Below are 144,179 nucleotides of genomic sequence, written 5' to 3'. Positions count from 1 at the left end.
AATAGTTATATTCCATATCAATGCCAGGCCTGCAGTTAGACCATGAGAACAGCCACAGACACACTGACTGCTCTCGAGGTTAGGACCTGGACACAGTTAATGGTTATCTTGCTATTCCTGATGATGTGGAAAATGTTTCTGGCTGCTCAGAGAAGCTCTGCTGTCAGTGTGCACAGTCAGGGCATGGCCTCGGGGCATGCTGCTGTGAAGTGACTCCTGTCTCACCGTGCCACATCTACTATCCACCTGAGAACCTCTCATCTAACCAGCTCGACACATCTCAAGGGAAGGATGAGCAAGATCAGCTGTCAAAATCTATTCCTGTAAGACATTTCAATCGGCCTGACATCCATGGCACTCTTTTCTCTGTCTGTTGCCTCTTGTTCTGCTGTGTTTCCATTAAGATTTTAAGCCTTTTGAGAAAGGGAATACATATGTCAGTCTGTTTTTACAACACCCACCCAAAGCCTTTCTCGGAGCTAAAATATCTTTCCAGCCACAGGTTTCAGCCTCAATGAGTGGAGAAGACTGAAGTCTGCTCAAGCCTAAGACCCAGGTAAGATGTGCAGAGGGGAACAGTGTCTGTGTGCAGTGAGGCATTTGGGCTTGATCTTGGCAGACAGCAAAGTTTCAATTGCCCCTACAGATGTGCTTGATATCACTGGCAGTGTACCTTGTTCATGGAGTGGCACATCCTGGATCCTCCAGTTTGTACAAAGACATGGGAACTGGCACAACCTTTTGCCTGGACCAGCAGTGATTTCCCTGGGAATAAAAGTTGAGAACTTGTGTAGGTGGTGCTGGTGAGAATGCATGACTGGGTAAGATAATCAGTAGGGCAAAAACTCTACTCTTGTTGATTCTTCAGCACACCTGATCATCCAGACTCAACACAGGCTGTCATTTACTCTGCCTCACTCATCATGTCCTCTCAAGCTTGATGCCTGAATTCATGAACTTGACCTCATCCTGAACTTCTGCAGCAGATCCTTGATTGCTGTTGTTGTGCATTCATGTAATCCTGTCAAGGGCTTTGCAGTAACAAGAGGCAGCAACTGCCATGGGGAATCTCAATTCCAACAGGAGTCAGAGAGAGACCCCCAAAAAGGGCAAATAGTGCAAAAACTTTCAGAATGAAAGTAATACCAGGGTGACAACAATGCTGTTGTCGTGTCTGTTGCCTGCTCCGAGGTCCTCTGCTCTGTGTCTCTCCAGAGCAGGGGTGATTTCTGACTGTTTTTTATGGATCCTACATCCAGAAATTAAGTGGGAACCACTACTCAACATCTTACCAGCAACCTCCTCCTTCTTCCCAGCTGGCTGCAGAACCACACATCTGTGTGTTTTGTGTGAAGATGTCTTGGGCCTTGAATGATCAGGGACATGGAAGATGGCAGTGAAGAGCCTAAACCTGGAAGGAGGAGGAAGAGAGTACACCCAAACCTCCACCAATGGTTTGTGCTGTTGTTTCTCTCATGAGAAGAGCCTTGGGAACTGGCCCTAGAGACACCATCCTGTCTAGGACCTGGGGAACAGAACAGTGGAGAGACAAAAGAAGGGGCTTCCCTTGACCCATATCTCCTGAAAGCTCACTGCCAACAAGATCATGATACCCAAGAGCATCCAGAGCCTCTTCTTCCATCTCTCATTCTTATGAAATGGTGTCTTTCAAGCCCAACTGGGTTACACTCACCCCTGTGAAGGAACCAGTGTCACTGAGGCTCCATGGGCTAAGATCATCCCAAATGTCTGCTGTGGAATAAAGAGAATTATTTCATATCTCCTCCACTTCCTGGCTGTGCCTGCACCATTCCTTTGTCTCCTCTTCATCTTTGCCTGCATCCCTCCAAGCTGAATTACCTTTTCTCAGCTGTCATTGGCAACAAGTTTTCCACCCCCTGCTTTAATAAAACTACCCTGCCCCCTGCTCCCCTTCCTCAAATAGATTACTCCAGTATTTCAATTATTGTGCTGGTAATTAGAAATGCTAGTGAATGAATAGTGGCTTCATTTAAATAGAGGCCAGAGAATATCTTCTCCCCCTGACACATCCCCAAGCATTTTAATTGCTCCTGAAATGCTGCTCGAGGCCAGCAACAGGACCATCAGTTGCTGTGAGATGGCTTTTGAAAAGATGGAGCATACCTAGCACAGGTGAGGACTGGGTGACAGCAGATGTTATTTCTACTTTTTTTATACCCACATGAAAGGTAGAAATAGTGGTGACTGCACAGGGATCAGCCCTTCCCATACTCAACCTCTACACCCTCAAAAATAACACCCGAATTCAAGCAATGAGTCTTTTAAGGGCTTCGTTGTGGTTTTCACTTAATTTCTGACTGTAAGATTCATAAGCAGTATTCAGGAAAGAATTTGGAAACTGGAGATGAGTGTTTAGCATAAAATAAATGGGGTTAGAAGGCAGACACAGGATCTGTGTGCCTGTCTCTCAGTAAGTCTTATTGCCAGCTGTAACAACCGTGTCAAACCAGAGCACTCCCGTGGGCTTTGCTGCTCCCCTGTGGGCCATCCATCTACCTGGACACTTCACCTCGCTGGGTGGAAAGTTTTAAAGGCTTTGTCTTGTTAGAAACAGAATGTACATGAACCAGAGAGAGCTGCCAGCTTCCAAGGAATTATTGTCAGGGGATGATCGAAACCAAAAAGGAATCAGATGAAGTCTTTTACAAAAATATTCTTTTGCTTTTCTTTCAACATGACATTTCCTTAAAAATGTACTTTTTGGACAATTGTGCTAGAAACTTCGGAAGTATTGCAGGTGGAATGAGATGTTGGAACACTATTAAAATTAATTCTTATTATTTGTCTTTAATATTACTCCAGCTGTGATTTGCTGTAGGAAACTTTTATGCAGGAGAGGTTGGCTCCAAATCACATCAATCCTTTTTCACTGCTGAGGATTCGATGCAAAGTTTCAGTGGCATCTGCAGTGCTGATATCCTGGACCAGAATGACCTAATTCTTCTTGACAGTAGTCTTGTGTTGCTCTTGGTGCTTTTGCAGGATGGCAGTGCATCCTTAATGCTGGGAAGAGCAATGGGGTTTGATGTGTGTCCCCTTTGTACCTGCTCCTGCTCCAAGAGAGGAAGGACCTCACTAGACAGGAACAAAGGAGGAAAAAAAATCAACCTTATTTTCACAGAGATATAAATTTTGGCCTCTAAGAAGACCCCAGTAATTTTCAGGCTGTCTCAGAGTAAACTCCTGGTCTCCATGAAGCTGTAGGATCTTTGTCAGGGATTGCAGGACAGGTAAAGATGTGAAAGTGAGAGCTTCAACCTAAGAAACTCCCCACAGAGGTTTGATACAACTGCATAGACATAATCCCACTGTGCTCCAGCAGGAGAAAATGAATCATTTGAACTTTTAAAGTGTTCATGGAAACAGATTCATCCCAGACAGCATCCACACAGAATGGATCCACTAAAGACACTGCCTTCAAATGACATAACTTTAACTCTTTGCCCAGCCCCAGATATGTCATTAATACATCTGCAAAGTTTTGTTGCTGTTGTCCTTTGATCAGGACAATTTTTATGAGTGTTTCTCCGTGGAGTCTGAACATCAGCCAAGTAGAAAACACTAAGCATGTGTGACTGCAACATGTCTTGATGTTTAGATGATGCTACTTCAGACACAAAGGCAAGAGCAAAGATAGGGAACATCTCCCAGATGGCAAATATTGGCAGAAACCTTGCAACTTGGACAAAGAGTATTGTCTTTTTGTTACTACCCATGCAGTGAATATAAAGGCCGTGGGGACAATACCAAGCCTTGATCTTACATAAACTTCTGAACATGAGTAATTGAATACACAAATACGTCTTAATTAAGTTCAGGTTGTCCCATGATTACCTACAGCTCTCAGCTAACATCAGTCTCTTATGTTGGCTGTGTAGGTGCACATCACATAACTAACAAAGCACAAGTGGATTAGGGATGAGAGACACAATGCTGCATCAGATCACATAGAAAATCAGTGCTCAAGCTTTGAGAATTCCCACATGGGTGGACTTGGTAGGAAAAGCTATTTCTGGGAGGGCTCATATGCACTAACAAGAAATAAGATCTCTGCCATACAAGCTGCATCTGCCAATTTACATGAAACACACGTGCTTGTGTCCATCTGATCCAATGACTGGAGATGCTTCAAGGTCCCAACAACAGAGGACTGATGTCTGGGCAGGCTGGGGACCTCTCTCAGTGTACAGGCGTTAAGTGTACAAATGTATGGGGAGAAGTGATTCAAAAGGTCCCCACTGCAAAATGGGCCACCAGCCAGGCTCGGTTTCTGTGATAATTTCAAGGTAAGTTTGAATTTTCAGAGACAAAGATCAGGGTTTTAAGGGCAAATGGGTTCATTTGCAGGTTAGTCCTATCCCTCCAGGTCAGTGAGGATGTTCTGTTTCTACCATGGATGATGCAGTTGGGTAAAAGAAGGCAAATCCAAGGATTACCATGACAGCTTGGCATTGGGATAGCCATCTTCAAATCCCTTCTTGACTATAGATGCCCTGGGAAATTCACTTTGTCTCACATCCACAGAGATATTCCTCATGCAGCTCCTGTAGAAACAACATGGACTGCACGTAGGGATGCTTCAGTCTTGTCATCAAAGACTTGGATGTCTTTGTTGAGTGGAGCTTCAGACTTTGGAAGACAAATCCGTAATTTTAAAATGGCCAACTTTTATGTAAATTGCAGAGCAAACATAAAAAAAAAAAAGGTGTTAGTGAGCATGGAGTGGCCAGGCTGAAGAATAATGGGAATTACTACGGTAACCACTGCACAGAGCAGTTCCTGAAACAGGCCGAACCTCAGAATATCCAAAATGCTTTTAGGATTCTCTGTCAAATGTCTTTACTTTGTTGAGGAGAAACCCTGTTTGCCTTCAAGTGACATAATTGATCTGGTTTAGTGAGAACAATATAGCCAGGCCTAGCAGAAACAGCACTTTGAGTCTTGAAATGAAATATTTTCCCAATTTTTGACTGTTTTGGTGAGACCTCTCTCCAAAACTTTTACATTCCTCAGTTACCAAAGCTGTAAAAAACATACTGAATCATGAAAAACCCATGTAAGAGAAAGTCCATGTTTCTGCATTTTACATATCTTCATATAAGCAGTTGTTGGTACTTCTTCTATGGCACGTTCTTCAGAGAGAGGAAAACAAAAGCTTGGTTTTGTACAAGAAGGAAACTTTAGAGTTCTTTTATTGTGGTCAGTCCCTTTCTGTTCATGATTTTATTTACCCTTTTCTGAAGGCAGACTTCATGTGTGGGGTAGAAGACAGAATTATGGGGAGCGTTTTGGGCTCTGTATTTAATGATGCGCCATTGGAGTCAGCAGCTCCTGCCTAGCTGGGTAGTAACTGAAATCCTCTGATTTTTAGTGAAAAGGATTTAGTGCATTGATCCAGTTTTCAGTGGACAAATGTCATTATTTCTGAATTAAAGACATCACAGCTGCTCTGTCTGCCAGTGGCCCGATACTGAGAGCTGCCGTTTAGTGACTGTGGAAACTGATTTGTCACTGCCACAGCTGGGTCAGAGCAACACTGAAGTGTGGATCTCTGTAAGGTGAGCAGAGGGACTTGAAAGCCCCATTTAAAGAGCATATTCCAAGCACAGTTATGGACTCAGATATGAATCAGAGCTACTTTGCAGTCGCAGAGAAAAGCATTTGTCTGAGCAGCTCAGTGTTCCCGTAGCTGTGGGAAGCTTCAAATCCTCAACTCAAGCCCATTTGATAAACGCTTTCTGCAGCAGTAATAAGATTTCTCACCTCACAAATACCATCATCGGTTAATCCTCACACATGTAAATATTAGATCTTTTTCTCCCAATTGAATGTCAGCTTTATGAGGAAGAAAAGCAAATTCATACCCACACGGCATCCAGCAAGCATCACTGCATGAATTATTAAAAGCCAGCATTGAAACCCTTCCCTTCCTGGGAGTAAAGGGTTGCTAAGGTGTACATTTCTCATAAAGCCCAATTTGAAATTAAAGAAAAGCTTATATCCATTTTGGCACTTATCTGTCTACCTCTTCATTATCCATCTGGTTGGGACTCTTTCAGGCTTTTGAACTCAAGGTTAGATTCTAACCCCTCTAGAGATAATAGGGTTGAGCCATCAGAGCCAAAAGGATTAAAATTGCAGCCTTAGTGATTTTCCTGAGAGTTTACATAGCTACCCAGAGCCCAGCACTTAGTAATAGCTCAGAAAATTCAGAGATTCTAGGAATTAGCATACCAAATTGTAAACGGTGGGATAGACAAGCTGTTCCATTTGCCTTCACTTTTTGGACAAATTCTGCTAGGATGTGTGTAGAAGTGGTCACGCAGAACATACAGGTCCACTGTAACCCACGTGAGAAATCCTTTTTCTTTGTCATGTCACTCCAACCATTTGCAGGATGAAGAGAAAGGGATGGGTATTTTTTGGGTGGTTGCAGCCCTCCAGGTGTCTGCTGCCTGCTGTTGACTCTGCAGCTCAAAAACACCAGGGAATGTTTGGCTGCTTTGGTCAACATTTAACTCAAAAAAAGAATCACAGATTTCACTGTAAGGCCATTGAAATCAGTGAAAAAGGCCACCTTCACTTTTTGGATTTTAGATAAGCTTCAGTTTTATTTCATCTGCACACAAATGTTGAATCATCCTCTAGTCCAGGGCTGTGGTCTTTCACTGCCCCATGGAGGGTGTACGCTCAAAAAATTGCACACCTGAATCAAAAATATTCTGGAGTCCTTTCCTTTTTGCCTTGAGTGGATTCCAGAACAGTACCACAGGGAGATGTGTCATTGCTGCAGCTCTGTCTATGACCAAAGACCACATTGCTTCTGTGTTGAAGCTGTCATTTGTCAGAGATACCCAAGCAAGAAGGGCTGGGAGATACACACACAGCTTAGCTTTGGAGACAGAATGAATGAAAAATGAGCCCTGGCTCATGGAAAGCAAACACACACCGCTTCATCCTTTGGATTGGTGCCAAAATGGCATCTCAGCTGAGCCAAGAATGACACATTCAGATTCCAAATGGCAGAAAACCTCTTGTGTTGGTCACACTGCAAGACAGGAGTTCAAAGTCTTGGTATCTCCAGAAATACCGACGTACACTCATGCACATATACTGAGAATAGTTCTTACCCAAATTAGCTGTGGAAAACCTCAATAAAACATACCCAGAGTCTTTAATTCATCTAGAAATGGAAACCCACTCCCACATCCACCTCTTCTTAGATCAGCTCTCTCCCACCTTGTGCTGTGCTCCTACTTTCTTTGGTCTTCTACTTCCATTCTCACTCTTTCCTCAAATTAGGACCCTTTCTACCTACTAGCTCTCCTCATCCCAAACATTTAGCCTTGTTTTCCCTAAAAACAAGTCCCTGGAAGGACTGATGTCACCACAGAGCATGGAGCTGACACCCCTTTACATACTTTAAGCAGACCAACCTACAGCCCTTGGCAAACTGTGGCCCGTTTCCCCAGCACAGAGAATAATTAATGGCAGTATTGCTCTTCATTGCACTTCCCGGGATTCAGTTGGCATTCCAGAGCCTCTGTTATCAGACAATTACAATTTAATTGTCTCAGCACACACACTTTTATTTAAAAACCCTCTCTGATTATTGCATTTGCATGTTGTCTATAATTTGCTTTCAGAGAGGAAAAAAGACATCAAGAAAAACATTCAATCTAAAGGCACATTTCTAAGACATTTATAGCAGGCTACTAAGTGCCTAAAGAGGAGTTGAAATAACTAGTTTATTAGAACAGCTTAAATGATAGAGTCTGTAAAAAATGGTTGAAATACTTTTTTTTTTTAACCAGATTATTTAAACAAGCTTTTCACAAAGGTAACATCCAGTTAATTTTTAATTATTTTCCATTGCATTGAAATGTACAAGAATACAAATTACCTTTTTCTCTTTTATTCTAAGAAATGCCCTGTGGGATATTTAGTGTAGCTGTCTCTACATTCTTGTCTGTGGATAAAAAAGACCTGGAGGGTTTTACATCTCCTGCAGCTTGTTAGGGCCGGGATTCTGTGGGATGCTTTTTATTCCCCAAGCGTTGTTCCTTCTCTGCTCTTCTGTAAGGAGACCTCATGTTGTATCCTGAGGCATAGAGGAGAGCATGGAAACCACTGAGTGGGAGCAAATAATGTTCTAGTTCACCCCCAAAGGCAGTGTTACAGCAATTAGGAACTGACTCTATTGCTTATTTGAAATAAAAATGGTATTGAAGTTTGCATGCATTTAACCATTTCTAGTCAAGAAGGTTATTCCAGCACCTTACACCCATCTGCAATATCTGCCACTTGCTTGTAACATCATCATTATACAACTAGAGCAGCACTTCAGACCACTATCAGTTGGCCGCTTGAAAAGGCAACCTCCAGACCAAGTGTGACCAATAGGATTTTAAAAGAGACAAGGTAGGTTTTGGTCAAAACGCTTGCAGGATATGCAGTAACAAACCCCTGAGAGTTGCCTGTGAGGTTTCTGTATCCAGTGCTTTTGGGTTTGTGCATTTGTTTCCCCTCTGTAAATCAATCCTCTGCCTCAGGGACATTATCATTCAGAGCTTGCCTGACCCTTGGGTTTTGAAGGGGTTTTTTAGCAAGCACTGCAAAATCAAGCTACACTGTGGCAAGTTAAAAGAGATGCTATCGTGACTAATAGTTTGGATTTTCTAAAAATTGCTGGTCGTTCCATAGAGTTGTTCATGGATTCAGGCACTGCCTCCTCCCAGCATAGTTAGGAGGATGAGTTGGTTGGTGGGAGTGTGGGGGTGGGAATCCAAGGGTAGGAGAAGTTTAATCATCTTTCCCCAAATTTGTTTTCACTAGCCAGAGGATTTTGTAGATAGGAGATGATAAATCCCTAGCAACACAAACCCCTGACAGATGGTGTTAAATGGTTTTGAGAATATTTCAAAATCTGCCCTACTTTTTATTCCCCAAATGTTGTTCCCTCTCTGCTTTTTTTTTTTTAATACAGAATTTTCCTACACTGTCTCCCACATTCTCATTTGTGTTATAATTTATGCTTCCTTATGCTCCAAACCGGAATCCAAATCACCAATTTAAACAGAGAAACAACCTGCTGAATTTTAAAGCCAGTTCCTTTCCTCCTGTTGGGCTGGGTATCCAACCTGAGAGGAAGGAGGGTGTATCAGGCTGATCAGAATTTACTTCCCATTCCCCAGGAAGGCTTGTCTGGGTACAGCACATGTGAATCAAGGGAGAGCTTGTAACCAGACCCATTCTGCAGAGAAACCAGCAAATTCTTCTGTAATACGAACTTCGTTGGGTGAAAACTTTGTCTCCTTGGTTTACCAGGGTGGGCATCCTATGTGTAACTCCATGGAGCCTTGTAGGACTGGGAATAGGTCCTTAATGTCATGGAAAGAAACAGAAAAATGTGAGGTTAAAAAACGTGGGAAGAATCAGCTTTTACAGCTTACTTTAAAAAGGCTGGTGTTTAGGAAATCTCTGGATCAGCCCTCTGAGAGGAACTTCATGGCTTCCAGCTTTCTCTGGGATCCAGATGCCACCTCCTTCTTGTTGTCAGGGCCCAAAGTCCAATCTCTGAGACAAGTGATGATGCATTAACAAAAAACAACCCCAAAAAAACCCCAAACAAAAGCAAACAACCCCCTGACACACACTCGTACAATGAAACACACACACACACACACAAAAACCCCAATACAAACAGAAAAAAAAAAAGGTGCATCTTCTTTTGGTTGGTATGAAACATCAAGCCAGGACAAATCTTTTTTCCATGGAAGGATGGTATTGTCCACATCTTCATCAGTGCTCATTAGTGACCTCATCCTAAAGCAGAGGAAGATCAGACAGTAATTGCTGTCCTTTTGCTGAGGGCTCTGTTACCTTCTCCATGGAGATTTGTTCCAATTACTGCTCTGAGGGCAACTGCTTTTTCTAATCAGAACCTGCAGATGGAAAAGGCAAACCTCACCTTTTGTTCAAGGCTTCATCGTGTGCAAGTCAAGGAAGTCTCACAGCAGTAAATACACTTTCGGGGAAAGAAGTCCACTAATCAGAAGTTAAAATTGCACAGGACAAAGTAAATTGATCTAATGTCCCATTTCACACCCTCAGATTTTTCTCTTTTCCCATCTCTGGTCACATGCTGATGTTGTATATATTCTACCAACTCATCAGATGATGCTGAGGGCCAGCACAACTCTGTAACCTGGCAAAAAAGGAACCTTCCCCTCCACCCTTCCATCCAAAAAAAAGGGATAATGAACTGTTTTCCATATAGTTCACCAAGCTAAGCAGGACCAGAGCACCAACAGCTTCAATAAAAAGGAGAGGCAGAGTAGGAAAGAGGAAATGAGAAGGAAGTGTGTGACAGATCCTGCCTTTTCATGGCAGCTCAGATGTTCCTGTAATCACACCCCAAATGTGACCATGAAATGTATTTCTTTGTTCCTCCTTTTACTTTGTGCTTGCCCCATTAAGTCTGAAACCCAGTTTGCTGCAATGGGGACCTTGCACTTTGAACACTTGCCTTTCTCCATGGGTCTGGAAGGAACAAAATTCACCAGTACTTTTGGTGGACTTCAGATTTTAAGGATGTCAAGACACTCTTAAGTCTAAAAAAACTACCCTTGAGGACAAGAACATTGAATATTTATGGATGCCTGAAGAGAAAATGTTAAAGAGCTCACAGCTGACAGCATTTTAACAGGATGCCTGAACTAGATTCCTGCCTATTTTCCACCATGTGACTAGGAATGCTTGCTAATAGGCAGGAAAAAAAATGTGAACTTGTTTTCTCTGTATGGCTGATTGTTATTTAGCAGCCAATTACAAGCTGCTGCCAGTGACCTCTTTCTGGGTAGACCAACCCTTGGTACAGACAGAGATGTATTTATGTCCCACTGGAGATACCTGCCCTATGGACTGCACAGGGAGCCAGAGTTGGCTCTTGAAGATGTACCTGTGGCCATACCTGTGGCCTTGAGGGCTTTTAGTTCAGCTAAAATGCTGAAAAAAATCTGTCTGAATCCACATCTCACTGGAGACTCCCAGCTCACCCTGCCTGGCTGGTGGCTGCCTATTCATATGTCCCTGACCAACTCCTTTGTGCTTGAACATCTTCCACAATGTAATCCACTTAGTCCTCAAAATTTAGCTGCAAAAATTTAAGCTCCAAAGACCTTCTGCTTCCAACTGGGTGAAGGTTTATTCACTTGTGTGGCCCCAAAACCTTTCTCTGCAGAGCAGTCACCCTCAGGAGCTCCCCAGGTTTTCTTTGCATTCCTGGGTGTCGTTGTCTCTGGCAGTGCAGCCTCCTGGAGGTAGAACTGCCACAGAGACCCAAAGCAGCTCGGTATGGGTGGAGATAAAGTTAAATAATTACTCAGGCAGCCCTGGAGAGAACTGAGGGTGACCCCTGCATTACAGCAATTGTCATATCCAAAGGCCACAAGAACCCCACGAGGAATAAAGGTTCATGGAGGATGTGCTAGGAACTGATTTATCCTGATTTTGATGTGCAGGACATTGTAGTGGATGTGAAATGAAGAAAAAGATCATGCTCAGAAGCAGTGGCATAAAGGGTACCACTGTCTTGCCAGTTGTAAAGAAATGTGTTTGGATTCAATGATCTTAGAGGTATTTTCCAAAGATAATGATTTCATGATTCTTTATTAGAGTCAATGGAAGCCTTTTCTGTAACTCCCAAACACTTGCTTGGAACATCATTTGCAGAAAGCAGCAGTTTTCAAGTTTCCAAGTGCCAGACATGCATTTTACTCCCTCTGAGAAAGATCTTCCCTCCACTGGACAAAATTTCTGTGAGGAACAGAGAACAAAACACAACCAACCGGCCAATCAACCAACCAAAAATCAGAGTAAATCCATATTTGGCCATTCTGAGATTCACCAATCAAATGATGACTCCCTGGCTTTTAGAATCCAGACAGTGAACAGAGAGGCCCAAATCCGTAAAATCAAAGTAAATAATGGAAAATTCTGGAGGGAGAAAGACATACTTCATGATCCCTAATTCTGAGGCAGGTTGTTATCAGGGAAGATTCCTCTCTGTACCAGTCTCTCTGATGTTTTCCACAGGCAGTGATTTAGATACCAAAAAACCCCTTACATTCCAGAAATATTTAAAAACATTCTGAATGGAAAACTCCAATGAAACCACAACAGAAATGGAACCACAGATATGTTTAGTTGGCAGTTAAAGGGTGGTTCCTGCCCATTCAAACAGTGACATTTCAGAGCAGCCTTTCGTTGGTTTAAAAAGGGAACTGGTTAATATTATGGAAGATTTATATTTTCTCAGATTTATTTTCCTGCTATATTTTTCTACTACTATTTCCAAGCCTCAAATTTCTCTAATCAACCTCATGTCGTGGTACAGGACCAGGCACCACTTAAAACAAGAGCGTCAGCCCTCCCAGTGCTCCACCAAGGTTATTTTGTTCAGGGCAGAGCTCAGAGATGGCTTGAGGCTATAAAAGTCCTCATAATAATTTTACATGTAAACTCAAATAAGTAATTACAGAAGGAGGATATAGAAGGGATTCGCCAGGTCACCTCCCCACTGTACAAAACCAGGGTCAGTGCAAAAATCTTTGGGACAACACGAGAAGGTGATTTCACCTCTGCCTTGCTGTTCCTGCAGAATGTCCCGCGTAGCCCAGGTGCTCAGCTGGGTGAGGCATCGCTGGTTTAGGCTCTCTGATCTCCAGGACCAGCTGCCAGGTACAGGAGAGGGATATTTCGATGTAAAAGGCTGATGAAGCCTAAAAATCTCACTGCCCTACCAGACAGCTGTGAGAAAGCAAAGTGTGAGGATGTATGGTACTGAGAGGAGGCAGGGAAAAAAAGCCCTGTTTACAAGAGCTTGGTGATTCACATCATCTCAATAAGTCAGGGATAGACGTAGTTATGCAAATGTCAGACATCATGTTTGAACAAAAGGTTACTCACTCACATAACCTGAAGCTTTTACTGCTAATGAAGCATTAACTTCCATCTCAATATGGGACTGTGAGGAATTTAGGACTTTTTATAGCTCAACTCATGAATGATTGAGTGATATAAAAATAACAATATCCTGTATCTCACTCATCTGAGACAGAGGAATTAGTTTCTTCTTTTCTTTCTACCTGGAGTTTCTAATTGACAGGAAAACTTAAATCTTGCTTTTTGTTTGTCACTTTACATTGTGGGATGAGGCAGTTAGAGAACAGTGACAGCGTGAGATGCAGGTTGTGCAAAATGCTGCCAAGCCTGTCTTACACCAGTGAGGAAGTTGGGACATGGGCAATTTTAGGCCTGTCTTAGGCACAGATAAGAATACATTTTCTAAACAACTTAATTAAAAATGTAGAATAGAATAGAACAGACTATTCAGAAGAGTCATACATCAGTCATTTAGTCCAAATGTCTGACTACTTCAGGGCTGGCCAAAGGATAAATAATGTTATTAAGGGCATTATTAAAGAGACAAATGCCTCTTTAACACTAACAGGCCTGGGGTGTTGATTGTTCCTCTAGGGAGCCTGTTTCAGTGTTTGACCATACTCTCCGTGAGGAAATTCTTCCTCATGTCCAGTTTAAACCTTCCTGGCACAGCTTTGAACCATTCCCACATGTCCCAGCACTGGATACCAGGTAGAAGGTATCAGCATAACCCTGTCCTACCGAGCCTCTGCCAACCAGCACCTCAGACCCCCTTCCTGCAGGGCTGCTCTCTTGCCACTTGTCTCCCAGTTTACATTTGTTCCTGGTGTTACTCCATCCTAAGTGCAGAATCCTGCCTTTTGACTTGTACATGGAATAGAGGCAGTTGTTTTCCAGACCTGCAAGTCATTACTTCAGTCCAAACTGTGGTCCAGGGGTCTGCCCTTTGTGGTCTGAAGCTTTTATGCAAAATCAAATTAAGCACAGCAATTTGCAGAACTTGTCTGTTGTAATGAGCCTGAACCGTGGGGAATTTTAGAGTTCACGGAGATCTGTAGTTGCTCAGAGGTTTGGGAGCCACTGGCAAAGGGAATGCACCCATTTCATCCAGGGCCAATGGCAATCAGTGAGGAGGTACTGATTTGAAAAGGGTTTTTTTTTTTGGTCAGAGGTGAAAATCAGAGATAAATAACAGAAGCTGTCTTTACACTCATGACTTTTAGATGACTGAGCCTCACTGCAGGCTCCAACCCTTCCTACCCCTGAAGAGGGATGTAGACAAATCTTCCTTGTGCAACTAAAAGAGATCAAATCCTACCCCAATACCCCCTCCCAAGTGTGGCATCACTGCTTGATGAGGGCTCATATTGCTGAGATATAGAGTTTGCAGAAAAAATATATCTTCTTTAGCACCTTTGCACTGAAGGTGGTATGTTGGCAGAAGAGAAAATGAAGCAGTAGTTTTAAAGGCAAGATATTAAACAGAAACACTTCTGAGGGGGTAATGATGGAAAGAGAAGGGGGGAAAATGAGTTAGAGCCTAGCATGAGCTACCTGGGTCAGGAGGGTTAATGAGATTTTGGGTGAGGCAAGAGCTCTACACACAAACATATCTGTGTCAGGGACTTGGCTGTCAACCTGCTCAGCCCACTGGGCTCACCAAACAGTGTGCTCTGAGGTTGCAGCTTCACACCAGCCTAACTCAGCCTGACAACTGGTGGCTGCAAGTTGTCCCTTCTCTCCTCCAGCTGCCCATTCCTATTCGTTCCTTCTGTGCCAGCCCCAGATGTCACCAGCTTCTACTCCTTTGAGTGAGTGTGTGAGTGCAGGAGCAAATCTATAATATCTTTAAAAAAAACCAAAAAACCCATGGAATTGTTTTTGGAGTGTGAGGATTGGTTTTGGAGCATGAGGTTGCCATATAGTCATCCTAGTCTGGTATGAACTTGTGCTGAAGCTAAACAGATTGTAGGATGGCATGACCCTCCAGTTCCCAGCCCTGCCTGCTCCCTGAGGTGGATACTTCTGCTCCTGTAAGCATACAAGTTTAAACTACACTTGGAGGTTAAATGGGGTTTTTCTGATCATCCATGCTATTTATTTGTTAGCACATTCCATGGTGGGTTCCAGCAGAGCCTCAGTTTTAGCAACAGTTTATAAGTGAAGAAGTCTTGAACCTCATTTGGTGAAGGAGACAAATTTAATTCTGTTGCTGAGACAGAAATATTCATTTAGACAGAGGTGGCTTAAAACAGAAATCTCTTCACGATTTAAAGGTCACTCTCACACACATAATGTTAGAAAACTTGCACAGGCAAAAGGGAAACCACCTACATTACAGTGATTGTTTCCAGGTTCTTTTGAATTTGCACAGAGACTGCCACAGTTTCTGCAGGTGGTCAAGTAAGAGGGGCAAAGAAGCAGCCACATCACACATTTTAGAGGGCCAAATTCCAACAAGAGTCAGCAGTTCAGCAGCTTTTCTTTTAGGTCAACATAAGAAAGACACCTAATTTGAGCAACAGAGACTCAAGCAAGCTCTTGCAGGGATGTTTTATCACGTGCTGGTGGGATAGCATGGAAAACAGAGTGAGGACTGCAAGTTTAGGGAAGATCCAGGGTGAAAGAAGCTGAAGGCATCTTCTCCAGAGAGATGAAGTGTGGGGGTTATTTTCACCTTTGTCCATAGAAAAGTACCCCCAAGCTTTAGACCTTTAATGAGGAATGGACCAATTTCTCAGCATCAGGAGTGTTTGGCCAACTTTTTATTTGAATAGCTGGGTTTTTTCTAATCTAGGTGATAACACGAGTCTGTGGCACAGGGACCAGGGTGAGACTGCATGCTTGGGTTGGCATCAGTGCATCTACAAGACATCCATTCTCCCTCCTAGAGAGGGAATTCTCCAGGCTTTGCTAATAATTTATCCTCCTCCTAAACTGAAGGGAGGTTGGGTAACTACACAAATGCCCACATCAGATGGGTTAGGTGCACAAAGTTAGGTGGGTCCCAGCCCTAGAAGTCAAGATAGTGATAGTCAAGTGAGTGGAAGCCCTTTTGCTGTGTCCAGCCAGGGAAACAGGCCTGGAATGCTGAGGTGATGACAGCACAGTGAGTTCTGGGTCAGGAATGGGGTTTCCATGGTGCACTAACAAAAACAGTAATTTGAACAGGAGCTAAGTGCCATAAAGCCTTCAAAAACAAAGTAAGCTTTAGAGCCTGAATGAACCTAAGAGCTTAAAAACTGCTCTCATCAGGATTTTTTCCTTATAGTGAATTACTGCAATCCTCTTCAAATCCATAAGAAGTCAAATGTTTTCTTTAGTAGCCCATGGAAAGGCATTAGAGTCTGGCTGTTTCTAAATAGTAATAATGACAGTCACTTAAGGGAAACATTTAGCATTTGATAAAGGCTGCAGATGGTCTTTATCTTAGCTAATAGCTAAAACTTGCAATTCAAGCAGAGAAAGGCTCAAGCTGATAATTTCTCAGACTCCCACTGCCTGAAGTCCATGACCTTGGTCTGAGTAAAGACAGCTGAAGACTTCCTTCAGATTTTCTACAACCCATTAAAATTTTTTGAAATAGAGGTGGAGAGCCTGCATAGATCCTCCTTCACATCAACTTTGTGCCAAGGTAAGATCTTTAAAAGTAATGGAGTTATTCCTCATTACTTGTGAGAAGCTGAGTGATTTTATTCATTTTAACCTTTTGCTGAGTGTTGGGAGGTGCCATTTCCCTAGGTATCACCTATGTCTTGATGAGAGTTATGAAAGTTATAGTAAATAAGTTTTTTATAGTAATAACTTTAAAATACCTCTTTATTATATAGTTAGAGCCAGGCTGTGTAATAGCAACCCAGTGAAATTTTGTCTGTGGTGTCCATTTTGTAATATTCCATGTTTTCTTCTCCAAGCTGTTCATGATGCCGACTGAGGGAAGGAAAAACAAGTATTTTGTGCAGTCCTCTTACACAGGACACAGATCTATCAAAGGTTTCACCCAAGCCATGAGATCTTTATTGAAGTTTCTGACTGCTGGCCACCAAAACCACCTGCTAAGTACCTGAGCAGCTGGCACTGAGTACCTGGAGTGGCAACCAGGAGGACATAAATAATAAACTCGGAAGCAGGCAAGCTTTGAAAGTCAGCCTTGAGGTCATCACATCCCAGACACCACAAGAACCTCTGATGCAAAAACAAAGAACCTGAGTGGGAGGGGAGGCGAGGAGTCCATTCTGCTCTTCAGGCAGATGCTGGGGCTGAGGAGCATAAAAATAACACTGGGAGTGTCTCTCTCAGAGCCACTTGGAGAAGGAAAGCAGCAGTGCTGCTTCCTGAGAAGAGCTGAGTGCCAGGTGTGAGCTTGCAATGTATACATTCTAAAAATTATCCTCATCAAGGCTGGTCCAATTTTGTTTTTTCCTTTTAAAAGCTTCTCTTGTGCCACGTTGTTGGTAAGAAACACTAAGAGGAAGTGGCCAGAAGGGGACACAGTGAACATTCAGAGTCTTCTGCCTTGTTCCAGCCAGGTAATTCTGAGGAGGTAACATCATAAGAAATTACTTATTTTGAGTTATGGCTTAGGAGAGTTTGCTGGCTGATTTATCCTGAGGTCTGATAGGAACATGGGAGCTGGGGGGTCTCCATCACTTGTGCTTTAGCTTAAGATGAACCCTCAAAACACCACGAGACTGGTAGAGGTGGATAACCAAGGTGTTCTACAATAGGTTTCACCTGAGAGTGTTTTTTCTACACAATGGTGACTTGTTCAAGCTTCCTGCTGGTACCAAACTATTCTTTCTTATCCTTTCTATCATGCAAAGAAAAAAAAATTAGGGTTCTTTGCCTCTGCAGCATAGAGAAAACAGAGCTGAACTGTTGTGAGAACAGTTCAACTCTATGTCCCAAAAACCACTGACATAATTTTTGGCCACTTGGAAATCTAATTCAAATTTTGGGCTGAGCTCTGCCCTATCTGTATTGGAGATACAGTAAAGAGAGGCAGGAAAGCAATGAAATTTCCCCAGCAATGATTCTTCAGAGTGCACAGGGCTGGCCTACCCACCTGTGGATGCTTTTATATATTGGATGATATTGATCCTGGATCTGATCAAACTCTGTGCAAAACCACTGGTCTGAGGGGGAAACCCCAGTGAGCAGTGCTCAGTTCATGCTTAATCAGGAATTTTAACACAACCTCCCTGTTACCTGTCCTTATCCTCACAAAGGACTCACCTGGAGCATCTGCAGCCAGAATTACCCAGAAGAGCACAATTCACACTGAGGGTTTTAAAAGGAATTCCAAACCAAGAGCTGATGCCTCTCAGCAGGGGGGGAATTGTCATGCACAGAGGTCCCTCCCTGGCTCTAAATCATCCTGCTGAGAATGCAGGGATCCAGCCACAAATCCTGTTAACTAGGGAGAAATCAATGCCTAATGTTTCTATACCTTTGAATTGTACACAGCCATGCAGAGGCACACCTTAAAATTATTTATAAGTGTATTTAGTATACGTATAATTACACAGATACATGTAACACATGCATGAATGTATGTGTCACACAGGGCCATTAAATCATCTATATTTTAGACTTGTAGAAAGACATATATATCTAGGATATAGATATTTCTCCCTCTTTCTATGTATATATAAGTATACACATAATGTATATATAAGTAAATATATAAATATTTAGTAGTATATAAAATATATATTATGTATCACAATATGTATCTTAAACATATATAAGGTATGAGATATTATATATGTGTTATATGTGCCCATTAAAGATATATGTAATATAATACGTATCTATTATATCTATATCTATAATATATGTATGGTTTATAGGCAATCTTGTAGAAATTAGCTTCACTCTTCTGCTTCGTCATTTGATGCTGTTTAATTTCTCAGGTTTGGTTTGTTTGTTTGTTTTTTACATGAGGGAGTCTATGGAGAAATTCGAGATCCTTTTGCAGTTCCCCAGATTTAAGTTTTGTATTCCAAATTTTACCAACCCAGGCGGCTTCCCACTGGAAGCACCTGGAAATGGAAATTCTTAATCAATGGGTTCAAAACCAATGGATTTTTGGAATGGATGTCTCTCTGGGTCTTGGTTTATCATTTCTGACCCATCTCAATTAAAGATCTTGTCAGCACAAATGATTTGTATTGAGTTGATATCTGTGGAGAAGCATCTCTGCAGCTGAATTCAGCAGGGAAGGATGCACAATCTTCATGCAATTCCCTCCTCCAAAAGCCACATGGTGTGGAGACTTTTCTGAAAGAATTGCTAATGAGATTTTTTTTTCCTTTAGAAACTTTTTCTGCTGTATAAAGAGGAAAAGTTCCTTGTTCCTGGTGGTCCCCAGGGTAAGGCTGACACAACAAGGTTCTGCAAACCTTAACTAGAGTTTTGGCATATCCACCTGATGTCACAGTGTCAGAAAACACACCAAAGCATTTCCTCCTGCTTGAAAGCTTCTGTTGACACAGGCTTCTCTCTCAAGAGCCTCTTCTGACACCACACCAGTGGAAGCTGTGCTACACAAGCAGTAAGGTTCAGAATCCTTCTGAAATACTTACCCAAACCTAAACTAGCTAAGCCATTAGTCTCCAAGCAAAATCCTCTTCAGCTTAGACAGGTGAAACTTCACCTTTTTTATATGTTTCTAAAGTTAAACCCAATTAAATTCAAAGAATGGACAGCACTGGTGTGACATCAGTTTTCTCATGTAGAAAAGCCCTGAGATATTTGTTCTCTGAGACTCGAGTGCAGGAGAAAATATTAAAGTAGCAGAAAATATTTGAATTTCTGTTAAAGTTTCAAAACCTCACAGGAAACAATTACCCAAATCTGTGATCATTTCACTGCCCTTGTGCACTCAAGGTTTGCTGTATCAAAACAACTGTCTGGGATTTATCCTTTTAACATGTGAAGTTTTCTCTGTGATCCATGGGTTTATTCCGGCGTGTTAACTGTATAAAAAAGGTTTGTGGAAGGTTATTAGGAAGATCAATGTTATAGTTAGTTGTCCAGAATTTTGTTTAAATGGGATTCTTCCAGTGGGAATAATATCATAAAAACAAAAAAGATAAAATCTCTGCAAATTAGGCAAAAGAACCATCTTGTGTTTTCTGCAAGTCCATCCATATCAACAGATCACTTCATAGAATCTCCAATTTATATTCATGGGCAAGAAAGAAAGAAGCAAATTTTAATGACCACAAGGATCTGCTGCGATCCAGAGTACAGTGAAGTAAATGGAATTTCCTTCCACAAAGGCAAACAGAGCCGATGGTGGGAGCAGAGGAAGTTGTGTGAAGTTGAACATTTAATAAGCTTTGGATAAGATGAATTAATGGGCCCTTCTCAGGAGCAGTGCCCGGCCTCCTGAGGAGCAATCTTGGGATTTGACCTCAGACACCTGCAGGTTATAAGGATCATAACTCTGCCCAGGCTTCTGGAGGTCCCATCAGGACTAAGGATTCTAGAAGTGCTAAAATTAGTAATTCTCACTTTTTTGATGATTCTCTGGCTGCTGCGTGCAGCTTCATTCTTTCCCACCCAGCACTTCCAGTGCATCACTCCCCTCATTTATTATTTAATTATTTCTTTCCATCTGACCCTTTCTAAAACACCAGGAAGATAAGTTCTGCTAATTGCTTGTGGGTTATTTAATTGCTGTTTAATACCAGAGCAGTGTTGTCCTCACCCTGTTTCTGAACATGTTGGGTCACATGCTCAACCTGTTTTCCACGTTGTGGTGTTTTGAAGAATTATTCAGGTTGGAAATAGGGGTAGTAACCAGAGTTACTGTGGTAACTACGCTGCTCTGATGTAGCACAGAAATGTCTGAACAATCTTCTGTAGAAAGAAACAGAAAGAAAATCAAGGGGATAACAACTGGCTTGGAGTTTTGCAGCTAGTTATCTTCAATAGTCTATTAAAAAAATAAAAAATTAGAAGAAGTTAAACTGCACTAAAAAGATTTGGAAGAAAAATAAGCCTTTGATTTTATCATCCACATGCTGGAAGTCCATGGATAGAAACTCACAGGAGGGTCTGTCTACAGGCTCAGTAAAACCAGTTCAGGAGAAAGCAGAAAACCACCAGTATCAGCATTATCTGATATTTTCTTTATATTAATTTATTATGGTGGAAATCAAGCAGTGATGCTGCTTGGTGTGGTAGAAAATTAGTATAGAGTGAGCAAACTCTTCACATCAAGAAATATATAGAAAGAGGAGAAACAGCAAACCAGAAAATTGAAAAGATGAGATCCTGCAGAGATGTTTAACCCAGTCTTTATTTTGCAGAGATTTATTATGCAGTTTAAGTTAATACAGCTTTTCCTACAACTCAAAAGATACAATAGCATTGGCTTCCTGAACCACCCTCTCCAGGTGCAGTTTCTTTTCAGGGATGCCAGTTTTCCTGACTGAACCTCGACTTCAAAGTGGAATATGTAAGTATTCAGCAAGAGAAACATGTCCAACATTTAGCACTGAAATGGAAAAAAATAGACTGACCATTCTGGCAAACCCAGGAAACCTCCAGTTCTTTTAAATTCCATCCTCATCTCAGGCTGGAAGTTATTATCCATGACATGTGTTATGTCACATGAGGTTGCCTAGAGTTTTTTTGACACTCAAATAATTAGTTATCTGCTATTCCCAGCTATTTATAGTCACTGTAAATGCCTGTTTTATTGGATATGTGTGCTCTTTGAATGGTGCAGAAGCAGCTGCTTCAGTTGCTTAGCATTTTATGTCTTTATATCATACTAAGATCACTGTCTCGCATGTCACACAAAGCCAATGAGAGATAAGAGGCTGGAGCAGAATGAGATTAACCCATGAAAAGACAGATTTCCCAGGGATGTGGATGGTGTTTCTGTGATGTCACCTGATGGCAAACGTGGTCAGTGGTGTGAGGAGGAAACTCAGCTTTCCCTTTTGGGTTTCTCAGCAACATTTCAAAAACAAAAGCCATCCCCCTCCTGAAAAGGATTTTCAAGATGCTATGCCAAGTCTGAGCAGTGCTCAAGGAAGATGTGGGTTTTGCTGAAGGGATAAATTGATTGGAGAGATAAGAAAGGATGCTGCCAGGAGAGGCAACTGCATCTCTGTCAGCTTTAATTTACACTGCCCTTGCTGGACTTGATCATTTCTTTGAAAATATGTCTTAACTTGCTAGCAAATAAAATGGGCCAGGGCCAATTTCTGGGCTTCAGGGAAACATGGTAACACCTGAACTCTCTTCTTCTGGACCTAGGATGGGCCAAGCTCTTGTGTGCTGCATCCACACCCTCCTTGGTGTGATGTGAGACCTGGTGAAGGAGCAAGTCAGAGCTAAAACATCCAAACAATGACTTGATCTGACCCGAGTAATGTCCTGGACATGTTTAGTTTACTATCAAATAAAACCTGAGATACACAGCACTGGAAGGTGATGGATGCTGACCTACAAGTTCGCAACCCTTTTCACACCCTGCTCTTAGGACATAAATCCATGTGTTTGTGGCCTCCCTTTTCCCACTGCATTTTCTGTGCAAGCCCCAAAGTCCAGCTGAGGTCTTTTCTTTGCCCTCTGCAACTACAAAAGGAACAGTTTATTCTCACCAATGGTGAGAAAGTTTTTGGCATTATTCCCTACAGCAGCAGAGTCTTGTATCCTGGAAAAACAAAGAAGAGCTAAGTGGCTTTGCTGAGCTCTATTTAAAACAATGTCTGGCTACAAAAGTTAAAGAGTGATTGCACAGCACCTTCCTCCATCCCAAACATTGCTGCTGCCTCTGGTCCAGTTCCAACAGGGATGGCTGAGTGGAGGAATATAAAAACATAAAAACATAAAAAAATATAAAAAATTAGAGTTGTTTTATAATGAGATTTTTCCTTCATAATAAATTTGCAGGATATTCGACAGCACTTGCCCAAAATGTGATCCCTCAGGTCCATGTGGGAAACTGAACTGAGGCAGCCCTTTCCACCCTGCCTTGTGGCCCTAATTAAACAAAAAATAACTGCATGTGACCAAATTTTTTGCATACTATTTTTATGGATACAAGTAACCTGGAGCAGTGTGGAAGCTATTTATTATCCCCAAGGCCAGAAGTGGGATCAGACCCTCTGCAATCCAACCCCATCCATATGATCAGGAGATGAGCAGTGCTGTAAAACCTTAAACTGCAGCTGCAAGCCAGCAGTGGAAGCAGGCAGAGCTGTCATTCTCTGGAGAAGAGAACTGACAGAAGTTGCATTTTAATACCTGATTTTACACCACTGCTCCTTGTTTAATCAGATCAACACAGATCGGGCTGATCATACTGGAAAAGAAAAAAAAAAAAAAACAACCAGGCAGCCCAGAACAAACACGTTTGTTGAAAAACATCAGAGTGTTTGGCAGATTATGTAATGTTGCAGTAAGTAACTGCATAGCTTAATTTTATGGTTTCCACGGAAACCATCAAAATTAAAGGTAAGGGTTCAGTGTTCTTGGCTCTGAGGAGCAAATCTCTTTGTTGAGATGTGTGTTTGGGGAGCAGGGATTTCATCTGTCTTGCCTGGCTTTGGAGTGAAGGGAACCTTTTGGAAGCTGTGGAGATGAGATGGTCTGGGAGGTGTCTGAGCCATTCCCAGGCCCAGCTGGGCTGCAGAAGTGCCTCAGATGCAGATAGAGCCTCATGAATTTTACATGTGGTGTGACCTGCTGGAGATCCCAGCCCTGCTCTTGGTGTGACAGTGGGCAGCTTGTTTTCCTGTGGCAACTCCTTACTAATGCAAAAGCATCCACTCTCACCTCATTCAAGGGGGAAAAAAGAGAAAACAGCAAAGCTGCCAAGTGTTGCTGTAGAAGGAAAAGTTTCTGGCTGTTCCTGTTTGTTTCGGGAAAGACCGGAGCCAGTTCTGCCCTTCTCTTTGCTGAGGCTTAGCCCTGCAGATCTCAGTGGTGCTGACCTTGGTGAGTTGTGGATCTGATGTCCTTGGATGTGATAGTTAGGTCTATGATTATATCTAATGCAAGATGGGGACAGGGCTGAGAAGGGGCTTGGGCAGGTCAGACCCATCAGTCTTCCCATGATTTTGTCCCTGACACAGACAGAGGGAGACTGGCAGGTCTGGATGGAGTGTCTGTAACACACTGACTCAGCCTCTCCAGGCAACGTGGGCAAGAAGGTCTGCTTCTGTCATAAAATCATGTAATTGCTTTGGGTTGGAAGGGATTTTTGTTTTGTCTCATTCCACACCCTTGCCATGGGCAGGAACATCTTCCAGTGGACCAAGTTGCTCAGAGCCCCATCCACCCTGGCCTTGAGCACTTCCAGGGATCCACAACTTCTCTGGACAACATATTCCATCAGTTTGTCACGCCTAGTGCTATGTCCCTTCCTGTAGAGCCTGTACCCAACTTCCCTTAGTTACGTGATGCTGCACTACTGCCAGCAATCACTCAGTCCCCAAATAAACTGCTTTTCTGGAGCTTTGAAACTCATATGAACCATGTACACAGGTGGGGCTGCAAGGAATTTGGGGTCCAGTTGTCCTTTCTTCTGCTGAGCTGCTCTCTGGGAAGCAACAAATGAGTAAAGTCACTCACCAGTGCTTCTAGAGCCAAGCCCTAAGGGGTTAATTCCTCACTCCAAATTGCTGTGTGCCTCCTCACTGTGCATTCAGCTCATTTCTTGCTCTAACCTGTTGTCATCAGACGTGCAAGAGAGCCACCACTTTAACAAGTTTTCTTTCTTAAAGAACCAAAATCATGAGGCAATCCCACTTCTTTTCCTCTGATTGTAGCACTGCATATTAGGCTGTGTTATTACATATTTTTCATGGATTCAGAAGAGAGAGGCAGGCTGTATCACAAACAGTCCCAGTGCCTGGAAGCTCCCCAAGCCATGCTGAGTCCTTCCTGGATCTGAAACCTTGGGTTGGAGCCTCTTTTCGAGTGAACAGAGGAGAGCAGTTGTACTGCATTTGCATTCTGCTTTTAACTGCTGTGAAGTACCTCACTCCTTGTTAGTCGTGTGCTCTGATATATTTTTCTTGGAGTGTGGGAAGTAGATGCCCAAAACCATCTGAGTATCTGAGCAGTAATAGATACACTTGCAATTACTGTTTTAAAAGGCTGAGAAAATAAGATTGAAGCAGATGTGCAAGTATTCTGGTCCTTATTTGCATAATATATCTGCCAGTCTATCCCCCTGTGTAACTCTGATGGCGGAGAAGTGCAAATCTTTAAATCTGACACAGGTTTGATCAGGGTGTTTTTTGCTCTGAAGACACGTCTTGCTTCATCATTCAGTGTTACTGCACTCTTGTCTCCTCTTCTGCTGCTAACTCTCTTCTTCTTGCTCTGTTAATGTGCTAAAAATCCAAAATACAGGATGCTCAAGGTCACATGACAACCTAGTGTCAAAGCTGGGATCTCAACTGAAGGACAGTTGTGTCCCTTGGCAGCCTTGGGGCTCTGCATGGAGCCCCTGCTCCTTCTCCCATAGATTCATTTAGGTTGGAAAAGATCTCAAAGGTCACCCAGTCCCATCATTAACCCAGCACTGCCCTGGCCACCACTAAATCATGTCCCCAAGTGCCACATCCATACAACTCTTAAATCTCTCCAGAAATAGTGACTCCACCACAACCATGGACAGCCTGTGCTGGTATTTGACCATCCTTGCAATGAAGAAGTTTTTCCTGATATCCAACCTAAACCTCCCCTGGTGCAACTTGAGCCAGTTTCCTCTTGTCCTGTCCCTTGTTCCCTGGGAGCAAAGCCTGATGCCCACCTGGCTCAACATTCCTGTCAGGGAGTTGTGGGAAGTGTTTCAGTGGGAGTTGGGGGATTTTTTAAATCACCTCCTGTGTGGAGTTAATCAAACTTCCTCTTCCATTCCAGGTAAAATCAGCAAGTCTGGTGTTGGATGTAAGCAACAAAGCTATTTTTAGGGGCTGGGCCCTAGCACCAACATATCTATGTGCCAGAATAAGAAACAGCTTCCCTATTTGCATAGAAGAAAACAAAACTAATGGGAAAAAACATATCTGACAGAAACCTAGTGGCTCTGTGTAGCTGTAGCAAGTGCACTTTGCAGCCAGCCCAAAATAAACGCTCGAAATTAACCTGTTTATAGCGCAGGATGGGTGTCAGTAAGAGATGGTCACCCATTGGTGCTGCTGAGCATTGTGAGCTTTTACTGATTTCCAGAAAAACTCTACAAGGCTGGAGCTTTCAGCAAATTAAACTGGCAGATGCCAGTGGGATCCTAGGAGAGGAGAAATGTGTGGCTCTTCTCACAGCCTGTACCAAGTTCTGCAAGCTTTTTCTCAGGAGGATCTGGGTGCCATAATGTTACATGGGGTCAAAAAAGCAGTGGGAAAAGCTCATGCAAGAAAAAGGCATTGAGGACAGTGAGATATGAAGAGGCTGAGTCTGGCTTGTAATACTTTAAGGAGCAAGTTGTTGGAGGAAAAAAGGAGTACTTGCAGAGGCTAACTCTGTGAAATACCACAAGGGATTTGAGCTTGACTTAGTGGTGGAGAGAAACTACTGGCTCAGGACAGCATTTGGGCTGTTCTGGAAAAGGCAGTCCTGCACTACCCTACTTCCCTTCAGGAACAGCTTTGAGATCCTCAGAGCCTTGGGGCTAAAATGTGACTGGGCACTCTAGGGACCAACATCTTAAGCCAGATGGGTTATCTTAGCCAGGTAGGCTCTTCCACTCACTCCTCATTTCAGAAGGTCTCACCCAGCTCCAAATACTCCCCATTTAAAAAGTCCCAAAGGGAGGCCTCAGATGGTAACGCTGGAGGTGAGAGTGTTGCTGTCTCTACCTAGTTTTGTTCACTCATCAACCTGATTTTACGGATGGGAGGGGTTATTGTCTTCCACAAGAAATTTCACACACGTGATGGATGCTTTGCCAGGGGAAATTAGATTATATGTTCACACCATCCTCCACGGAATACACGGCCCTGATGCCAAACATTTGTTGCCAGATATTAAGGCGGGAGATCTCTTCTGCCAGGGGCATTATTAAACAGCACGGGGAGAGTTTTGCATCCAAAATCCACCTTAATATTGATGTGTTCATAGGAACAGATGTCTGCTTACTTCCTGCACAATGTGTTATCAGATTAGAGATTTTACAGCAACAGCCTTAATTAGAAGCATGTTATTATTCAGTACTAAAAGCCTCTTTTGGAGGTGTAAATCCCTGCAACACAGGGATGCAAACCTGCCTCCTCTCCAGTCCTTCTACTGTGAGCAAGAGATTTTTGCACTTCAGAGATACATTTATCCTTATTTTCAAGGTGGGACTGCACACTGGATTGAATCTGAGCTTGCCCAAGATGGGAGAGAAAATCAGTGTACAGCAGGACAAGGAATTCAGATCCATGGCCAGGAAGGGCTGGGAATGCTCTGGGAGTTCCCTGTTGTTGAGTAAAGCAACCCCAGGTGTGGTGACAACTCTGCAGGGTTGGGATGGTAACAATGAATTCTCCTCTCCAGGTGGGACTTCCCTGACTTTATTCTGTCCTTGCTGTGAGTATTAGAAAGCTGCTTTCTATCACCTGTTCTTTCAGTCTCTGCAGTTATGCTTCTTTGCTTTCTTTCAAGGAAGAGTCTCCGGAAGAAAATTCGGCGATGCAAATGGTGGGGAAAAGGGTAGAAGGGAGAGACATTTAACACCAACTAATTCTGTAGGGTAGGGAATAGTGGGTTTTAGCTTGAATAAGAAGCTTTTTTTTGTGTGTGTCCCAGTTGAAAAGATTTCAAGGCAGGAAAAGTAATTTCCTTGCTTGTTCTACAGCACCTATTAGCCAGTAGCTCTAATGTCATTTAGTGCCTCTAGACATGACCAAAATACAAACTTCAAGTCATTTTTGTTTCTCTTTAAAAACATCAGCACGTGGCACATGGGTACAAAGACCATGAGGAAAGTTGAAGAAATGCACCAGGTGACTTGGCCAACTTCTTTTTTTGTTCACTCATCTTTCTGTGGGAAGGTTTGCCTGTTTGTAGCACAGTATTTTGTAAGAAACTGCTTTTAGTTACAAAGGATTTCAGATGGACATGTGTAAAAGAAGGTTCTACTTCTCAAATGAGTTTTTAGTTCAGATTTCCTTCCAGTGCTCATTTTCTCAAATTCAAAAATGCCTTTCCATCTAAAAGAAAAATAAATCCTTTTGACCTTAAGGAATTTATTTGCTGGTCTAAAACACAGCACAACTGAATGTCAAGAAAACAAAACAAATAAAAACTTACTTGAGAGTGAACACCAAAAATACCAAGAGAAGGAGTCATAAAAAATATTTCTGGAGATGTTCTGCAAAATGTCTTGATTGAATTTGATATCTGAAACAACCTGGGATCAGCAGAAATTGTCTGAGCATTTACCACTCTAAGGTGACATCAAGAAAAGAGGGTCCAAGCATTGCACGTTGTGTCTGGGTGAGAAGATGGGAATATTCCTTGGAGGGAGAAACATTTGCAACCCTGTAGGAGCCAACCTCGGTTTGAAGGTAAAAGGTTCCTTTAAGTTTGAGGAGGAGAAAAGCCTGGCATGACCTTTTGTCAGAAGGGAAACACTTCCCAGATATTTCCCACATGGACTTTTCAGTGCCCGCACATAAAGACCAGGAGCAAGTTCCAAGGAAGCATTTGAGACATCCAGCCAAGAATGAGGCAGAGTTTGTCATCTCCATTAGACTGTGATCCTGCAAAGGTCTCTTTTTTCCTGAGGCTGCATAAGCTTGGTAGATGCTCTGCTTTTCTGGACTTTGCCCAGTGCTCCTGGCACCTATACCGAGGTGCAGGTCCAAGGAATGGCTCCATATGGAACCAGGTGAGCCTGCAAAGAGCTCATAGGGAGGTCTGAGGGCTTCATGGAAACAGATATCCTGATCCAGAGCTGAACTGGTGGCCGGAGCAGAGCCAGCTCTGGTCTCAGGGTATGGTTTATCTCCACAAGTTATCTCTTGCTGTGATTATCACAGCAAGCTGGACTTCATTTCTTCACTGGCAAGTTTCCAAACCCTGCTGTGTTTTTCTTGGAAACATTAAGATTCAGTGCTTACATTGGCTGAGTCCTTGGAAGGATCCTGTCTCTCCTCTCAAAAACCATCTAAGATGTGCTGTTTATTTGATTTTCTTTTCTTTTTATTAATCCAAACTGGTTTCTTATTCCAAATCTGTAATGACCCTGGTAGCTCCCTTACAAATGCACTGGCACTTTATAATTAGCCTGGAAGGAAAGTTGGGTTGTCTTAGACTTTGAGAAGAAGTTTGTCCATTTGAATAGTATTTAGAATGCATTTGCATTTCCAAAATGTCTTCAAATGACTTCACAGATGCCAGAAAATCATCGGCTGTATCATCTTCCTTCTGACTCCTGCTCTTCGTGCAGAAGCCGTGTGAGGAGCAGCATCACTTCCCCTCATCCTGGAACTAGAGGAAAACAGAAGCTGGTGGTTTCTCTGCTGGCCTTGTGCTAAATTCTCCTTTCAGAAGTGCTGAATGGCCTCACCTCCCACCAAAGTCAAGGCAAGGTGAAGATGCTCAGCCCCTTTGCTGGATCAACTCCCTGGTTTCCAAGGCAACTGTTCTTGGGTGAGATTTAATGAGAAGGTGAGGACAACCACAAGGCCCTTTGAACAGGCAGGGGAACATAGAGCTCACAGAAATTATTGTGCTTTTTAAGGGAAAAGGACAGGCAGGTGGACTGAATGGACAATAAATTACCTGACATTTTAATGGGTTAACATGATATTGCAGAAAATGACCTGAATAAAGTGGCTCAATCCCTGTGGAGAAAAGTAAAATAAAATAGGCATAATGGAAAGAGGGCCCATAAAAGGCTGAAATGGGGGTTTGTTCAAACTGTCTGAATGGAAGCGAAAGGAGCAAGTTACAACCCTTGTTACAGCCTCTTAGCAGCAGTTGGTCTGAAAATGAATTGGAAAAAAATGTACCTGTGATAACCTGACATAGCAAAGCTGGTTGGGTAAGCTCCATAAAACACAGCCTTTATATCAGTGCCACAAATCAGAAGCTATTTGCAAGAGATTTTACAGCACAGGCAACAGGTGCTTCTTGTTCTAATGTCAAGCAGTGTCACCTGTTACAAGAAAAGTGGAATTGTTGCTTGTACCCTAAATGTCTCAGATCATGTTTATGCTGTCTCATGCATTTCTTCACCCTAGAATTTTCCAGGTTTATTATAAGATGAGTAGGCTTAACTTTTAACATCAAGACAAGAAAGATCTTGTGAAAATAAAGACCTATCTATCCTGTGAGTGGTGCAGGAGAGTTAAGGAAACATAGGCTCCTGATTCTACAAGAAATACTGACATTTTAATAATTTTCCAATTGTAATCATTCACCTTTTTCACGAGGATAAAGTCTGAGCCTTTTCAATTTAGTATTAGAAACCTTCTTTATTTAAAGTCAATCTTGACATGAAAGTAGCTCTGTCCACCACATCTCAAAAGGTTTGAGCAAACTGTAAGAGTGATTGATTCTAACCTTAGTAATAATGATTTTATGATTTTGAAAACTCTATTTTGGGGAGATGAAGGGAGGAGAGTCATGTAAGATCAACTTAGAGGGGAAGAGAAACATTTTTTTAAATTAATTAAGAGATGTTTAAAGTCAAAATATTTTGTGTGGCTAATGGGGCATTTTTAATGATTTTTGTAACACTTTTAAATGAAGCACTGGCACTTTCAGACTTGAAAACAACTATTTCACAACAGAAAAGGAGGAATATTTACTTTCAAAAATGCTGAAATGAAATGTTCTAACTGGTGCATGGCTGGAAAAATTTTAAAAATAAGGGAATTTTTGACAGTAAGCTCTTCATCAATTCCTCCTAATCAGAAATAATTCCAGCCCTGTTGCCACCCTCTGCTACCCTGGAATTAGGTTTCAGTGAATGAAATGTCTACCGAGCTTTAAATAAAATTAGGAGCTTCACCCTCATGACAAAAACACATTAAACCATTATAAGGACAACTACAGATCCAGTCTGCCCGGTGATAAACACAAATTTTGGGGAGAATGGTAAATATTGTGCCACCCTGAGCCAACAGCAGACTTATCCAACTACAGTTTCCAACTAAGAGCCACAGTCCTGCACAGGTTAAACCTCTGGGTGCTGCCAGGGTGAAATAAGAGCAAAGATGGAGATGAAGAAACAACTTTTTTGATTGTTCTGGTGACTCTGGAACCATTTAGCCCAGGTAGGATGTCCCCTTCTCTGCTTCACAGGCAGACCCAGAATACCTGGAGGCTCCTGCAGGCTTCAATGCCCTGCCTTTCAATTTGCAGGCCAGGCTTTACCTCCTTGTTTTCAATTTGATATTTCATCCATTTTTATGAAGGGCTCCTTGTTACCAGTTCCACAGAGGGTGTCACGCTTTAATACAGTCATTGCAGGGAAAGAAGTGGAGAACAGTTCTCCGTTCAAACACAGTCCTGAAGGTCACAATTTTAGCATCTGTGAAATGCTTTTTGGCCTTGTCAGCATTTTTTTGCTCATGCTCCTTTATGGATGACTTTAAAATGGTGTCTGAACCATAAAGTTCTCCCAGTGCTTAATCTCATCGAGTATTTTCTTGGATGCTGTAGCCAAGATCACTGGACTAATTCAGCTTGCAAAGTACTACTGGGAAGGAGTATTTATGGTAGTCCCAGCAAGGACAACCAAATTAGCTGTAGCAAGCAGCCAGCCCGGAGAAGAAATAAAATGAGGGAGCGAGATAATTTGGAACAAAATGTAAAAGACACACAAATCATTTAATAAAGGTTTTCCCTGGAGGAAACTTTCCGAGCAGCTGAACACCAGGACAGCTGAGAGGAATGAGGTCAATTGTGTTTAGACACAATGTGTACATTTTATTTTTTAAAATGATCATCATTTGTCAAACTTTATGGGCCAGGTTCTTTCCTCAGATTAGCTGATACTGGAATTTAACTCATTACAATAGGTTTTGTCTTTAGTAGACAGGAAGGTGGAGAGAGTGATTTATTTCAAGGAAACCATAAAATATTCACTGAGGTGGAATGGTATTGTCTAGAACTGTGAAATTAAAATGGAGTATAAACAGGCAGCAGGATGGAATAACTCTGCTTTCCTAAGAAGTGTAGCAAACAAACAACAAATACCTCTAATTCTTAATCAGGAGCCTGGGCTAGAGAACTCTCTTGCACATAAGTTCAGCATTACATATTTTACATTCTTCTCCAGGCACACATAATAGAGGCATTGGAGTCCAGACGTACAAGAGGTAAAGCGAACAAATGCCCTCATTCTCAGAATAAAAATGCCTTTTCCATTTGCAGTGTAAAGGGAGCATGTGAAGACACAGCTCTCCTGCAGATGTAGCCCTGAGTAGACCTGGTCACATGTCCAGTGCTGACTCAGTGCCGTGCCTGAGGCACCATAGTTTGATGTGAGCTGAAGATCAACCCTGGAACTAATTGACAGGGAAAAGAAGAGTGTTCGAGATGTTAAGACTTACTTTTTTCCTAATTTTTTGGAAAAATTCATTCATTTTTTTCTCTAAGCTGCTTTTATATTTCATTAACCTAATAATAAACTCTGAATAAGAAAAAAACCCCAACAACCAGAGCTGAAGCTTATTCATCCCCTCTGAAGCTGAGATAACACAATCTGCAGCAGAAAGCACAGTGGTATTCATGAGACAGCTCTGCTGCAAGATTCCAGCATGATTTTATCCTTTCTGGTTTGCATCTTCCTCAATGGCCCCTCCTCTACAATGAAAACAAATCAAGTTTATTTTTGCCATCCAGAATATGTGGGATCATATCCATACACACGCACTGGGACAATCACAGAATGGCTTTGATTGGAAGGGACCTTGAAGACTCTCCAGTTCCAACCCCTGCCATGGGCAGAGACACCTTCCACTATTTCAGGTTTCTCCAAGACCCATCCAGCCTGGCCTTGGACACTTCCAGGAATGGGGCAGCCACAGCTTCTCTGGATAATCTGTTCCAGGGCCTCGCCACCCTCACAGGGAAGAAATTCTTTGGTCTTGGCAAGCGGCATTTGAGAAGTTTATGACATGGATATATGGATGGACTGGACCCCACAACGCCCACCAGAAGGATCAGGCCATGGAGAGTGGGATCTGCCCTTCCCAGCAGTGACCTGTCCCTGCACAAGTAGAGACATTTCAGCGAGAGGGTCTTCATGTCCCTGGAAATTGTTCAGTGGAGAGAGGAAGAGCTGTGAAATATGGAACAGACAAAGCCAGGGCATGGCTGGGACTCATTTGCTGCAAATTTTCCTCCTTTCTGGGCCACCAGGAAACAGCCAGTGAGAGTCACTTTAATTAAAGAGGCTTTGCTGCCCATAAATCACATGGACATTCATGGGAAGGGGTAAAACTCCTTAAAGAACCATGGTTTTGCCGGTTTCTTCTTGGAGTAGCATGGCCAAAGTGGCATCAAGGTAAGTTTGCGTTTGGCACAGAGCGTGAACTCTCTGACGGAAAACCACGGAGAAGGGAAGGGTTCTCACAGGGAAGAAATGAAAGCAAACAACGTCACTCCAAATGCACATCCTCCTGTTATCCCCTTGCCCACTGCCTTGTTGAACACATTGTGTGTGTGTGCGTTTTCTCTTTGAGGCCGATTTTTATTTAATGCCACAAAGATGTGCTGCTTGGAGAGAATCCTTTGAACGTTTAATTAGGGATGAGGGGGGTACTCTCTCCCTCTGCCCACAGTCTCAGAGCTTACACTGGGGTGTGCCAGCTTCCCCAGGCACTGGGGGGAATAAGGATACTCTTGAGACTGTGAAATGAAAGCAAAGCAATCCAGGCAGCCTCAGATCTGCACCCGCACCAAGTTGCTGAGAAACGGCAGTTTAGCTATGCTGATTTTTTTTTTCTTTTTAATTGACATAGCCCTACATCCTTTGATCTTTGAAGGGCATGTTTATCCAACATTGTTCAGTGCAGCTATACTGCTTCTGGTTACAAATTGTGAGAGTCATGTTCTGTTTCAGTGAAACAATAGGATTTAATTATTAGCAGCCTTCAAAGACAAATACAGGGCTCAGAGTCTTCTCTGGTTACAAGGCCAGAGCAGCAGATCACTGGTTGGGAGCAACAGAGTTAACAGTCTTGTTTACATTATTCTGGGGGAAAGGATTTCACTTCCTAATTTTAAATTCACTTTTCATATTTTCTGTATTTGTAAAAAAAAAAAACAAAACCATAATCAACACATAAATGAGAAGCTTGATTGGATTTCATTTAAAGGTGAAATTTATTAAAGGTTGGTGTTCCTTATGAAATGCATGTATTGTGTTTGGGTGCTAAATACAGGAATAGAGGGGACAGTTGCTGTCAGGAAGTCAAACAAGGTGATCAAAATGGTTATTCTGGGCTTCAAAGATGGGAAGAACATTAATTAAAAACTTTAGAAATTCTGCTTAAAGAGGAAGGTACTGACATACTCTATTCAGAGGAGTAACTCACCACAAAATTATTGTAGGCATAAAATTAAGCCACCCACATGTGATGGATCCTCCATTACTGGAGATTTTAAAAACAGGCAAGGTAAAGAGCTTCCAGGAGCCGTTTTGGAAGGGCCCTCCTACCGTGGATGTGTGGGTACAGATTTCTACAGTAAAGCTTGACTCAGGTTCCCCATCATAAACAGGCTTTGCATGTCATGATAACCCAAGGAGTATCAGCTTTTACTGCTAATAATTGTAGTTCCTAATCATTTAGGCATATGTGTCATTTCAAGCACAAGATGTGACCAGTTTATGGCCCAGTGACAATTCAATTAATGATAAATCATCTTAGATGTCAGTCTCTGGAGAAGTGTGTGTTTTCCCTGTGTCTATGGCTACTAAAGATAGAGGTAGTCTAGACTAAAATCCCACTAAAGAAAGTGAGATTAATCTGTATCTTAGTTTACAAATTATTTTTTCCAACTAATTTTTACTTGAAAGTTTTTATCAATAATCTGCTTATTGTCTTTCATTTATTTTCCTTTTTCTCTTAATGAAACAAGGGCTGAAGACACCAAATGAGGAGCACAGAATATGAGATAAAGCACAATAAAACAAAAAGAACTAGAAAAGTTCCTTAACTCAGAAATGGGGCTATTTTACATTAATATTTCATTTAACTGGAGCTTTTGGAATAAGTAATTTTGTCCTTTGACCATCCTGCTGTGATAATAACGCAGAGTGAGGAGAGAGGTGTTCTCTCTAGAGGTCAGAGTTCATCATCCTCATCACAGACCCCAGCAAGGACTTTGTCCATGAGTTCAGGGACTCATTCTAACCCGATTTTCACCACTGAGTGGCACCCAATACTACACCTTAAAGGGTAAGAGAAAAGCAAGACAAGAAGCTTGTCTGGAAAAACGTGGTGTAGAGTGTAACCAAACTGGGAAAATCAGAAAAAAGTGAGCAGAGTCATGGAAATCAAAGAATTTGCACCTAGTGCAAACCTCAGTTTCTGTGACTGGTGACACCAAAGGTGAAAAGAATGGCAAGCATCAGGTAGAGGAAGGTGATAAAGCTTTGAAGTTCCTGTGGTCAACTGAGAATTACCATGTGTTTGCTGGTTCACACAGGCCTTTCCTCTCTATGCTGAATTGTGTTCTCAGTTTATAGGGTTTGGTCTTGATGATGAAGGTTAGACATGATCTTGGAGGTCTTTTCCAACCTTAATGATTCTATGGCTCTATGAAGTTTTTGTTTGGGTTTGGTTTTTTTTTTTTGTTTGTTTCCAGCTGAGAGACACAAGAAACTGTTGAGCTTGCTGCTTTTTTAGTTTGACTGAGAGCAGGAACAGAAGTCTGGGCACCAAAGTATGCAGGAGGAGCAAGATCTGACGTGTCTGGGTCTTCAGGATGGTAAGTAGCTAACGAAGGGTTATTTCTATATCATCATATTAGGCGTAGGTGTTTAATTTCCACTGAGACGAGCACCTTTCCCAATTCCTTCTTCATCTCTGGAAATCCTTGGACATGTTTGAAGATATCACATAGCACAGTGTCCTGTTCTGGGATTAGTCCCACTGACCTGCTGGGTTAGAGGAAATCAGGTTAAAGTAAATCAGGTAATTAAGACCCCAATCCACTGAGATTCTTTACTCATTAGCTGCCCAAAGCCTGGTCCAGCAATTAACATTGTATTCCCAATACAGCCACCAGAGCAAACCATGCCAGGGATTTTATTTTAACACACTGAGAAGGTTCCCATATTGCTGGCACACCCAGCCTCCACATTTCTGTTTCAGGAGGTGAAATCCTCAAATCAGCATTCATGGTTTGGGCTGCAATTCCGTGGCAGAAGACAGGATAAAACTTGGAGATAAGCAAAATCCCCAATCGTATTTATTGCCGTGAAACCACAGCTGGACGATGTCTGGGTTCTGCTTGGTCAGGCTTTTCTTTATTGTGTGTTTTGTCTTAGTGGAGTCCTGTGACACAAACCAGCCTCATTCCACACAGCATCTCTCATAATCCCGGTCCCCAGTGACATTATCATAGTGGAGATTACAGCAACAGGCAGTGTTGCTGTTTCAAACACTTCCAGTCATTTTCCCACCCTGACTTTTGATTCCTGTTGTTTGTGCTGGGATTGCTCTGCGTGTGTCAGGCTGTGGAATCTCACAGCGTGATGATTGCTCTCAGCGGATTACACCAGCTCACAGATCTGTGCTCAGTCCCTATCACACATTTGCCAACAGGATCGTGGGCAGGCGAATCAATCCTAAATCTCATTAATTTCAGTGCTCAAAAATCTCACAAAATTTGGCTTTTGGGGACAAAGCACCCTATGAAATTTTAAGCACCTACCTGAGGATATTATTTCTGAAAATACCTCTCTGCTGCTGGAGAAAACAACTATTTTCAGAGGCCAGTGCAAACTACGCAGGAGATCACTGTCCTCTTGGTCTCTGAGTGTGCTTTGCACACCAGATATGCACCTACAGTCTGGTACACAAAGCTAAATGGAAAGAAAATGGAAAGAAAATGTGGGGTTTTCCCTCAGAATTCATCCTAGTTTTAGATTACTGAAGGGTCTGGAGCACCAGGAGCAGCTGAGGGGGTTGGGGGGGCTCAACCTGGGGAAAAGGAGGCTCAAGGGGGATCTTTGGCTCTGCACAAGTCCCTGACGGGGGGGCAGCTGGGCAAGGGTTTGGGGTCTGCTCCCAGAGAGCAAGGGAGGACAAGAGGAAAGATCCTCAAGTTGTGCCAAGGAAGTTGGGATGGGATTTTAGGAAAAAATTCTTCACAAAAAGGGTTTCCAAGCATTGGAACTGGCTGTTCAGGGAAGTGGTGGAATCACCAACCCTGGAGGGATTTGAATAAGTCATGCAGATGTGGTGTTTAGAGATACGGTTTAGTGGTGGGTTTGGCAGTGCCGGGGGAATGGGTGGACTCGAGGTTTTTAGAGGTCTTTTCCAGCCTTAATAGTTCTATGATTATGTGAAACGGGAAGGTTGAGAAATCCCTGACACCTCTTGCAGTCACTGAGAATGTGGAGGGGAGCTCAGCTCAGCTTGGACACCCATCCTCAACTCCTTTTAGGCAGCTGAAGAGAACCCAACCACATGGCAATTAATACTTTCATTAGGATCAGCCTGAGCAAATACTGAGGCAAAATACACTGCTCTGCCTGAAAGGCTTCAATCTCAGTTGGCATCAACGTCAGTGTGCAGAATTGTTTGTGCTGGATCACGGACAAAGTTATCAAGAAGCCAAATTCAAAGAAATGAATGGAGCTGGGCTGGGAGCAGGAAGAAGGCACTGGGTATTTTTGCAGGCTAAAGACAATTGCTTTAATTATACCCACTTAAAAAAAAAAAAAAAAAAAAAAAAAAAAAAAAAAAAAAGAAACGTTGCTGAGAAACACTCTCTTTCAGGCTTTTGTTTTCCAAACCTAAATAATGATTTTCATGTTCATTGACAAGCTTCATTAGCTGGAATTAGAGGGTATTTCTTACGCACTCTCCTGTTTCCCCATCCCCAGTACATTGTCCATCAAGGAACAAGGGCAGAGAGATGTTTGAGATTCCTGTGTCAGCATCTCGATGGGAAAAATAGAAGTGTGCTTTTCCTGGAGAATGAAAACCACTGCGATGACTTACACAAAAAAATAGCAAACACCCAATAAAATGAACTAAAGAGAAGAAAGGAATATCCTGAGATAATTTGGTGGGGGGTGAACTTAGCCCAACAGCAGGAAAAAATTACTAAGACCTTTGTCTTTGCCATACAGTGAAATGTGAACTGTGTCTAATTACAATCACTTTGGGGTTTTTTTATGGGGTCGTTTAGCCGGCATCCATCCCCTCGTGCTGACGGACAGTTTACACTATCCCAGCAGCATCTCTTTGCGGCAGGGAAGGAAGGGATTGCGGTGCCAAACGCTGAGTAAATGTCTGCTGCCCTCCTGTGTACATCCGCAAAAAGACACACGCCAGGATGCCAGAGCCCTGGATTTGTCTCCCAAGACGTCCAGCTCCCGGGGGAGCGGCTGGCGTGGAGTGTCTGTTACGTATTTACCCGTGATTTGTGTCGCTGATTCATCCTCGAGTTGATCCAGGTTTCTGCTAATGGATCTGGGCCCTTGTTCTCCCACCATCTGCTTGTTGTATCCGCCGCTCGCCGAGTGTTTAGATGCCATTTGTTGCTCCATGTGTGCAGTGGGGAGAAGGGCGGTGGAGGGAAGGGATGCTGTTCTGGATTGTGCTCGGCGAGAGCAGCCGCAGTAAGGGTGGGTTTGGAGCCAGCACCGTCAGCCTCGAGTTGTCCAGAGGGCTTTTTCCCTGGGGGAATGGGCAGCAATTTCCATCAGGACACTGATAAAGCACAGAGAACACCCACCCAAGGCGGTTGTGACCTCTCCACTGCTGAAGGTGTTTTTTTAAAAACACTTCAGGTCATATTTTCAGGAACTGCTTAAATGGAATTCACCCTTCCCTGGAGAAGCAGGTGGTTCACAGCATCACTGCCCCTCAGCCCTGTTCCCTGAGATTTGTCTGTGATTGTTTACTTGCAACACAATTAAATGGAACCTGAATGTTCTGCGTGTTCATTTCTCTGCACAAAGTTCCCTGCTTACCTAAGCACAGATCAGGGTTTAGGGTGAGTGCTTTGATGGTGATTATTTGGTATGCTATTCTTAGCATTTGTAAGAAAACAACATAATGTCCAAAAATACTATGCCAGCGAAAATGCCTCTTAGACCTTATGAAATCTACGATCTATATTCATTTGCTGCATCCTTTCAGTACTTAAATGGGGCTTATGAAAAACAGGGAGAGTGAATTTTTACATGGACAGATATGGGACAACAGGGAAGTAAAAGAGGAGATATTTAGATTCGAAATTAAGAAGAAATTCTTCCCTGTGAGGGTGGGGAGGCCCTGGCACAGGTTGCCCAGAGAAGCTGTGGCTGCCCCTGGAACCCTGGAAGTGTCCAAGGCCAGGCTGGACAGGGCTTGGAGCAACTTGGAATAGTGGAAGGTGTCCCTGCCCATGGTGAGGGTTGGAACTGGATGTTTTCTAAGGTCACTTCCAACCCAAATCATTCTATGATTCTGTGATATTTTTCTGGATAAACACCCATACACAAAAAACATTGCATTACACGATGCAAAACAAATCTCTTTGCTCCCTATTGCTTTCTGAACATGGGGGAAATGTCTTTTATTCAAGACACCTCCCTTCTGCATGGTTTCAGCTTTGGAAGGTGAGCAGATTTGAAGAGTTAATTATAAAGGTCCTGTTTGAGGAGCGTGAGACCAAATCTTGTTCTCAGACGTGCCACCCCTCTTGGTTTCAGCTGAGTGATTTCAATAGGAAATCCAGTCATGCAGGTGTAATCAGGGAAAAGAAAAGCACAGCCTAAGGGTTCAACAGTACTAAAATATCCTTAAAAATGATGACAGGTGAAAAATCCTAAAACCAGTAAACCTGGGAACCTAGGTTTTCCTGTTTGTTCCTGTGTGGTTGGGATAAATTCAAGTGTTTCATCACAAATACATCTAAAATGAAAATAAAACTAAATCTGCACTTTTATTTTATTTTATTTTGGTCTCAAAATTTGTGGGTTAGAGGGATTTCTTTTATAAAATAATTGTTTACATGGCAGAGCTCTGCAATACACCCAGACCTGGCAGTTTGATCCATGCATTTCCTGAGCTGAAAAGCTTCCCTGTGGAATAAGATCAGGACAGAGCAGCACGACATTACACAACTGTCATGTAGAGTTAAATAAACAGTGTGGGGATTAAATGGCGTTTCTCAGATAGGACTAAGCTGCAATGGTTCTGCCTGCTTTCATGTAGGGCTTTTTATGAGTTGTTGGATGGAGAACCCATCTGACAAGGACAAGTTTCCAGCTCCATCCCATTTCCTATTCAGCTGCTTTGGCTGAGGGAGTTTGCAGGGCTCTGCTGGGGCAAAGTTATGGAGCTGACACTTTCTTGGCTCCATGTCCCTGCAGAGGGAAGGAAAAAAGAAATCAGGAAGTTCTGTGCCAAGACTTTGCAATCCTGTCACATCCCACTGGCACTTCTGCCAAGGGTGACAGGGAGGAGAGGGGTGAATGGAGGGGCCGAGGGAAGGCATGGCAGGGCCTGTCTATCTCCTCTAAGAGCTCACCCAGATTCTGTGATCTCTATGCCCATGCTGGGAGGTGAGGATGAACTGTGAAAAGCCTTGAAAAAGACCCCACAGTTGAGGGGAGGGAAAGGGCAGGTCAGCTCCTCACACTGGCTCCATCACTTGGTCCCCAAGAAGATAAAGTGACACTGCTTTGAGCTCAGAGAGGAACAAGGACTGCCTCAACCTCAGAAGATCTTTGCCCTGTTTTTTTGGGGGGGGATTTGGTGGGGCTGGCTGACGAGGGTCCCAACAGACCCTACTGCTGCAAATATCCTTCCAGCAGAATCTGCCTGCATTGAACTCAGAATGCAACTGAGTGAAGCAAGCCTGGAATCTCCAATTTTCTCTTTTGTGCAGCAGTGCTCAAATTGAAATTCTGCTTTGAGGGAGCCTGTCCTGAAGGAAAACTGTTCTGTGGTCGATGTACAGACTTGTACAAGGAAAGAATTAAAGTATTGCTTTTCTTCTGTCACAAAAATGTCCATGGGGAGTTTTCCATGGAAAATAGCAGTAAGTGAACTCTAGGGAGTAAAATACTGAATTCAATGGGCCAGAGTATGTCATGAAAACCAGAGTTTTCATCAAGATATTAGATGTGGTGATAGGACTCGAACCCTCTTTTCAGTTTGTCAACCAATTCAGGATAATTTTGAATCAGATTGAGGGGAGTCACATGAGGAATTTGTTAAATGGCTCAAAACTGCTGACATAGCTACACAAACAAGAAGGCTGGTTGGATTTCAGAAGGATTAAATTATCTTTATTTATCTCCTGCCTCCCCAGGAAGGAAACATTTTGGTTCTGCCGCCTTCTCTTGCTCACTCACATGGTCCACTCTTTACTGGAGGGACCTACCTGTTATTTTTGGGTGTAGTTTAGTACCCACTACATAAAGGACCTCAATCTTTCTCTTTTAAAATGTAATTCCCCCATGACAAGGACACTCCCTGACTCTCAACATGACAGGCAGGATTTTACCACCTTGGGAGGGAAGGAGCAAGGACAGGACAGGCTCTTCCACTCAGGGAAGTAGGAGGAGATAAAAGTAGAAATACAGACCCAGGATGAGTCCTAAAGAAATGGGTGGCTTCTCTCCCTGTCCCTGGTGATGGGCACGATGCTTGTTACTGGGGGTGGCCATACTTCAGCAGTGGTCACCAGCCCAAAAGTCCTGGTTGTGCCTTCAGCAGTGACTGGTTCCTACCTGCTTCATCCTAAACAAGTCCTTTTGTTGCTTCTGGTTGTCTTTATTTCTGTTGGAGCTGGAAATACACAAATGGGACTCTATCACACCCACTGGGAACATCCTGTGGGGGTAGGGCATAGCTGAAGGCAATTCAGGTACTCAAAGGATGGTCCAGACACATGAAAATAATTCCACACATATGTTTTCTCATATGTGAGACTCCTTCCTCTTCTCTCTCTGCTCTGGTTTGAATAAGAAGAACTTGCTGCACAGGCACCCCAGGGGGTTGATGTATTCCACAACCGATGGAAAGCAATGCCAGAATCTTCCCAACAAATGCTTTTTCCTGCACATGCAGCTCTTTCTTCCAGCAACCGGTTGCAAATAGGCTTTATTGCTCAATGGCTGGCTCAAGTAGACATTTAACAGGCTTTAATTCTTCATCAGGCTTCAGATTTTCCACCCAGGAAATCTTCCTCCTTTTTAGTGCCTCTCTTTTCTTTCCCTTTGTTAAAAGCAGGACATGACAGCCTGCAGGGTGATGTCTATTGTTGTGAGTTGAAAGATCTAGCACACTCCAGAGTCTGAGAGCATGAATGAATTATTAACATCCTTCCCCACTGCTATGGGTAATGTATGCAGCACTTGAAAAGCCTTTTCTTCCCGCTTAAGGCTGCGTAGATGTTTAGCAGCTATTCAGAACAGCCTGGCAGATGCTGTGTTAATATTGCTCAACCAGGGCTTGACAGGAGTGAACTTTGGATCCTTCCAGTTGAACAGGAGAAGGACCATGACCCAGGAGTAGAAGAAGCAGCATTCCAGCAGTAATTAAACAGCTTGTCCCAACAGCCATGCTAGCTGGTGTGAGAGGAGGAAGGGTTGCACTGTCCAGTTTTCAACCATGGCTGCTGCTGTCTAACTTCCTTCAGATGACCAGGACAGGTTAACTAAGCACAGTCACCTGTAAATCACACTGTGGTCAAGCAGGTGCTAATTCACAGAATCACAGAATCATGGAATGGTTTGGGTTGGAAAGGACCTTAAAGATCATTTTGTTCCACGGGCAGGGACACCTTCCACTATCCCAGGTTGCTCCAAGCCTCGTCCAACCTGGCCTTGAACACATCCAGGGGTGTGACATCCACAGCTTCTCTGGGCAACCTGTGCCAGGGCCTCACCACCCTCTTAATAAAGAACTTCTTCCTCCTATCTAATCTAAATCTATCCTTCTTCAGTTTAAAGCCATTCCCTCTTGTCCAGTCACCACATGCCTCTGTGAAAAGTCCCTCTCCTGCCTTCTTGTAAGCCTCCTTTAGGTACTGGAAGGCTAATTAGCTCCCAAAAATGTTTTACATCATTCTCCAGTTTTATCTGCCCCTCTCTGCTGAGTTTATGGGGTCTCATTGTCACAGCCTGTCTTCTCCTCCTTAGTGACCTTCTTGTACTACATTCCCAGCTCCTGCTCTGCTTCGACTGTGGTTGTCCCCTGTGATTCTCCTCTGGTGAGCAGCCCTGCCTGTGGGGGTGATGATTCCAGGGAGCCTGAGCTGGGAACTGTTCCTGGAAGCAGTGGGATGAAAGCCACTAGACTTGTGGGTTGGTTGATGCCCCTTCCATCAGGCTGCCATGCACACTTGCAAGGTTGTCACGTCTCACTTGTTGAGGATAGAGGATTCCAAACACACCTAGAGCACTTTCGAGCACAATTTTTGGAGCCATAACATGGCAATTGTTTCATACATGAAGAAAGGAGAAGGTTGAAAAGTTTGTATTGCAAGGGATGAACACAAGTGTTACCCTGTTCATAGCAAAAGAAAATACCACGAGAAAAAGTGCCCCATGGGTTCCTCGTTCCTGAATTTCTAGGTAAGCATGACATATAACAAAGTAGCAATCATGATCTCTTCAGGAACAATTATTCTGAATAAAAAAGTCTAATTTCTTACAGTTTTGTGTCATTGGGCTCACCTTCTCTCTTCCACAGTCAGCCCAGTTTACTGTCCATTCCTCTATAAGCCTCATTTTGCAAAAGTTTCTTGCTTACCCTCTGCTACCTTCATTTTCTTCCTGCGTCACATTTTTGCTCTGAAATGCCTCAGCTCTCCTCATGTCCATGAGCTATTTGGTCTTGGGTTGTGGAGAGTGAGTGTGATGGTCAGGGGTTGCAATCACAGCAGAAAATCCAAAGTGCTTGTGTTCTTCTCTGCCCCCAACTATGAACACCTGCAGGGCTGCTTGGTAGAACCTCTGAGGCTGCTGTCCTGGGGTTAAGCTCTGTTCCACGTTGCTGGTGGTCCCAGATGTTACCAGGGAGATCTGGCAGCAGATGTGTGCTCTGACAGGTACTCTGTGCTCTCAACCACATTTCTGTCAGAGAGAGATTAAAGGATTTGAATGCCCCCAGTTTGTCTCTCTGTGAGAGATGCTGTTAGCTGACCTGCTGGACCAGAAAGTTTTGTTCCTCAGACCTTCAACACTTCACTTAGCTGCCTGGTCAGAAACATTTCTGCTCCCTGGGCTTTCCTTGTAAATGTGGGAAACATTTAAACAGTTTGCTGAGAGAAGAGGCTGGGAATAGGAAAAGAAGGAATCACAACCCAAAAACATCTACATTTTTTTCATGCTGTTTTTCATGCTGAAAACCAAATCAGCTCTGCAGCAGCTGAGTGTTGACTTGGTCTGTGATTTCACCTTGAGTGCTGAATTTTTCAAGGCCCCATGAGGGTTTAAACCACCAGGCTGAAAACTCTTGTGGTAGTGAAGGAGGATAGCGTCAGACAGTGGCTGAGCAGGTGATATCTAGAAGGTTTCTTATGCTCATGGTGCCATGAAACAGGGTCCTGTCTGCGCTGCAGTGCCCTGAACTCCCTTCCTATGACACAACCTTAAAAATCCAGTGGTTTTGGTCACAGACACGTGGGTCAGGATGAGACTTAGTGCTGGGGACAGGAGGTGACAGAGGAGGAGACCAGCAAGGTTGACACAAGAGCTGTGACACTCTCCATGTTTCCTGCTCACAGGTGGGAGAATTACTGAGAGTCTCCCTCAACAAAACAAAATTGGTCTCTCCAGTGCTTGCTCATGGCCAAGCAGGCAACCCCAACACAGATATTCTCACACAGAGACAGAATTGTTCTTGTCCCTTCCGATGTCCATGAAGGTGCAGCTCCTTTGTGCTGCAGGAGGGTGACACCAGGTGTCACCACCTTCATTGTGTGGCACAGTCTGGAGACACAAAGAGCTGGTGAGTGGGGACCCTGATAAACCCCACTTTGGGGAGCCTCTTCACACTGTGGACATTTGGACTCCCAGCCTCACTGTGGTGCCTTGTAGATAGCAGTGCCAAAATGTTTCCTTCTCTTCCTAAAGAGAATGTAAAATACACAGGAAAATAGGGGTTTTGCTCTTCAAACATGCTCAGCCTTAAATCCTTGTTGGAGTCTCACAAATTCTCCTTCTCCATGCCCTGTGGACTTAAGGCTAATAACACATACGAGCACTTTGTTAATAAACATCTCACCCATACTTCAAAAAGCAGTCAAGTTTTCTGAAGAAATTTGGATTTTTTGTTCTGCTTCATGTCAAATTAAAGCATTTGGTGGACACAGCTGCTTCAAGAAGGATCTGTCAGAGTGCACAGGCTGTATGAGATGGAGCAGCATGAAGCTGTGTGAGATCAGAGTAAAGATCTGCTTAGCCAAGTTCTGCCTCCTGCAATGTCCAACAGAAAATGTATAAAGAAGACCAAGAACACCCTGACAACCTGCAGCTCTCAGCCTTCAGCAGCTACCAGGATGATTTTACAATTCCTTAATTATGTTTTCTTCCCAGAATATGTTCTATCACTTTTTGAAGCCTTCTAGGTGTTCTCATGCCCTTGTCTTTCAGCAAAGTGTTTCACGGCTGTACTTCAGCCTGCTACAAGAAATATGTCTTGTTTTTCCTGAACTAATCAGACAGTTGGCAATGCTGTTTGGTGTTCCCTTGGGGTTTAGTGTTAGATACAAGCTCCTGTATTCATTTGTATCAGATGCCCTCTCAGCTACCTTTTTTCAGACAAAAAAAGGTCCTAGAGTTTGTAATTCTTAATCGCTGAGAAATAATTCTGTGTTTCAGCATTTTGTCACTCTGCCAGTGTTTCCAGTCCCAGGATATTGTGCTCTCAGGTGGGGAGACAGGACAGCAACAATAAATAGCAACAGCTGAAGGCCATGGAAAGATTTAAGTAGTAGTGTAATGATCATTTCTGTTATTGTTCTGTTGCCAAAGGCTGCATAACAGAACACAAATGGCATTTTCTTGATCATGAAATTTTGTCTTAGGACAATTAAAACCCCAAAATTACTCTCACATCCATCATGGACCTTACAGAAATGCCACAATTAGTGAGCAGGAGTTGTGGTTGCCCATGAATCTCCCTGGTCTATTTGAGAGTCCTCAGCAACCCCAGATGGTTCATTCTCTGCCACAGCAAGAATTCTGGGTGAATGGAAGTCCTCAGGCCAGTGCAGCTCTGGAGTCTGTCTTCCCTCCCTCCCAAAGCTAGTAAAAAAATCTCTTTTTAATTAAAAAAAAAGAAAAAAAAAAGACATTTTTAATTAAAAAGCAAACATCAGGACAGCATGCAGAAGAGAGTAGAACTAGAAATCCAGACGACACATTTCAATACCTGGACACAGAAACACACAAGACAGTAATGCCATGACTCTTTATTTCGTAAATATTGAGGGCCTCATATTTTTCAGACAGTCCCATACTGTCCCTTTTGTCTGAAACATCTACCTTGTGTCTCATCAGCTAAATTGGCTTCATTTTCAGAGACACTGGGGGTAGAACTCATCCCACCTAACATCATCTCTGGAGGTGTTAGTCACCCTTTCCGCACTTACGATTGAAGAAAAATATGGTCATTTTTAAGACATGATTCATCTGACCTGATTTCCATATCTATGACTGCCTGAGTTGAATGTGTTCTGGAAGGGCCTGTTTCCCTCAAGGTAAAAACCCTAAACTGCAGTTTAGGGTTGGCACTTGCATTCCAAATTTGAACATCTGCATCTCTCATGGTTCCAAAAAGAGATGCATCATCTCCTTTTGCTCTCTGCATTGCATCCATTTCCTATTCCAGGTGGTTTGATCTTTTTTCACCAAGATTTCTATGTGAGGGAAACAGTCTTCCCTGAAGCAAAAAAACCCCCAATGCACAGTCACATTCCCTCAGTGCTAATGTATGTTTTATGTCAGGCAGTAAAACTCTCGTGTGTCACTGTTTACACATCAGCACGGCGTACAGGATTAGGCTGTAAAAGGAACGTGCTGATTTCAGTTCCTTTTGCCAACAGGGGTAAATTGCTCCATATGTCAAGTGGCAGTGAAATCTTGGTGTAGAGCATTAGTGGGACTATCCTTTAATACCTGTGGGCCGTGGCCAGGAGAGGATAAACATTTGTTTCTTGATCGTCAGGCAACAGCTGGGAATTAACAGAATTAATAGTGCTCAGAGAAAGAAATATTAAAGGAAATCACAGGGATAAAATGGAAACAGGGATTTTAATGGTATTTTCAGCGGATTTTTTTTTTTTTTTTTTGGTGGTAGGATATACAATCCAGAACAAATCCAAGCAGGAGGTGACATCAATCCCTCCCTGAGCCAGCCTGGAGCCACTGGCTCTTATCCACTGTCATTTATAATTGGTCTAATTCTGAGCCAGGACTAGTTAGGAGTGACTCAGACCCTCTCAGTACAAGGGTCTTTTAATAATTGTGAGCTACTGAGAGAAAAATGGATGCATTACTCAGAGAATTGGGATAAACTACCACACATATGCTGCGGTAGAAAATAAGATAAAAGTACAACTTAAACAATCACAGGTCCAACATGTGGTTCTGGCTCCAGCATCACTGATATTCATGTTTGAAATTGTCCTTTTCCAATCTGCTGAAGCTAGATGTCCATATCTCAGACTTATTTCCACTAGCCATTGGTTATCCAACAGTTATTTCATTTCTTCTTGAAATCTAGGAATAACTCTGGGAGCCCCAGCTGTTAGGAAGGCTCATCCACAAAATGATATAAATATGATATCCTAAAGGACAAAAAGCTTTGGAACAAAGTGTTCCTCTTGTCCCTCAGGAAAATCAGTCTTGTAAGTGAAAGCAAGCCACACACATTATTAGCATTCCTTTAAAGGAAAATAAACCTGGTGTGTTTTGGAGAAAATTAGGGACACCTAGGGAAGGACATGTTCTCTTTTTCTCACTCTGAAGAGGAGGCAACTTCAGGTTTTGATAGGACAATTTTTTGACCTGTGAAATGCAGCACATCAGATCTGTGGTACAGCTTTCCCTATCAAGTTCTCACTTTATTGGGTGATCACTAATATTCCATAGGTTTGTTTAGATTGTAATTAAATATATGACAATATAAGGGGCACAACACCTTTAAACTTATCACCAGCCTTGTCTGAAGTTCAGGGCTCTCTAGTTCATGTTGTCTACTTTTGCTTTCATTTATAAAAGAAAACGTGACTGTGCACCAAGGAATTTACCTATGCCGTCTTGATACAACACCTATTCTTTTTGCTGCAACAGTGAGTGCCTGCAACAGAGTTGAATAGATGGAGAAAATGATGGAGAAAAATCAGGAAGGTTGTCTTAAGTGTTAGGTTAGGAGAAAAACTCTGCTAGTGCTCAGTTGAGCTGCACACTCCGCTGTGCACTTCAAGCCTCTGTTTCTTTGGAGACATCACCCAGGGACGTTGCAAGTACCAGCTTAGGCAAGACAGAGGTGACCTGTGTGAAGGCAAAAGGAGATGATTCACTGAATCATGTTCTAAGAATGGGAATCTTGTATCCTGACAGCCAGAGATGTGGCTCAGACCACCACCCACGCCCCTGCAGACCTTCATCACCTCCTCAAGTACTTTTGGTCTGAGGCTGGATCTGCTTTCCCTGTTCACATCCTGCACCAATCAATCCACATCCCACTCCAATATCAACCCAAGTAAGCAGCCCCTGGGGCCAAAACTGCTTTAGATAAATTGATTCCTGATGCACCTTTTCTCTGCTCTTCTCTTTGTGCCTCCCTGGCATCTCTGAGAATACAAATGCTTCCATTTGCCATGATCCTTTCATCTTTCAGCAGGTGAGGCCCTGCCATTACAACCCTCTGCATGTTGTGTAATTATTGTAACAGCTCCCTTCGGGCTCTATAGCTGTCATTTGATTTGGTTTTTGTCACGGGTCTTTTAAAGAATGGCTGTATCCTTCACACATAACATATGTTAATTTATTTCCGCAAACCTCCAAGTGTCTCTCCTCAGCTTGACAGAGACTTGATCAGATTCTGTGTGCTTTTGCACATATTACTCTCTTTTAACTGCTGACCAGATGGAAGAGTCGATCCCATGCTTGATCATATTTTTGTTCATAATTTAGTCTTATCAACAGATCCAACACATGCATTTAACCTACACACATGAATCATCATGGGTTCTGCAGACATGTCTGTAATCATAAGATTAACCTTTAACAATTAGTAGTTTTCCTATAAAATTTTATTTGTAGGAAGAAGAAATTCCTCTCTCCCATCTCTAAGCTATCTCAGTGTGCTTTTACAGGATATTTAAGTTTCCACTGGCTTCAGTAAGTGTCTAACCCTTTCAGCTGTGGCTATCAGCTGTCTGATGCAGCCACACCTGGAACATCTGTAAGCAAAACACACTCAATTCCTACATTATCTTCTACCATGAATGCTCCTGAAGAGCTTCATATCTTTGAGAAATGCTCATTTCACTTACACTGCCTTGACAATGATTAACCTACTACACTCTGACCACAATACCAGTGACTTAAAAGTTGTATGATATTCCTTTATCTGTGTTTGACCCTATTTGTTACTAAGGTGACAAATCCATCACAGGATTTATGCTGTTCTGACCTGTACGCTCAAGTTATTGACCTGTGGGGAGAAATTGTTTCTATGTTCTGAGCTGTTGTGGCCATTCAATTTTATATAACATTTTCTATTCAAGCAGCTGTTGCCAAAGAACAACCTGGATTAGTTCCCTGGTAGAAGAAAAATAAAAGGAACAGAACTAATACCCTCCAGCCACCACTGCTCAGCACCATGACATTGTGACAATCACAGCTCGGTAAAAAATTATACAAAGCTAAACCAGCTGGTGGTTTGGATGTCTGGTATCATTTCCACCTAAGGAAAATAGAGGAATTTGCAAAGTGACTCAGTGACTCACAGGGTCAATAACAGTCCAACCACTAAAAAGCTGATGTTCCTGCACTAATGGGCAGAATGGATTTGCTGTTTTGATGTCCTGCACTGCCAGTGACAACGCCCAGCATGACAAATACTCATAACTCAGGTGCATCTACCTTTGGCTCCACGATGTCCAGGCACACTCCATGAGGAATGGGGAAATGCAACAGGAATTTACAAAATGATCCCTGCTGAATCTTCAGGCCCCCAAAAGGGCTGAAGCAAACTGGTTCCTTAACTTTTCTCACTGATGTGAATGGGTGAGGTGGCAGCACTGAGGGTTTTCATGATCTGTTCAGCTGCAGAACAAAAATTGTGGCGGCTTCCTGTAAAGGAACCGTCTGCTGAGACAGAACACGACAATCCGTGCCCACTTCAAACGCTGCCCGCTCCCTCCTCAGCTTTTGTTCCAGGCACCCAACAGTAAGTCAGGTGGAAATCTTTTTTGGTTTTTTTAAGTGCTAATTTTATTTTCATTGACATATTTAGGAGACAACCTTGCTGCATATTTGTGATCTCAACCAGTTATCACCATGTGCTGTCGAAAGAAAACTTGGAGGATAGGAGTTGTCCTTTCCTCTGTCTCCTGGGTCATGTAGAGTCCCAATAAGGGAGCTGATTACAGAAAATAACTTTAAAAATACCCTAGAAAGCCAAGACAACACAAACCCAAGGAATTATTAAGGTTGGAAAAGCCCTCTTAGGTCATCAAGTCCAACCACTAACCCAGCACTGCCAAGGCCATCACTAAGCAGTGGTGCCAAGTGACACCCCAAGTGCCACATGTCCTTTGAACACTTCCAGGAATGTCGATTCACAGAATCACAGAATCACAGAATCACAGAATCACAGAATCACAGAATCACGCGGTTGGAAGAGACCTCCAAGATCATCAAGTCCAGCCCATGCCCTAACACCTCAACTAGACTATGGCACCAAGTGCCATGTCCAGTCTTTTTTTAAACACATCCAGAGATGGTGATTCTACCACCTCCCTGGGCAGACCATTCCCGTACTTTATTATTCTTTCCATGAAAAACTTTTTCCTAATATCAAACCTATACCTTCCTTGATGCAGGTTGAGACAGTGTCTTCTTGTTCTGTCAGTTGCTGCCTGGTGGAAGAGACCAACAATTCTTCCCTGGGCAGAGTGTTCCAGTGCTTGACCACCACTTTTTGATGAAAGCTAAACCTTTTGATGAATCTAAATCTTTCCTGGCTCAACTTGAGGCCATTTCTTCTCGTCTTGTCCTTTGTTCCCTGGAAGCAGAGCCTGACCCCCACCTGGCTGTCCCCTCCTGTCAGGGACTTGTGCAGAGCCACAAGGTCCCCCCTGAGCCTCCTTTGCTTCAGGCTGAGCCCCTTTCCCAGCTCCCTCAGCTGCTCCTGGTACTCCAGACCCTTCCCTAACTCGGTTCCTTTTCTGGACTTGCTCCAGCACCTCAGTGTCTTTTTTGTAGTGGGGGGCCCAGAGCTGAACTGGACTTACAATCCTGTACCTGTAGCAGCGAGATAAATAGGTCAGGGCACCTCCTCTGCCCCTTGGCATGGCCTGTCTGGTGTTTAAACCAAGCACACCCTTCATGTGCTGGGACACCATGGGGAAGGTCTGTTTGGGATGGTGAAGGAGCTCTGCACAGAGCTGGCAGTTAGGGACCACGGAGGGAAGGCTGTTCCTCTAGTCCATGTGCTGAAATAATTACAGAAAGCTCATACCTGTGTAATGTAAATTGATTGTGTGCCAGACCATGCTTATTTATCTCACCCTGCTTCGGTTTCACACATTAAAAAAAAGAAAAAAAAGAAAGACCAAACACTCCTTTTTCTTAAAGGCACTGACAGAAAGTCTGATTTTTGGGGAGCTGCTTTTCTCCTGCTGTCTGTCCTGCTCTTGCTGTGGGCTGCACATCAGGGGGGAAAGACCCCTGAAACCTCCAAAGGTGGGAAAGTTTGCAAGTGTCCTTCTTCAGGAGGCAAAGAACTGCATGTGAGCGTTACATTTTTCCACCTCAAACCAGCCCTCGGTGGGCCCAGCAGATAAAGCTCCACCGCAAGCTACGGTGCAGCTCATGTGACAATTTTTTCTGCTGAAGACTTGAAGGCAAACGTTTGACACGTCTGGTGTTCTAACCACAGAAACAATATCTCCTTCCTTTGGGCTCGTGGGGAGGCAGAAGCTGGAGAGTTTCTCACTCTTCCCTCAACTCCCCTGAATCATTCACTCTCAGAGATACCCAAGCAAGAGGAAAAGATACGCAAGAAGAAACCTCAGGGGCAGTTAGTTTGTGGTCTCCCATCCCAATCAGTCCCAGCTAAGTTTTGGGGCCTTGATCCATGGGACTCTGCAGTTTTCCCACGTGCAGAAATCCAAAGTCCCAGTCAATCCACAGTATGGATCTATCTGCTGGTTTCCATCTTCCCCCTCATGCCTTCACCCCAGGGAACAGTAATGCAGTGCAGGAGAAGCTGTTGGGGTCTGACAGGTGAATCATCATAAACAGGGTCAAAGAAAAACAATAAAAATGTGTTCCCATACTTCTTTTCTTTTGTTTTTACTTGCCACAGGAAATAGGCATCAAAGGGCTGCTCTGAGGCAGCAGAGTGAAAGCAGAGCTGCTCTCATAACAAAGGCCCTTTGTGATTCACGATCTTCTGCTTTTCCTAGAAGGAAAGTCAAATATTATGGTTCTTGTTTATGAGGAAGTTAAAGAGGAACCACCCTAATGGAAGCCTGGTCAGAGTATTTGAACCCTGTGGAAAAATCTGTGACTCAGAGACTTCATGCCCAAATTTGCCATGGTCATGCCATGCTACCAGCTCTTGCATAGTCCCTGCACAAAGACATCAGATCACATAATCACAGAATATCCTGATTTTGAAGGGACACACAAGATATTTCACTTGGCTCTGGGAACCATACTCCCAAGGGAGTCTTGAAGAGTGAAAAATGGGAGATTATCATCTCAGGAGAGGCACTGTCCCTGGACCAGGTCCCTCCAGACCTTTGCAGCCTCCAAGCCAGGTGGTACCAGCTCAGATTCATGATGGGTGGGACAAGAAGTGGTGACTGAGACTGGTGGGGTGAGTTAGCAAAAGACATGGAGATGGGCTCTGGCTGATGTGTGGGGGTGTGTGAGGAAGGTAACAAAAGGAAAAATTGGGGTGGCCAGAAGTGCACAGCAACCTGGGCAGAATTCAACAAAGAAAAAAGAGGAGTAAAAGTGTTAAGATTTTGTATTTCTGCTTCTCTAAAAATGAAGTGTTGGGGTTTTGAGCAGCCTGTTTGCCCTGAGAAGTGGAGTTAACTGTGAACAAAAACCGACAGGGGTTTAAATACAAGGGAAATAAAAGAAACCGCTGAACCTGGCGAGGAACAAAACATTTCAACCTGACTTCGAGAGACCTTCTCTGGGCTGCTTTGTTGATTTCCAGAGAACTCCCCTCAACATCTTCTTTCTCTGAAATCATCTCTCACTTCCCTCCTGTATTTTTATTTTATTAATTTCATCTACTGAGCCCAGAAGTTTATGACTGCCCTGGTTCTGTCCACTTCTTTACTTGAACTCCTTTTCTTTGCTGCTGGAGGGGCAGCTGGGAGGTAAAACCCCTTCTGCACCTCTTCAAAAGACAGTTCAGCACATATTCCTTTCCCAGGTCCATATGTCCATAATGCCAACAGAAGAATGGCAAGAGCACCAACAGTCAATGCCAACAGAAGGCAGAACTTGAAATGATGGGAAATATTCATTGGCTGTTGGGGTTTGGTTCAGCAGCTCAGTGAGGCTCTGGAGTCACTGGTCTTTCACGTCTCCTGTGCAGTAACTGCACTGTTGGTGGTGGTGATATTGGTAAGTACTTGTATTGCAGGAGGCCAATGCCTGTAGTTCTCCCCTTGGGATGTGGTAAATATTGAAAAGGTGTCTGGTATGCAAAAAGAGACCAGAAGGAAAATCCATGGAAAGGTACTGAATATAAAGCCACAGCTACAGAAGGCCTGTGAACAGCAAGTCTTGCTCTGCCTTACTGTTGGTTTGATTTGAGCTCTTGTTCTTATGCAAACTCTTAGGAGTACTTATGGGCACCTCATCCATGTTGATGGCACTGGGAGCCCCTCTCTACATCCTCAGCTGGTCATGGGGATTCATGGTGTCAAGTTCTGGCTGTGTCTCCCAGATTTTCCTTAATGTGTTGTAACCAAATTTTCAAGGGTTAATTCTCAATCTGCCAATACTTTTCTCTTTCTGATGTTTTAGTTCCTGATTACCATCACACTCTGAGCTCCTATCAAGGGATCTACCCTCCCACAAAGCAAGGATTTTTCTTCAATCTTAGATCAGTTGTAAAGTCTTCTATGTCTTCAGCTTCTTTTGATAATAGCTGGTTTAAAAGATCACTCTCACATGTCTTGGTGTGGAGTGCAATGCTCCTTCCATCCCTGATGCACACTTTTGTTAACTTCCTCTGCTTGAATTAGCTGAAAAACATTAAAAGCATGAAGTGTTTCACAACCAGCTGCTTTCAGAAATGTTTTCCTTTCGTGGCATGCTTAATTTGGTGATGCAAAATGAAGCAGTCACTCTCCTCTCTCCCTAAAGATGCAGTTAGTGTTTCTATCCAGACTCATCTTCCAGGCAGTGCATTATTCCTTTCCATTACTTTAGTTTACTCCTTACACCATTAAATGTTCACTAATCACTCCCAAGGGCTGTGCTACTTTCTCCAGGGTCTGAGTTTCAGTTATTTCTCACTTTGGAACCAGGGTGTTCGTGAGGATTACTGTTCACTATCCTGTTACCATACATCAGCTGCTTCTGATCGATTGCTTGTGTTTCTGTGTTTTCCAGCTCATGGGAGCTTGCCAAACCAGAGTTTTCCAAATGCAAGGCTCTTTGTTCCCTTTATTTAGAGCTTCCTGAAGTGTCTTGCTCATACCTGGTGGTTTTCAGTAACTGTGATGTGGCTACATCTCCATGTTCATCCAGGAATATTGCCGGGAAAAACGTGTAAAACTCGCTTGGTGTATTGATTGGCTCATTACTGTCTTGTGAAATGAGATTCATGACCTGACTTCTGCTGCTGTGTTCAATGCACGTGTACACGAGACTGCTGCTGGAATAATGTTTGAGCTGCCTGCCAGCCCTGTCAGACAATAAATCAAGGCCAGAAGAGATCTCAAAAGTTTGAAAAGCTGAGAAGAGTTTCATTCCTTCATTCCCAGTTCCTCAATCCCTGCAGAGTCAATCTTCACAAGGATTCTCCTCCAGCACATCTCCCAAGATCTGATAAGCTGCCAGTGTTATGGGAAGCTTCATTTTTGGGTGCTCAGTGAATAATTTTAAGAAAGCCTCATTTTCATGGGTTGGCACTCAGCCTTTTTTGAAGTTTGTCCCTATCATACACTCACAAAAATCCATCAGCAGCTTCAAAGTACCTCTGAAAGTCCTGTCCTAAGAGGACAGCTCAGGTTCCTACTTTTTGCCTTGACTTCCAGGATTGGAACTCTGGTTCTCCAGACATGTTTAGCAAGAATTAGTTTGACTCCAAGTGACATTTCATGGTCAATCTACTTCAATGTCAATCTAAGTGTGACCTCAGTGCTGGTGACCATGTCTGCTAAATGCTGCCACTTCCTCTCTAGTGCCCATCTTTCTGAAACAGAGCATCACTCATCATAATAAGATCAAAAAGGAGAAACTCTCCCTCATTGTCAGGAGAGAAACTTTTTAAAGTTCAGAAAGCAAATGAGTCATTTGCATACTGCAGCAGATTTTTCATGCAGTGCTCCTTTGTCCCATTTAACTTTAGACAAGTTAAATATTACCAGTTTTAGGATTTTGTACTCAGGATTAATTGCTCACAAGCTAACAGCAAAATTTTGTTATGTTAATTGTAATTAAAGCTTTTCTTAATTCGACATCCAGATGTACAGACAGTCTGCAAACATCTTTCATTTTCTATGGTGTTGTTTGGTCTGTAACTCGGATACATAATTTCCATTAAATGTGACGTGGGTTGAAACCTTATGTAGCCCACTGAAACCCACTGTGGTTCCCATCTACAGTAATTGCTCATATTTGTGCTGTGCACAAATATTTACAGAAAAATATCAATCCAAACTCAGAGGTGGTGTGAGTGTGTTCAGAGAAATCGCAGAATCACGGTAAATTAGGATCTGAAGAGATCATCTTTTCCATCACCTGTCCCAGAGTGGTATCAACCCTACCTGTTACAGTTCTCTATAGCACAGAATCACAGAATGGGTTGGGCTGGGAGGACCCTTAAAGACCCTCCAGTCCCACTTCCTGCCATGGGCAGGGACACCTTCCACTACCCCAGGCTGCTCCAAGCCCTGTCCAACCTGGCCTTGGACACTTCCAGGTATGGGACAGCCACAGCTTCTCTGGGCAACCTGTGCCAGGGCCTCACCACCCTCACAGCCAAGAATTTCTTCATAATTTCTAGTCTAAATCTCCCCTTTTCCAGTTTGAAGCCATTCCCCCTTGTCCTATCGCTGCCTGAACTTGCTTAGTTCTCCACTGAACTCTCCCAGAAGTTTTTGTGCACATGCAAGTTCACCCAACTTGTTCTTCAAACCTCAAGTGATGGTGCATCTCCAACAAACCTGGTCAGATTGCCTTGGTCACCTCTGATGAAACAGCCCCAGTGTGTGCCCTAATCCCCCCTTGCTGGAATTTAAACACATTACAGCCAGTCCTGTTCCTGTCATTGGAGCCAGTGAATGCACATCCCAGAGAATGCCCTTAGGTGTTTTAGGGTAATAATTGCCTTTAGTGTGGATCCTTTTTTACAAAGGAAGAATATGTAATAAGGCACCATTTTTTCCCCTTAAGCATTTGCTGTCAAAGAGAGACAGAAAGTGATGCTGTGACAGCAAGGTGGTGTGTAATGCATTACCCCATATCACTTCTTATTTAATTAATAGCTTCATCCTGCAAACATTTGCACAGTTTTATTCCAGTAAGCTTGTGGACACATAAATATTGGCAACATTCATTCAAAGAAACATCTTTCTTCCTTTTTTAAGGTTATGTGCTGTTCACGGGCTTCAGGCCTGATTTATAAGTCCAAACAGCTGAAGTCTGAATTGATCCTCATATTTCTGTAGAAATGTGCTGGAAAACAGTCTCTCCTTGAATTATTGCATTAAAAAAAAAAAAGGGAGAAGAATATCCACATTTATACAAAACCTTACATGAATAATAGGTTACCAGGATGTGCCATTATCCAGTCAATTTTAGAGATTGCATCATCTGTTTTATTTTGGCATGTCATGCTGTCAAACAGTCTTCAAATTTTCACATTCAAGATCTACCTCAAATATAAATTCTCTTTAAGTGGTGCATTTCAAGAGTCTGTAAAAAAAAACCCCAGGAGTCAATGTGTTTTTAGTGCAATTCAAGAGAAAGTACGTATTCATACACATGGAAACACACATATATATGTATATGCATAGAAATGTGTGTATATATGTTTAATTTATGCAGTTTGAAATCCAGATTTTGACATAAAAACTGTATTCACTGTTTTTCTCTTTGTATTGGAAAAGATGAGTCAGTCATTAACCCAGCGCTTGGGTCTGAATCTCTTCTCCCCAAATCTGGCACAAACAGAAGTAACACAAATGAATTATTTGGAGTTACACCAACATGAAAGTATAGCAATAGAGAAAAGAATAATAATTCTCTGTGCATGAAGCTGAAGAGGTTTATTTTAGTTTCATTTATTCCCAGGCTTTTCAGCTGGGAGCAGTATTTTTTTTTAAACTTCATATGGTGTAACTTGAGGCTGCTGTAAAAACTCCTTTATTCTTTTAAATATTCTTTCTTCTTCCTTTGTAGCGTCTGTAACCCTTGACTCTCTCATGGAAAATGTGTCGCTCAAAGACTCCTCACAAGAGGGATGCATTTGAGGTTGGTTTCATCTTGATTGCATTTTGCAGGACAGGATATATAAGCAACATTGACCTAATCCTGTGACCTGAGGCATGAAAAAACAAATAAATTAAAGGGAAAGATTTCCATGGGCTCTTTGCCCATGGGGTCAGTTGTAAGGACTTGATGGCCCCACATCCTGCAGGACCTGGGAGCAATATCTACATGGCTTTTGCATAAGACCAGGTCTGATTTACCCAGTTTGGATTCAATGCACCCAGTGCAGATACCAGAGCTCAGCTCGCTCAGCACCCTGCTGTTACCAGCTCCATCAGCAATTCCCAGAACTACCAATGTCACCTTCCTCCAGTTACACCCCAGCTTTGTTTAAGGCCACTCCTGCAATTTCAGGCCAAATGTCTTGTCCTCAGCAGACACAGAGAAGAGATACATCTCTTTCTTTGCTTCTATTGACTAATTTGAAAGAACTTGGTGTATTGGGTTTTGCTGCTCACTTCTCTTGACCTGAACATCCTCGATGGCTTCCATCTATTTCCAAGGCCATGTTACCTACACCCTGATCCCTGTTGCCATCTTCTGGCATCCTCAAAAAACACATTGGAGCCCACCTGGCACTCACTGCAATCAAAGGGAAGATGACACCTAGGTGGTCCAGCCTTTTAATACAAGTTTCCCAGTCTGCATTAAAACAGCAGTTTTTCCTTTCCATGGAGCATTTCCTTTTCCTTTCCTCAGTGGGATTTGTCTGTTGCATCCAGCCTGGATGGATTTTTACTGTTTGAGCCACGAACTAAGATTGGGTTGAAAGTACTTCCCTAATATTTTGCTTTCCTCTTCTGTTCCTGACCCCTTTGTTTATTTTGCTTAATCTAATATCTCAGGATGATTCAGGAACTCACAGGAACCCAAGGGAATTCCAGCCACCAAGTCTGATCTGTTGCAGCAGCCCTGGAAGCAGCACAGAGCACCAAGCTGAGTGTTGTGCTGTGTTCCAGATCCTGCCCTCTCTTCCTGCCTGTTGCTCTGTTTCTACCAGGTATTCCCATCCCTGGAGCAGAGTTGGTGGAATGAATGGAGGACCGGTCCTTATCCTGTGAAATCATCCTCTGCAGTGATGTCATCTATTCTAGAAATCTCTGTAGTGAAAGCTGTGGGGTAGGGTGGTAAAACCAGATGGAATTTTTAACTTTTGAAAGGTTTATAATTGTAGAATCACAGAATGGTTTGGGACCTATAAAGAGCATTTATTTCCAAGCCCCTGCCATGGGCAGGGACACCTTCCACTAGACCAGGTTGCTTCAAGCTGTTTTGATATAGCATACAATAATAACTCATCCCAAATATCAGAAAAAAGGCAAAGTGGAATCTCATTACCAAGGAATGTGCACTCTAAGCAGATTCATACACTGTGGATCTTTTTTTATTATTTGCTGTATTTCAAAATACCATTAATTCTATTTGTTTATCATCCAACATGACATGCTTAGAGTATGACATGCGTTTATCTCATCACCACTTAATACTCAACAATGCAGATCCACAGCTCCAAATTAGTCAGCACCAGGATGCCACTATGACAGTGTTAGAGGTGCAAAGTGGAATTAACAGAGTAAAATCAGTACAAATTTTCAAATGGACACACATTTTTGATGCAGGTAATCTTCTCTGACAGAGTAAATCCATGAGAAGAGGCTAATGGCAAAACAAAATACATCAACCTGTCAATGAAAGACATTCACCATTGCAGCAGCCTGTATTGACAACAGTATGAGGTTAATTAGCTCAGTAGCCAACAGCATTGCACAGCTTTTAACCTTTGCATTGAGCTTCTTTTCTCTGTAAAAAAAAAAAAAAAAGGAAAAAGAAACACTGGGGAAAGATGTCAAATCTTGTATGACTCCAGCTAGCAACTGGAATATAGGTAAGTTTGTACTCACAAAACCCATTCTTAAAAGGATTTTAAGTTGGGCTTCCGTGTTGGTGTGGTTTAACCTGGCAGGCAGCTGAACAGAGCTGCTCACTCACCCTCAGAGGGATGAAGTAGAGAATCAGAGAAAAGGTAAAATTAATGGTTAAGATAAAGGCAGTTTAATAGGACAGAAAAGGGACAAAAAAATAATAATAGTAATGATTATAAGAGAATATACAAAATGAGTGATGCACATTACAATTGTCACCTCATACTCACCGATGCCCAGCAAGTGTCAGAGCAGCAGCTGCCACCTCTGGACAAGTCCCCCCAGTTTTCCTGTTCAGAGAGATGCTGTATGGTCTGGAATATCCCTTTGGCCAGCTCGGGTCACCTTTTCTGTCTGCATCCCCTCCCACTTCCTTGTGCCCCCCAGGCTCCTCACTACCAGGACAGTATGAGAAGCTGAGAAGACCTGAGACTCAGCCACAACTAAAACATCAGTGTGTTATTAACTCATCTTAAATCCAGAATCCAGCCTTGTACCAGCCACTAGAAAGAAAAATAATTCTATCCCACCCAAACCCAAGAAATACATCCACAACTCGGTGTTTTTTTCGCCTCTTTAAATCCAGCAATATCCATTGCTCTAATAAAAACATTACCTCTCTCTACAAACCTTGTGTTACTGATATCCTCAGGACATCAGGGCTACAGAAACACTTCTAGTGAGAAGTCAAATGAATAATACATTAAGGAGAATTTCTCTGTAAATATGTCTTTCAGGTCTTGTGTTTACTCACTCGTAAAAAAACATGAAAAAGAGAGCTTTGCTTTACAGCTCGAGAAAGGTGCAGAGAAAGATGACAAAGATGATAAAAAAAAATAACCTTGGACTCAATTCCAGACTGAGGAGGTGGCTGAGGAGTACAAGAAGGGCCTATCACACTTCTATCCCTCTCCTAAATGTTTTTCCCTTGTTTGACATCAGACTGAGACACTGCAAGGAACACGTCCAGAGCATTCTCCTGGCTCTGCAGATGTCATAAAAATGAAAGGGGGACAGGGAATAAGCTCAGCAATGGGCTGCTGCTTGCCAGCTTCATGCCCACCAATAATATATCCTCATGCCACATCCCAAGGGACAAATCACTCGCTGACAGGTTCCTGCTGTGGAGCACAAGTCTATAGGGCTCCACTGCAGCCTTATTGTTGTGATCTTGGCCTGAAAACAAGACCCTAAAGGGACATCTCAGAACCACAGGAACATAAGACATGTCATGGAGAAGTGATCACCACAGAAAAGAGCCAGGACCAAGTGCAAGGTAGCATGGACATAGCCAGGAACATTCCCAGGACAGGAAAACAGTGCCTGGTTTGATTAGGTATTAATAAAATTTTTTAGGTGTTTCTCCACAGAGTAACAACCTCAGCTGTTTTCTGGGAGAGACAAGATTCTGTTCAAGAAAAACCCTTGGTGAGGCCCATCTACAGCAGAAAATACCTTTTATTCCCCTACCTGCGGTCTGAAGACTCTCTTAGGTGCTGAAGCTGACTCCCAGGTCCTTCTTCCAAGCCACTGCTATTTTTTAAATGTTACTCTCCTGTGTTTCCAGCCACTTCTACATGTGGTACATTTTGGCCATGCAAACATTTTGCTTCCACAAGACAGACCCATGGTTCTGGGCAGCTGTTTGTTATTTCAGCCTCACAAGGGGATCTGTAATACTGCAGCAATGGAAACAATTCATTATCACAATTAAATCAGTGTTTCATTTCTCAGTTTAATCTGATTTTTCCTGGCCTGCAAAGGCACCTCTGGGATTTATTTCAGTGTTGGACATGGCTGAGGAACGTATCTTTGCTGTGTCCCTGACTTACAGGGCAATAATTCCTCTGGAGCATGTGCTTGGAGCCATGCCTCAGCCTCATTCCATATAAAAATGGGGCTGGTGGAGTAAGGGATACATCTTTTGTGTATCTCTTGCTCCACACCTTTGGGTCAGTTTGAAGATCAGACTGAGGGCTCTAAGAATTTCACATTTCACAGAAAGACACAGACAGTGGAAGATGGGGACCCATCCCCACCTACAAAGGTTGTAGTTGCAAACACAACCCTTACCAGACCTTGGAGAACCCACACAGGCAACATCTCTGTGCTGCTCCTTGCACCCTGCAAGTGGGTGAAGGAAACAAGTTCCCTACGGCAAATCCACAGGTAATCCATGGAATGACTTCTTTCCTCCTTGAACTGTCAGCTCTGAAATAACCTGGCCCACCAATGCATTCTGCTTCTGTGGGAAAGAGGGAAATGGGAAAAGGAGAAACTGAGGCAGGGATTGTGCTTTGTGCTGTTGAAGGTAAGAAGACCCCAGATTTCCTGAGCTGGGTGCTTTATCCCTCACATCATCCCACTGTGCAACACCTTAAGGTGTACAATTGCCATCTCTACTTTCATGGGACTGTGGTGCAGGGGGTGGTTGCAGAGAACAGCCCCAAAAACCCCTTTTGGCAGCTCTCGTGTTGTCTGCCAGCACCTGGACAGCCCACAGCTTCCCCTCTCTGAGACAACTCCCCCACCAATATCAAATATTCATTTCCTCGAGTGGGGTGGAGGCCAGTTAATTTTTGTGGAGAGGAGGAAGGCAGTGCTTGGCTAGAATGTGGGAGGAGGCCAATCATGAAAGATCATGGTAGGAAATGTGGGTGAAAACCCAGAAGAAGACAGGATGTTATCTTCACCAGACATGGGTAAGAGCTTTCTTTGGATGTCAAAGAATTGGTCAATGAGTTTTTTGCCTTCCAGGAAAATTGTGCTGCAGGATTTAGGTTTATACCCAAGAAAGCAGACTTATTTCTAACTGCAGGTGTAGGACTGGAAGGTGTGAGGGACACATAAACCAAAGCCATATCCTGAATATTCCTAGAGCATCAGGGAGCCTCTGTGTGAGGGAGTTTGTGTCATTCCCTTCCAAGACTCTGAAAATGAATGATGACAGGTTAGAATCAAAGTGTGGGGAAACACCTGGAGCTGATCATTTCAATGGAGAACATGGATCATGCTTTGACTGCCTTCTTTATTTCCATATTTCAGTGGAGGGCTCCTAAAGGAATCATTAATAATTTGAATTCTCATGAGAAAGAGGCAAGGCTTTTTTCACTGACCTAAACTTAGATGCCTGGAACCATCTGAGGACAGCTGAGACATTCAGGTGAGGCTGGCTACATAGGACCTGTGCCTTTCTGCAGATGTGGCACTCAGGTAAATCTAAAATTGCACCAGACGCCTAAACAGAACAGTCTGGCATCCTCAAAGTCCAAGTCCCACAAAATCATCTCCATTTTCTGCCGAGAATGTGACATTTCATGCAATGCAGCAAGTGCTGAGCCTCTAAATGCCGAGGAAAGTTAAAGAGCAGTCTGGCACTTCACAGCCAGCCAGCAAATCCCTAAAGCAAAGTATTTTACTAACTTTTATTTTAAGCTTTCCTTTAGCAAACATTGCATGTCTGAATACAAATTATCACAAAGATCAAGATGTTCAGGTCTGAAAATACCTCAAAACAACTGTCTGCTTTAACCTTTGCATATTTTACATATTTTTTCCTGATAATCAGATTCCACCCACTAAAGGATTTCAGAAGCACCGGAAGGCAATGCTTCTATAGCGGGTATTTTTTGGAATATAATATCTTGTACAAAATGTAGCTGGGAATTATTAGATAGCATCCTGAAATAAATGTTCCTCATTAGACCTATGCAAATTCAGAGGATCATACCATTTTTAAACAAGACGATGTATGCAAATAACATCTGTCTCATTTCTAGAAAATGGCCCCAAGCTTAAAAATTTGAGTCTGGATCTAGATCTTACACCTCGTGAACTGTCAAGGGCTCCAGGCTTGGGATCTTGCTGAATAAAAGAAAAAAGAAACAGAAATAATATTAACACAGAGGTCCCAGAACTCAAGGTCTCTGATGAGCTCAGCAAGCAAGGCAGGTGTGGAGTCACAGTTACCAGATAAATTCAGCCATCAGGAGTTCATTCATTGAGTCTTTCTCAGCTGCAAGAATTAATTGCAGATGTGCTGTACCCTTCTGCTGGGTCTTTCACCATGTAAGTGACATTTCTGTCCCAGTACACCAGACAGATTCACCAGAGATGAGGTGATATGTGGTGAGGACAACTAGAGGTGGATGGCCACATCTTCCCAGGAATGGATTTACCTGGAAAATTCACAGCACTCCAAATCCCTCTCTTTTCTCCTCCCATCAGAATGAAAAATAAAAACCACACAGAAGGTGAGGAGGTAAACCTGTTGTTTGTGGTGTTGGCTTGGTACCCATGGAGGTGAGGTCCAGCCTGGAGCCTGGAGCCTTCGAGAAAGGTATGGAATAGGAAAGGATGGCAAAAAAGACCTCAGAAGCTAAGAAAGCATCACCTACAAGGAAAAGTAGAATGAGTTGGAGCAATTTAGTGTTAAAACAAGACAAATTCAGTGCAGGCAAGAGGGTGTCCATCTTTAAGAGTTACTAACACCTAATGAACTAAAAAGAATTATAATAAGCCAAAGACACACATTTCCATTGATACTTTCAGCCTCCAGGAACTTGCAATTCCAGGATTTCCCAAACCAGAGAGAGTCTACTGGAATTTAATAACCCTCAATGGATTTTCATCTGTGCATTTGTCTAAGTGCTTTTTGAACCTGCCTAAGCTTTCAGTGGTCACAACATCCTCCAGTGAAAGGTTTCATAACTTAATTACAGGCCTTGCATGCTGCATGAAGAACTGCATTGGCACCTTTGTCTGAACCTATTTCTTTCATATACTTTGATGGTAATTTGATGTTCTTGTGCTAGAAAAGACGGTGGGCAATCATCTCTTATGTGCTGTCTCAGTGTCACTCATGGTTTTTAGAGGTCTGCATGACAGGATAAGAAGTCAGAGGCTTATCATGATGGATTTGGATTGCATGTCAATGAAAAATTGTCTTTCTAGTGGTAAAGAGAACGAGATGGTGAAATAGATCGTATGGTAGGAGGATTAAACTTGATTGCATGTGTCAAGAAGGCAGACAATCAATGCTGTTCATGGTGCAGTTTATCCCATTCTGAAGTAAATGTCCACATTCAGTCAATTAAATTGCACTTTAAATTCCACTGACTGTTGACTGGGTCTCCAGTGACAACCATGGAGCTCCAGCAGCCTCCCTATGGAAGATTACTTATGTGAGAGGAGAAGAGTACCACCCATTCAAGTCCACCCAGGCAAAGCAGGACTGACAAACTTTCATCTTTAGCAAAACTGTGAAATTATTGGAAACTACAAAAATGCCATGAGGATGATTTGAGTCACTGCTACAAAGACTTGCTTTTCCTGTGTATTCTTTAATGCCAAGCTCACAGCACCAGTTCAGCTCCCAGATATTTTGACTTTGCAAATTGCGCAGAGTTGCAGAAAACAGTGGCTGAGCCCTGCCAGGTCATGGAGTGGAAGTGAAGCCAAGACACTGAACTGTGGCAGGAAAAGATGGAATCACTTGAGTTCCTTGTTCTCAGCAAAACCTGTAACAGGTATTTTTCCCATTGGGAGTCAGGTGCTGTGGCTCTCCCCACCGGGATTCTCCTTCCTTTCCCAAATCTCCAGAGCTGAGGCATCAACAGCTGACTGTCCCTCAAAGGGGCAGGCACTGACTCTGGGTGGGCTTAGCTCACCCAAAGTTATTTCCATGGTGGAAATGACTAAAAGATTACCTTGACTTTGACAGGCACCACCATCTCAGCCGTGACACAGCTGTGGAGCTCAGCACCAAGGACTGACCTGGGTTCCACAGCCCACATCCACAAGAGTACTCTGGCTCCTAAATCAGAGCTACACTCACAGCAGCACAAAGGTGAAGCTTCAACAGCTCTGTGTCCAAGGTCCCTCATAGAGCTGATTCCTCAGTCAGTGTCGTCTACTGTGGCTAATTCCATGCCAGCTGGTTAATTCACCACTTTTCCACTCCTTCCAGGTGCATTTCATTATGCTTACATCTAACTAGCCAGATCTAAAGAAATGCTAATTTTATTTTTCTTTTTATGGTGAATAATGGCCGCTCTTAAATCTATGTACCATACCATAATAATGACAATGAATTTGCACAGGCCGTTTAAAAGCCATTGTATTGAGCTCAGCACAAGCCCAATTGACATGCAGGAGCCTTTTATAACCCATACTCTCTGCACTATCATCAATTATCTCCTAATTAAACAACAAAATTCCCTTGAAATGCCCTGCTTAGACATCATTACTAAACATTTTCCATCACTTAGTGGATTAATGTGTCTAATTAAATAACTTGCACCGTGGAGGCAGGATCGTGGCATGATACTTGAAATGAGGTGTGCAAACCTCTATAAATTGTTCGAAGTCAAAACCTGCTTGGCTTGTATTGACAGAAAGGATTACTTTAAAAATCAATAGCTTCATTCTGTTTTTTTTTTTCCCATCTGGGTGAATAAAAACAAAGAAGCTGCCAACAAACTCCAGTGACAAATTGCCATTGGAAATGTTGGCTTTTCCACGCTCAGAGGAGAGACAGCTCATTTGTTCAATGTCTTCAGGGGTGGGAGTCTGAGGATTTTACAGCAAGGGTTTGATCAAAAGTTTTCCAATGAATTTTCCATCAGTGATGAAATCTGAATCCTTGAGCTTCACTTACGCACCTTCAGGGATGTCACTCCATACTGGAGCCTAACTTAATCTGTAATAGGGAATTCCTGCACTGTTCATATGGTACCGTGCAGAACAGAAAGAACTTGGGGATGATCTTCTCCTGGGAGTGACCAAACCCAGGCTACTACTGCTGTGATTGCAGGAATATTTCTACATCCAATCTACTTCCAGGAAGCTTGGGGGCTTGCAGGTCCAGCTTCAGCAGCTGCCAGCTTTCCAGTTAGTGATGCAGACTGTCAAAAAGCTCTTTCAGGATGAGATTCCCCTTTGGAGCTTGGGACTATACACATGTTCCAGTGACCCTGATGACAATGGTGACCCTCAAATACATGACAGCAAAAGGCAAACCTAAATCACTATTCTTCTACACTAGGAAGCAATAAACCAACAGCCTGTCAGTGAAAAAAAAATCTGAGAAAAACATGATTAGGTGGTAAGGTATTTTCGTGTCCTGAGCTGTGCCTGAGGATGTGCAGAGAGTTCAGATTTGTATTCAGATAAAGTGTTCACAGTGAAACTGAAACTCCCTGCATGGTAACTACTTCTGGCTAATGTCAAGGATGTTGCCTGAATTATTATAAACTCTGAGGCACCTACCGGAAGCAAGTGTGTCCCAGATGATCGTTGGTTGGATGGGGCTCTGTGCAACCTGGTCTAGTGGAAGGTGTTCCTGCCCAAAGCAGGAAGTTGGAAATAGATGATCATTAAGGTGCCTTCCCACCCAAAGCATTCTGTGATTATGTTGTTGGGTGGCACTCCAAAAATTCTGAGGAAATGGCTTACACACTCTCCACCAGGAAGCAGACATTAAAGCCCTTTTAATTTGCAGCTGATGACCTTGAATTTTCACTTCACCTGCCCCGCTGGGTTGATCAACAGCTCCTCTGTTCTTCTCTTTCTGCCAAATTGGGCGCAGAAGGATTCAAAGTGAAAGTCACACACACACGCACACATATGAAAATGATCCCTTTGGTTTTCCTGTGGTGTGCAGTTTGATCACTGAACTGGTTTGGAAAATCGATTGGCACATGAATGCACCTCTGGCAGGTTGGATGGAGATTTCCTGGTTATCCCTCTCTGTTCTGCTGTGCTTTTCAGTGTGCTCACTGCCCTAGGATGCCACCCCCTACCCTCAGGCCAAGGTGGTCATAAGTCACATGAATTAGAATCAAACCTACTCATCTCCAAACAAGCACTTCCTGCCTTCCCTGCAGCCTCGAATGTGTCATCATCTTCTGCTTATTATAGTGCCCAGTGCTCGGTCACAAGTGATCACTTCCCCTTTCTCCCCTTGCACTGCTCACAAAGAGAAAACCAGGCCCTGCCCAGAAGGGACAAAGTGGTCACAGGGAGGTTGCATTTTATTTGGGCAAGGAGTACAAGCTCTTGTTATCGGGCTTAGTAGAGAAGCCTGATGAAAAGCAGGCAAACGAACCTGTGCAATAATAAATGTGATGCCTCAGGGTTTAGGCTGGAGGAGGGAGGTGACATCTAGGCTGTGGCTGCTGAAAGGCATGGCAGTGTAAGTCAGTGGCACAACTCCTCCAGCATGTAGGTGACAGCCCTCTGTTTAGTCAGCTGGAGAGACAGTGGCACCTCTACTGCAAGAGAAAATGGTGTGAAAGAGAGCTGGAGAGGGACTTTTTACAAGGGCTTGTAGTGATAGAACAAGGGACAATGGCTTTGACCTGAAAGAGGGGAGATTTAGATCAGGTATTAGGAAGAAATTCTTTACTGTGAGGGTGGTAAGGCCCTGGCACAGGTTCTCAGAGAAGCTGTGGCTGCCCCTGGATGCCTGGAAGTGTCCAAGGCCAGGCTGGACATTGGGGCTTGGAGCAACCTGGGATAGCGGAAGGTGTCCCTGCCCATGGTGGAGGGGTTGGAACAGAATGGTGTTTAAGGTCCCTTCCAACCCAAGCCATTCCATGTTTGGGGAAACTGGGGCTGGTTAGACAGGAGCAGCCACCTTCTCCACAGCCCCACAGTCCTCAGCAGGAACAGCAAAAACAAAATTACATCATTTCTGTTCAAGTGGGAAAGAAACAGCTGTGCAGCTCCAGCCTGGAATAGAGCTGTAGCTGTTGGTTCTCTCCACCTCCTGCTCCACATCTTCTAGATTATCTCCTCAAAAGCAGACTCTCACCTTCTGAAATGTCCCCTACCTCATCTCGAGCAGCACATGGCTGTGCCCACCTCTGCATTTTTTCTCATTTTCCCTTGTGTCCATCTGTCTCCTCAGCTGAGGGACTGGAGCTGACTCAGACACTGTACTGAGGCACTGGATTAAAGGTTCAAGCATGGAAGAGTCAGTCCATCCACTTCCACAATTCTTTCACATTAGAGATGGGGAAATGTCTGTACAGGAATAACAGCCTGGAACAGCTTCCATGGCTCCGTTATATCACTGGCATGGCACAGCACGTCCCCCTGGCTTCCAATATCTGGGCAAATGCATTGAGAACATTTGCAAAATTAATAGTGAGAGTGGTGGGGAATACAAACAAACACATGCATAAATACTCACATGGGCAGATGGGACACAAGACTGTTCTGTTCCTGCAATTCTCTTCTATCATCTGGGCATCTCTTTTTATATCTCTAACTTGTTGTCACCTCCTGCTTGCCCTGCTGCTGCAGGTGACAAGGCCCTCTCCTTGGTTTCGGATGGAGACACCAGTGGTCATACCCTGGGGTGTCTGGGGCTGTATATTTGTAGGATCTTCTGATATCCTATGTAGATTATGCCCCTGTTACATCTCTGCATCTAAACATTTCTGCAGAGTGCATATGGATGTGGCTTGGCAGTGTTAGGTTTACAGTTGGCCTCGATGATCTAAAAAGTGTTTCTCCAACCTAAGTGACTCTATGTATGAATATGGATTTGCATGCATAAATATCTTGGGTTTGTTATTTGTATGCCTCTAGATTAATGCACCATGGTTTCAATATTCAGTTTTCTGGCTCTTAAAAAGCATATTTTTTACTCTTAAGTTAAGTTCTTAACCTTAACTCCTAAACTAAGCTCTTACTCTTAAATTAACCTCTAACTCTCCCAGCAAACCTCACAGACCAGTCCATGTAGCTTTTTGTTCTAGCACATTCCTCTGTCCCCAGACTCAAACAGAACAACCCTTTTTACTGACAATGAACTAAACTCACACAAGTATTCCTCTTGATCCAGACTTCTGAAATTATTGGAGATGTTCCTGCTGTGGTTTAAATGATCACAAACCTCCTCAAGTCAATGAAGTTTTACTGATTTACAAAGAGCTGCCTCTTTGACTTCACCGTCTCGAGAAGTTGGATCTGAATTAGACTGGCAGTTCTTCATGGAAGTGAAGTTCTACATGAATTTCAGAAGGCAAAGACATGATTCCTAAAGGGAATATATACTGCCAGTTGTTATTTAGTATTCGTATTTCACCAGCACCTTGGTGAAAAGCTCTCATGCTAGGATGTGTCCAGACCTGTAGAAGTGAAAATTGCTGTTCCAAAGAGCTCAAAGATCCAAATCAAAAAGAACTGGGGGAAGAAAGGCACACCACTGGAATGAAATTACAAAAATAGATGCAGTCTTCATAGCCAGTGCTAAGTGTAGTGACATTACAAAAAGTCAGGGCCCCATGCACCTCACGACCTTCCAATTGCCATACAGAGCTGATTCCCCATTACTGAACGTGCAATGGCCTAAGAGATAACATGAATTAGGAGTCTGTGCAGTGACATTTTTAAACATTCACTGACTTTTAGGGAAAGCCCACAATGAATATTAAACAAGCCCCTGCCTTTCCTAGGGTTGGTGGGTAAGACCTGACTTTCTCAGTTATGTGCGGTGACCTTTAAAAATCATTTTTGTCGCTGCACTATTCCCCTCTTCCCCTGGTTCTGCAGCCTTTTACACTGGGACTTCAAGAGAATTAAGTCTCTTCTGTTCCTAATAAATGGAGCCCTGCATTCCCTCACCTGGAAAAGGACTTTTGACAAACGCTACTGTGCACAGAAGAGTGCTCAGAAATTGTAAGAGCATTTGAGTGCAAAGCAGAGGCACCAATGAAAAGAATTGCTGGTTTCAATTGTTACATTTAGTGCTACAGCACCCTGATGCCTTACACAACACTCAGATTAAGTCTAAATCTGCAAGGCTGTACTGGAAGATAAAAGACAAAGCCTTCTTATCACCAAAGTCCCACTTGAGCCTTCAAAATAGACTTCAGGTACAACTGGAGTGCTACACTCAACTCCTGCGTAGGGGACTCTCCATAATACAGTCATTTAATTTCAGGGCATGTTTGAGCTTTTTCTTATGCATCCTAAAGGAAATCATAGGATCAACCACTTGGGATCAGAATGCAGAAAACAGATTGTAGTTTTGTTTTTCCTCTCCATCTTTTGTTTCTCCTCTCATTAGTAGGCACTGCCAAGCAGGCTTCCAGCCACCTAATCCTCTCTGAGAGCTCTCTCTAAGAATCAGACAAAGCCGGAGGTAAAAAATGATTCATTCACGGTTGTGTTTGTCATTGTCTGGAAAGCAAAGTGTTCAAATCCTCCAGAGACAAAACAGCCTGAGCTGACACCGTGATGACCTACTTTTAATAAAGGAATGGTTCAGAACTGTGGTTTTGGGGTAAATGTGTGAGGCCCCTAGAGCACTGCTAGGAGATATCCTACAGGAAGGATACTCTGGGGTCTTTTCACCCTTCAGATCCTGACCTTCTCCAGAAAGAGATGGGACTAGATCATGCAGTGGTACCATGGCTTTCATTTGTTACCAACATACAACAAGAGCACTGAGGAACAGAAAATCATTAAGGCTGGAAAACACCCCCAAGATCACCAAGTCCAGCTTTCAATGAAGCAGCCCAGGATTTATTTCATGCCAGGGGTCAATTTGCAGCCGGTTGTTAGGTTATCCCAAAGTTGCATTTTCATTGCTGCAGTGACAAGGACAGTAAGCAAAGATTGTGATCCAGTGCACAGATAACAACGATCAAGCAGCCCTTCCTCCACATCTGTACTATCACAGAGCAGCTCCCTGAGCAGCTACAAGAGCTCGTTTCAGCTGAGCTCAGGTATTTCCTCACTGTACTGAGGGCAGCAGCAGCACCGGCATTCCCAAAACCAACCCGAGTGAGGCGACATCCTCTGCGTTCACACCTGCCCACGGCAGCGTCCCCGCTGTGTGCTGCCCCAAACCCTCACCTCCTGCATGGGAGCTCTGCCTCTGCCTCCCTCACAGCCCTCTCCTCTTCCCACAGCTTAGACAGGGTACTGAAGGGCACCTACAGCAATACTCTATCCTTAATTTCTTACCCTTTTCTCTCCCCCTGGTCTCCTAACAGGAGTGTGACGTTTTCAGTGCTTCTGTCCACCTTGCCATACCCGTTGACCACAGTGGACACCAAGCTGAGTTATGTTTCAAAGGGGTTGATGGAGTGGCCTTCAGCCATAGGAAAATACTAAGTGAGAACCACAGCCATGAAATGCCTGGAGATCTCCCTTTTATTTTTACCTTTGCTGAAATCCCATTTCTACTCCAGCTAGCAATGCTGCAGACACTTGGGCACCTAGGTGGGTTATAATCAGTTGACTGTGGCCAGTGACAGAGTGAGAGGATCATTGCTTACTTTAACTTCAGGTACCTTCTTAAAGCTGGAATTGCTCAGGACATTGCCCCAAGTATCTTCTCCTGATTCTAGTTGAGAGCTCTGGAGCATCTGCCTCTCCTGGCTGCCAGAGCTGGCCTGAGGGCACTTGGTTTTCAGAGGGAAGGTGACACATTTGACACCATCTTATTTTGTTCTTTTCCATTCTGCTGAAAATTGAGTCAGTTTTGTCTCTTTCTGTGCATCCCAAAGCTGAGGTCATTGAAGGAAAAAGTATCCCAGATGCCCAGTCTTCCAGGGAACTGAGGGAACTGTGGAAAATCATCATTTGGAGAATTTTATGGCCATAATAGAAAGGATCACAGAACCACAGAATCACAGAATTAATTAGGTTGTAAAAGACCTCTGAGATCATCAAGTCCAACCTACGACCAATCACCACCTTGTCAACACAGAACCACAGAATCAATTAATGCAGAGTCACAGAATCAATTAAAATGTGTGACAATGATGAGACAGTGGTTCCCTTAACCAGACCCTGACATGTTTCTACCAGCCAGCCCTGATGGTAAATGCACTCACATCAGACATTTTCATAGCGCCAAGAAAACATTCTGACCTTTCACCTTAACCACTAAGAGAAAGCAAGCCAGCAAACCCACTCCTCACCCAAAATATTCACCACACAGAGGTCAGGTCTGAAATGTTACCGTCAGCAGCCTCTGCTCACCCTGACTTACGTTAACTCTGCAGCAGAGAAGGACGATTTCTGGGAAACTTAGAAGGAGCACACCGCAGCACCCAACTGAATAACCCAATATTAGCAAAATTTCTCTGGGAAACAACACTGTCTGGCAGCGCCCTTGTTTCTTGTGAACAGGGCACTTCACAAGAATTAATAAGCAAGCTCATGTGAGAAACACAGAGAGAATTCAGAGAAATAAAACAAGCACCTTCACAGATCAGCTTTGGCTCTCACCTGCCCATGGGGGGTTACAGAGGAGGGGTAAAACTCACAGAAAGGGCTGGGGTTTGGGTGGCTGGTCCCAGCTGAGGGGTGGCACCGGCAAAGCAAGCACAGGGGGCAGATCAGTGCTCATTTTGCAGCACCGAGAAGGGGCCAGCATGGCCTCAGCACACAGAGGAGCAGTGGGATGGGAGTGGAGCAAGGGGCTGCTCAGCACCCTGTGCTGGGCTGGGGGGAGGCAGAATGGGCTGAGTCAGTGTTAGTGCCTTCCATACTCCGTCTCAGTTTCACAGACCCATTTCCTAAACTACTGATGGCTTCTCTCAAAGCCTTTCTTGGAAAAAACACTACTGAGAGTGTGAAGATCTCTAATGAGCACCTGATATCATGAAGGGGTCAGTTTGGTGCTTCCATCTTCACCAGTGCTGTGTGCACATCTACCAGCCCCTACTACATCTCCTCAAGCTTTTCCCATGCTAAATCAGCTCTTCCTTTGCTTAAATCTTCACCTCCTGCAGCAGTTTCCCTCATTCCTTGTGCAGAGGGTAGTGAGGCCCTGGCACAGGTTGCCCAGAGAAGCTGTGGCTGCCCCGTCCCTGAAAGCGTTCGAGGCCAGTTTCAATGGGGCCTGGAGCAATCTGGGGCAGTGGAAGGTGTCCCTGCCCATGGAAGAGGGGTTGGAATGATCTTTAAGGTCCTTTCCAACCCAAACTATTCTGGGAATCTATCATTAACTTATGCTCTGCCTCAAGAAAGACTCCCCAGTGGGACAAGTCTTCACCTTTTTCCTGTCAGGCCTGAACTATCAGTTCTCTCCACATGCCTTACAGAGATGTCCAAGTGCAAAAGACACCTGGAAATAAGATGTCCTGGGACTCATAACACGGGGATGTGTGACTGATTACACAAGAGCCAGACATTGCCCTTCTGTTTCCCCAGGCTTCTCTCCCATGCCTGTTAAAGAGGGAAGGTTGATCCTTTTCAGGGCACAGTAAGGATAAATGCATTAAAAACCAGGAGATATGAATATAGTGGATGTGAAAACCTTTGGTCCTGCCTTACACAACTGCTTCTGTCTGGCTTTCCCCATCCAGACTACTTGCTATTAGAAGTTGGTCTCTTTTAGGACCCAGCACGAGGGGTTTCTGTATTGGACATGCAGCACTTCTGAATTATGAGTGATAAACTGCTTTGATTTACTGCAGTGTATACCCCAGAATCAAAGTTATCAGGCAAAACCTCTCACCTCCTCACCCTTACATGAAATGGCAGACTTTTAAGATTCAAATTTGGTGCCTTATTGCTCTTTCTGGCAAACTATTTTACCTGTGTGCCTGCTGAAATTGTAAAATGAAAAACATTTTTGGATTCCTGGGAGGAGTTTTCAAATTTGCTGTGAGTGCACTACATCAAATTCAAGAATCAGATTTTAGTTTGAAGGATGTGACTTTGTCTCCAAGAACCTCTGCAAGCATTAGCAGCATCTTCCAGCCATGATGCTCCTTTCAGATTTCAGTTGTGCTGCAGCTTTAATCTTGGTACACACCTCAGCCCGGGGAGGATACCAGCAGAAAGGATCAAAATTCAGACACCCAAATCTAAAAGATTTAAGATAATTAAAAAAAACCCCACCAGCCTCACAGTCATCTTGCCTTTAGAGTACCCTCTAGAGGGGTAAAAAGCATAACCTCAAAGATAAATGTGAGCATACTGAAAATCTTGCTGATCTCTTAACCTCTGTGACCTCCCTGGGCAATGTCTTCTACTGATTCCAAATGAAACTAAAAAGTCTTTTAACTGGCAAGACAGGGGATGTGTAAATACAGAACAAAAAGAGCCCAATGTCATTCAGGTGGACTCTCCATCCTTGGAGACATTCAGAAGCTGCCTGGACATGGTCCTGGGCAGTCAGGTCTATGTGGCCCTGCTTGACCAAAGAGGCTGGACAAGGTGACTTCCAGAGGTCCCTTCCAACCTCAAACATTCTGTGACTCTGTGATTTCTAAGCTGATTTTTGTCCGCTGATTTTGCTTCTGATTTCCCTGTGTAATTAGTTAACATTATCAAAAGAGACAGGAATGGTCCTGTAACCCTCCAACCAAGCACTTTGTCTCCAAGCGTGGTCAAGAGTAATGTCCAGTCCAAGCCTGGAGCTGGCTTTCCATGATCCCCATTTCAGGGAGGATTATTAGGGATGGTGTTTCAGTGCAGAAGTCAGTGGGGGGGATATTGCTTTCACACAGCAATGGGAGTCTGTTTCCAGGACAGGAGAGGAGCTTTCAGTCACAAGTGACTTTGCATTTTCCCAGCAGTTTCAAAGCACCTCACCTCTCGTGCAGTGTCAGCTGGAGCGTGTGCTCACACACCATGAACTTTTTGGGAGGTTTTCACCCACTCCCACCCCTCCACCCCTTTCCCCCCACCACTCTGATCACTCAGCCCTTCATGTGGCCGTTTCCTGTGAAGATGATGCCTCTTACAGGCAAAGGGCAACCCCTTTCTTTAGTTTTCTTTTGTTTTTGTTTTTTTTTTCCTTTTTCAGTTTTGCTTTGCTTGTGTTTCTTACATCCAGGCTGTTGTGCTGCTCTGGCTGAGAGCACGATGAGGCGATGGGTTGAGTCAGCAAAGTGAGGAAGCCACAGCCTGGAGTGGGGAGGCAGGAGACAGGCAGGAGTGAGGCAAAGTGTGGGAACCAGCAGGTGAAGGCAGGCAGAGGCTTTGCCTCCCTCAACCTGTGCCTTAAAATGCATTTTGTACACCTGCTTAAATTGATTATTCTGAGTGCTGCTGACAAACCTTAGTATTGAGCCCAAAATGACAGAGAAAAAGCTTTGAAACTTTATAAAATCACAGCTGAGCAAACTTTATGGGCTGGGAACACATTTAGCACCATATGCTCAGTTGATCCTTGGCATGAGACTAACAACTGTTGAAGGATATTTTAACACCACCAGCGATAGGACCAGCACCACAATTGATTTATTTCTCTCTACAGCTTGAAAGGGACAACACATTTTTCCAGGAGATATCTCAAGGAGTTCCAAGGAAGTAAAGTCAGGCTGGACCCCATAGAAAGATTTACTAAATGTTTTCTGGTGAAGCCTGGGAGATGGGCATCGTCACAGGGCATTTTGCAAGCAGTGTAATTTGCTCACTGCATTTCCTGTCCTCTTCTGGGGAGGCCGGGGAACTCCCAAGCTGGAAGTGTGTAACCTCCAGCTGGACAGATATCTCGTGGGAACGGGGGTTTTGGGAAGTGCTGGACCCACTGTATGGTAAAAGGGATGAAGTGACCTCTCTGCTCCTTTCTAAGCCCTTTTTTAGACTGCTAGAAGAGACCGAAATGTAAAATAAACCTCATGGTAACATGCAGTGCACACTTGGGGCAGAAATAGAATCTTTGAGGCAGAAAAGAAAAAAAAAAAACAAAAATACCAAAAACCCGAAAATAACCTGATATATTTTCTTCTTTATTTTTCAAATGCATTAATTAATTCATTTCAATGAATTCAAAGCACCAAGAGGAATATTATATCTGTTTTCACAGCAGTTATTAAATATGTTCCCTTGTTACTTCCCCCACCTCCTCCTCTAAATTAACAACAAATTATAAACAACTACCCTTAAAAACAAACAACAGAGACAAAATATTTTGAGAATGAAACTCTTCAGAAAGACCCACTGCCCAGGAGAAACGCTCAATCAGTTTTGGATTTTTTTTTCTTTTTTCTTACTGAAAATGTGGGTGGTTTTCAAATACAGGAAAGAAAACACGATGGCTTGTGGTGATATTTTCCACCAGAAAGATGCAGCTTTAAGGGCTTTTGGTTTCCAGATACCTCCACCCACAGGAGTGGCCTCGTCTGTTGTAGAAGGCAACGCCTGAATGGTTGTACCAGTCAAGTTAAATGACAATAACAATGCACTGCAGTTGATGCGTGTTTCAGTGGAAGCTCTGTGTCAGCTGGGTAATTATCCTGAGTCCGGGTAATTAATACGGCAGCTGCCTCCCAGACCAGAGCTTTTAAATCTGATAAAAAGCTGCTGTGGGAAAAAAAAAAAAAAAAAGAAGTGGTAAGAAGTGGAAAATCTGTTCTCTGTATCCCTGGTGGACAGGATGGAGTTGAAGATGTCCCTCCTCATTGCAGGGGGTGTGGACTTGATGGCCTCTAAAGATCCTTTCCAATCCAAACCATCCTGTGGTTCTGTGATCCCATAACAAGACGTGGGCTTAAATCCCAGCAAGGAGGGTTTAGGTTACGCATGAAGGTCAGTGAAGGAAAACGTTGGGACAGGCTGTGACAGGCAGGTGGGGAACTGTCACCAGAGGCCTGGAGTGACAAGATGGGTGAATGTCCCTTCAGAAAGGGCTCGTGTTGATTTATTTTCCCTTGCAGCAAGGGTTGGAATTCTTGGCTTGTCTTGCCAACAGTTTTCCCTGATCTGAGATCTTGTAGTTGCACAGTCAAACGTTTTGCTGGATGCAGGCTCCAACCTTCTTCTGCCAGATTGGAGGTAAGTGGCCTAGTGCACTGTTTTGTGTGTGATACATGGAAACTAATCCTGACCCTAAATATTTGCACATCCGCAAAATTCCCATAGGCAAAGTGATCCTCACATACACCTGCTGTGTCATGCTCTGTCCCCCAGGTCACAGGATCACAGAATCCTAGGATGGTTTGGGTCGGAGGGGACCTCTAAAATCATTTCATTCCAACCCCCTGTGTTGCTGCCTGCCCGTGTCACCCCTGCCATGAGCAGGGACACCTTCCACTAGACTAGGTTACTCAAAGCCATATCCAACCTGGCCTTGAACACTTCCAGGGATGGGATCTGATCTATGTGGGGGAGGCAATGGGGTCAGGCAATGGGGACAGACCATGGGGCTGCATCCCAGCCAGGGGTATGCCACTACAATGCCCAAAGATTGCACTCATCCTAAATGCAGGTGTATATGGTCCCCCAAGCATCAGGTTCCTGTGTAAATTTTAGCAACAGCATCAGCAACCAGTAAAGCTGAAAACTTAAGCTTGGGATGGGAATACATTGGGTTTTAATTATCTTCAGCTCACCTTGACTTGGGGTGGAAGAACCTATTCTGTATGCCTGTGGTATCAACAGCCCGGTATAATGGGACTCTGAGGCAGACAGGGAGGATGCATGTGTAAGTTAATGGGGTGTGAGCAATTAAAATGCAAAATCATCTGCCTCATGAAATGTCTTTTTCTCTCCTGCCAGTGACAGGAATAGGTATTAAAATTAGCTCTAATTGCCCCAGAAAATAGGAAAGAACCACTCTTTGAAAGCAATTAATTTCTCCCAATTTCCAAAGTCCCAGCTGCCTTTCCCTTTGCCTTGCCTTCTTTTTCTTTATTTTGATGCATACATTACATTTTAGACATCAGCATCAAGGCGAAAATAATCACAATAATATTCAATGAACTATCCCAGCCTGCTCAAAGTGAACACTTACAGGCCCTAAAATTTCTAAACACCTCATTTGGGTGATCTCAAATAAGACATCTTTCACAGATCTGGCAGGTGTCCTGTTCTATACATTGACCTTTCAGGGAAACACTATTTTAAATTCTTCTCTGGAGCTTTTGGAGGCAGAGAAGGTGGCTGAACATGGCCTCGTGTTTTCTGGGGTACACCAGAGGGGTAAACAACATCTTTAGGTCTCCTTGCTATAGCTGCAATCATATTGGTTTCTTTGTCAGCGAAGCCCACGAGTCTCACAGAGCTGCTGTGGCCCTGGAGGATGGGGGATTTCCTCTGTCTTCTTCAGAATCCCTTGCCATTCCTGGAGTTTCCTTTCCTTCTTGTGGCTCCTCTCCCATGTTCCTGGGCCAGTTTCCTGCTCCAGATCCACCTGTCCACGACTGCCACCATCACACCTTGTCTGACAGCATGGGAAGAAACCATGATTCCTGGGGAGCTGAGATCTCCCAGGAAATACCCAGGGGAAAACTCACTTTTGATACCCTCAGCCCCAGAAAGGGGAGCACCAAACATTGTCCTTCTTCCACACAACAGCCTGGTCCGAGGTTTCAAACACCTACGTCCAAGAACGTAACACAATGGGAGAGATGAATGAGGAAAGGGCTGCTCTGCTGACATTCCCTCTGCAACCCCCGGCAACCCCCCCTGCCAGCCACGACAACAACGCTCTGCAGCCTGGAAAAAAATCAGGTTGTCCTATCTCATTATTCTGGGAGAGAGTTTCACTGCAGCCACTTGTTTGCCTGTCTGCAACAGGGACCCCGTGCAACAGCCCTAAGGCAGGGTCCTGCGCAGGAAGGACACGATGCTCAGCTCTCAGCAGCTCCAGCCTCCGGGATCGGGACGTGTGGGGGCAAACACGAGAGGACACCCGGGGGCGGGGAGGGGGACGCGGCGGGGCGCGGAGCGGGGTGGTGCTGAGGACGAGGAGAAGGAGGAGGAGGAAGAGGCGGCGAGGGCAGCCCCGGCGGTGGCTGCGGACGGCCCGGAGTGCGCTGCTTCCCTGCGGGGGCGGCGGGAGCGCTGAGCCGGGCTGGGCTGTGCCGAGCCGGGCTGCGCCGGGCGGAGCTCAGCAGAGCCGGGCGGGACCGGGCTCCAACCAAGCCGAGCTCAGCTGAACCAGGCTGCGCCAAGCCGAGCTGAACTGAGCCGAACGGGACTGATCCGAGCTGACCAGAGCTGAGCCGAAAGCGGCTGATCCGAGCCGAGCCGCGCTGCGGTGCTCGGGCAGCAGGTACCGCCGGCGGAGCGGGATGCGCGGGGGATGCGCGGGGGATGCGCGGGCAGGGCCGGGCCGGGTGTCCCGCTGCAGGGCGATGTGCCGGGGGCGAGTGGGACCCCCGGAGGGAGAACCTGTGCAGCAGCGCCGGGAAAGGTGAGGGCACTGCTCGGTGCTGTGGGTGTTTCACCGTCCCTGGCTCCGCTGCAGCCACCGGCTCTGCTGTTACGGGGTTTTAAAGCTGACAAATTGACATTTGTCCAGAGAGTTGTGTTTCATGATTTTATGGGTTTTTTTTCCGTAAATAAGAGACTAAATTGCTTTCAGCTTCTACACCTGATGTCTCAAACCAGTGTTTGTGGTTTCGCCATCACATTTTCCTGCCTTTAAAAAAGAGTGTTGTTTTCTCCCGTGTCTCTTCATACAGCAGAGAAAAGGGGAAAGTGAGAAACACAATGAAAACCGACTACAAACAGTTTTAGTCAACACAGTGAACAAACTGGGGAAAATATAGAGGGAAAATCCTTTCCCCTGCTGGGCTCAGCGATGTTTTGTAGGTGTTTCATGGTTACAGCAGTGTGGGATAAGACAGCCAGACAGAAGTCTAGTTTTAGACGCGATGTTGTATCTCAGCAGCTGGGTGTATCACTTTTGGGTCGAGTTTGTAATGTTCTAGAAACAAGAGCTGCGATAAGTTTGAGAGCAGATTTGGGCACTTAAAGAGGAATGAACGGCCTCCATCCCTCCTCCGCTCCGCCGTGTTCGAGCTGCATTTCCTTTCGGAGGAGGGGACTCGAAGCCCCAGCCTGGCTGAGTTCCCTGCGCGCACGTTGAACGCGAATGGAGTTAAACTGTTGGGTGTAATCGGATCCTTTTTAATTGCAACTACATGGCAAGTAACCAACTTCTCAGCTGTACTTTAATCTCCAGTAGTGTGATACTTTTCAGATGGGGAAAGCTTTTTAAAAGCCTTTTTTTTTTTTTTTTTAATTTCCACCGATGAAAGAACAGTAGCAAAAAAAACCCCCGACTTCAGCAGCTGAAAGCCACTCAATTGAGTCATGCTAACAGCAGATTATTTAGTAGGGTTACTAGGGCAGGAAGAGATAAAGTTTCACTGAACTTGTTATTAAAAAAAAAGGCGGGGGGAGCAGCAGAACTATTTGAAGTGAAAAGGACAATGTTTGAACTTTAGTGTTTTTGAACAGCCCAGTCCTTGAGGCCCTGGATGTGCAGTTTTTGTATTTCTTTTTTATCCTTCTTTTTAATTGAAGAAAGGACTTCACATCCCTGTTGAGGCCACCAGGCACTGTGAGTTTCTGGGGAATGTGCTTTAGGAGCAGAGTTGAGGACCCAGCAAGGAGCACCTGCTCCAAGGAGGTTCTTGTCCCACCTCGTTGTGGTGGAGCAGGGCTGCATTCAGCTGGAAGTATCACATGGCCTCCTAAAATGCTGCCTTCCTGGAGTTCACCAAGGAGCTGCCATTGCCTGAACTCCTGGCAGCAGAGTTGAATCTGAATCCCAATGTTGTTGCTTCTGTCTCTTTTTTGCTGTCTCAGCTGGGCATGAGACTTTGGTGTCTGCCAGCCTTTACTTGCCAAGGCTCCCTGAGCCCTGCTGGATCCCTCATTTTCTTCACATGACTCTTTAGCCAACCCCTGTGAGGACACGTGGTGAATTAAGCAAGTGATGCTCAGCCTGTGCAAAGGTTTTAGCCTGGAAAGACTCCCTGCCTTAAGATGATGCCAGCTTCACTGGCACAGGCAATGCAGAGTTTAGTTAGAGTTTCTCCTTGCTTTTACACGTGTTCTGTGATTGCTTATTTTTAAAGCCCTATTGAAGATTCAGATCTCCCTCCTGAACCTCCACCCAGAAGCTCAGCTGTCCCCTGTGTCCAGGCTGATTTGGTACTCAGGCTGCTACACTGGGGAAACCTTTTCATGTTTGTTTGGTTTTTTTTTGCACCCCTAGGAGAGCTGTGAGGGTTATTACACTGCCAGGGTAAAGCTAAATAAGGTCTTTTTTTCTGACTCAAGTGTGTTTCCTTTCAAAGAAAGTCACTTGGTTGACTCTCAGAGCTTCTCAGAGAAGCAGCATGTGGCTCAGTATCCCATCAGAGGTAGAGAGCTAAAAGGAAAGAATGAGAGACAAGGAAGGAGGGATGGAGGGAACAAGAGAAGCAGCTTAGCTTTCCCAGCATGCCAAGTTTTATTTTTCTTCCTTGGGATCTTTTCCAGGTTAGTCTCAGTTTATCCTCCCACTTTATTCTGAAGGAAAAGATACGGTGAATATAATTTCTGAAGGCAACTTTTTTTGGTTTCTTTTTGCATTATCTGAGTTTAATTGCAAAGAGCTCAGCAGCAGCCTGGGAGGGAGGTGAAGTATGAAGCACCTTCCAGGACTTTGTCAGGAGGGCTCTTCTGCTCTTGGCTTTTTTAATGCATATGTTTGTGGATCCAAGTTAAAACACTTGGCTACAAGTTCTGCTGTTGCTTCCCATTTTGCTGAAGCCAGGATTTGTGTAAACAGAGTGTTGTTCTTTGCCTGAGCTTCGAAAAATTGACTCCTAAAATAGAAAAGGAAGAGAAAGTCAATACAGGAGTACGAACATCCAAAACCTGTATGCGTGAAATGATGTAAAGGATTAATCAGAGCCTTGACCCTGTAGTCCCAGGTAGCTGCAGCTTTGCACAGTTCCCTCACAGGGTTGCTCACGTGCCTGTTCTCACACAGAAATGTTGGTGATTGACATTGGAAGCAGCCTGCAAACACTCACTGACAGTTTGTTTCCATCCCGTGCTGTTGTTCTCTGCTTGCCTCCACGCCTCACATCCAGCTCCTGGTTGGGAGGAAAACATTGGCAAAGGCAGCCTAAACTGCAAACCCTTCTCTGTAGCCAATTGCACAGTGTTTTTATTGTATCATGGCTTGTTTGTGTCAATTTTGTGATTTATCTGCATCGTTGCTGCTTTGTGTTAATATTGTTATTTATCAGGCCTGTTGGAGATTTTTCATCTCACCACCAGCCAGATCACATCCAGTAGCAGAGATAACATTTATTAACTGTGATGATGAGAGTGGAAGGGACCCAAATTACTTTTCAAATCACACCCAGCTGTCTTAGCAATGGATAATTCCTCTGGTTTGTATCATGCCTTTTAGTAACACCATTGCTTCGGAACAGTTTGCTGGGGCAGAATGGTGCCACCTCTTTTGGGGATATTTTTATTTCCACCTATGTGTAAGAACATGTGCTGAGTTTGCTCCTTCTGGGCAGAGATGCTGAGTGGAATAAGTGTACAGTTTTAAAGGATGCACCCAGGGTGAGACGAAAAGAAAATGGTGCAGCTTTTACAAAACTGTGCCCCATCCCTGTCACCCCAGTGCCACGTGTAGTGAGGATGTAGGGCTCAATTATCTCTCCAATGAATTTCTTCATATTTATCTGAGCCATGAAGACTCATGAGATGTACAGGGGATAAGCTCAACATGACATCTTTCTGTTTTGTTTCTTTTTTAAATGGTCATTTCTACCTCACATTTGACCCATTTTGGGCTGGATTGCTTCTCAGTAATCAACTGCCTCAATTGTTATGGCATTTAATGTGCTTGGCATTCATTGTGAAGCAGTGTATCCTCTTTTCCTTATCATCCCACTTATCTGCAGGAAATACAAAATAGTCAGAGCATGTGCATAGGAAATACCACCCCTGAAAGACAAAAGCAATTTCCCATTAGTAAACAAGTGAGGACAGGGAGGTGATGAATCTTGGGGCCATCCATGTATCATATTCAGCCTGATTCTGCTAGAATCATAGATCACAGAATGGTTTGGGTTGGAAGTGACCTTAAAGATCATCCAGTTCCACCCCCCTGCCATGGGCAGGGACACCTTCCACTGTCCCAGGGTGTTCCAAGCACCATCCAACCTGGCCTTGAACGCTGCCAAGGTTTTTTAATGAGAAATCTGCATTCATTTACTAAAGTATCACCTCCTGGCATAGACAAGGCATCCACAGTGATGAAAAAAAATCAGTTTTCATCCAGGCTTACCAGACCATGGACAATTAAGGGAAAGTAGTTGATGTGACGTCTACAGGAGAAAGTTGGAACATCTTCCATGATATGTAAAGGAATCCAAAAACGACATTAAAAAACTTTTGTACCTATCAGGATGTAATTATCAGCAAACATGTCAGTGGGAGGACTCTCTCCATAATTACAACTGCCCTGACGTGAGCTGGGGATGAGAAACACATGAATCCATAAAAATAAGTTGACCCTATATACATACATACTCTTATATACAGTGTTTATGAGTGAAAGCAAATGTAGCAAAGCCATGGCACATATGGAAGTAGAAAAGGTGAAAGAAGGAGATGGAAAGAAGAAGGAGGTATTGCAGCCTTGTGTGTAGCAAGATTCCAGCTCTTCCTGGGCACACTGACCTGTTTCCTGGTAAGGTGTTAAAACAGCAGGATCTGAGCTGGAAGCATCAGGGTTACAGACTAAGATGGCTTTAGAGTACCAGAGAAATGAAGGTGATTTCCTTTCCAAAACACAGAAGATGGTCAGGGTTTTTAAGTTCTTTCATGGAAATATTTTGGTCCACAACAAAGATGTTTTGATTCTGAGCACTGTTATTGTGTCTTGTAGGAGTTTAGTTAAAGATGATACGTGCATTTCCATTCAGTTATTTCCTGGGGTTTCCAAGCTGCAAAATTAATTCTTCATGTGGTGCAGAAAGGTGTTGGCTCCATCCCCAGTGTCCATGGCAGTAGTGCTCATGGAAGGTGTGGATCTGCGGATAAATCTGGTTGGCAGAAAGAATGAGGATATGTGGGAGCCTTATTGATGAGTTGTTGTGATTGGTCAGCTCTATCAAAACATTTCAGACCCTACAGCAAAACCCATCACTTTTCCTCAGAAAATATGTGGGTTTTTTAGTTGAAAAAGTGATTCTTTATCAGATATATTTACCAGAATTTTCTATGGCAACAAAAAGCACTTCTCACCACCTGCTGCTCATGGGTTTTATCATATAGAAAGGCAGGAAAATGATGTTTGAAACTGATTTGAAAAGGTCATCCCAGACACTGGTAGTAGCATGGGAGAGGGTGTGAGTGTGCCTGCAGAAGCAGATCCCTGAGCTGAGGAGGTGGATTAGACCTCAGACTAATCAGGACTACAATCTGAGTCATGAAAACACCTGAGGAGAAAAAAAACTGAGAAAAAGGTGCTGGTAACAGTGAGGCGGGTACAAGCTAGACAGGTCTGTGGTGAGAAGAGGTGAGAAGGGTGTGTGAGGCTGGGGACAGCTAGTACAGGCCTCCCTCCTGCAGAAGGGTGAAGGTTTAAGGTATAGATTCAGCTATGTTTATGTCTAACACACTGTATTGAAGGGCTCTGGTGCTGAAGTTACAGTGATGAAGCAGTGGGGAATCAGTGCAATGTACAGGAGCAACCTGGTCTAGTGGAAAGTGTCCCTGCCATGACAAATGATCTTTAAGATCCTTTCCAACCCAAACCATTCTATGATTCTGTGAAGTATGAGGCATTTGGAAGATCCAGGAAGAGTACAACAGACAGCCTAAACCCCAAACAATAGTCTAAATCAAGCACAGATTCCTCTTCTGCCATCTCACTGGGATATTTTATTGCACAGCAGCCGCCCACCCAGGCCAGGAAGTGCAATTCCTGCTTCAAATGTCATTGCACCACATGTTTCTGGAAAAGCAAAAAAACCCAGTGCATCCCAAAAAGCAGAAGGGCTGTCACGCCGCTGTAAATGCACCCAGTTGCTGAGAGTGTGGGTTTAGTGTAGCTCATCTCAGGGATGCGGGAAAGAGGATTCTCAAAGCAGACTGGTTGTAGGGCTTTGGCTGAGTTGTTTTGTGAAGTTATTCTGGGTTTTTTTGTGAGTAAAGAACCCTTCTGACAAATGTACCCCTAGCTTTGGACTGACAGCAAGGTGTTTCTTGGGTTTAGTAGGGGAATATTTTATCTCTGTCTGTCCTCAATGATGCAGTAGCTCATCACTTTGTGCCCAATTCTTTCCTTGGGATCAAACACACAACAGCAGTTCCTCATTTGGACTAAATGCCTCTGTTTGAGAGGCCAGATTTAATCTGCCCAGATATGTGGCCTTAATTTTATTTTTTAACTAAAAAAAAAAAAAAAAGTTCCCAAAAACGTAAAAGAGAGAATTGCTAGAGGGTGGCAGTAGGATTGTCATAGAATCATTGAATCACAAAATGGTTTGGGTTAAAGACTGTTCCAACTGCCCTGCCATGGTCAGGGACACCTTCCACTAGACAAGGTTGCTCAGATCCTGGCCTTGAACACTTCCAGAGGTGGGGAAGGAGATCACACACACTCACATAAAGCTGGAGTGACTTTCCTGGACCATACAGGCATGTTTCAGCTTTGCCTTGGTCCAAGTGAAGTCCTAATTCAGCTTGGTCTTGTTACGACCCCATGATTTTGTAAATAGCAGGGATTCTCAGGCACACCACAGCCAGCAGCAGGATGTCACATTCCCAAAGGGGCCAAGCTCTGGGGTCACCTGGTGCCATAAATCCCCAGGAACCTGACTCCAGATTTTGTTGGGAGCAGAAGCTTAACTTGATTTTGTTTCAAAACTAAACTAACATGTGATTAATTTTTCAGTTGGATCCAAGTGTTTTCTTCTGAGGAGGTTTTTGATGTGATCATTTCACTTTGCTGTGGAATATCTGTGTGCTGGTGAGGCTGCTCCTCTTTCTCACCTAATTCACCAGCAAAAGTCAGGGAAAGCTGGGGTGGGAGGAGAATCTGAGCAAGAGAGGAGGCATTTTGGGGCTGATATGTCAAGAACAGAAAGAACAGCTGAGACTTATGGAGATCTGCTCTGACTTGTGAATGGGATTTGGACAAGGTCATACCCTACTTATCCGTGGAAAACAGAGGGACAAGCGCAGTTGTGGGAGTCACTGTTGCTTATCTTGAAGCACTGTGCACGTGCTGAGAGCTGAATTTACTCAGATTTTCCCCTCCCACCCTTACAGTAACAGTTTGCTATTTATGTTTTGATTTACAGCACAGGTGAAATAGTAAAGAACGTGCATCCTCCAGCTTCCGTTTTCAGCTCCCCTGTCCCTCCTCCCCCTCATGCCAGGGGAGGGTGTCAGAACAACTACAGACATTGTTATTAAAACAATTAAAACATTGTTTAAGTAAATAAAGAACTCCTGAAAACATCTCTTTTTCTCCTTGTCCCCCCAAACAATGCAAGGTGATTCTCTGCAATGTATTTTGTAGTGAAATTGGAAAGGATGGTGCTTTTACCAAATCTCTTCATTAGAAAATTCAATTATATAGACTCTGACAGTTTTTCCAGTTCCTAGTCATTAACATTGTCTTTCTGCCTTATTTATAGACCAGATTCAAACCCCAAGGAAAGTAAATAAAGGTTTCAGTGCATTTTGATTCGGTCTGTTGTACTTTGGCAGAGCTGTAAACCCTCCCGTCCTCAGCTTGTTTCTCTCTATCTGCAATACCTGTGTTAGCTCATGGGGGTTTCAATGCAGAAAAAACACCCATAAGCTGATCTCTGAATTTACTCAGCTTCTGGCAGGTGAGACCCCCCATGTGGGAGCCATCCCCTCTTGCCTCAGAAGCTGGGATGCCAGACAGACACCTCCACCTGAACCAGGCCTGGCTTCCCTCAGCCCTGGGGGGAAAGAGGCATTTGAGGCCACCAGGCATTTGACCCATTTTAGTCAGCAACATGGGGATAATGGAAATTGAAAACCCAGCAGGTTTCTTTCTTTCTGCTGTGTGTGAAGAGAGCCTGGGGTGAATAGTCCACATGCAAATGTGTATGGAGGAGGCAGGAGAGTGAATTTCTGATGCTGGGTGTCAGGGATTGGTTTCTTTGGGTGGAGAGGAGAGGGAAGGGGCCTTCAGTGTGTCACAGTTTGGGATTTTGTGAGTGTACCTGGACACCAAAGGGTGTGGCTGAGTCTTTCTCTGGCCTGTGGTGTGTGCAGGAGGAGGGACAGCACATTCCCTGTGCTCTGCACTGCTTAGCTGAGCTGGGACAGCGATGCTGAGGTGAAGCAGATTTTTGTCTGCATGTTCATGATTTAGCTTTTCTCACAGTGGGAAGATGAACTCATGAAGGTTTGCTTAAGCAGCCATATGGTGATATCAAAAAAACCAAACCAAAAAACCAGAAACTAAATTAGAAACTAAAACAGCAACAAAACATCCCCAAAACCTGATTTTCAGCACTTTGGGCAAAAATTAATTTTCTCTGTGTTTTATATTTCATTTTTCCACTCACTGTGTGTCCTATATCCCTCCCAGTCAGGGAGATAACTAAGGGCAGAAGCACAGAAAGAAACTGGTGGATAAATGATAAAGTTGATGTGAGTTCAATGGTGAGTGGAGTGGAAAGATATGGAGAGGTGGAAAGTCTCCCAGGAACTGATCTGGAGCTCTGACACTGAGAACAGGACACCAGACTATAAATGGGAAGAGGACTTTCAGCCTAACTGGAGCCAGACCTTCTTTATTTAAGTAGAAGTGCAGTTTTAAATTGAATATGACTGAAGAAGAGAAAATTATATATCAGAGTTTATTATAGGCGGTGGCTGGAGTCCAGAGGCACTGGGAGTGGGAAGGACATGGAAGCTGGAGTTGGGATGGTGTTGACAAGAGATGGCACAGATGTGGCACCTGAGATTGAGGGAAACAAACAAACAAACAAAAAAAATAATTGGGGGTGATTGTGGTGAAGCCATGGCAACAAAAATTGATGGAGCAGAGAATGAAGGCAGAAACTGTAGATCTGCCAGCACCTGCTTTGCAAAAGAAATATTTCCAATTTTAGTATATATTTATGTAATTAACAGAATAAACAGGAATCTGCAAAGGTGTGGGAAAAGCTGAATTACCTGAGATATTCCTGGTGCTGTTCATTGTAAAATGTGAGCTGGGTCAGGTGCTCACAGGGGCAGAGATTCCTGAAGACTTCCTGGGAGGATTTCAGGCAAGGAGGAGGCAGCTGAGGGCTGTGGACCAGAGCTGGGCTCGTGGTGTTGGGGTGCCTAAAATGAATTCTCTGGATGGTCAGACATCTTTTTGCAGTTCCTTTCTGCTGAGCCTGAGAGGAAACATCCAGTGCAGAGGAGTGAGGAGAAAACAGCGATTCTCTTTAAATAATGGCGCAAGATCTGGAGAAACGTGGGACAATCCTAGATCAAAACTAGTTTCCTAAAATACATAGAATCATAGAATAGTTTGGGTTGGAAGGGACCTTAAGGATCATCTCATTCCCACCTCCTGCCATGGGAAGGGACACCTTCCACTATCCCAGGTTGCTCAGTGCCCCATCCAGCCTGGCTTACATCTCCAAAGTCCATTTTGTCACATGGAAATTAGGTGTGCATGTCCAGTGTGGACTCCAGTTATGATCTGAGGTTTCTGAGGTAAATTTCCCCACTTTTTTGAGGAGTGGTAACACCAAGCACACAAGAAGCTTCACTGCTGACAGATGGCCAGACAGATACCACAAGGATGATGTGTAGACACAGTCTGCTGGGTGGCAGAGGGGTGACTGAAATGCTCTTTTCCAGCCCAACATTTCTGTAATCCAGGGTCCAAATACCCTGAGCAGATTTCTGGATTAAACAAAGACATTAAATACCTCTACTGCTGAATGAGGTTCATCACAGCATGAAACTGTGCCTGCAGAAGGAAGGATCTTCATAAGGCTGTACCCCTCCATGGGATTTTTCTTTCTGTTTCAGAGAAAGAAAGTAAAAAAATACGTGCAGATGCTGGCACTGGCAGGAAGTCAGTGCATTAAAAAACATCCTGGTACAAGACGATGAAGTATTTAAGGAACACTCCACCTGTGTCATTAAAAAAAGCACCAAAAACACCCAAAAAGCCATAGCAAGAAATCTATGAACCAGTGCCAAAATCATGCAGAAATACAGAAATTGCTGTGCTAATGAACAAGAGGAAAAAGGAGAGGACATATTGTAGCTACATCTCAGTTCAAGATACTTTTATTTCCCTTGTTACATCGAAAATCTCTTGAAAGAATTTTGTGTTCAGTGTTTGATAAACAGGGCGCTGCCACCTCTAGCTTGGTCTGTGTTTGTTAGGAGACAAAACCTGAAAATACAATATTAAAAATTATAAATAAGTACAGTAGGGATAAATACTTCAGAAACATTTCTTTTTAACTTGTGTGGCCCAGATCTTACAGAAATGAAGGAAAATAACCAGAAGCTTTCCAGGAAAATAAGGAAGCAAAATTGACAAGTTTCTCTTAATACGCTGGACCCCAAAAATGCAGAAAAAAAGAGAAAAGTTTTACAAAGGAGAGTAAACTGAATAGTTGGGCATTTTTTTAACAGTACAAGTGAGAAAAATTGTTTTGTTTCAGGACCAGACTTGACAAAAATTCATTAAATGTGAGGAAAAAAAGGGGTTTGGCCTGGCTTCAGGGACAGGGCCTGGAGGGTTTTAATCAAAATAAAGATTTGGTGGGTCTGCTCTGCTTCTCTTTCCATTTTGCAAGGAATTCATGTTGTCTGCAGGAAAACAAAAGGCATGTCCGAGAGAGATTCTTCTCTTTTTTGTAAGAAGCTGTGTCCTCCTTGATGAGCAAATTAAAAACTGCTCAGTGGTGTTCCTGTGCATTGGACCTTTTTTCCATTTCTAAGCAAATTCCAGAGTGGATGGTTTTGGTGTGAAGTCCTCACCCAGCTGTTTGTCACTGTCTTTCCAAGCTGTCATCACTGTTAGGCACGAATGCATCTGCTCCTGAGTCAAACCCTAAAATCTGGGTCCTTTTCACTGGATATCTGAACATCAGTGGTAGGACTGACCTTGGCCATCTTTGTGTAACCACAGGACCGAAACAGCAGCTCCAGGATGGGTTTGGCTTTATTTAAAATATTCTCTTTAGGATGGGAAGATGCACCCCTACAAATGTTTATATCTCCGTGCTGGGTGTTCTGGGAGCTGGGGTGGCAGCCCATATGTGCAGTGCAGTTGTCTCTGTACATCCATGTGAATCCACCCTTAATCTCTTCCCAGGCAGCCAGGCTAGGATTTCCCAGCCTCTTTGTCCCAGCCAAAGTGCAGTTGCTGCATGCCACCCCCACACATCATCATCATCATTCCTGCTTGGGACAGGCCCTCGCATCCCTGCCAGGTCAGTCAGACCAGGGGGTGGATGCAGCTGCAAACTCGCTGGTCAAGCAGAGAAAATAGAGGTTTCTTTTAGACAAATTTGCTCTAAAGAGACATCAGGCTGTGCTGGAAGAGATTGGGAAGTTGCAGTGTGACATGGGGTGAAAAGCTGAACCATATCCTTGGGCACAGCCTGTGTTTATGTCATGTTGAAGGAATTGTTATGAGGAGACCTAAGGGGATAGCAAAGCACAATTTCTCTGTTTTTAAGGCCCAGCTATACATGTGTCTGCCAGAAAGGTTAAGGATTCCATCCTAGAGTCCACGGATGAATGTAGTGACCACTGGCATTCTCAACAGCTCTTTCCTGCAATTCCCCAGTGGGATGGACACCAACCCTTCCACAGCTGTAAATCTGTTCACCTGTATTCACTCCACTGCAGTTTAATCATGTTTAAGATCTGAAAATAGACCTGAGGCTCTGGCCTTGCCTTGTGCCTCACAAATGCAACAAAAGAAACCCCTGAGCTCAGCAGAGTCCAAATAGAATTTGTAGGGTATATATAGGAGAAAGGTCTTGTTATCAATACACACCACTTGTTCCAAACACAGCTTCACAAGACATCCCAGGGGGGTTTTTAAGAGAAACACCCATCCCTGTGCCTGCCACTGGTCCTAGAAAAGCCTGAAAGCCTCAATTTCCAGAGGGCAAAGTAATGCTTTGCCCAGCCCTCTGTGTCTGCAAGTGATGGGAAAGGGTCTGTGTGGGAAGCGTCACCTCACTTTTGAAATCAAGTGGTTCCAGGAAGTTCTGGGAGGCTCTTTAGTTGCATGGAGTCTGGTATTGTCCCAGTCCCATCAGAGACTACTGGTCCTGGCTTGCCTCCCCCTCTCCCTTCTCCACCTTTGTGAGATGTTGATGGGGTGGCTGACTGTGGAGAGAGTGAAAATTAAATGGCTCTGCAAATTCCCCTCTTTTTCCTCCTCTGATCCACATCCTTGTCAAAGGAAAGTGAGATATGCTGGGTGGCACCCAGAGAGGTTCTGAACTTCCTCCTTCATGAGCAGGCTGGTTTGAGCTCCTTTGAAATAACAGCTGATATGGGCACCCAAAATGAGTCACTCAGGGGAGTTATTTACATCCCCATTCCCTCCTGTTTGGTCTGTAGGATGTGAGGAGTCCAGGAACAGAGAGAGGGACTTCAGCCATCACTGCTGGTGTTCAGTGTTGGTCCTGAAAGCTGCAGGAAGGCCTTGAGGTGTGTTATGCTCATGTGCATGTCTCCACCAGCCTTACAAACAGAACTCTGCAGGGTCAGGACCTGCCTCTTTTGCTGGGAGATGCCTTGGAAAGGGGGTGAAAGAAAGTTCATACCCTCCAGCTATAACTCCTGGATCCTTTCCCTCTCAGTGATACTGATCTGAAGATTATGAACTCGTTTTGCAAGCACAGTTTTGCCTCAAAAAAAGAGAGAGAGCTGGAAATGTTCCCTCTGACCTCGAGAAAATGAGTTTGATGACATTAGGAAAGCAGCATCTCAAACCCAGAAATCTTTCCCTTTTCATTTGGCCCTTGTTCAGTAAATTGCCATCTTTACTGTGTCCTACATGCATCCATTTTCAGTCAGTGAGAGGCAAAAGCACAAATCCCACCACAGGCAGCTGTCCTCCACCCAGATCTTCCGCTGACTGGGACCAGGAGCTCATTTCTTCCTCTCTACTTAACCACAATTGATTAAGGATGTTAAGGAGCTTATTACTTCCTAATATCATCTGAGAATGATTTCCATATTTTGCATTATTCTCCAGAGTGGGCAGAGCTCTCCTGTTCCAGCAAAGTGGGGTGCAGCATTGCTGAACCCCAATTGCACCGTATTTAATGTTTCTCTGGAGGAGAGGTTGCAGGTGGCCTCTTACAGAAAGCTGCTTTTCATCCTTGGTTTTCAGATACCTCACAGTATCCTTTCCACTGGGAAATTAAGCAGACAGTCTCCATATCCACTGCAGCTGTTTCTGGTGTTAAATTAAACTGCTGCTATTACAGCGAGCCGTGCTGGAGCTGAGTTGTGTTGTTCCTTAATTGGTTATGGCCGTGGATGCCAGCCAAGTAGCAGTTTGCTGGATATCTGACCTGGAAAACAGATGTTTGGGCCAAAGCCAAGGTGGTTTCAGGAAAGACAGTGGGAGAGAAGCAGGAAACCAGTTATCTGTCTGATTTATTAGGCAGGGTAAAGAAAACCACCCCAGGGCAGAGTGCTCACATGAGGCTGGTACAGCAGTAAACTCTGGTTTTAGCAAGCTCGAGCCAGCCTTTGCAAGGCTTATAAGGGCAGCTGTTGGTTTACCAGTGCTGACTCTCAGTGTGCCAAACCTATGTGCTTTGCAGCTGGTGGAAAATTCTCACCTGTTTGCTGGAGGCTGCAGAGCATCTCCTGCCATAAATTGGTTTATGTGAAGTCCCAGCACAAGTCTTTTAGATTTGATACATTGAAGGGATCTATTGAAGTTTTAATGGCTTGAGGAATCTGGTCAAAACCAGCTCTTAGAGTGAAGGTGCTTCATGTGAACAGATCATACCCAGGTATTCCCATTTACTCTCGAAGGAGGGAAATCTTGCATTGGTGTTTCCAGCTCAGGATCTGAGGGTGCCAATTTCCCTCTGTTCCTCTCTCAGGAGCCCAGGTGACTGCCTGGGGATGCAGATGCTGTAGACATCTGGGTCTTGGTGAGATCTACCCCACTGTGTCTTCACAGAACCACAGGCTGCTTGAGCTTTGGAGTGACCTCTTCTTGTCCCCCTCTCCTGTCCAAGCAGGGACACCAGAAGCTGCCCTGGGTCATGCCCAGATGGCTTTTGAATATCTTCAAAAATGAAGACTCCACGTCATCTGTGGACCTGATCAGGAAGTGCTTGATTGCACAGAGCCAAAATGAAGCGTTGCACTGGAGGGGAGGGAGGGAACATCCAGCATTTAAGACGAAGGAAAGTTTTAAATGTCACTGTTCAGGGAGCTGATCCACAGACCTGAACTGATGTCTTGTAGCACATCCAAGCAGTGATTTCTGGAGCAGTGATATGAGTATTTAGCAGGACAAGAGGCTTTCACAGTTCTAACTATGTTGTGAATTCATTGATTTAATTGAAGTGTGATGAATTCTAGCCCTAATTTTATTTCTTTTGTACCTGAGTCAATAGTGTCACCACATTTTATTGCTGAGGAGCCATCAAAAGAACTTTGGATTCTTTTAGCAACACTTGTGTTCTTAGATGCCCAACATATTGATTATAATTATGACAGCCACTCTGAGCTTTTAAAGGTGAATTTTGAAAGTCCTGGTAAGGGAATGCTTAACCCTTTGCACTTCCTCCTGCTCCTGCCTGTGGAACAACAGGATCCTAAAGCAAAAAGTGTAGGAACTGGGGAATTGGAAGAGGATCATAATCTTCTCTTGTCCAGCAGTGACCAAAATTGGTGGAGTATGGTAGAGGCAGAGAGGACATTTCTGTTCACACACACAGGTACAATGAAGATATTTTAGCTGTTGGCTTTAGTCTTTGGCCATCTTTAGCTTTCCACACTGATGCTACAGAACATACAACTCCTTGGATTTCTCTTCTGCTGCTGGAGACCCTTTGATTTGTTTTTCCTTTTGTCTTTAGACTAAGTAAGCTTCTTATTTTTTGAAACAAAGAAAATGTCTAAATAATAATAAATGTCTGCATCACACAGAGAGGGGAAAAATATGTCTATACTTTCTTTTTTTTTTCTGATGAAGAGATTTTTCCCTTCTTGATCAGGTTTCTCTGCTTCTCACAGTTGAGGCAGACATTTTAGCCTTTTCTTGCCATGGAGCACTCATAAACCACTCACCGTATTTCTCTGCAGTGCCACAGGTCTACCTGTGTTTGAGGATCTATCTAAATGCAAAGGGCTCTCCAAAGCAGCTTTGTCAGGCACTTGGCTAATGTGAAACATCCTTCAAGATGCTGCCCTCATCCAGGGGAGACCAAGATCATCCTAATCTCCTATACCCAGCCCCAAGCGGTGCTTTGCCTTCCCCATCAGCTTCTGGAAATTTGCAGAAGTGCTGATGTTTTCCTAGTGGAGGGCAATGCCACATGCAGAGGTCCATGACCTGTGCATTCCTAGGGATACACAATGGACATGAGCCACAGGATATTTTTCTCTTTCTCTGCCCCATCCATCCAAGTTGGTTTATGACTTTTTGCTGTTTTCCTGAAAACTCAGCCCAGTTGTTGGCTAACACACCCAGGAGCTCAAATGGGAACAAGAGTCTTCAGATACTGTTTATTGTATAAACAGGCCTTATATAGGGTAGCAAATTCAGGGAAACCTCCTGGGAAGGCAAAATCTCTGTCAGAGAACATGGACAGTTGTCTTCTTGAGCCATCTGTGTCGGAAAGTGTTGGAATGTGAGTGCTCAGTGCTTGTGAATACTCAGCCAGAAGAGCTGGTGTTCCAGTCCCAGCAATAACTGCATCTGTTTGTCTTTGTTTTATAAAACAGGAGGAAGGAGAAGATCCCATCAGATCCAGGATACAAGTGGAACAGCAACCTGCTGTGACCTGGCCATGCGCTGATTGGAAGTTGTTCTGGGTTTTGTAGCGGCCCCAAACTTTTGTACAAGGGGCTGATGGAAACTCATCCCTCCACACTGCTGGGGAAGAGAGAAGACACTCAAGCAAAGGGCTACATCTTGGTTCCTCAAGATTTCCTCTCCCCTTGATGGTTTTGCCTCCTGTCTCCTCAAACAGAAAGGCAGGTTTTGAAGTGAACCCGGCCAGAGGAGCAGTTACCCTCATTCTTTCAGCTGAGAAAGTCCTTTCCATGTTGTCCACAACTGTGATGAAAAGAGAAGCTCCTCTCCGAGACTGAACTTATCCGTCAGAAAAGTACCATTTACAGGTAAGAAAATGCTATTCCCAGCAAAGAACCTGGAACATCTTCCATGTGAGGCCAGAGAAGCATCCCTTCAGAGAGATCATTTTTGTGTGTAAAATGCAGAAGAGACTTGGCTGCATCCCACACCACGAGTCATTCAGCCTTTTGCTGTTGTGCTTGAACAGTGTGTCATTGTCAATATATTTGGCAGATAACAGCTGGTGATAGCACTGATGTCCTTTAACTCTGGTGGTCCAAGGCAGACATCTGCAGCCGAGTTCAAAGTGCCTCTTGCTCCCCATTGACAGGAAGAGAAGCCAGGAATGACAAGCTCAGATGATGAGACAAAAGTTGGGTAGCAAATCTCAGTTTTGGGCCCAGATGGTGCAATGATGGGCACTAGCTACTGCAGTTAATAATTTCTGGTTTCACTAAATCTTCTCTCTGAAGGCTTTGAAAGACCTTGCAGAGAAAATTCTGTAGTGTTTAAACCCAAAGGTTTTGCAGTGTTTCCTGGCATCTTCATTTTATTTGTTTCTCTTTTCCGCTGCTTAAAATAATCCCAAGGTGCTGTTTTTTCTGGTGGGGTATTTTGTTTCACTGTCTATACAGTGTGGTTCATAGGAGCTGAACTTTCTCTTTATAGCTTGTGAATATTGTTCAGCACCCAGGAATGCCCGAGAACCTTTCCATGCTGTATATAAATAGTGCACAGCTATTTCACAGTTTCATGTTCAGCTTGCAGGCTTCCAACAGTATTCCCAAACCCCTCTCTATTCCTGTAGCATTCAGGTTCTTGATGTGACTCAACACAAATTACAGCAGAGGTTTATCCCAAGCCAAGAAAGCTCTGATTTGACTCCTGTGCATTGTCATCCTCGTTCCTGACGGTCAGCGTGAAGTCATCAGTGCTCAGAGCTGCTCTTGTGGGTTTTTCCAGCCCTGTGATGAGTTCAGCTCCGTGGTTAAGGCGACAGCTGAGTTTCACTACCTTGGGCACATCCAGCAGCGCTGGGTCAGTCCGTGGAAGGAAGTCAGAGAGGCTCCAGCTGGATGGATAACTAGCGGCCGGCGTCCCGCTGTCCGACGGAGATAAGGGGCTGGTTAAAACCAGGAGAATTTTTAGACTCTCTCCCAAGTGTCGCCTGTCTTTTGTTTGGCACAGGACTTGTCATGTCTCCCTTCCTGCGTATTGGTTTGTCCAACTATGACAGTGGCCCTTACCTGCCATCCCAGGGGGAGGTGATTAACCCCTACTGTGCTGTGATGGTTAAAGAAGCCGTGGAGTCAGGTAAGTGGGGATGGGTTGAATGTGGATGGGGGCTTTTATAAGTCATGTCTATGCTTTTCTGTGTCATTTCATGTGTGTAGGTAACATGCTGGTAAACCATAGAATGAACCATGAAATAGGTTGGCTCGGAAGGGACCTCAAAGATCATCCAGTTCCAACCCCACTTTATAAGGGTTCGTGAAGTCCTTTTTGTGTTCCAGCACAGTGGAAGTTTGGGTTTGGCGTGGTCTGCAAGGCAATCTGATTTTAAGAGAATGCCCAACAAATCCATGTCTTCAGTTTGAGTTTATTATCAGCTACATTACAAGCCCCAGCATGTGACAAGGCAGATGAGCTGAGCTGTATTTGGTTTCACCCTTCCACGAGCAGTTGTTGGTTTTTCAGTGGGACTCCAGACAGGTGAAATCTGAGTGTCCTAAAATATTCTGGCAGGGCCATCTTTGTTAATCACATTTTTCGTGGGGGAGAACTGACAGGCCCAGCCACCTCCATAATTTAAAAAAAAAGGCACTAAAACAGTCCAGTCTTTGCAGGGAGAGTTAATTTCTCTGTGTAATTGCTGTGCTGTGTAAAAAGTTTGAAAATGAAACCTCCTGAGAAGCTGCTTGCTGTGTCTGGATCTATGGATTGTTTCACATTTTTCCCGATTCTCATCAGGACACTGATGAGTCCTCCTTCAGAAAACATTTATTATATGTCTTATGCATGAAAATAATTCCATTGAAAGGGTGGAAAGTTCCCCAGTTGTGCTTTTGAAGAATCATGAAGAGCAAGACCTTCAGTGTTAGGGAATTACTCATGTTGGCTGATGTTTAGCTTAAATCTTTGATAAATTTCTAATTTTCCTGCTGTGATTCTTTGAAAAATAAAATCCACTCAGAAATCCCTATTTATTGAGAATCTCTATGACTCTAATCCCCAGAGAATGTTAAAGTAGTTTAAAAAAATTAGAATTTTAAAATAGTTCAGTATTTCACTGGGGTTCATTTTTTGTTTAAGAGTCAGCATTTATCACACTGAACTTTGTCTTGCCTTAGATGATACTTAAAATAATAATGGAAGATGTGGTGAATAGTAAATTCAAAAGGAAAGAAAATACTACATGACAAGATATCCCAAAGATCTCACTTTTATCAGAAAATACGTTCTATTTTAGCTCTGTGCAGAGCTTGGCTGTTTGCTTTAATGAGGCTTTTGAAAGCCATAACTCAAATTGAAATCTGTGTCAGTTCGAAAGTGAATAAAATCAATTTGGTCAGAACAGACCTATATTTATTTGTCTGACACAGAGCTGAAAGTGTTTTCTGGTATCCAACAAACACAAAAGTACTTTCTAAGGGATATAATTTTTGTGCTCCTCAGAGTCAAGGATCATAATTATTATAATAATTAGAATTATTTTAATTATTACTCTAATAATTGTAATTATTGTAATTATCATTATAATAAATACCAAGAAGAAATTAAAAATTGTGTTTGATGGAACCTTTCTCCATTAGCGAGGACTGAACATAGGAAAAGTGACATTCTGCTATTAGGAGATTTCTGTTTGCTGGGATGTAATTTCATCTGCTTACTGTTAAGACCGTGGTGGGACAACCAGAGGGACACATCAGTGAAACTCTTGGGACAGGTTCACCTCAGACTCCCCTCCGAGGGTGGGCTGAAGCACCCTTGGGAGGTGTTAATCTGCTGCTGCTGGAGGGTGTTTAAATGTGTGGATGGCCAACTTTACCTTAAGGGGACTCAGGAAAGTGAGGCCACCACAGGATCCATCTGCCCTATAATTCCTGGATGTTGATGTCTGTGCAATCCCAGCCTGAGGAACACATCCATGATGAGTGTGGTGAATCACACCTTGGAAAAGCCCCGTGCTCTCCCCTGACCAGACAGACCAACCAGAGGTCCGTGTCTGACGTATGAGCCTGACTGTAAATGCCAGGAATGCTCTCAACATGACCATTCCAAGGAGCTGTCATGCTCTAACAGGCTTCAAGAAGGCAAAAGGTCTCCAGACAAACATTAGCTGAACATATTTGAGGTAGAATCATGGAATCATTAAGGTTGGGAAAGACCTCTAAGACCATCAAGTCCAGCTGTTAATCCAACACTGCCAGTTCCACCACTAAACTGTGTCTTATCCCTGCTTCATGATTTTATTTTTTGGCCATAGTTTGTTCTCCAACTCCCTGATTTGACAAAGCACTTGCTACTCAGTTGTAATGGGATTAAAAAAAAAAAAAAACAAAAACATATATATATATATATACTGGTTCTTTGATATGCAAATTTTGGCTAAAATTTTAGCATGACCAAGAAGTAGGAGTGGATCAGCTGCACAGCTGGTGTGAGATGCAAATCATCCTGACCACCAGCCTTTTGCTCTGACACTTGGCCATTAAAATGTTTTTCAGGGCAAAAATGATTACTGAGCATGGCAGGACAAGTCTAAGTGTCCATGGCCAGGTTGGATGGGGCTTGGAGCAACCTGGTCTGGTGGAAGGTGTCCCTGCCATGGCAGGAGGATGGAACTGGATGGTTTTTAAGGTCTCTTCCAACCTAAACCAAGCTGTGGTTCTATGTTTAGCATTGGCAAAGTGTGGGGATTTTTGGTTTTGGATTTTTTTTGCTTGGTTGGGTGTGTTTTTGCAAACAGAACAGTGGTAGATGATAAATGTGTTTGGTTTCCAAAAACAGGGAGTTTGACTTTGGGTTCATGCCAAAGGCTGTCTCTTGTTGACCAGACATAACGAAAAAGTCATTGGTACAGAGGTTCCCAGGGATCTGGGAGTGATGAGCATCATCTGTGGACACAGGGATGTCACAGCAAGATCACCCCAAAGAATTTCAGAAGTTCTGGATAGATCTTGGGCAGCCTTTTAGATTTTTCCACTTGCTTATTTTGTAAAAGGGACCCTGGCACATCATAGTACAATCTTTAAAAAAAACAACCCGAAACAAATAAAAAACAAACCACACCTCCATACAGTTGGAAGTGTTACAGCAATTTATAATTGATGACAAAATATTTCAGACATTATATGTGCCTCTCAGATATAAAAAGAGTCTGCCCTTTAAAAGTGGCTTCTGCCTTCACAAGCCACCTGGCCAGGTGCCATTTTGCCACCTGCCTTGGTGACATTTGCTTCATGGAAGGTCCTGCTCCGTGTTTGAACTCAGCAAAGCCTCCAGGAAAAGCACTCCCAGCTACAGTGGAAGCTGCTCCCTGGGAAAGACAGTTGCTATTTCATTTTTCAGGAGCCCGGGGTTAGATTAATCCCTGGCAGAATTCCACAGCCATCAGCGGGGATGCAGCAGGGGTGATTGTCTGATCCCATATATCGGGCAGTTCATTCACATTGCAGGGTTTGTTTATTTAAGCCTGGTGTTCTGGAGTGCAATGCAAACGAAAGCACTTGTTTTGCAAGTGCTGTGCTTCACATCTGTGGTTTTTTCACTGATGCACCAAAGAAATAATGGTCCCTTACTGAGACTTCTGTTTTCTGGGATGCTGGGAAGTTTATGTCTCATTTTTGTCTCTGATTTTTTATGCTTTTTGTTGAAAGAGTGTGTTGGATATATATTTGCAAGCTTGATGGGAATGAATTAAGTCTGAAGACAATGAGCTCAGTATAGGATTGCCTCAATCTGCCTATATGAAAACTCAGCCTCGTGACAGAGGTGGATTCACCTTAGACTGAGGTGCTCTGAGCTTTGGGGAAATCGAATTTGTGCCTAAAATTCAGCTGCACAACTGCTTATCACACCAGGCAGGAGGTTGAGAAGTTGTTTTGCGCTGCAGGAATGATCTGGGAATCAGATCATTTGTCCCAGGGAAATAGTGGAGGCACCATCCCTGAAAGTGTTCAAAACCTGAGTAGATGTGGCCCTAGATGATGTGGTTTAGTGGACAAGGTGGGTTTTGGGTGAAGATTGGACTTGGTGATCTCGGAGGTCTTTTCCAACTTTAATGATTCAACAATCTCCGCTCAATTTGTGATGCAGACCAGTGCTGATGGTCAGAGCTTAAATCGAGTTTACATGATGGGACCAAATGCAGAACTGCTTTGTGTGAGCCAGGTGTGGTGTCATGGGGTGGAATTTCAGCCAGCCAGTGCTGATTGCAGGATGCTGTCCTCAGGAAGCTGCACCTCAAATCAGTCTAGTGAGTGTGGCTTATGTAGAAGCTCTGGCAGCCATTTCTCCATGTACAGAGTGGTCAAGGGAGATTTTTGGTATAATCTCACGGCCCTGATATTTGTTCTTTCCTCAGTAAACATTCTCTCATTTCCTGAGGTGAATATCACATAATTGGGAATCACTGTTGCCTTTCTTTTCCTTCTCTCCTGTTTTCCATAACATTGGAGCATATTTGCCAGTTTTAATCTATCCTGAAGGTGTGGCACAAGCCTCAGATATCCTGGAGTTCCTGCCTGTGTAAATCAAAGCTGAGCAGAGGGAAGAAACCTGAATTAGTCCTCTCATAGAGGGAAAAATATTCTTCAGCACATGTCACCTTCCAGGCTATCAGCTGCATATTCTTTTCCAGCTGTGTGAGAGGAGGGAAGTGCTGGGATTACTGGACATAGGAGCAGGGTCTTTAGACGGGGGTCACAGGTCTCCTGCTTTTTTCTCTTATTCCTTCAGCTTCAGCATTTGATGGGTTGAACATTTGCAGAGGGTAATTGTGATATAGAATTTACCTTGAGTAAGCATCCAATACTTTTATGGGGCTGTATGGAGTAAAACTGGCTCTGTGAGATAAATAAATCTGGCTGAGACTCTTTTCAGAGAGACCCAATTAGAGAGAACCCTCTGCAAGCCTCAGAGATGCCCATTCTTTTACCCATCAACATTTTAAGATGCTGTGAGGGAAGAGGAATTAAAACATCAGGGGAAGTTTGCTTCGTTGAAAACTCTACATCCCTGTGGGGTGGTTGCAGGTCTGCAAGACAGTTCATGTTTTAACACCCCTTAGTTGGCTACTGGGCTGGGCATGTGCTCCAGCAGAACCTTAATCCCAAAGTGCACCCAGCTTTTTGGGGGTCTGAAGCAAACCTGTCTCATTTTGCAGTGCCTTGGGACAGAGGATGAACAAGGTGGCTGTCTGGGATGAGATTCACCTGATTAGAAGTGCATATTTATGGTGTTGGAGTCTGCATTAGAGATCTCTTCTACGGAGCTGACGGAGTCTAGGGTGGAAATTACATTTTTTTAGGGTAGATGTCTGTATTTGGTAACATGAACTGTCCTCACTCCATGGATTTGTATTCTCCCTCTTGACAGAGAATGGCCAAGTGTACGTGCAGAAGAAGCCCACCATGTATCCACCCTGGAACAGCACTTTTGATGCCCACATCAACAACGGCCGGGTCATGCACATCGTGGTCAAGGACAAAAGCGCTGAAATGGTCTCAGAGACCACGGTGGAGCTCAAGGTGCTGGCAGAGAGGTGCAAAAAGAGCAATGGGAAGACAGAGATATGGGTGAGCATCGCTGTCCTCTCCTGCAGGATATGCTGGGGAGCTGCTGCAGGGTAAGGGGATGCCTTGTGTCCGTGCCAGGCTGTGGCTGTCACCAGCAGGACAGCAGGGACTGGCTGCCACCCAAGGAATAATGTTTTGAGACTACTTGGGTGTGACTTGAGGGAGAGACTTGTCAGAAGAGAAGAGCTTGGCACTTTTATTTTACCTGCTGCTGCTGTGTTGAAATGTGCCCTGCGCTAGTGAGGATCCTGCTTCAGGTGAGCTGTGCCCACAAATTAATCTTTGCTGAGGAGACTCACTGGGAACAAGTGGTAGTATGAGTGGCTGAACATGAGTTATTTTATTCTCTCTGGGGAAACAGCTTTAAAAATTTAATCTAATGTCAAGTAGCTGATTCACAGCTGCCTGAGTTCAGTTATGTCAGAGCAACTCCTTAAAAATCACTGAAGTTACGGTGGAGTAAATTTGAACAGTCTTCACAAGAGTGCTAAACGTAAGGTTGTGTTGCCTGGCAGTCCAAGCAAGAAAGATCTTGACAGAAGTCTTTAAAATGTAGTATCCAGTTTATACGTAGTCCAGTGGATTCAGATTTCCAAAAGCAGTTACGGATAACGAGTCAGGTAGGTGGGAATTGCCAAGTCCAGTGGGAAGGCCCCTAAAAAAATGCCTGAGTAAGCTTGTAGCATCCCTCACGTTGACTGTAAAGAAGTTAGACTTGCAGAACTGAGTGCCTAAAAGATTTCAGCATCAGCTGTCTGAAGCTGGCTGGGTTTTCTGAAGTGCTCCCACTTTCCTCTTGCAGGGTCCATTGGGAACAAGTTTTCTCTATAGATAGTACTGGTGCTAATCTGGTGTCTCAAAACTGCCTACATCTTCTGTGGTTTAATCACATTCATCTCTCCTATCATGCTGCTCTGCTTGTTTGATATGAGGTGATCAGCCCTCCTCTCTCTGCAGTTGCTCCTACCCTGCCTTGTTGCCTCACATGGGTATGAGCAACCCAAAAATCAGCATTCATTGCTGTTCATCAGTTCCCACTGGGAAAAGGAGATCGCTTGAAAGTCATCTGAAATGATTTTTCCTTCTCTGAGTGACTATTTAATGGACTTTTTTTCTTGTTTTTCACTTATCTCAACCAGCTAGAACTGAAACCTCAAGGGCGAATGCTGATGAATGCAAGATACTTCCTGGAAATAAGTGGCAAGTGATTGTGTTTGTTAATTTATAGCTGTGATTTCTGGGCTGTGGGGAAGATGTGGTGTCTTCACTAAAAGCAGTGCCTATGTTATTACTGACTGCTCCCTAACAACAGACATAACTATTTGAAACAAAAACTCCAGAAAAGTCATTTTTATTGTGTGGTGGGGATGAAGACTGACTATTCTTCTGTGATTTGCAAGGCCGAGTTTTGGCTGGTTTACCACTAAATGGCAGATATTCCCATTATGCTAAACAAGACAGAACAGATACATAAGAAGCTGGCTTCCTCTGAAATCACTGTACTTTATGTACTACAAGAAATACACTGAGGGGCTGGAGTGAGTCCAGGGAAGGGAACGGAGCTGGGAAGGGGCTGGAGTGGCTGAGGGAGCTGGAAAGGGGCTCAGGCTGGAGCAAAGGAGGCTCCAGGGGGACCTTGTGGCTCTGCACAAGTCCCTGACAGGAGGGGGCAGCCGGGGGGGTCGGGCTCTGCTCCCAGGGAACAGGGACAGGAGAGAGGGAACAGCCTCAGGCTGGGCCAGGGGAGGCTCAGGGTGGATATTAGGGAAAATTTCTCATGGAAAGGGCTGCATTTTGCTTTGTTGAAGAAATGGATTGAATCCAAATGCTTGCTCTTATTCTCCCATTTTCATTGCCAAAATTCTCATACCCTCAGGTGGAGGGTGAAGCTGTGAGGTGCAGATGTCTGGAAGGATCTTCCATTTAGAGAAACAGAGAAGCACTGAAAGCAGCCATGGCCATGCTGATATTTTCTGAACCGTCCCTCCCTTTAATATAGACTGGACTGCTGTTGTCTACTTGTGTGTTATAAGGTGTCAGAGAGGCCAAAGCATGGAAAATTCAAGTTGTGCTTCTATTGCAAATACCGAGATCAGCATCAGATCACACAGAGGGCCAGTTGCCACAGATTACTTTTGTGACTTGCTGTGCAATGCAGGAGTGAAACAAAGCAGAGATTGATTTCCTGTGTGAATCTCAGATTTGTAGGCACAAGCGTGTCTAGAAGTGCAGGAGTTCATGTGAAGTCAGAAGTGGTTTGTTTGCTGCTCCAAAAAGCTTAAAGGTGAGCTGTGAATAACAGCAAGGGCACAGCAAACAGCAAAGCAAGTGTTGGCATGGGAAAATAACAAGAAGAATATCCTAGAGACCTCAATATCTGCTTATTGACACACATGTATATGGACACAGAAAGGATTCTGTTAAATACCCATATATATATGTATGTATACACGTGTGTTTGTGTCCATATATCAGTAATTATTAATTTTTATGTAATTTCACCTTTTTTAGGCATGCTTCTTCGGTGCCATACAAAGTTAAAGTTTAATGTTTAAACTATCTCTCCTTGGGAAATTTTTGTTCTACATTTCAAAAACAGCACTATGAATAGCCAAGAGAGCTCAGAGTCCCAAGTCTAAAGACATTTTAGTGTAGGAATGGTGGATAAAAACCATCCAAATGAGACTTGTGTGGGTTTCATAACATTATATTTCTTTAAGTAGTCATTCCCATGACTGAATCATCAGCTTCAGTCATGTAGTGTTTGGGCAACTGCATTTTCTCAAGGCACCTGATCAGGACAGGGTATGCTTAAATATCTTTCCTCTCCTACCAGATGCAAAGGACCTGGCTGACTGTGAGACTGAAGGCTTCTTCTCCTTGCACCAGCGCAGGGGAGCCATCAAACAGGCCAAAATCCACAATGTCAAGTGTCACGAGTTCACAGCCACCTTCTTTCCACAACCCACCTTCTGCTCTGTGTGTCACGAGTTTGTATGGTAAATGAAAATGGATCCATGCTGCTTCTCCTTTTAACCCTAGGAACCAGTTCTAGTGTCAGTGTGGCACTTGGGAACATGGTTTAGTGTTGGACTTGGCAGATCTGGGTTAATGGTTGGACTTGATTTTTTCCAACCTAAAGATTCTGTAATTCCCTGATGAATATCTGTGCTCCTGCTGTAGGACCCCTGACACCTTATGTGCAGAGTTATTGCACCAATTCAAGGATGTGGTTTGCAGCTGTAATTCCAACTGTGAAAATTCCCATCATTTTTTAATTTATTATTTACAAGTATTTTTGGGTTTGGCCAAATGCACAGGCATTTCTCATCGGTCCAGTTTGCTGTTTGGATATTGTGAAACTCAGAATGTGAATGTGTGCTGAAAAGGCTGTGAGAACAGAGAATCACTCCACCATTAGACTGAATGAAGATAATGAAATTAAATAAGCTCTGCAAAGAACGATAAAAAGCAGAGCAATTTTATTCTCTTTCTTTTGTAAATGCTGATCTTTCTTCTGCTGAGGCATTCAGACAACTCAGAATTAACCACTTCTCTGTTTATTTCAGGGGTCTGAATAAACAAGGCTATCAATGCAGACGTAAGAAACTTTTTTTTATTTTCTTATTGTCATTATTTACTTAATCTTTTCTTAAGGAATTTCTTTATTAACATCCTGACACCTTTACTGTTGCAGAATGTAACGCTGCCATTCATAAGAAGTGCATTGATAAAGTAATAGCCAAGTGTACAGGATCAGCAATCAATAGCAGGGAAACAATGGTAGGTGCTATTACTATTACTATTATTATTATTACTATTGTTATTGTTATTATTAATTATTATTCTCTTTTTTAGAAATATTCAGTGCCACTCAGATCTCTCCTACATCACTGCAAAGCAACTTCTGATGAAGCAAAAGGTCCTGCTGAACTAAGGACTTTGTGATCTGATCTGTGCCCTTTGCTTTTTATGTTCCCAGTGGTTTCATTACCTCCTACTTAAGATTTAATCAAACGCAGCTGCAGAATAAGCAGTTGCTGAATCAGAATTGACATTTTTCTAATGCATAAAGTATAACTCAGAAGGAAGTCATGGACATGAGGTGGAGATTTTCTGGAGAAAACTCTTCCCTATCCAATGTCAGGCCAGATATCAGGCTGAATTTTCAGATTTGTGCTGGAACGTCCCATTCTGTGTTAACTGAAGCAGTCAGTGGGAGGTCTGACATCTCCACTATTATTTGCTTTATTTTTCTCATATCAGTTTATTCTAAACTTTGCTTTTTGGTAGGCAAAACCAGAGCTTAAATTCCTGATAGTACTATTCTGTTTCCCTTGTGTCCTACAACTTCTGTTTACTCTCAGTCCCACCCTGGCTCCTGTTGTCCTTCTACTACTTTTAAGAGATGAGATTCCTCTCACTTCTCTTCTGACATCTCCAGGGTAGATGTAACCAACTTTGTCATCACCTTTCGTACTAAAAGAATTAAAACAGGCTCTTCCAAGGAGTGATTCATGATAACAAGTGTACCCATCCTTTGCAAGATGAGGTGAATAATTTTTAAAAGTACCAATGTTTTCCCAGTGAGTGTTAGGGGAGCCTGAGTATGGAAATGAGGCACAAGCAGTTCTTTGGTCAAGGCCAGGGATGAAATGACCCGATTCCCTCTGAATTGCAGTTATTATGTGTCAAAATTTGGGTTTGTGTGCCTGATAGACAGTTTCTGCTTGGCAGTCATACCCAAGGAAAAGAGGGCGGTACACAACCCAGCTTCTGTAGTACACGTTTGGTTTTCCATGCGGAGCTGAGGTGGGAATGACGAGTGGATTTTCAGCCTGGCTTTTGTCTTGCAGTTCCACAAGGAGAGGTTCAAGATTGACATGCCCCACCGCTTCAAGGTCTACAACTACAAGAGCCCCACCTTCTGTGAGCACTGTGGCACTCTCCTCTGGGGCCTGGCACGGCAGGGGCTGAAGTGTGATGGTGAGTCCCTGGTAAAGGTGGCACCAGCTGAGCACGGGAGGGGTCATTGTCTTTGGAGGGTGGCAGTCTGAAAATCCAAATCTCAATCTCATTTATCACCCTTCTTTGCAAAGCCAGTAAAAGATGGCATCCAGGAGGGTGAAGGAATGGTCTACAGGACTATCCTTCAATGAAAATCATTCTTCAAGAATGAGGACAACTGTCCATGTACAGAGAGATATTTGATCCAGAAGGAGGATGAGTTGCTTTCCAAAGAGGCAAAGAACATCACAGTGACAATGTTATCTTCCCAAATCACCCCCAGTATCAATTTGCAAGCTCTATTTCCACTATCAGACCCAAGACACTTCACTGTCTTCCCAATCCTACACCAGTGGGAGGATCCTGTTCTGTGATTACTGTTTGTCTCTGAGTTAATAGACTGTAGAGTTTTGGTAGCCTGTACCTGCAAAGGCTGATGGATGTGGAAATGCAACCTCTGGCCAGAAGGAAATACAAAAATAGTCTCCACAGAGAACAAAAAAATGACCTGAATGCCATCTCAAGAGACATTTGAACTCTTTAAGTGGCTAAATTCTGCCCCTGGCCAGCATCAGTGCATGTTCCTGCCCAACTCTTTACAGTCTTCGTTGTCCTGACACCTCCTGTTCTTTCTTTCAGCGTGTGGCATGAACGTCCACCACAAGTGCCAGACAAAAGTAGCAAATCTTTGTGGAGTTAACCAGAAACTAATGGCTGAAGCTCTGGCAATGATAGAGAGCACTCAGCAGGTAAATAGTTCAAGCATTTTGAAATGCTCATCTCATAAGCAAAGACCTCTTCTAGATCTTGGCTTTTGTGAGCCACACTCAAGAAGCCACAGTGTTGTTCATGAGCTTGGCACATGACTTTTGGCTCAAAAGTTTCCTGTTTTCTGTGCCCCAGGCTCGCTGCCAGCGTGACAGTGAACAGATCTCCAGGGATGGACCTCTGGAAATTGGCTTCCCTGTTCCTCTGAAGGATGTGACACCACTTCAGGCCTTGCCAGCATCTACAACAGGAAAAAAAGGTAATTCCTCCTGGTGATACGGGGCAGCAGCTTTGTTGTTGTTTGGTTTGTGCGTGGTTAGTTGGAGGTGGCACCAGTGGGGAATTTATTTTCTAGTGAATTGTTCATGAAAGCCCCCCAGCCAAGAGCAAGACAGACCCTTTCTGATCCCAGGATATCAGTGACTCTTCCCAGCCACATCCCTTGGATATGGCAGAGACCCTGGATCCCAGCCTGGTTCCTTCTCTAGAGACCTGCACTTCCCCCATGCCATCCCAGCCTCTGGTGACATGATACACCAACCACCACTCCTTCAGTTGACCCCTGAAAACTCCTCTGACCTCGTGCTTGAGCACATCTCACCCCTCCACCAGCAATAATATGCTTATGTCCTGCTTGGGCCTCATAGATTTAAAAATCTGAGTACTTTACAGAGAAACCAAGCTCTAAATGGGATAGTTGGAATCCTTCTGATCGCCATGGCCAATTCTCTTCCTGATTTCATATTTTTGGGTGGAAGTTGACTTCCAGTAGCTTTGAAAACCATTGGTAGATCCCCACTTCACTCACCCAGGAGCTGATCCAGGTGTCACAGCTGTCTATGCTACAAGAACAAATGTTTAGGAGGGTAAATGAGAGCCTGTGCCCTTTGGCCCCCAAGGAGAAATGAATAATGTCCCCATCTGTGCTTATTTTTGTTCTGTCCTACAAGTAGAACTGGCTATGCTGATGTGAATCAGTAAAGCCCCAGCTGGTTTCACATCTGTTTCACATGTGGGTCTGTTTGTCTGCTGAGTAGTGTTCTTGCAGTTCATGCTTTTAGAACAGCTACAGCAATGGGATAAATCCAGCGAGGGACAAAATCTCTTACAAGTTCTTATAAATCCAATTAGTAGAGTATTGAAAAAACTCTGAGTGATTCCACTCCAGGCTGGCTGGAATGGTTGATCTGGACTGCTTCACATCCAGAGCAGGAGCATGACATGAAAATACCATCCCACCTTTTCATGTGGCTTTGCCTAGGGTTTTGAAAAGAAAGACCTTGAAAAAATGGAACCATATCATAATGGCAAGCAGCAAGAAGGGCTGGAGAAGACAGGTGGCCAGAAATTAAGGGTTTGGTGCCACAAAACAGAAAGAGAGATGAAGGGGGTTGTAAAATGGTTTCTAAACAAGAAAAAAAGTCACTGAAGAAGATGGAATTTCCACTGGAGTAAAGTCTTCTCTGGAGAGAAAGCAATGTGGGAGCAGAGCCAATCTACTTAGACATGGCCCCCATGCTTCTATTTGTTTGAAATACCCTTTTAAACCTCTAAACACAATACCTGTGAGTGTTCTGGGGATTTTCTGCTCCTGACCAGGAGTTTATTTGAGTGCTTTGATGTGTGTTGCAGAGCCACAAGGCATCTCCTGGGAGACTCCGGTGGAGGGCACAGTGAAGGGGGAGTCTCTCATAGAGTCTGACTTGGGAGAACAGTCCCAGGAACAGCAAGAGCACCAAGTGCAGTTAAAACTGACCATCGAAGACTTTGTCCTACACAAGATGCTGGGGAAGGGCAGTTTTGGCAAGGTAAGTGTTGGGACTCAGACACCTCTGTGTGCATTTGCATGTTGCTTTGTGTGGCACTAAATAACATGTGGTTTGAAGGGACACGTGGGAAAAAACATGGAACCATTTAAGCTGGAAAAGACCTCTAAGGTTACTGCATCCACCTGCTAACCCAGAACTGCCAAGGCCATCACTAAACCATGTCCCCACTTGCCACATCTGCATGTTTTTTGAACACTTTCAGGGATGGTGACTCCACCAGTCTCCTAGGCAGCTTCTTCCAATGCCTGACCACTCTTTCAGTGAAGAATTTTTTTCTAATATCTCATCTCAACCTCCCCTGGAAAAACTTGAGGTTGTTTCCTCTTGTCCTGTTGTTTGTTCCCTTGGAGCAGAGCCTGACCCCTACCTGGCTGTCCCCTCCTGTCAGGGAGTTGTGCAGAGCCACAACGTCCCCCCTGAGCCTCCTTTTCCCCAGGCCGAGCCCTCCCACCTTCCTTAGCCCCTCCTGGTGCTCCAGCCCCTTCCCCAGCTCTGTTCTCTTCCCTGGACACTCCAGCCCCTCAATGTCTTTTTTTAGTGATGGACCCAAAACTGAATACAGGATTTGAGGTGTGGCCTCACCAGTGCCCAGTACAGGTCACTGCCCTGGCCCTGCTGCCAGGGCTGTGATGGCTGATAAATCTCCAAGTTTTCAAAGAATCCTTGCTCTGGCATGGCTGAATCCTGAACTTCATCTTCTCCTTGCCTTGTCCTTCTCTCTGTCCCATTAGTTGCTGTCTCATGACTGTCCATGAGAGGACAGGAATGCCCCAGATAGGGCTTCAACTTCCCCTTCTCCACAGGTTGATGGGTCCTGGGCCTCCACAGAGAGCTGGTGGGACAGGTCTCTGTGCTGTCCCTCTTCATAGGGAGGTGGAAGCATGAGCTGAGAAGCTGAGTGTGGATCACCTCTGCCCTCCAGAGCAGCAGGTCCCCAGCTGGGAACAGGAACTTCTCTTTCCCAGCTCTGATCTGTGCTGGAGCATGAAGCAAATTTTGCAACAGCCAAGAATTTGTGCTTTTGAAACAAGAACCACCTGTTTTCAGTGGATTAATTAATCCTGATGATCTGTGGATTGTTTCTCCTCATTGCAGATCCACTTGCACTTCCCCTGGAAGGGGACTCATATTACTCAGTGCCAACACAAAGCTGCATGAAGGAATTTCAGAGGGACTCACCATTGTATTTTCACAGCCAATAAGGAGGATTATCATTATGGATCACATTGCTCACATCCCACATCTTTCCAAGGGGGAAACTGTGCCTTGACAAAGGGCTGCTTTTTGCCTGCTAAATGATCTGGAGCAATTGCTGCAGCCAGTTCTTAAAGTGGTCAAAAATTTTGCTGTGTTCATTTTTCATGAAAATCATAGTCATAGAATGGTTTGTCTTGGAAGGGACCTTAAAGATCACCTAGTTCCAACTCAGGGATATTTTCCACTAGAAAGTGTTGTGTCTACCTGTCATGTCCACAGTTTGCATGGGAACCAGAGCTGAGGCATCTCATGCTAAGCCAGAATACCCCAAAACCCACATTCCAGATCCTGGACTCAAGTGCATAGATATCACAGAAACATTTTTATTGGAAGGAAGGGACCTCTGGAGGTCTTCTAATCTAAACCATTCCTCAAAATAGGTCTAATGTGATGAGGTTGCTCAGGTGTTTGAATGGCTCCACTGAAGCAGATTCTGTGCCTTATTTTAGCCCTCATGCTGACATGGACTCTCCAAGCCTGCAAGCTTCTGCATCTCTCTGAAGTGCACACTGCGGGTGTGGAGAGGATGGGGCATCTTGTGTCTTTCTGCAACAAAAAGTCACCCACAAGCTTCCTGTGTTGGTGTCGCTCCTGGAGCCCTCATTTGCTTGGAGCGAGATTCACTTCCCCACAGAGGGGACAGGGTGTGCAGATCTCAGTGCCTGAGGGGTCTCTCCAGCTCTGCGTGGTCCTGGGAGGTTGGGAGCCAGATCCATGAGGATGTGTCCCACCACCACCTCTGCATGAGGTCTGGCATTGCCTACCTGCTCCTTGGAAGTCACGGCACAGGTCACAAATGTAGCACATTCCCCAGTTTCCCCAGGAGAGCAGTGCCCAGCACAAAAACAAGAGTAAAAAGGGTGCCTGCAGCATCAGCACAGTGAGCATTTCTGGTCATTCAGTGCAGAGACAGAGGGAGGCTCTAGGCTCTACTCTCTGTCTGGTGCTACAAAGTGAAATGCAGCAGTAGCCAAAAGGGTAAATAAAACTTTTGTCAGGGCTAAAACATGTCAGAGCTCACTCAGTAAATAGTGTCTGGTAAAGAACTTCAAAGACCTCTTTGATGAATCTTACACATTTAGTCAGTCTATAGAAACAGGGTCAACAGGCTGTTAGTGTGATGATCAGGACTGTCACTGCCTTCCAGCAGGGACTTCTTTGCTCTGTGGTCTCTACAAAACCTTTCTCTTCTGCTCCAGGCCTCATTTCCCCTGCCTGTAAAAACAGACAGAGGTTGTAACTCCTCCGGGATGTGTTTTCCCATTCTCAGAGAAGAACTTCTGCAAAAGCATGGGGAACTCACCCTGTTTGCTCAGACCTGCTGACTGGGAGGAAGGAGAGAAAGGCATCTGATATAAAAACCGGTCTAACTACTGGTGGACATAATTTTCCAGCTGCTGAGGATCTGGTGCAGGGTATTTGCATTTCAAATGCTGACAAAGCAATATTCTGTGTTTTGTTATTTGAAGTTAGAAAACAGGAAATGTATCTCGGGAGCATTTGCATGAGGATGGTTTCTGTTATCAGAGGTGTTGGCTCTCTGGCTTGTCCTGTCCATCTGGGCATGTAGGACCCTCCTCCTGCAATTGCCAAGAACTTCTCATCCTTCCCCAGGGCTCAACTTCAGAAAACTATTCTGGGTGTGGGGAGCAAACTCAAAGCCTACAAAGTCTTTAATGGCAGAATGGGGCCTTAGACATTAAGGTTTTTAAAGTGTACCCCAGTGAATTCCCAGGAGCTCAGCTCCCACCCTCACATGGCTGTTCTCAGAGGAGATAATCCCTCTTTCTGAGCAGCTGTTTCCACCTTAGGTGTTCCTGGCCGAGCTGAAGAGCACAGACCAGTATTTTGCTGTGAAAGCCCTGAAGAAGGACGTGGTGCTGATGGATGATGATGTTGAGTGTACGATGGTGGAGAAGAGAGTCCTCTCCTTGGCTTGGGAACACCCATTCCTGACTCATGTCTTCTGCACGTTCCAGACCAAGGTAAGACAAGGATATTCCACTTTCTTCCACAGTCTGAGAATGCTTTACTGAAATACGGATGCTTGGTGAAGGGCTTCAGCCTTCTGGGGTGTACTTTGGACAGGAAGTGGTGCCAAGGGAAGGTTAAGCACTTGGGAAGTGGCTCTAGAAATTTAATCTTCTTTCTCCACATTAATCTGGAGGTGGGATGGTGTATTTGAGGATTATGGCATCCCAGGCTCATTGAGGTAAAATCTGCTCTTAAAATCTGCATCCTGGTACCCTGGGCCAAGGATGTGCAAAGGCTACACCTGCAGCCAGGGTAAGGATGTGCCCACACTGATGTGTTATCTGAACCTCTCAGACCATGAAGCGTTGTGCTGCAGCTAGCCTGGATCAAAGCCAGCTTGAGAATCTCTGGGTTTGGAGGACAAACATGCTATCACTCACTTCTTTGCCCCCAGTTACTGTTAAATGGCATCAGGCACTGGTGGTTCTGCAGTTCAGAGGGGCAGCATCACCTGAAATCTCATTTGTGACTCCAAATCAAAACTGAAGTGACATTTAAGTAATACACATCTTTTCATGGCCCTACATGCCAACATCCACCAGCTGCTTAGCTTTCCAGAGCTTTTCCTACAGCCACAACCATTAGTCTTAACACCAAAGAACACACAAGGTGTAGAAAGAAACAATGGAAGTTTGAGAGTTTGTCTCATCTGTCCAACCTACTCAAACAACTCCTGAGAGATGATTGATATCTCTTATCTCCAATTCAGAGCAGCACTGCCTCGTGGATGCTTGTTCAGGGCTTTTTTTAGGATGCTCCCAGTCCCTGCTCAGCCTCAGGATTTAGTGGCACAAGCCACTGCTCAGTGTGAAGTAAGGACCTGCTCAGTGAGAGACTCTTGTGCAGGGTCAGGAGAAACAAATATAACCCCTGTGGTATATCCCAGTCATCTGTGGGATATGGCACCTGTTTAAAGATAGGTTAAATTTACACCAGGGAACATCTGGGAGCTGCCTTAGGTGAGGTGACACCGAGCCCAGGTATCCATGTTTAACTCCTTTGGTATTGACAGTGAGGATAGTGTGTCCTGGGAATGGATCCTTGACTGGCAAGGAAAGGAATTAACTCCCTACTTGAGAGCAGCTGGTTTTCAGAGAAAAATACAAATGCCGCAACTCCAAAAGCAAAGACAATCAAGATTTAATTGAAGAGATAAAACGCTCACAGTAGTCACAGCTCTATGAGGGGGCCTTTACTCCAGGGAATGCTGCCTGTATCTCCAGAGGGATGCTGACTGAGGCCAGCTGCTGAACCATGCTGTCTGTGCTCCAGCCTGGTCCAGCCTGGTCTGGAAGCTGTAGGTCAGGTTCAGGATGGACACAGCAGGGACACTCTGCAGCTCTGGGTTCAGGCAGTGCAGGCCTGCAAGTGTCCACTTCCCTTATGAGACCATGGCAAAAAGAGGAGAGACCAAATGGAGTCGTGTCAGGATCCAGGTGGGGTTTACTGACCGTTTAAGGGTGTGCTTCCAGCCTGGAAGCCATGGAAAATCTGAAGGATGGAACAGCAATGAGTGACTGAAAAATTCATAGTGCCAGGCTCAAAAACCCTGTCAATTTATTTCTACACTTACGGGCAGCAGCACAGGATTGCCATCCTGTCATGGAGAAAGAATCTCCATCCATCTCATCCCAAGCCCTCACTGCCACTTAAAGCTGTGTGATCTCCCCATCTTTCCCCCAAGTTCACAAAAAGAGTAGCCGGAATGGGGCTGCCAAGACCAAAGCTGCTCTGGGCTCTGATTGATTTTCAGCTCCTGTTTTTTCTCCTCTGACCTTTGCAAGCCAGCAGCGATCACTCAATGCATGAAAGCCACCCAGAGCAGGGGGGCTGTGAGAAGCCTTGGATGGTGTTTCGTGGCTCAAAGGACAGCGTGGTTCAGTCAGAATGTCTTCTATAGCAATCATTTTAGGATCATGGAATAGTTTGGGTTGGAAGGGACCTTAAAGATCATCTATTTCCAACCCCCCTGCCATGGGCAGACGCCACAGCACCACTGTATAGAGTCCCTCTATGGATTTTATTATTGAAAATTTGACATTTTTTTGTTTTTTTAAAGTTTCACTGGATAGACAAGTAGGTTCAAACAGAAACATATGTGCCAATGCCTTTCTGAATCCTTCATGCTTTGGCTTACCTGAGCTGCTCCAGGTGCTGAGTGTCTCTGCAAAGGACAGTAAAAACAGGAATATTCCTACACCAAAAAAAGGACCTCAGTAGTCCACATGTTTCCAGAAGGGGAAAACAAAAAAAGCCCTGTAATCTGTTGACAGTTGCCTGAGCTCTGGGATGAGACTCTTCCTCACCTCCACCCAGGTAATGAGTGCTCAGTTGTGTAAAGCTGGACAGGTTTTAATTGGTACCAGGCACTTAAAGCTTCTCTTCACTCCTGTGGGGTCTGAATGATCAGTGTTTTCAAAACTCAGAATACCTTTCTTGTTTTACTGCATGAGAATAAATGCAAGCCCATGGTGTTTGGTTTTTTTTGTCTAATCTCTTTTTGAATTTGACTGTTTTATTTTACTGAAGTCATCTCTGTATCCAGATACTCAGCTGACACAATTACATAGTGTGAATTTTAACAACAAGCTCAGAGAAATATTCTGCTGCATTAGATTTGAAGGGATGCTGTTATGTTAAAGAGGAGGAAAACATGTTTATAATTCTGTGAGATCCTAAAATCAGTAATGCCCAAACAGTGACTAGCACCCCAGTGCTTATGTTTTATTCTTTTTTGCATTTCACTGATCTTCTGCCATAAAAATAGGCTTTCCCTTTCTGAAAGTCACTTTTATTTCTAACTGCTTCTTTACATCATTGACCAAGTTTTATTAACACCCTTTACCTAAATGCAAATTAAATCTTGAGGCATTTTGACTTGTAGCACAAAATAGCACCAGAGGAGACTATCTCAACCCAAAAGAGAAGTAATCGTTACTGCAATTTAAAAGAAAATATTACAGAAATGTTTATTTTCTGCTTTACTGTTGTATTATATGTTTTCTCCTGATGGTGAGCCCTTTTCACATGCTCTGTTACCTTCATGGGCTTAATACTGACCGAAAAATCTCATACACTGGCAGGAAGGAGAAAAGAATTGTAAAACGGGAGTGTCGTCCTAATTTGAAAATTCTCAGGCTCTGTTTTCATTGAGTATTTTCAGATTTCTCATCAAAATATCTCCTCAGAGGTTACTTCAGTTCCTGAAATAATTTTTTTTTCCAAGTGCAATTTCAGGTTTTTTCTCTCTCTGACTGGCTGTTGAGGGGCAGGGCTGATTTCTTTGCCCTGGACTGGAGCATGGGGTTGGCACATGGGCATTTCACACCTTTAGGATGCTCAGCTCTACTGCCTGTTTGTGCCATGGACCTACTGAACACCCCTAGCTCCATCCTCCCCCTTTTTGGGGGGTGATACATCAGCTTGAAAACATCTGTCCATCCTCGTAATATTTTGAGCTTGGAAAAAATCTGATTCAAGGCCAAATTTGAACCAGCTGATGGGAAAGTTGAGGAAAGCTTTGAGGATTTTGCCTCTTGCAGCCAACAGGCAGGAAAACTGGCAAAGCCTTGTTCAATTCTGGCCAAAATTTCAACGTGGTTTAGCAGAACTAGCAGCATCTCAGCAGAGCTTTGGGATTTCTACAAGGTTGTGCCAGAGAAGGTGTGAGCAGATGTAATTATAATATCAAGTATATGAAGTTTTTGCAAGACTCTTCTAGATGGTGTCAGCCCATGTGGTGTGAACAGGGGAAAGGCACTGGCCAGGAAAAGAGGAGGACAGCTCACAACTGGATTGAGGTTTTTTAAGTGATAGATGATTGCCATATTCAATGCACATATTGTCATTGCCTTCCCATCGTCCAGCCTGAGGAAAATCAGCCCAAAATGCATTCAGCTTTGCCTGAGATTTCTAAAAATCTGCAGTCTAGCTGCACTTTATCCTGAAAAAAAAAAAAACATTTCTTAAAATGAAAACATTAAAATTTTTTGCCTGTTTTTCAGCTGCTAAAATATTTATGTTTCACGAACTTGTCTATTTTTTGTTTAGTTCTTGGTCTGGTGATTTTTATTTTATTTTTAATCCACAAACCTTCAGACAAATCTTTTTCTAGACTTGAGAAAATTAGTCCCTCTCCAAGATTGTGTTGGACTCTGATAGGGAAAACCACTTCCTCTTGCAAGACATGGGCTGATAGTACCTCAGTTTATCAGTGAGTGATGGACTCTGTCTGCTCTGAGTGTGAGCAAAGGTCTTGGGATCTTAGAGCTTGACTGGAAGGAGCTATTGCCAGCCAAGTCTCCACCTTTATCTCTGCAGATGTGTTTTATTTATGTGTATAAATATATTGCCATGCTTTGTACCAAGCAGATGGGCACACCATGCTGAGCATCCCGAATGAGCATCTTAACATGCAGTTAAAAATGCTGACAGTGGAAAGATTAGAATGAGGAATAAATAGTGAGATCAGGGGCTGGACAGGATTATTGGGCAGCTGTAAGAAATGCTGCCATCTCCAGAAGATAGGCAGATATTACACAAGAGGGGGGAAAAAAGTCTTTAAACCAGAGAACAAAATTAAACCTGTGATTGCTCTGGTGCAAATTCCAGTGCAGGTGAACGCCTGTAGTCACCTCCTAGCAAGGAGTAACCCTGTGTTAACTGTTCCTCATGGCAGTAGACACAGTGAGGACTGCATTGCCCTCTTTCCTACTGGATGGGATGCTCTGATGGGATTGCAACACTGAGTGATGTGGTGAAAAAGGCTGAGATGCTTTCGGCTGTCAACTATCTCACGAAATAAAGTAGATCCGAAGTGTGGATCAGCACCCAGACTGTGCGGAGCTGCATGAAAAGGTGAGACAAGAGTCAGCTGCAGGAATTGCATCAGGTCCAGCCTTTCTCTTTTGGCCAGGGACAGCATAATTCAGTGGGAACGCAGCAGGATTAGGTCACTTAATCTGGAGCCTTCTCCACGTGGAGCCATTCGTTAGGGTAACTGCTCTGAACACAGGTAAAGCCTGTCCTGCAGCATTAATTATTCTGACATTCATCCTCCTGGAAGGCCTGGGAAGAAGAATTTTTTCTTCTCAGTAAATGGTGTTAAATCGCCTATTTGTATGTATGCAAGCGCTTTCAAAATGCAAAGAAAACAAAATCTGAAAATCTCTGCAGAAAAGTGCTCTGGAGGGCTTCCAGCTGGTTAAAGGATTTTAAGAGCCTGTTAAAGGATGTACCTTCAAAAGATCAATTTAAATGCTTTATACTCATTGTTTATAAAGTTGAAAGCATCTCTGATAGTGACCATTCTCACAGCAGTCGAAGCAGAGCAGGAGCAGGTTGGTTTAACTCCATCCCTGCCGTGTCCTGGACAGGCAGATGGAGCAGGTGGCTCTGTGGGGAGGAGTCAGCTCAGCGCAGGCACTGAGGGATTGAAAGGGCAGGAAATTGAGTTCTTGCAGTAATCCAGGCTTTCAGCACCTGGCAGGACTGGCTCGACTTGGGAACTGGGTTGTTTTGTGTGCAGGAACTGTGTTATTTTGTGCAGGACACACAGCTGCCATGTCGGTGTGTTGTCCATCATGTTGAAGGGCTCTGTCTGCTGTAGGAGCAGCACTTCACCCTCCCACAGGAGGGTTTGTCCTGTTCCCTGTGCTGCAATGGAGAAAGCCCCTGGAAGATGGCCTAGAAGTAGGGAATGGCTGATACATGGATGTTCTCAAGACAACCAGTTCCAGCTACGTCAGGAAGTGTTTGGACAACACTCTCCAGCACATGGTGTGATTCTCAGGGGTGCCCTGTGCAGGGCCAAGAGTTGGACTTTGATGATCCTTGTTGGTCCCTTCCAACTCAGAATTTTTCTATAATTTTATAACTACCCTGGTGCAGTAAGTGCCTTTTCAGTTCTTCTTGAGCTTTGTGGTTGTAAAAGGCTGTCCCGAGCTCTGCCATGAGACCAAACTATTTCTATTCTGTCACGTGAGTCCGGAATCATGACCAGAAGTTTGTCTTGAGCATTTGCTCTCCAGGAATGCTCCCATGGGTGGTCAGCAAGTTGTCTGTCACCTGTCTGCAAGGCAGAGGGGCAGGGCACTCTTTCCAAGCCTCCTGCAGAGCTCTGTGAGTCTCACCACTGAGGAACAACATTCCTGCTTGTTTGCTTGACATCCACTGGCAGGACCATTGCAGGGGATAAGGGCATGGCAGAGTCTTGAGAATGAGAGAATCACAGAATGGTTTGGGTTAGAAGGGACCTTTAAAGGTCATCTAGTACAACTGCCCTGCGGTGAGCAGGGACATTTTCAAGTAGATAACACCCCCTTAACCCCCCTTGCCTGGTCCAAGTGCTGACAGACTCCAGAGCCTCTCAGCAGCAGGCATGAGCCATCAGTTAACTTTCCCAGGACAAGAGGAAGTGAAGTTGGAGCCTGTCTGCAAGAACATTCTCTAACCCTTTGACCTCTAGCACTCTCTTGAATTTTTGGTGGTTTCTAGAATGGGTTTTGCCACTTTCCATTTTTAATGTGTTCTGTTGCTCTGTGGATCTCAGGTTTAGGAATCTGACTCCAGTAACTTGTTGCACTTTACTTGGTTACACCTCACTACTTAAAATGACGTAGGGCTTATCTCAACCAATTTTCCTCCGCGAGCTATTCCAGACATCTGCACTTCTCAAGAAGCAAGAGGAGCTTCCAAACCCCTGAGGAGGAAGGCCAGAGTGATTCTGTCTGTCTTTTCAGTAGTGTTTATGTACCACTCTATAGCACCTGATATATCATAAACTTCAGCACGAAATATGCCTAAGTAAAGTTTGTATTCTCCAGCTTCATAACTTAAGGCAGCTGAGCAACAGGGTTTGTATATTTGGATGTAAATTAATCTGAGGGTTGTCCCACCTTTTCTTCCCTCCAGGATGCTGCCAAAGTCCCCAACTGGAAGTCAGAGTCCCTGGTTCAGTTAAACAGGTGCATCAGATGGTTGCTCAAATCCATGAGCAAGCAGAGTGTGACTGCTCATTCTGCTGAATAAACATGGATTTCAAGTTACAGTTAGAGATGTGTGATAAGGTGTAGCCAAAATCAGTGGACTTTATAGGGAGACTGAGAGATTTTCTCCTTCCCAGCCCACTAAAGCTGAGCCTGGCTCATTTCAAGACCCATGAGGTTTCTTCAGTCCCAGCAGGACACATGTGGTTGCGGGTGTGTTGCTGGCTAAACCCCATCACCTCCCTGTGTACCTTCCCAAAGGGCATCTGTTCAAGTATTTTCCTGAATGGGCTCCTGAGCTCACGTTGCTTCCAATATTTTTACGTTTCTTCACTAAATTGCTCATCTTCCTTTGGCCTTTTTACTTGCTGGAACTCATTTACATGCACAGCCCCCTGCAGATGCAAGGACTTCAAACTGAGAACCTGAACCCATTTGTTTTAGTGATGGAATTTGTATTCTTTCCCCAGGAGGCCAGATCTGGCTTTGAGCTTGTTGGATGACAGGTGGGGTTTCCAGTGAGTCCATTTAAATAAGAGTGCTGTAATTAAGAGGATCTGGCTAAAGAAATTGCACAAATTAGAGCAGACAGCTGTTGTTTGAAAGGCACAAGCACTTTTGTGTTTTTTTTAACATAGACAGCTCTTGGCTTGCTGCCAGAGACACTTACATTAGATCTTATGGATAAAAAGTCTTCAACTGTTAAAAATATAAGTGAAAATAACTCTATTTCCCCCCCAGAAAAAATGTAATGGGAAATAGGCAACAGGGAAAGGAAGATATTCCTAAACTTTTTAGCACAGCCTAAAGATGACTGACTTCAGGTGTGTACAGAACAGAGAGAGGCTTTCGAAGGGAAAAAAATACTGCACCCATTTTATTTTATTCCTTCATTTATGCACAGAAGGTGAGATTCCCAAAACAGAAGTTTAAACTGGGAGCATAACTCAGTGTTCAGATCCTCTTCCTCTAGAAAAAGGTGTCCTTTCTGCTTTGTGGAGACAATTCAGCATGGAAGGGATCCATCAATCAAACCAGCTTCTGCAGGCTTCTGGTGGTGAAGTTTTGGCTGATGAAGCTGTGAGAGAATCAGTGTCATGTACATGAGCAACCTGGTCTAGTGGGAGGTGTCCCTGCCCATGGCAGGAGGTTGGAACTGGGTGGTCTTTAAAGTCCCTTCCAACCCAAATCATACTGTGATCCCATGATTCTGTATCAAGGATTGGAAAGGAAACCTCAGTGATCTCTTCTGCTATTACAGAGAAAGATTCCATCATTTCTATGTACCATGAGGAGAGTTTTTCACTGCCCTGGTTGAACAGTTGATGGTTGCATGCAACTGGGGACAAGGACTGGACTTTTTTCCAGGCTTCTCTGACGTGCAAGTGCTCAGTGTGTATCCAGAAATATGATTAATTCATTATTTTTCCTACCAGCAAGTTACACAGAGCAGCTCTCAAGCTAAAATCAGGCATGTGCTTAAAACAAATTGCTGTGTCTGGCCAGTGTCTCTGATAACTTGTAAAGGTCAGGCCCATGTGCCTCCACGGAAGATGTGCAGGAATACAGCTGACACCAGCTTGATGTCACACCACTGGATGTGGTACTGTACTGGAATACATATGGATGGATAACGTACTGGAATGGGGACCAGAGGAGACTTACAATTGATTTTTACCTTTTCCACTAGTCCCCTGAGAAGCTTGTCCATCTGTCCTTCTGCTATACAGGCACTGTAGAGTTACTGACACCTTTCTGTGAGCCTGGAGCTCTGCTGGTAAAAATCCACAGCCCCAGCTGGCTATTAAGTGGCTCTGCAATATTTGCTAATGGTGTTTATACAAATCAGAGCAGGGAGGGTGGGTATGGGCTTAAGGAACCAAGAGGAGAAATGAGGAATCTAAAAAAGAAGCTGCTTTCTTTCCAAAACCCTCACAGTAATACTTTCCTTCCTCTTTTTGGGTGCTTTCTGAGCAGTTTGATTTTTTTTTTTTTTAATATATATAAACTTTTACCTTGCTCTTCACCACCCCTTATCTATTCTCACTTTATCTCATTCTCTAGGAAAACCTGTTTTTTGTGATGGAATACCTCAATGGAGGAGACCTCATGTTCCATATCCAGAGCTGCCATAAGTTCGACCTTCCCAGAGCAACGTAAGATGTTTATTACTGCCTTTGGGCCTGCAGGGTGCACACGAGAGAGAAGCAAACTGGGAACTTGCTTTTATTCCCAGCTCTGCTACTGCCTTGCAGAGGAAACCTTGGGCAGATTATTTAACCTCTCTTCACCTTGCCCAGCTGCAAACTGGGGATGATGCTTGTGCTGGAAGCTAAATCACTGTCAATCCCAGCTCTCTCCAAACTCAACAAAGACATGCAGGTCATCCCCCTGCCTCAATGAAGGACTAGGAGTGAGTCACTTCCCATCCTCTTTTCCCTCCCACAGAAGACTTTTAGGCTCCATCCACACAGTTGGTTTCACTCAGACATGACCTTGCTTCTTTACAACACTCTGTAGGCTCCAGGCTGCAGGACCTGCTTAACCTGAGGTTCCCAGCCCAGTGGTCAGGGGTGAAGCTGTTGTTTGTTAGAAGTAATGGGATTTTCCCTTTTTTCCCTTTTAAAGTTCAATGGGGTGGGGGGAAAACCTATCAAAAGCACAAAAGGTAAATTTAAACAAAAAATTAATACACCAAAGGAGAATTAAAAATGTATTTAGCTTTGATTAAAGTAAATAGAAGAATTAGAATAAATGAAAGGTGCCTTTAATCCTTCTGCAAGCAAAAGGTGTTTTGAAAGTCAATATTGAAACTACTATAGGAATTACTTTTTATTTAATAATTTAATAAAAAATTCCCCACACTGTCGTTTAAATCAGTGATGATTTTTTTCAAAAGCATTTGAATGTCCAGAATTAAGGGTCAATGCATTGAAGACTGAGGGAGCACAGCTATGCCACATTGGAGGGGGTATGATCCTCTGGTTTCATTCCCTCCTGGGAGAGCACTTTCATTCTTCACACTGAAACTGCCTCTTGGCAGCAGGATGTGGTGGTGTCCTTTGGGGAAAAATGTGCTGAGAACAAAGACTTCAAGCTCAAAACAGCTCCAGAGAAAGTCCCATATTATGGATAAGCTTTCAAAATTAGAGAAAATTTCTTCACTGAAAGTGTGGTCAGGCATTGCAACAGGCTGTTCAGGGAGGTGGTGGAATCACTGTCCCTGTAAGTGTTCAAGAAATGTGGATGTGGCACTTAGGGCATGGTTTAGTGGTGGGTTTGGCGCTGCTGGGTTAATGATTGGACTCAATGATCACAAAGGTGTTTTCCAACCTAAACGATTCCAGAATTCTTGGATTCTATGAAAAGCAGGTCATAAATCTGAGCAGGGAAGAGGACAGTTTGACAAGCCAGGGAGTCTGTCTGTGCTCCCCATCCCAGACTCCCACCTGCTTTTGGGAATCTCACATCACCCACCAGTAAAACACAGTCACCCCAAGCCTTCTGGAGACACCCCAGACATTTTGGGAACCTAATGCAATTTTGGCTCTTGTGGAGACATATTTTCCATCTTTTTGGGTCCAGTTGAAAGCGCCTTTGGGAAGCTCCTGTTCTAATTTGTGCCTTCTGCTGTTCAGGTTTTATGCTGCTGAAATCATTTGTGGGCTCCAGTTCCTCCATTCCAAGGGCATAATATACAGGTAATTTTACTGTAATTTAGTGTAATTAATATGCTAAATGCTAAACTTTTTCTGCTTTTCCCTGCAAGCACTGATGGCAACAGAGAGGCTGTTTCTTGGCTGTGCTTACTGGCATTGAATTTCTCTGCCCATTTCCCTTTCACAGAGTTTGGGTGTTTTAATTTGAAAAGATAGTATAGAGAAGGCAGTTTTGATCCTTCTTTCAGAACTCTGTCCTATTTCAGTTAACATTAAAACAAACCCTTGGATGCATTTACACAGAGTCATTCACACAGCACCCAGTATAGACAACCTGTTTAAGTTTTCAACATATCAAGGTGTATAAGGTCAAGTTAGACACGAGAAATTTGGTACATCTGCTGTGCTGGTTACCTTGGGACAGTGGTGACAAGCTCAAGCCATGTAATAACAGCAGGGAGACAGTGATATATCTTAATTTTGGATTATTAACAGCTCTACTGTGCGCAGTTCAATGGGGAGATGGGATTCGCCTCACCATCGTGAATCTGTCTGTCAAGTTCTTCTTGTAGTAAGCAGAAAGCAGAGGGCATTTTTATGTTCATCAAACCTGTGTTAAAATGTTTATGGGAAGTACCCATTTCTACCAGAAATTAGGCCACAGTCTGATTTCCCATGGCTGAAAGGAGGAACTGAATTTCTGGGGAGCTCTGGTCAAGCTCACCTTCATGGCAAAATTCAGTTACTACACTGCAGCCTTCTTTAAAAGCAGGAAACAAATAACTTGTCACAAACAAATGAGAAAGATCCCTACAGCAAACAATGTTTGCTGAACCCAGAATGAGCTTATTTCAGTGTTTGTCATGTAGTGTGAACATTAGAGCAAATGCTGAAAGTGGATGGCTTGCTCACAATCCATTCTCCCTTTAAAGCACAAGCTTTGATTCCTATTAGTACTCATGTGGGAGCCATTTATAGTCTTTATTGACCGATGATGGTGACTGCATAAACATGCGATCAATATCAGTGGCATTCAGCTAAGATGATCTCTGGTGCCTCAGCAAATTTCTGGCTCTAATTACTATTCTTGATGAGTGAAAGGAAAAATTTTCTGAAGTGCCCAAATCACTTGGCCATGTCTGTTGTTTTTAGTCCATCTTCTCAGAAAATCTGATTTAAAATATCTGCAGGACATGATGAGTTTATGGCAGGACTGCTAATGCTGACATTTTATTTATAATTCACAATTTTACTTGGAATCACTGCGCCAGTGCTGTGTTGGGGTTTGGGACCCATTTCCTCCTGAAAGGAGAGGGGTGTTTAGAGTCTGGAGCCTTGGGAATTGAGGGAAAACTGGGACATCTGGGCATTGGGTAGCATGTGTATAGGAAAAAGTATCTCATTCCCAGGAGCTGGTGATACTGCTCTGGGTATCAAGTGTTGAGAGAAAATGTTTAACCAGCCCTACTCTCTTCTCCCTTTTTCACTGAAGACAATGACAACGAGGTCAGCTGAGAACACAGAGTCATCAGTATCTCTGTCAGAGCAAACTAAGCACTTTGGAAAGTGAATAGAAATCATTTTTGAAACTACATCTCTTGTGATGTTGTAAGAATAATGAATCCAGCTGTTCTGTCTCATGCACCCACGTTTGGAAATGTTGGCTTAAATTTTAACGAATGAGCCGAGGCGTTTTTTGGCAGAAACTCCAGTCCCTGGAGCCAATGAGTTTGAGACTCATCAAAATAATGAAAGAGAACTGTAGGTGATGGGTTTCTTTGTTTTGCTTCGATCTATCGGGTGAATAAAAGCAGTGCTGGCAGCCTGAGATTGATCTCAATGTTGTAACTAAAATAAGTCATTCCAGCTGGAAATTGTGACAATATGAGTGTCTGCCACTTGGAAGGCAAATGTCTCGGTTTTCTCTGTATTTCTCTTTGATTGATGACTCCCATTTTGTTTTGGGCCATGTTCTTGCAGCAGTGAACAGTTGCCCCACAGCAACAATTTAGTGTGTAAACAGTACAATGTCCCCCACACTGTTGAGGAACAGCCCAAGCAAGACAAGGAGCTTTGCACAGAAGGAGGCTGAAGAATCATCTTTCCTGCAATTGCAGGCCATCATCTCAGGAGCATCAAGCATTAGAAATTACCTTCTTTGAGGAACATTTCTGAAAAGAAACCCACGTTGTAAAGCAGTCGTCAGCAGGAGGGTGGCTGTACAGCAGCCTCATGGTTAGGCTTCTTGCCTGAGGTGTGGAAAATCATATAATCACAGATTCACAGAGTGGTTTGGGTTGGAAGGAACCTTAAAGACCACCTAGTTCCAGCCCCCTCACCATGGGCAGGGATGCCACCCACTGGATCAGGCCCCATCCAACTTGGCCTTTTTGGCCAAAATATGTGTAGGCCGTGAATTAGCAGAGGTTGAAAAAGAACGGTTACACCCTCAGCTGTGGGTACAAGCAAATGTGTCTGGGTGCTTTGGAACTGAAAAGGAACAGTGATTGATAGCACAAGCCAGGCAGTGCAGGAATGTGTGTGCTCACAGACCAGGTCACCCAAATTCTACCCACATCCCCGATTAAGTTCAGCATCACTGATCCAAATGTCTACCTGAGTCATTGTCTCAATGAAAAACAAAACTTTTAGGTAAGATTTAAGAAAATTAACATAGAAACCATGCCAGTCTTCCTTTCTTTCTACCTTTTCTTCTTTACGAGCTTTTCTCTCCTTTCGTAGTTAGTTCCCACTTCAGGACCTCCTTGTTCTCCATCAATGGTCATGAGTCATCAGCTCATTTACTTTTATTTCCTTCTCTGTGCTTTTCTGTTTTCTTCCTCTCTCTGGGCTCTTTGCTTCCTGGAGTAGCTCAAAAGCTGAGACCCTGATCAGACAACAGCCTGGCAGCTGAGTGTGAAAGGCTTTGTAAATCCCGGGTTTCAGATGGTGCAGCCCAGCAGTGGTGGGGGTTCTGCTGATGTCTGGGATTATTCTAACCCTCTGCAGAGCTTGTGGGTCCTTACCTCATGCAACATTTGTAGAGCCTGCTCTAGGAGGGAGATCTGGCAGCAGCTTCAGAGAGAATATTGAGATTTCCAGGGGAGGAGAGAGTGAGAATTACCTGGTCACTGCTTGCTCTCGTTCTCCGGGCTGTCTTAGGGCTGAAGCACAAGTTGGCACAAAGTCCATCTTAGCTTCACTATTCTGCATCCTTGAAGGAAACAGCTTTTAGAAGCTGTCTTGGGTGATGTGATCCCTGAAAGTGTTCGAGTCCAGGCTGGATGTGGCTTGGAGCAGCCTGGTCTAGTGGGAGGTGTCCCTGCCCATGGGAGGGGATTGGAACTGGGTGATCTTTAAGGTCCCTTCCAAGTCAAACCATTCTGTGATTCCATGATTCTGTGTCTTCTCCAAGAGATAAATTAGTGCTGGGACAAGAGAAATGAGGAAGAGAGATACTGAAGCCCAAGAGAGCAGTTCCTCATTCATCCCTCAGCCTTCCTTTGTATTTCCAGCATGTAGGCCCTGCACAGGGGCAGAGAACAAGTTAATAAGTGTAACCTGCTGAGGTAACTTGTGTGCTTCTGGAACACTTTAAAGAAGGGGGTTTCCTTGTCTTCCTCCACAGAGACTTGAAGCTGGACAACGTCCTCCTGGACAACGAGGGGCACATCAAAATTGCTGATTTTGGGATGTGCAAAGAAAACATGTTTGGTGATGCGAAGACAAGCACTTTTTGTGGCACTCCTGACTATATTGCCCCTGAGGTAGGTGTGGGGCACAGGGAGATTAGCAAGTGCTGGGGGACAGGAAATATGTCTTAAGACATGACTGTTGTGCAGTGGTAGAGGCTGCAAAGGGTAGTAACCTGGCTTGGAGCAGTTCCAGGCCAGGAACTGGATTTCATCTTGACTCAGAGTCTGTGTTGCTGTCTGGCATTGCTTATTTTTGTGGCTAATTCATTGTTTTTGTGCGAATGACTCTGGGAAACAAGTGGAGCTTGGCTTAAACCAAGAAGCAGAATGCTTAATGGAAATTCAGTTTGGGCCACGGCAGAAGAAACTCCAAGAGGTCCTACAATTCAGGGACTGACACAGCACGAGGAATGCTGACTGTGCCCTTCCCTTATTTCTTTCAATTTTTAACCGGAGAGAAATTTGTTCTTTTTCTTTTTCCCCTAGATAATGTAGGTGTTTTGAACTAGATCCCTCCAGAAAAGAGAAAGTTTCCTTAACCTGATGACTTCACACAATGATAGATCATACTGTGGAGAGGCTTTGACTAATTAGGTGGCCAAAGAAAATGTTTCTTAGCTCAGAGAAAAACCTACAAGTCATCCATGCATCATGTCTGACATCGGTCTGATATCCATTTATTTACCTTTCAAGATCCCATTTTGTAATTTTAGTGTTTTCATGATGGATATTGGTGCTTTCCAAAGAGCTGTCAAACCCTTCAGGGTTTTATTTTTCCTCTACTATAATTCATTGGTCCTTCACTGTGCACTAAGGGCTCTATTCTGGCCAAGGTTACACCACTGCTGGCTCAAGGGTCTCTTCAAATCAGTTGGATTTCTATTGCCTAAGAATGGGTGTAAGTGTACTCTGCAATCAAGCTAATTGTCTTTTATTCCACTTCAACATGCCTTTATTTAAGAAAAAAAATGCTGTTTTTTGCTCATAAAAAAAAAAGATAGCCAAGTGTTGATCCTTTATCTGTGATTTTATTTTATAGAAAAGAGAAAAACTAAAATAGCTCAGAGTTTTACTTCTGCACCGTATTTATTTTAGGGATTCAACGAGTGCATATAAAACCTTTTACCTCTAAATTGAAAGCACTTCTAGAGTTTATGGATTGTCTCTCCTGCCACAGGCAGGAGCACTGGACTCTGTCAGTATTTCACTGCAGCTGCTACCACTGTTCTTTGTTACAGACCCAGCAACTTGGCTACAGCCATGCAAATAAGGGGCTTTGGGGTCAGTAGACAAGCAACTTTTTTTCATTTCAAAAAATACCTGACAAAAAAAAACCCCTGAAATTAAATTGCTGAGTTTATTTTTTTCCCAGAGAATTTCAAACAAAATAAACCTTTTTCTTTCTGACTGCCATAAAACACTTTAATTTCAATTTCCAGATATTTTAGAGTTTAAAAGATAAAGCCTTGTAAAAAAAATTTCCCTTTTCAGAAGGAAAGGTTGGGATGATTTTGTCTGTAAGTGATTCAGAAAAAATATACTAAGGGGTCTTGCTGATTTTTTTTGGTTTTTGGCTCTGAGTGGAACTCATTGCATATATTACATCATATATTCAAATTTCTTTTTTGTCCTTTTTGCATCTCCTCTTTTGGAGACAGATGTAGTATAAAGCATCCCACTGCAATCAAGCTGTGGGCTCAAAAGTAAAGATTGTGCCTTTAAATGAAATTTTCCCCTCTACAGCTCTAAAATTCTGATGAGAATCCTACACAAAACAGTGATCATATGAACCTTTAGATATCTGCAATATAAAAATCTATATATGAGCAAGTTTTTGAGGCTCTTTGAGAACCAAAGGAGACAAACAGGGGTTGCATTTTACAACAGGTAGATATTTATCTGGATGTTTAAAATTGGGCTTATTCCCTTCCTTGGCTATAAAAGGAGCTAGTGATAACTGGTTCAGCTTTAGGTATCTCCACAACAGATATCCGAAGGCAGGTGAGATTAATTTTGCTTCTCCAGAAGGGAAGTTTGAGAACTTGGTGATGGTCCTTTAGACTCTGGCAAGGTTGTCACTCCAGCTGGATGTCACTTTATAGGTGACACTGAAAGGCACAAACCAAGGGACTGACTGAGGGCAAATTCCTGTTCCTCTACCTAAAACTCAGCTGGTCTCAAGAGGACAGATCAGCAACCTCTTTCATGTCTTTCCTGGGGAAGATTTTTCTGGGGTAGAGTCACAACATTTTAACTGAGTGATGGTCCTAAAGTACCCTTATGCTTTTTTTTTTGTAGTTCTAAAACTCAGCTTGTATGACTTCAATCAATCCCAAAACACTAATACCTAGCCTTTCGTCTTCTTGGGCTTCACAAGCCTGAAGTGAACCCTTAGAGAACAGGCTAAAGACAACTTGTCTCACCTTTTATATTTGAGAACTCTCCAGTAGCCAAGGATTAGTTCATATAACTTAAGAGTTACATGCAGCCCGTTGTCTGTAGTGCCAGGGACTGTTTTGGCACCCAGGTGTGGCTGTGCCTCGTCACTCCAGGAGCCACAAGCCCCTCACCACTGGCAGATTTCTGGCTCCTGCTGCAGGCAGAGGGAAGCACCTCTGCTATCCCGCTCTGCAGAGCAGCTTTTGCAAGGCCATGGTCTGGCCACCCGTCTGAAGTTGAAAAACTCATGTCAGACATTTTACTTCTGCCATTTTTGCTCCTCTTTCTGGGCAGATACTGCTGGGGCAGAAGTACAACACCTCTGTTGACTGGTGGTCCTTTGGTGTCCTTCTGTATGAGATGCTCATTGGCCAATCCCCTTTCCATGGCCAAGATGAGGAGGAGCTTTTCCAGTCCATCCGTATGGATAACCCCTTCTACCCTCGCTGGCTGGACAAGGATGCAAAGGACATCTTGGTGAAGGTAAGAATCACCATCCATCAAACGAAAGTCTTTCTGCCAGAATTATTGTCTTCAATTTTTTTTTATCTTCAGCTGTTGTAGAGAGAAACAGATTTAGTGTCCTAGGACCAGGGAGAGTCACTGTCTTTTCTGCGGCATCAGACTTCACATGACCTATGTCATGAGGAGATTTGTGTGTCTTCCTTCTCCTGAGTTGTGATGGTGGCTCCTCAGAGGGCACCAAACACCAGCAGAGATCAGTTTATTTGCAGAGCACTCCCTAAGGTGCCAGGCATGTTACCTCCTGGAAAAGATACTTCAAACTAAGGGCTTTGATTGAAGCAGATTGAGATGTTGAACATCTCTTTTTGGGGCACCCACTGCCATCTTTCTGCACAAACAGCCTGTATTTCTGTCAGGATTAGAGATAATTATCATCTTTACACCAATCAATAAGCTTCCTTGTTTAGGAAAAAAAATCCCAACATTTTCTCCATTATGGGTTCTTCTCATGGCACTGACTCTAGATAATTACACATTCCACCCTGCTTAATGCCTGCATTATCAGCAGAGAATTTAACCTATGGAATCAACATTCCAGCTTTTTGTAAGAGAGCCTGAGAGGAGACTGGGAGCAAGAGGGAACATCCGCCAGCACGCCTTTTTCCGGGAAATCAACTGGGAAGCTTTGGAAGAGAGAAGGATGGAGCCTCCTTTCAAACCGAGAGTGGTAAGGATGGATCTTCTTTCAATTCCACGCATCTCAGGTCTTCTAAACTGTGCGTTTCTGCTGGTTGCCTGACCTGATCTTCACAACTACTCCTTTGTGGTGGCTGCAAGCCCAGGTTTGGCACGTCTACACCTGAGAAACCATAAATTTCTCATCTCTTTCTCAGTTACTGCAGCAGAGTAACACTTTCCCTTCACCACATAACTGCAGCCCCTTCTGAAAGGATTATCTTTCATTGAACTGCAGAAGGTCAAACAGTTCAGGAACCAGGTGTTTGGCTAAATCAGAATCATTCTGACTATTAATAACAGTCTAATTTAATTATTATACTCCTATTAATAGCAATAATAGAATTTAATTTGACAAGCACATCATACTTTTATTTTACAGCCTTTCACAAGTGTTATTCAGATGATGGGTTCAGTGTGCCATGTTACAAAGCTGTAACATCCCTGCCTGGCAGAATTCCTGGATCACAAGCTCAGTGCCTCCTTTATAATATTTATATTTACTGGCTCCCATCTAAAGGTTGAGCTGAGCCCATAGGAAGCAGCCTGATAGGGCCAGTACCATTGTAATGAAGATCTGACTATTAGTGGTTTGACATCAGTTTTTTTTTCCTTTTCTTGAAGAAATCTCCAAGTGACTGTAGCAACTTCGACAAGGAATTCCTAAATGAAAAACCCAGACTCTCCTGCGCCGACAGAGCACTGATTAACAGCATGGACCAAAATATGTTCAGCAACTTCTCTTTTGTGAACCCTAAAATGGAGAAGATATTTTCCTGAGATCTGCCTTACTGAAGGAATTCTCTGTAATGGTTTGAGTAGCACTTTGTCAGCTGAAGACTGTGCATGGTTATTTTTATCAAGAACCCTCCAGAAAAAAGCACCTCAGTGAAAGTTTGTACCATGCCTGGAGGCTTCTGAGTTATTCCAGTCCGTAGCAGATGCCAGCCCACTCTTCACTGATGATAAAGTTTCTTTGTGGTATCTTTTGGTGTCTCTTCTCTCTCTTCCCAATGTTCTTGAAGTTGAGAGCATTTGAAAATGAGGAGGTGCCAAAACCTGTTCCCCACTACTTGTGCACGCAGCCAACAGGTTTCTCTGTAAGGAAAAATAAGTATATTTGAGCTTCTGGTGATTTCAGTGCCCATTTCTGCAACTCTGACTCAGACCCACCTTCTTCTGAAGGAAAAGTGATTTGCTCAAGGCCTGAGAATATCAGGGAAGACTCAGATTGGATGCTTTGGTAACCTCCTCTCGTCCATATGCAGAATTGCCCATGTGTGCACAGTTTTGAAGCAGAAATTTGCTCCCTACACCTTTTAAAAATACTGTTCACAGGTGTTAAGTCTCAATTTTTCTCCATGGGACAAAGAGACTTTCAGGTGCCCATTCCACCATCTGTACATCTCAATGGATCGTTACCAAAGGAAGTGCCAAGATCAGTACAGAAAAACAGTGGTTTACACTTAGTGCCTGAGCAGGGAGGATGGGAAGTTGCAGAATGCTTCGAGAACCCTGTTCTAAAGCTTTAAGTGTCCTCTCACACACCAAACTCAGGGCAAGGTCTGGATGGGGCTTTCTGACGTGTTAACCTAAAACCACATGAGAAAAGTGCAGCATGTTTCCTCAAACCATTGTTTAAGCATTGTAGAAGTCACAGAATTGGGGTATTTCACTTGAAAGGTAATAACTGGTCCTGCAAAGGCTGATTTACTTTCTGTTTCTCTAAATGATGTGCCAGCTCTTTGGTACAGGTCAACGAGCTGCACACGATGGTCACAGGGCAGGAGGCACATCAGGTGAGGGTGGCGCACACCTTCACCTTGTGACATTTTTCTGTGTGTTCTACCCCTTTGCAGCCTGTGGGAATGTAGGTGGGTTTGAAAAAAGTCTTTTCTGTGATCCTTTCATCATGGGATCTTTTTAAATAAAGGTGCACTCTCTTCTGAGGTTGGAGATTTGTGAAACCACCCAGTTACTCCTTGTCGCTGAGACACCTGTTAAAAGCTGGGTCAAAATCAAGTCAGAGCCTAAAAAGAAGATTTTGTAACAACTTAGGCTTAGGCAGCTGCTCAAGCTGGTGTTGGGGTCTATTTGAAGAACATACATTTGGAGCTTTGTTGCATCAACCTCATGTCCATGAAGAAGAAAAGCTCTAGAAGGTGAGTTATCCCAAATTCAGGTTCCCTTCAGAGGTGCCTTCCTGGCTCTGCTGGTCTGGGCTGTCAATTTGGACCTCCCAACAGGATGTATGCAGCCTTGAAGGCAGCACTGGGATATCACTGGCAGTGACTGCAGGCACAGAATCCAGCAGGAACAAGAGCTGAAGTGTGTGAGGTGGACAAGAAGAGCAGAACACCCTGAGAAAGGTTTCAGTCCAGTGACTCTGATGAAATCCTTGTTTGTGCTGTATGAAACGCAGGAGGGGGCATCTGTGCTCATAGTTTGTGGAGCTGGTCATCGTGTTTAATTAGAACAGTTAACATGAATTTTTTAAATGCCAGTGCTGTTTGTACAGTTTAATAAAATGTTGTGTATAAATAGGAAATAGGCATTGAAGTGATTAAATAGGGACAAAGAGCAGAGGTGCTTAGAAAAGCCATTAAAATCACTCTGTGCTGTCTGGGGAATGTTCCCCAGGGGAATTTCAGCCCATAAATACACAGCAGCAGCAAGCACTTGAATAACTGTAACTACTCCACAGGGCAATAGTTAAACCAAGGATTTGGTGCTGTGCAAAGGTATCCAAGAAGAAAGTGAAATGTTCCTTTTCACTGCCAAAAAGTGACACGGCACTGAATGGGGTCGGGTATCTCAGAGGGGTTGCAGAGGAGATGTGCAGAGGTTGTTACTAAAAGTGAGTGATTCGGGACATCTTCCTTCGACACCCGAATGAGGCTGGGTCATCCAAGTCCTGCGAGGGCCTGAGTGTGTCCATGACTCTGGTGGAGTCTGGCTGGCCTGATCCAGACTAGGATTGCATTTCTGAGCATTTGAAGACTGGCAGTATCCCTAAATGATGGTGAGGGATGTTCTCTTTGCAGCAGCACAGCAGTTCGGGCTTGAAGCCAATGCAGGGACAACCCAAGAGCATAGACTAAGGAAGGAGGGTGCTGGTTCACCTCTTGTGGTTAAGTCACTGAAGAGGAACAGGCTTTAACACCTCTCTGATCAGAGGCCAGGCTCTCTGCACTCCAACTGTGGTTCTATACAGCCACACGTAAGAGTGCCTTGTGAAGGAACCCGTTGAGTAACTGCTAGAGCAGGCATAGCGTTAGGATTAGTGTGAAGCTTGTGATGCAAACCACAAGAAGAAGCACCTGCTTCTCTTTGCAAGGCGTCTTCAGCTTAAAAACCCAATAAACCCATTGAGGATGGGGGCAGGGACATGGGGAGAGGTGGATACGAGCCACCACGAACGTGCTCACTGTGTGTCCCACTGTGTGAGCAGCCTCCCAGCTGTGCCTGTGGGGTGTGAAGAGTGACGTGGGAAGCAGCAAACGCTTTCCTGTGGTGACAGTGATTGAGAGATAACAGCCAGGGAGGGCTGAAAGCCAAACACCCACGCAGAAATGAGCAGGAGCCCAGGTACTCACCAAGATGCTCCTTTGCCCTGGCTGAACATGGCACCTCCATTCCCATCTTCTTTCCCTTTTTTCTCTCCCCTCCTCCGTAAAAATGTTCATTTTATGGCATAGTAGATGGGGCTTGCCAGGTTTGGTGATTCATTTCCTGACAGCTCAATCCTGTTCTGGAGCCCAGTGGGATCACAGCACTACTGCAGGACCATGGCACCAGCAAACATCAGGGTCTGACCTCCAGCACCACCTGTTTCAGCTCAAGCTTTGGGAGTCCCCAAAGCACCCAAATGCTCCTTACTTGGTCTTGCTGCCACACCTGATGGATATATGAATTCCTACTTGTTGGCATCCACCAAATCAGGATGAGTGGGAGTCACCTGTAAATGACAGCCCTAATTTCAGGACTCCTGCAAAGACTTCCAAGAGGAGGTGGGTTGGTCTCACAGCTCCTCAGCGTTCAGAAGACAAAACCAAGCTCTGTCCTACACCCCACCATGCTCCTTGCAGCCTGTGCTGAAAGGAAAGACAACTTTGCCCAGTGGTTACAAGACATTCTTGCAGTGCAGAGGTGTCACCAAAAGTCCCTGTCCGACAACACGACTCCAAAGAGTGGGTCCTGGGAGTCAAAATGCTCTTCCCTTTGTAATTATATTTGTACCTCAGCTATCTAAAACCCAAGAGAGAGATCCCAGCTGGGACCTAACGTGGTCTCTCACTCCAGGGATACCACATCACCTGCAGCCACCAGATCATCATCAATGATGTGTCTTGTGGTGTGAAGCCAGCGGAGGTCTCAGTGCAGGCCTCAGGAAGCTTTTCTACCTTCCTTGCTTACACAGAAGTTTTATCTCTGGTACATCACAGCAGCCAAGACAGCACATGCAGAGCTGGTGAAGTACAGGAAATAAGTGTATTTTTGGCTCTTCTGTAACTGGCACTGGGTGCAGCTCAGTGACTGCACGCACTGTAGTGGGGTCCATTCCGCTGTTGGTGACAGCCACCTTGGAGTCCTTTATCTCTTACATCCCCTCAATGTTTATGTATGCAAAGATAGAATTAAAAATAGATGAGAAGTGAAACAAAGAAAAAACCGGCATCGAGTTGTGGAAGGTGAAGCAAGAGCAGAAAAGGCAAGTAAGGAAGAAAAGAGGGATATAGGTTGGTGTAGTATTATGTAACACTTCCCTTCATCCATTGGTTTCAATTAGAGCTCTGCTGTTTTCCTTCAAAGCCACTCGTACCATCCTAGAGTTGCTTTTGTAGCCAAAGCACAGAACTTTTGGAGATTTCAGAGAATGGGACAGGCTGAGACCAGAATGGCTCTGATCTGGCCTCCCAGGTAGCACAGAGATGCCACTCCTGCTCTGGCATCTCCCTTAGAAATCAGGATATTTCTGCTTTGAATCTGGATTCAGGTCCCAATAAAATATTTTAATTAGGCTGTCTATAGCAGAGGAATGCAGTTTAACTGCTCACTTTTAGTCAGGTAGCATCTCTGAGACACCCTGGGTTATCCTGAAGGACTTCTGCTGAATATGGTTCTCTCCTATAACCTGTGACTTATCCCACCCCCAACAGCCATGGACACCTCTCTGTAAGCAGCAGAATCAGGCCTGGAGTTCACCCTCCAGCAGGCACCTGCACTCAGCCAGTCAAGTCTGGTAGGAAGAAACATCAAAAATTAGTTATCAACGTGATTTCTGCAGTTGCTGAAGATACTTCATGAAGGAAGTCCTCCATCCTCCTGGTACATCCTCATTAAGGGGGACCAGGGGACACTGCATTCCTATTTTCACTGGCAAGCATATTCCCTTCTCCCATAATAAAGCAATGACAATGAGAGAGACACAAAGCTCAGCATTTACGATCTTTTGAGAACTGTCTTTGCTCTTGAGGGGAAACACTTTTAAGCTAAAAGAAGGTAGGTCTAGATCAGATGTTAGGAAGAATTTTATTTTTTTTAATCAGAGGGTGGTGAGGCCCTGGCAGAGATTGCCCAGAGAAGCTGTGGCTGCCCCATCCCTGGAAGTGTCCAAGGTCAGGTTGGATGGGGCTTGGAGCAACCTGGGATAGTGGAAGGTAGAATAGCAAGGGGTGGAATGAAACTGGCTTTAAGGTCCTTTCCAAACCAAACCATTCTGTGATTCTGTGATCCAGTTACAGGAGATCACCATAGGAGAGACTCAGTTAAGACAAAGCTTAAAGGCATCAGCTCTTTCTCATTCTGCATTTTCACATGTTAAATCAAAACAAAACCCCTTAATCTCTGTTCCAGGAGTCAACTGGATTCTGCCTGTCTGGGACCCAGTGATCACTCAACTCATGCTGCTCCTCTGCCTAAATAAAAACCTGCCAGTGCACAGCAGCTGGGGAGGTGAATCATTATTTTAATAATCACCTAGAGGAAAACATGCTGCTTGAGTAGAGAGAAAATAAAAATTAAGTATCACATTTAATTTATGATGTGGCCTTTTATTTTAAAGGAACATAAACCGAAAATATTCAGACATCAAAGGAAGAATCTCAGCTTTCACGTCTAAATTCTATTTTATTATTGTTGTTAGCCTCCCAGTAGCAAAGGAAATGAGTTCTCCGGTAATCATTTCCATTTAATTTTCAGCTCCCTTCTGTTGATAGCATCATGTGTAACCTTTTTTCTAACAGTTACTTTAAATTGTGTATTTTGATATTCCATTCAGCTGGTGGAGAAAGAAAAATCACTTCTAAAAAAGCCATTTTATCTCTGCTGTTCATGAGCTCAGCAGGATAATGTGATATCTCAGTGAGCATATTTATTTTAAGTTATTGGTATTTTCCACCGGGGTGAAATTGTTCAAGATATAACCTCTCATTGCCTCCCCTCTTCCTGCCCAAAAAATGTCATGGGGCCAAAGCAGTGGAGAAAAAGGGACAAAATAATCCACCCAGCAAATCAACCCAGTTATGGTCATTCTGGACAGAATGAAAAGAGTGAAAAAACCTGACGAAATGGGGGAGATGGAGCACACAATTATCATAGGGATAATAAATCTCTGGGCACAGTGGCATTTTTGAGATAGTGAGGCAGAAGCCAGCAGTGACACCAAGTGACCTTTCTTGTAAAGGTGTTAAAGCTTAATAATGTGGTTTGGTTCTTCAGGAGATCCAGTGACACTGGAATTCAGGTGGGAAGAGTTGTTTCTTTGTGCTGGGCTGTCTCTACACCGAATCACAGACTTGCTTCTCTTTCTTTGGGTGTACTGAAAAGAAATGAATAAATAGAAAGCCTCCACAAAAGACCACAGCAGCTTTGGCTGTAAAAAACAGCCAAAAGCAGGGCTTGAACCTTCTGAAATGAGGACTAAGTGCCTTAATATTTCAATTAAAAGCCTGGTTGAGAATCAGCAACAATTTCACAGACTTATGTGGAGCAACCACTGAAGGGAGACAGCTGTATCAGCTCAAGCCACTGCTTTTAGCAGCTGCAGCCACCTTGCAGCACTTCCCATGTTCCAAATGGAGAGTCTCCAATGGAGCTCTGGGGAAATGTGATGGGGTTTTTTATTAGCACAGGAGCATATGGGAGATTAAGATCTCATGCTTCCAAAGTCTTCCAAAATTTTATGTCTAGACATAGCTGAGAAGGTGACTAGGAAAATTCAAGGCTGGGGCTGCAGAGGGCCACTGCAGGAGAAAATGTGCATTTCTTCTTGGTATAAAATAAAGATTGGTGGCTGTGGAGTCACTGTCTGAAATGCACATTTCCTCCTTGCCACCAGTGCTCAGCCAAACACTCTGAAGAGCGGTGAAACTCTGACCAAGCTCTTCGTTTTCCCAAGAAATAATTCAGCACTCCAGTGGAGGCAGCTTTCTACTATGCCCTACCACAGGTGTAGCTCAGTGTCCCTGGCACAATGCCTGATATACACTAGGGAATTAGCCCCAAACATCTGCCTGTTCATTTGATTAGAGATTTTTGATTAATCTTCAGCTGCTTCTGCTACAGAGGAGAGGTCTGGAAAGTGTTTTTATTTGAGTGTGGCTCTGCAGACAACATAAACCTTGCTTAATATGGTAAGGATCCCTTTTTTTCATGGTCTGTAGACCTGAGTTTAATTTTAAGTTTGGAATCTATTTTCCATGATAGGACAAGCCTTATTTCTTTCATCTGACTTTAGCTATAGGGATCATGGAATCATAGGATGGTTTAGGCTGAAAAAGACCTCTAATGCCATGGACTCCAGCCATTAATCCAGCACTGCCAGGTATTCCAAGGGTCCAGCTCAACAAGACAGGGAGGTTCCCCACACGATCAGCAGAGGCACATAGAGAGGGAGGTTGATCCCATCCCAAACAGGGGATCAACAGACAAGTCCAGTGAAACACTCTCCAGCTGCCTGTAAGATCAACACCAGGACTGAGCCAATATTGTGTCAGTGACACATTTGCAGCCCAGGTAACATTAAAATGCTGTAGAAATTAGGTCTGTGATTTATACCTGTCGTAGAGTGTGTATAGTGTAGGTGTTCGTACCTGAATAAGCACAACCTCAGCTCCCTCTACAGTCACTAAGGACTAATTATTACTGTCAGAGAAACTTATAACCCTCTTATGGCCTGCCCCTGGAGTGCTAAGTATTTATTACCTCGATAGCAAGCACCAAAAATGCTGTGAAGTAAACCCAGTTGTGATTTCTATGATATCCTGGCTAAGTTCCTGGTGATAACACCAACAGGCTGAAAATATTACCCTGATCCCTCACTTCCTAGATCTGCCATCTCCAAATAAGGAGAAATCAGCCCATCCTGAGGTGACCTCATCCAAAAAATTCAGAGTTATTATTCCAGATTCACACCACTGTAAAACATTCCAGGTATCTCCTGAGTCCTTAACAATGGCAGGGCAGCAACAGGCTGAGACCTCTTCCCTTTGGCTCACCCCTCTGCTCTTCTGCATCTGCAGATGTTCATCCTCCTCTCACCTTTCAGCCTATAGAGGAGGGATTTCATCTCTCCAGAATTATTTCAGAAGTTATTTTGTGCCAGTCGTGCACTTGGAAATGCCCAGGTGAAGCCTCTGGCTCTGCTCCAGGGCAAAGAAAAAAAAAAAATCCAGAAGCCTCAATAAATTAACTTTAAATAAAATTCATTCAAGTAGCTGTAATGAGTATCAAAATATTCTTCCTGTGAGTGAAAGAAATCAGTTTTATCTACCCTGAATCCTTCCTTCAATGCTCTCAGCAATGTCCTTAGCAAGTTGAGGATTTGGATCCACAGTTCCTGCATGTCTGGCTGTCTTTGGACATGGAGATTTAGTTCATCCCAGTCTCTCTCTGGGTCTTTTTCTCTCATTCACTCACTGTGTTTAAATTATTCCTTCCTTTTTACTCACTCAGCAGAGAATTGAAATTTGCTGATGTCAGGATCTCGGAACAGATGGGAGAGCAGTATTGATTAGGCAGTTGAGAGTAGGACATAAATAGCTTGTTAAAAGTAAATAATAATAGTTTAAATGCTGTGTACAAACCTTTATAAAACCTAGTGAAGCAAATCGAATAATCCTCCCAGAAATCCATCCAAGTTTTTTAGCAAGGTGATGAAATTCAAGAGCCTTTTCCACTTACTTATGTTAGTGCTGATGTAAGAGCTGATTGAATCAACAGTCTGGAACTGCCAGAGATGAGCCTGCCTTCAGCATCCCAGCCAAATGAGATGTTTGCAGCTGATGTGTGAAAGGGAAAAGAGAATTGATGAGGGAGAGAGAGCAGGAGGACAGGAGCTGCAGAGTGCGAGCCAGTTTTGTTTGGAGTGGGGAGGGAAATTTATTGTTCTTCATAAATTCAGAGTCTGGGCCCAAACTTACTGCTGTGTGTGACATCCAAATTGGGGTCTAAGGCAGGGCATGGTATAAAGCCATGGATGAGATGCATCCTTATTGATTTGGTTTAGGTTTGATATGTACAAAGCCCTTCAGAATTGAGAGCTTTGTGAAGTCCATGCTTAAAATCCATCTGTTCCTCCAGCCACAAACCACACAGTACCCAGCTGGTTGCGACTCCCAATTATCATGGTAGATATAAAAAAACAGATTAAAATTCTAAGGTTATGTATCAAAGAGGAGATCTGGAGAAATAAAATTCATTTTGAGCTTGGGCTGCTATTATCCCTCGTGCAAATGCCATGTTTTCCTGATCCATGTCTCTGCTGATCAACCAGAATCAGGACAAAGTCTGCAGCAGAGACTGAGTCACTGCAGGAGAAGTGTTCAAAGTTATAATAATAGCTCAAGATGAGGAACCGGATATTTTTACAAAATAAAAAAGGGAGGAGAAGGGAGGAAATAAAAGGTCTTGCAAGTTATTTGTTAGGGAGAAAACAGGATTTTCCTATGGACCCATTCCCTGTTGTTGTCACATTGACCTATTTCACCCAAGGAGGTGCACAAGGACATGGTGCACCCACACTGATGGCAGGGCTGGCCCTGTCCCCTGGAATGCTGGAGATGACTCCTCTGGAAGGACATTGCTTCCCTCAAGTGTTCATCAGTGCTGCTGCACAAGAAAATGCTGGAATCTCACTGCCTTCATCTCCTGAGCACTGAATTTCACCCGTCGTGTGGGGTTGGGCACCATGAAATGTCTCCCTGCTTTCACCGTGAAATGTCTCCCTGCTTTCACCATGAAATGTCTCCCTGCTTTCTTCCTACCCTGGTGCAATGAGCCAGGAGGAAACTCTCTCCTTTGCACCTCTGGCTTGTTCAAGGTTTTCAGTGACTGATTTCAGAAAAATTGGAATGCCCTGAACAGATGCCCTTGGGATGTTTTCAGGTGAAACTTCTCACAGATTCGAGGCGCTTTGGAAAAATCCTCATTTAAAGAAAAAGTGAGAGATCCCAAAGACTTTTAAAGCAGATTCTACCTCACAATGAAGAGATAAATTAAATATCTGGCCCCAGGACTTTCAGCAGAAGCGACAGCCCAGGAATCTGAGATATGGGCCCACTGGAATACACAGCACTGCAGGGAAGCAAAAATTCTTACACAGCCTCATAACCAAGAAGACAAATCAATTAAAGATTTTGAAACAAACTGCCTGCAATGAATAATTAACTAGAGGAAATCGCTGCTGAAGGATAATGTGGAGTTTAACAGCACACCAAATGTTTTAGTCATTTTTATCAAAAACATTTGTGGAATGGGAAAATATATGATAAGAAAACTCATAGCTGGGTCAGATCAATAGAACTCATGTTACACAATCATCTTCCCAACCACAGTGAGACGTCCTTGTGCAGGGAAAATCTAAAAAAAGAGGGGTCCTCCTAATTTTCCCTCTCTTTCAGCTCCTAACTTAATGTAGAGAAGGAATAGAATATCAACAGAAAAGATAATTTTGTGGCAATGGCAATACAGAGAGATTTGGGTATATTCCTATTTTCCAGATTTGCCTTTAGCAAAGGGCAAATTTTACCTCTGCATGCTTCTTTTCCTATGAAAAAGAGATTACCAGTCTTCCTTAAAAACCAGGTGTGGTTAGTACAGAGTCAAAGCACTTTGGAGATTATCTGCTGATATGATTATGAAAAACACAGATATTAGATAAAAAGACCAATAAAGGAAAAGTTGTTTAAGTTGTGTTACTCCTGGTTCACATCAAAAAAAGAAGAAAATTCCCACAGAGAAGAATTTTCCTTATGAGCAGAAGGTTGCTGTGTAACAACACTAAGGCATCACAGCAACATTAAAGAGAATTGCTGCTATAAACAACTTATTTGATGTTTCGAGAATATTTTGTTTGTTTGCCTTAATTATTCACAAACAGGTGGTATTTTTACTAATTTGTTCTCTGTTCAAAATAGTTCGTTTAAACATATTTTTATCTCTCTGATAGCGCATCAGTCGTGTTCTCATTATTCCTTCCTGGCTATTTGTGTCACTGTTGGATATTAAATCACACATCAGAAATTATGATTTTGCCACTACAGCATCAGCTGCCTCTCAAAAATAAAAAAAAAGGAAAAAAAAGGCCTTTCCTTTTTTTTGTTGGCAAATTATCTGCAAAAAGCTCAGCATTGTTTGAATAATAAAAAAGCTTTTACAGATGGCCGCAAAAGTGTTTGAAAGGAGTGTATTCTCATGAATATTTATTCTCACCAATTCTCCTGACAACTTAACTTCCTGCAGACATTCTTACAAGTAAACATTCAAACAGTCTCCAAAAAGCAAATAAAAAGGTTTTGCACATAAACACAAGAAAACTCACAAATTCTTTATTTTGCAGCGTATCTTGAAATCTCACCCAGAAGAAAAGCCCTCTTGTGTTCAGTTCTGTAGATGCACAGATGAGAAATTACCTCCTTAGTGGAGAGTTTGGTCGAAGTGCACAAAAAAAAAATCGATCCAATACTGTCCTCATTTTCCAGACATGGAGCTGATGCTGGCCACAGAGGAGACTTGCTCTAAATCAGAGAGCAAAGAGAAGAATCACAAAATTAGCCTCTGGTCTCCCTGAATACCCATCCTTGCACATAGATCTCAATGCTTTTTGCCAGGTAGTGATTTAGGGATTTTTTATTGTATGGATTTTTGGCCTTTTGCTCTTTGATAACTCCAAACAATGTTCTACCCTATAAAGAGTTCCCTATGTAAAATCTTAGAGTCATGTTGGAAAGGACCTTAAATACCATTTTGTTTCACTCTCTGCACCTTCCACCAGTCCAGATTGATCCAATCTCCATCCAACCTGGCCTTGGACACTTCCAGGGATGGGGCAGTCACAGCTTCTCTGGGCAACCTGTGCCAGGGCCTCACCACCCTCACAGGGTAGAATTTCTTTCCAATATCTAATGAAAACCTGCTCTCTTTCAGTTTAAAGCCATTCCATCTTGTGCTGTCCCTCCATTCCCTGTCCCA

The 144,179-nt window shown here is 43.8% G+C and overlaps 1 protein-coding gene and 1 long non-coding RNA gene across 2 annotated transcripts; both read left to right on the top strand.

The window, feature by feature from the left end:
* The first annotated feature begins 33,009 nt into the window (after positions 1-33,009).
* Positions 33,010-39,076, top strand: LOC121676302. Its single transcript, XR_006020417.1, has 2 exons — positions 33,010-33,469; positions 35,776-39,076. It is a non-coding gene; the product is annotated as an uncharacterized LOC121676302 (long non-coding RNA).
* A 40,629-nt stretch (positions 39,077-79,705) lies between these two features.
* PRKCQ (protein kinase C theta) lies at positions 79,706-134,256 on the top strand. The gene is made up of 19 exons (XM_042052624.1): positions 79,706-79,975; positions 95,683-96,081; positions 97,223-97,348; positions 102,635-102,834; positions 103,974-104,034; positions 105,671-105,833; positions 106,404-106,435; positions 106,532-106,617; positions 107,691-107,820; positions 108,481-108,590; positions 108,745-108,868; positions 110,242-110,417; positions 113,507-113,680; positions 122,780-122,871; positions 124,354-124,416; positions 128,003-128,141; positions 130,803-130,991; positions 131,572-131,700; positions 132,333-134,256. Exons 3-19 carry the CDS (start codon positions 97,231-97,233, stop codon positions 132,486-132,488), a joined length of 2,142 nt encoding a protein of 713 aa, XP_041908558.1. The 5' UTR covers positions 79,706-79,975; positions 95,683-96,081; positions 97,223-97,230; the 3' UTR covers positions 132,489-134,256.
* Positions 134,257-144,179: the final 9,923 nt, after the last annotated feature.

Source organism: Corvus kubaryi, unplaced genomic scaffold (genome assembly GCF_017639235.1).
Source record: "Corvus kubaryi isolate FWS band 111438036 unplaced genomic scaffold, C.kubaryi_AGA036_p1.0 135, whole genome shotgun sequence".
NCBI classification, from domain to species: domain Eukaryota; kingdom Metazoa; phylum Chordata; class Aves; order Passeriformes; family Corvidae; genus Corvus; species Corvus kubaryi.
Note: the sequence above shows the minus strand (reverse complement) of the source record. Positions and strands in the feature narration are given on the sequence as shown.

Bases quoted from the DNA above. Each gene is read 5' to 3' on its own strand.
- PRKCQ (XM_042052624.1), top strand. From the start codon at position 97,231: ATGTCTCCCTTCCTGCGTATTGGTTTGTCCAACTATGACAGTGGCCCT. The intron at 97,349-102,634 runs GTAAGTGGGGAT...CCCTCTTGACAG, and splicing joins TAAAGAAGCCGTGGAGTCAG to AGAATGGCCAAGTGTACGTG. The intron at 102,835-103,973 runs GTGAGCATCGCT...TATCTCAACCAG, and splicing joins ATGGGAAGACAGAGATATGG to CTAGAACTGAAACCTCAAGG.